At 43.1% G+C, this 102793-nt stretch overlaps 12 protein-coding genes across 14 annotated transcripts; 6 read left to right on the top strand and 6 right to left on the bottom strand.

Moving 5' to 3' along the window:
* Positions 1829-4920, top strand: LOC8077626 (chorismate mutase 2). 2 transcript variants are annotated; one of them, XM_021460463.1, is made up of 6 exons: positions 1829-1903; positions 1993-2363; positions 3233-3319; positions 3407-3550; positions 3661-3753; positions 4346-4920. In XM_021460463.1, the coding sequence occupies exons 1-6, from the start codon at positions 1840-1842 to the stop codon at positions 4580-4582; spliced, it is 996 nt and encodes a 331-aa protein (XP_021316138.1). In that variant the 5' UTR covers positions 1829-1839; the 3' UTR covers positions 4583-4920. The 2 variants fall into 2 exon arrangements, with proteins under 2 accessions (XP_021316138.1, XP_002453406.2); XM_002453361.2 differs by having other exon boundaries at positions 1893-2363.
* On the bottom strand, positions 8536-10399 carry LOC8077625 (probable N-acetyltransferase HLS1). The gene is made up of 3 exons (XM_021458918.1): positions 9958-10399; positions 9661-9830; positions 8536-9493 (listed from the first exon to the last, which is right to left on the bottom strand). Exons 1-3 carry the CDS (start codon positions 10252-10254, stop codon positions 8629-8631), a joined length of 1332 nt encoding a protein of 443 aa, XP_021314593.1. The 5' UTR covers positions 10255-10399; the 3' UTR covers positions 8536-8628.
* LOC8077624 (nucleoid-associated protein At2g24020, chloroplastic) lies at positions 28233-32503 on the bottom strand. The gene is made up of 7 exons (XM_002451617.2): positions 32134-32503; positions 31413-31549; positions 30319-30419; positions 30197-30236; positions 29532-29603; positions 28645-28701; positions 28233-28520 (listed from the first exon to the last, which is right to left on the bottom strand). The coding sequence occupies exons 1-7, from the start codon at positions 32207-32209 to the stop codon at positions 28446-28448; spliced, it is 558 nt and encodes a 185-aa protein (XP_002451662.1). The 5' UTR covers positions 32210-32503; the 3' UTR covers positions 28233-28445.
* Positions 33620-39216, bottom strand: LOC8077623 (probable protein phosphatase 2C 11). The gene is made up of 13 exons (XM_002451616.2): positions 38947-39216; positions 37700-37765; positions 37493-37618; positions 36881-36944; positions 36638-36746; positions 36375-36528; positions 35138-35263; positions 34926-35049; positions 34772-34848; positions 34620-34672; positions 34392-34446; positions 34105-34289; positions 33620-34023 (listed from the first exon to the last, which is right to left on the bottom strand). Exons 3-13 carry the CDS (start codon positions 37607-37609, stop codon positions 34008-34010), a joined length of 1080 nt encoding a protein of 359 aa, XP_002451661.1. The 5' UTR covers positions 37610-37618; positions 37700-37765; positions 38947-39216; the 3' UTR covers positions 33620-34007.
* On the bottom strand, positions 42542-51943 carry LOC8079403 (protein RRC1). The gene is made up of 18 exons (XM_002451614.2): positions 51646-51943; positions 51130-51196; positions 50908-51040; positions 50710-50755; positions 48729-48780; positions 48487-48639; positions 48097-48216; positions 47857-48022; positions 47620-47732; positions 47404-47475; positions 46386-46607; positions 45929-45987; positions 45761-45839; positions 45516-45653; positions 44704-44928; positions 43845-44611; positions 43347-43519; positions 42542-43137 (listed from the first exon to the last, which is right to left on the bottom strand). The coding sequence occupies exons 2-18, from the start codon at positions 51187-51189 to the stop codon at positions 42878-42880; spliced, it is 2838 nt and encodes a 945-aa protein (XP_002451659.2). The 5' UTR covers positions 51190-51196; positions 51646-51943; the 3' UTR covers positions 42542-42877.
* LOC8079402 (autophagy-related protein 11) lies at positions 58163-63582 on the top strand. Its single transcript, XM_002453360.2, has 5 exons — positions 58163-59940; positions 60334-62005; positions 62109-62326; positions 62415-62628; positions 62933-63582. Exons 1-5 carry the CDS (start codon positions 58967-58969, stop codon positions 63287-63289), a joined length of 3435 nt encoding a protein of 1144 aa, XP_002453405.1. The 5' UTR covers positions 58163-58966; the 3' UTR covers positions 63290-63582.
* On the top strand, positions 66887-69416 carry LOC8077621. The gene has a single exon (XM_021459968.1). It carries the CDS (start codon positions 67179-67181, stop codon positions 69165-69167), a length of 1989 nt encoding a protein of 662 aa, XP_021315643.1. The 5' UTR covers positions 66887-67178; the 3' UTR covers positions 69168-69416.
* On the bottom strand, positions 69727-74379 carry LOC8079401 (heptahelical transmembrane protein ADIPOR2). Its single transcript, XM_002451613.2, has 4 exons — positions 73900-74379; positions 73660-73749; positions 72292-72337; positions 69727-70654 (listed from the first exon to the last, which is right to left on the bottom strand). Exons 1-4 carry the CDS (start codon positions 74145-74147, stop codon positions 69998-70000), a joined length of 1041 nt encoding a protein of 346 aa, XP_002451658.2. The 5' UTR covers positions 74148-74379; the 3' UTR covers positions 69727-69997.
* On the top strand, positions 80096-82737 carry LOC8077620 (tubby-like protein 4). Its single transcript, XM_021460288.1, has 9 exons — positions 80096-80718; positions 80810-80921; positions 81002-81178; positions 81261-81319; positions 81412-81514; positions 81601-81690; positions 81801-81896; positions 82367-82434; positions 82517-82737. Exons 1-9 carry the CDS (start codon positions 80225-80227, stop codon positions 82590-82592), a joined length of 1275 nt encoding a protein of 424 aa, XP_021315963.1. The 5' UTR covers positions 80096-80224; the 3' UTR covers positions 82593-82737.
* On the bottom strand, positions 82752-89096 carry LOC8079399 (ubiquitin receptor RAD23b). Of its 2 annotated transcripts, none has more exons than XM_002451612.2 (13): positions 88851-89096; positions 86332-86493; positions 85789-85827; positions 85649-85716; positions 85511-85555; positions 84883-85060; positions 84653-84784; positions 84516-84581; positions 83988-84035; positions 83795-83904; positions 83557-83638; positions 83331-83464; positions 82752-83228 (listed from the first exon to the last, which is right to left on the bottom strand). In XM_002451612.2, exons 1-12 carry the CDS (start codon positions 88914-88916, stop codon positions 83351-83353), a joined length of 1110 nt encoding a protein of 369 aa, XP_002451657.1. In that variant the 5' UTR covers positions 88917-89096; the 3' UTR covers positions 82752-83228; positions 83331-83350. The 2 variants fall into 2 exon arrangements, with proteins under 2 accessions (XP_002451657.1, XP_021315964.1); XM_021460289.1 differs by having other exon boundaries at positions 82785-83228; positions 84516-84584.
* LOC8079398 (gamma-glutamyl peptidase 3) lies at positions 93265-94602 on the top strand. Its single transcript, XM_002453356.2, has one exon. The coding sequence runs from the start codon at positions 93487-93489 to the stop codon at positions 94432-94434; it is 948 nt and encodes a 315-aa protein (XP_002453401.1). The 5' UTR covers positions 93265-93486; the 3' UTR covers positions 94435-94602.
* On the top strand, positions 97867-99302 carry LOC8077619 (gamma-glutamyl peptidase 3). Its single transcript, XM_002453355.2, has 2 exons — positions 97867-98513; positions 98608-99302. Exons 1-2 carry the CDS (start codon positions 98001-98003, stop codon positions 99034-99036), a joined length of 942 nt encoding a protein of 313 aa, XP_002453400.1. The 5' UTR covers positions 97867-98000; the 3' UTR covers positions 99037-99302.

Below are 102793 nucleotides of genomic sequence, written 5' to 3'. Positions count from 1 at the left end.
TCTCACGGGGATGAGGATGGGGACGCATTCCTCGTCCCCGTTCCCTACGGGAATCCCAGTTTAGTTGTCTAACAAGCCTAATAATTCACATAAAATCCAATTTCCACCCATAAATTTAGTAGGCCAATGACTCCACAATGACAACAGCCGCACGGAGCACCCCAGTGCCACATTTGCTAGCGGTTTCGTCGTTGTCCATGGTCGCAGTTTGCCCTGCCCTATGGCATGTCCGCAGCTAGCGGCTCCTCCCAACCTCATTGCTATTCCCTATACCCATCCATGCTGTTATGCTCACCTACAGGTTGCAATTTGTGCATAGTGCTGGTTGCCTACTTCCCCAGCCTCTCCCACTGCCATTGGTCTACATCTATGTCGTTATAACAGGTCAGCAGCAAGCCCAAGAGGTCGAGGTGCTCCAGGCCAAGGGCCGTAGGAAGAGGTCAACGAGGAATCCATAACCGGCTGTGGTTAGATTTATGCATGAGCTTGGTACACCTCACTCTCCCTTCCATGGATTCTCTCTGATGTTGTTGCAAAGGCACGACGTCGGGGATGGAGAACCCGTCAGGAAGGCATTCCCCATTCGGGGTTGGGGCTGGGGATATGGAGATTATTCCCCCTCCACCTCGGATGGGGATTTGTCGTCCTCCACAGGGATGGGGATGGGCGCATAGAACAATTGGGGAACATCTCTCTACTTTCATCCATTTTGAAAAGTATAGAGTTAAAAACTAGAAACGAACTAAGGTACTGAGAAAATTATACTACATGAAAGTAATGGCTTCTAAAAAACAACTTTAAGTTCTATCTATTTGGTTGTCATTCTATTATTTTTGTAACAAAAGTACATTTCATTGTCGTTCTATATTTTTTGCAGCAAAAGCACTCTCACAAGTCACAAGTTCACCAAACACAACATATACTGACATCATGCCATTTTTTCCTTCTTTGTCTATCTATTTGGATGTAGAACACTTTTTTATATTTTTCTCTACACACACTTTTCAACATATGTATGTTATTTCCCTATTGTTCTTATTCATTTTCGGTAGACAATTTTCTTTGGGACTCATTTTCAAGCCTATTAGGTAGCACTCCTGGAGCCGCTCCTAGAGCAGTTTAGCGGCTTCACCAACCAAACAGGATATGGGGCGTCCGGTTATTCTGCGAATCACGCTCTCTAGAGCTAAAATCCTCCAAGGCATCCCAAAAAATGGCTTCACCCAGCTCCTCCATCCGAGTGCATGGGCCCTCCCCAAACTTCCCTTCATCAAGGCGTGCGAGACAGGGCGGTCGACAGGGAGTCGTGCGGGGGATGAAGTCGTCAAGTTTGGAATCGTGAAATAAGGCGAAGTTGCGGCGAACAGTGCTGGAGTCCGGGGGGAGGGGGAGAGGGAGGAACTAACGGCGAGGAGAAACAATGACCAAAGTTGGAGAGAGATGGGTGGGAGCAGTGACAAGAGCACAGGGAGGGACGTCGAGGAAGAGTCGAAGTCGGACAAGAGCTGAACTGATGGGACAAGGAGGGCAGAGTCTGAAAGAGGTGGGTGTGGCACTAGAGACGAATACACGAGGTTAGAGGAACTCATAAGGTCGAATGAAGAGGATAAGGATAAATAAAAAGATAAAAATAAATAAATAAATAAATAAAAAGAAAAAAGGGCATTATGATATTTTACTATCTTTATCACGAGAATCTGTTTTACTAAAAGTTTTCTTAAAATAGTTTTATCTCCACCAGCTAAGCTAAGAAAAACTACTCCACCGTTAAAGCAGTATATCAAACACGTTTTTCACACCTGTCTTCTAGGAATGGATCAGCAGAACAATTGCCATTTTATGTGGACGACTCTGTTCAGTCGGTTTCCGCACTCGGGCCGTCGTGTACGCACTGCACTTGGAGGTGAGCAAATTGGTCATCTTGGGCCCCAATGGCCACTCAAACCATTTCCACCAACGGTCTGGACCGTGGACTGACCACACTACTCGCAGTCCGCGTCAACACCACTGCAACCACCACCGTGCCGGAGGCCCAAATCACGCGCCTTTCCCCGCTGCAACCCGGCACCTGGAAGCCACCCGCAGTTCACGCTTGGCTGACGGCCGACCCGACCCTCAATCGTCGTAGCCCTCCCTCCGGCTCCGATCCATTACTCGCCATGGACGCGGCGGGCGGCGAGCAGCTGAGCCTGGCCGCGGTGCGCGATGCGCTGGTCCGGCTGGAGGACTCCGTGGTGTTCGCGCTCATCGAGCGCGCCCGGCATCCGCGGAACGCGCCGGCCTACGCGCCCGCCGCCGGCGGCGGCGGAGGATATTCGCTCGTGGAGTTCTTCGTCCGGGAAGCAGAGGCCCTCAACGCGAAGGCAAGCTTCTTCCTTTTCATGCCTCGCTTGTTCGTCTTTATACGCCGGCCGCGGCGCAAAGGCCCGACCCTGATGGCCCGGCCGTCAGTTTTCTCTGTTGTTAAGACTTGTATTGCCTTGCCTGGTTGAGGAACTATGCGGACGAGGCCAAATCACTGCGCTCTCAAGTTCTTGGTCAGTCTGAACCTGTCGTTTGTTACTGTGAACGTGGTCTCTGATTGGGTTTGGAATTCAGCTGAAATGTACATGCTGCAGTTGTTGCCATTGGCAGATTACCTATTTTTGTCTTGTGAAATGCTTAATTTAGGTTTGATCTAACTGGTAAAGCAAATCGTTGTAGAACTTCAGTACTCTAGGATTGAAATAGTTTTTTTTTTAAAAAAAAAAATTATGTTCACATTATATGCAGTTATGGCACTTGGTGAAATCCAGATCTTATCAGGGTAGAGATGGATTTTGGTTCTTTGAGCACCCTTGGCACTTCTCTACATAGCTTTCCACTGTGTGTTGATTCGAAGAACTGAATCCTGTCTCTATTTGTTTGTGTCAATTTCAGTTGGCATGCAAAAATAAAATGTACTTCCTATTATTTATCTAACTGAATAACTAATATGATCAATCATTGTTTACTGATATTTCACCAGACGCGAATGTCAAAACATTGATTTAAGTGCTTACAAAATGTTCTTACCCAAGCTGAATAGCACAGAGGCTACTGGTGGTATTACTGCACAGACACTGCAACGATAACCTTTCTGTGCTATCTCCTTCATAATCTCATTACATGTGTGAATTTTCATATACTGCAATAGTTTCACATTCTTGTGCAATCTCATACACAATCTCAATACAATCGTGAATTCTCATAGGCTGGACATTATCAAAAGCCAGAAGATGTTCCATTCTTCCCTCAAGATCTTCCCTCGCCTCTCTTTCCTACCAAGCCTTCCCCAAAGGTGCACATCATCAGGCATTAACCTTGCAATATCAAGAACTGATAATAATAATTGCTGAGATCTGAACTTCAATTGCTTTTTTATTAGGCTTTGCACCCTTTTGCTTTGTTGGTCACTGTGAATGATGCAATATGGAAAATGTATTTTGATGAATTGCTCCCATTATTCACTGTTGATGGTGATGATGGTAACTATGCACAAACAGTTGCACTGGATTTTGCGTGTCTGCAGGTATGAGTTCTATGCTAGAATTTCCTTAACTGCAGGAACAAATGCAAACTGCCAGCCTTTTACTTTGAAATTATTTTATGCCTGTAACATACAAGGTTCGTTTCTTGTAGGTTCTATCACAAAGAATTCATATTGGTAAATATGTTGCTGAGGTCAAGTTCAAAGATGCTCCTCAAGATTATAGTCGATTAATAAAAGCAAAGGTCAATCTACTGAACATCTCATTCTCTTCCTCCTCAAATTACCTTATAGGGTTGGTAGGTTTGGTGGTACTATGTATAGCAATATAAGAAATGTTTGGTGTTCCCAAGGGCTACACATATTGGTGCACCTTGATAGTTGAAGTTCAACTAAGAAATCAACTTAATTTCCTTCAAGTGGGTAGCTTTGTATTTGTATGTTATATATTTTATATGCTACTAAGGTACTCTGGGCCTGTTTAGATCCCAAATCTTTACATCCCAAAACTTTTGGCTGTAAACTTTACATTCAAATAGGTGTTTAGATGCTTCCCAAATTTTTGGTCTGCAAGACACATGACACGGGTCCCTAAGCAAGCTTACACAGTTTTGGGGCTCCAAGGTCCCAAATTCCAAATCTTTACAGCCAAGTTTTACAAGCCCCTGTTTAGATCCATTCTTCCAAAAAGTGCTCATTTCTCCAAAAGTTTTGGCTGTTTGGCTGCATCTAAACAAGGCCTCTGTCACACTACCACATCTCAGTCTGCTTTGAATGTGCTTTAGACATAAGCTCCAGAACATGAACCATTTATGCTTTATCTCACTGTCAATTCAGGACAGCAATTCTTTGATGGATCTGCTGACATTCAAGGCTGTGGAAGAGAAGGTTAAGAAGAGAGTAGAGAAGAAGGCCAGGACCTTCGGGCAGAACGTCACCTTGGAGGACAATGCCACTGCCAGTGACAGCGAATGCAAGGTCAATCCTAAAGTGCTCTCCAAGCTGTATGATCAGTGGGTAATGCCACTGACCAAGGACGTCGAAGTCGAGTATCTCCTGCGCCGCCTCGACTGATCACCGATTAGCTGTAGCTGCAAATTTTATGTATGCGTGGTTTTCAGTTTGTTGTGCCCATGCCTTTATTGCTTTATCTTTAAAACTCAACTACGACTCTTCGAGAGAATATTACCAGGATCTGGACTTCGTCTGTCTCATCCTGCCTGACCATCATCTTCATGAGTGTGTCACCCATGATATGGAATGTAGTCCAGCTGACCAGCTGCTTCCATGTTATCTTTAAGCGCCTGTTGTTCATCTGGAAGTGGCTGGCAACACAGTAGGGCACCAATTCTCTGGTTCAGAAACGTATATGTTTCTTGCTTACCTGACAAATACTAAGCAAAATAGTTACAGCTTTGACATGTACAATCAATAATTTGGTTCCCTTGTGGTGGTCAGTTAACTAGTCCAAGCTGATTATTACGGGCCTTTGTTGACAGTAAAATTGGGGGAAATAGGCAATACTGTCAAGCTGAAAAAACTTCAGAGTAGGTCCCAATGTTGAATCGTGCAAGGCATTATATAGGCACACCCATACAATTTATGCTTTAGTTTTACATCAACCGAATGTAATGGACGCTTTGTCAATTGTTTGCGTACGTAATTAAGCCTGCTTTCGCTTGCCTTCCTAGTGAAATGGGTACATTTGTGATGTGTCATGAATGAAACTGAGCTGCTGGGTCTCCACTGCCTCTTTTAACATCCTTACTACAGATCCTCGCAGTGTTACTTCTCATGATATGGAATGGAAAGTTCCTCTTCACGATGACAGTACTTTGTTTTCTGCCCCTTTGTATGAAAAAGGGTGCATCATTTGGCAGTACACCGTTTGAGTCACTATCCTATCTAGTGTATCAGCTGAGCCTACATGGCCTGAAGATGTACTGGAGAAAGTTTTATCTGTAGGTATTTATAGTTCGATTGTTATTATGGAACTAATTCATGAAAAACTCATACGCAATAGCTAACATCTATGACAAATAATATAGGGAGATTTTCATGATCATTGACTTGGGTTCTATCTCCTCAATGGAATACACGTGAAGTCGTGTTCTAGAAAAAAACTTGGGTTCTATCTCTGATAAACGAGAAGAAGCTTGTGGCATCACCGCCATTTCTTGTCAGAGAGGAAGTTCAGAAGAGTAATTAGTTGAAAATGCTCGGGAAAATCTTGAGTTTAGCAAATTTTCATGATTTTTTTTTCTGTGGTTTCTTTTGTAACTCTGCTGTTTGAACTTATCTTCAGTTTGAAACTTGAATCGGTAAGATTCTATAGACGAGTTTGGTTATTTTGACTGATATTTTTGCAGTTCCTTGAACCACAAGCTGATAAAATTCCAATGGCTAAACTAAGTACCGATGAGGAGTACCAAGGCAGATCTGGTCCCAATTCCTATTATTATGTCTACTGTGTGAAGTACCTAATTCCTAATAATAATGAACGAAGTTGAAAGACATTGTGGCATGTGCAAGTGCAACAGCCATCCTTTGAGCCAACTGAGGCAAGTAGTTGGCTGCATGCACATGCCTATTTTTGTTGAATTGGCTATCCTTGTCATATTTTTGGGCAAGTAACAAGAAGGAATGAGATCTAACACATTGTTTGAAAGTTCCTCTTCTCAGCTGTTGCCATCTAGTCCACCTCACTCCTCAGCAAGGTGCAATATTACTTGTTATTTGAAAGTGTATCTGTTTATGAATCGAACCTTATTGGACATGATGTGTGGGCAGGGAGTCAAAACTGCTATAGTCTTGCCAGTGCTCCTAAGCAATCAGATATAAAGTGGATCAAAATAAACATGTGTGATTACTGTATTCTTGTGGATCTTTCACTTTCCAAAAAAAGCAACCTGATATCTTTTTGGTCTCCGGGAATGATTTGAAGTGTATTTCTTATCCATCACTGGTGCTTATTCTTCACCAGTAAATTACTATTTCAGATTATTTGGAGCGCGTTTCTTATTCTTCATTGCTGATTAGTCTTCATCAGTAAATTATTATTTCAGGGATTAGTATCTGTGCCAATTGGAGTGCGCAAAATAAAATTTTGTGATTAGTCTTCACCAATAAAATGATAAATTACTATTGATATATTAATATCTATGCCATTGAAATGTGCAAAATAAAGTTTTCGATTGCAGGATACTATTCACTGACTGATATTTTTGCTTGTTGTTAGCTTTTCTTTGTTCTTTTATTCTTTCTAGGCTTGTTATATTATTACTAGCCATTTTTTTCTCTTTTATTTGGGTACATTCCTTATGCAAGGCGACCTAAAAGCAGATTGTTGTTTTGTCTAACTTATTTATTTGTTCCCTTTGTAACATGTTCTATTCGGTTTTGCTTAAGTGGTTCACTAACTGATTGGACTGATATTTTGCTTATCCTCGTCCAATTGCAGTTCTTGTCAGATATAGTTGCATAGTGTCTTTTAAGCAGATTGGACTGCTTATGCATATTCTTGTCCACATTACTCTTTATTAGATGGGGCCAACTCGCATATTTATTCTCAGTCTGCACATGACAGCCAGCAACAGATATGCTTCTGTCTTTAATTTGTGGCCTCCTATCTAGGGAGGTTCTTTAGACGAAGAGAAATGCAAGGAATGTTCTGTTCATAGTTTGAAAAAATTACACAGCAGATGTATGACATAAACAATTGCACTTTTTCTCGGTGCACATAGAATATCTTCAGTTTTGTTCTGTTTGAACTTGGAAAAAATGAACAGCGAATGCATGTAAGTTGGCATTGATAGCTGTATGTCATTCTTATTGTCCCAGTAGGAAAATGCATTTCAGAATCAAATTCCAGTGTCACTTGCAAATTGTACTATTTTGCAATTTTATGTATTTCTGCCCTCTGTACATATTTGTTACTTATTTGTAAAAAAATATTTGTTATCACCAAACAAATAGTTTGATTGCTATATCATAATGTCCAACGTTTCTGTTTCAGGTTTTGGAGAACCTAAGGATACTGAGGTAGTACATGGATAAAATTGCTCTTCTTTTGTTTCTTAGCTGTTTCTATTCTGAGAGCCCAGAACGTAAGTCTTAGTATAAATTTCACGTAGGGCCTCGCCGTGGCCAGTGGCTCGAAGAAGGTACGCACTGTCTGCACTCGCAGCATTGGTGCAAAAGGCAATTAGTATTCGAGCCCCTTTATATGCTATCTGGGGTTGGTCGCGACATTATCTCGAAATCAGCACTTTCCTTTGTGAGCTGCATTGAACTGGACCCATCAAGTTGCTGCATATATAGAAAAAGCCTTTCATTTTCAACATTCAGAGATTTGATCTACGATTTGTGCCAGATGTGATCTTGTGGAAACAAGAGATTACTATGATACAGCAAGTACAAAACTCCTTTCAAAGTTTCAGTACCTTGATTTACGTTTGTTCGATGGTCAGTGGATATGGACCTTATAAATTATTCAAGGGAACTATTGATTGTAATGGGTATGTTTGGTATATGGCTCTGGTTCTAGCTCCAACAACAGCTTCGGTGGATGAGACGTACCAAATACCTTAGGAGAAGGAGCTGTTTTTTTTTTGGCATGCAAGAGGAGCATGAGCCGTTTTTTATGTAGAAATCGGAATGCAATTTGTGGCTTCTCCCTCCAACTCCCTTTTGTAGTACTTATCACTCAAATTCACGCTGGTTGCGTGGTCGATGCTGCTTTGACTCAGTTCATGTAAACCATATAATATAAACAAATAAACTTTATTCACTTTCAAATTTGATTGAATAACTGTGCTAGAATGAGCTATGATTCATTTTGCTATACAAAAGAGACCCCAAGTGCAGCATGTCCAGTGTTCTGGCCCTTGAATGCATATCTTGAAGAGATAGATGGCCAATTCACTTAAAAAAATGACCACCGACTGCTCTTCAGAAGTTCAGAGTTTCAGAACCAATCATACTTGGGTGCAAGAGCAAGCTGCAAGAAGCAAATCCAATTTTTCGTATCGACGTGCAACATCATGTCCATGTATAATGTATGTATATGATGTATATACAGGGTCTTCAAAAAATCAAAACTTGTTCGCATTGGGCCCACGTCAGAACTCCCGGGGGTCCACGAACAGGACGTTGGGCGGCGGCGACGTCGTCCAGTCGTCGTCGTCGTTGCCAGCATTGTCACCGACGGTGGAAGCACCGAGCTTCTTGATACACCAGACGTCCTCGTCGCACGAGAACTTGGGCCAGTGCGGCACCACGGCCTTGGCCGGGTCGTCAGGCCCGAGGTCGGCCGCCAGGACGGCGCACGCGGGGTTCTTGCGCGCGACGTTGTGCGCGTGCCGGCAGAGCGAGCGGAGGAGCGCCGGGCCCTCCGGTCCGGACATGCGGAGGCCGTACATGAGGTAGGTCCCGAACGGGCGGAAGATGTCGGGGACGGAGGGCACCTGCAGCCACGGCGCGTGGCGGTCGAGCGCGCGCGCCGCGGCCAGGGACGCGCGGAGGAGCGTGGGCGCGCCGCCGACGCGGAGGCGGAGGGAGCGCGTGGCGTCCCAGACGCTGAGCAGCGCGAACGACGGCGTCCGGGCCGGGTCCTCGTCGGGTCCGCCGCCGCCGCGCTGGATGGCGAGGTACGTGCCGAGGGTGAGCTTGTGGTTGAGCAGGGCCGGGAGGTCGGCGGGGAGGAACTCGGCGGCCGAGGGCGGGAGCAGCGCGGCGTAGGCGGCCGCGGCGAGCGGCGGGGGCAGGCGCAGCACGCGGTGCGCCCGCGGGATGCGCACCCGGTGGCGGTGCACGGGGTGGCCCAGGAACACCGGCCGCCGGAACGGCGCGTACGCGAAGCGGCCGGTGAAGAGCGCGAGCGACGCGGCGTTGGACTCGGTGGTGGCCATGGTGGCGTACGCCGCGCCGCGCGCCGCGCACCACGACTCGGCGCGCCGGACCAGCTCCGTCGCGACCCCGAGGCGCCTGCACAACAACGGAGACGACGAAAGGCGACTGTCAGCGCACTGACCCCACGTGGTGGTGGTTGCTCGCACTCGCATTGCAGCTTTGCTCGCGCAATGTGTCAGCATCTGATGATTTGTGTACAGTGATTAACTCGGGTTAATTGCTTTAGTTGTTTAATTAATCACCTGTGGGAAGGGGACACCCTGAGGCCCAGAAGGCATGCCACCTTGACGAACTGCTTCGAGCTGCTGCTGCTGCTGCTGCTGAGGCTTTGCTTCTTCTTTCCTCTGCTTACCATCCTGGTGCACGCCTTGATCACTCCGACGACCTCATCTTCCTCACCGTACTCAGCAACCTGCACAAATCAAGCACGCTCGATCATGAGCATCACTACCATGCCGGAGGCACGCGAGGTCAGACTGAAAGCGTCAATGGCGCCCGGCGGCTGGCCGGGTGCATGAGCTGTGGCATAGTAAAATTACCAGCATGACGTTGTCCGGCGCATGGCGCACCCGGGCAAACGGGTCGCCGATCTGCTCGACGTAGAGCGACATGCCTTTCTTCTTGCTCTTCTTCTTGCTGCTGCACCTCGTCGTCGTCTTCGCTGCGCCGCCGCCATCATGGTCGGCCACAGGGTCAGAGCCTTGGTCGTCGCCCGATAGGCCGACCTGGCACAGACGCTCGAGCTCCTCCACAGTCCTGAGGTCTCTCTCCACGTCAAACTCCCTCACTCTTATCATCGTCTTCTTCATCGGCTCTGCTTCGTCCATCACCCCCATACCTCTCTACCACTTTCTTGCTAATAACTCAGTTATGGTGATCTCTTTCTCTCTGCTGTTTTTTTTTCAGTAGATTGAGCAAAGCAAACACAACTACAAGCAAAGCTTCTTGAAAGCTCTTGCTGAGTGCTTCTTCCTCCTCTTCTCACTTGGGAGGGAAGGAGCTGGGCATTTATACAAGTAGGCAGAGAGAGAGAGAGAGAGAGCGCTTAGGAGGCTGGGGTATGTGGGGCCAGGAGAAAATAATAGTAGTGATCAGTGGATGACATGCAAGGGGGGAAAAACAATGTTGCCGTTGTATAATAGATTTGTGAGCTTGATTTGATCAATACTTCAATAGTATAGGGAAAAAAAACAAGTGATGTGAGTATGATGGCAAACCCAACATAAACATGGCATAGAATATGTCTCTGTGCTTATCTAATAATGTAGGACCAGTTCCTAGCCATCTCTCACATCTCTCTGCAGTTCTATGTCCTCTACTCCTGTGTATAGCTGTCCTTAACCACTACTCCTTAATTACGAGTGTTAAGAAAATGGGGCCTAGCTAGTAATTAGGAACCGTGGCCAATTAGCTAGATATAGATGCAATATTGTTGTTACCGAAGTCACGCATATGCAGCTAGCTATGGATTATGCTGCCAAGCTAGCTACTCTGTGTTGAAACATAGTAGGAACACTACTATCTTTAAATAAGTGAGATTCTAACTCTGTTTTCTATGTATGCTTACTAGCTAAGCTCACTTAGCTTTATGAACATTGATGAAGTTAGATAGCTGGGATGTAGGCCAAAAACCTAGAAATTCCAGATAGGGCATCCAAATATATACTGCGGGCAAAGCATTTACATGGATTGGTACCCAATCAGGATATAATCTTATGGAATATAATCATATATGTCTACCTAGATATAACTGATATGTCTAGAATCAAGCCTAGCTTAGCTGATTAGAGGTGCAAGTATAAAGGTCTATTTGGTAAGGCTCCTCCTTAGCTCCGGTTCTGGCTCATTTGGAGGAGCCCTACCAAACATTTTATAGAAGAAATCATTTTTCAATGAAAACAGGCTAGAGAAGCCCCCTTAGAAGCCTAGAAGGAGCCCAGTCAAACAACCACTAAGTATAATATCATACTTCATCAATGCTTAAATGTTCTATTAGAGGTCCACACTATAACATATGCCACATCAACGAGAAATGCCCATGTGGCGGGCATGGATGCCTTTTCGAAGTTCGTAGACCTATTTCACACACTCGTATAAGTTTGAGGGTCACTAGTGTATTTAACTATCTACTTAGATAATAAACAAATAATTGCATCTCCACTTTGGTTTGATTATTGCAAATCCCCTTATTTGCATTGCATTGTGATTCTTCTGAGTTCTACTTGGTTTGTGCTTACTTGTATGTAGGGACCTCGATAGTAACTCTCTAGACGTCATCTAGGAGCCGCAGTCTTAATTGCTTATCTTAGTTAACCTAATTTCTAGTGTACTCAATTTATTTACGGAAACCGGAGGGTCTGATTTGGAAACCAGACCTTGATTTTTGTAAAATTACAGGAACACCATATCCAAATCCCCCTCCTTCTCTAAGAGACATCTCAATCATCCTTGCAGAGAGGATTTTGCCAGCTTTGTATTTGTGCTAATAAGGACGTCCTTGTGAAACTGAACATATTTGTTTCTGAAAAGAAAAAAAGACATAAAATTGAAGGTAAGAGAAACTAGGTATCCCGGCCCTACTAGCTGACCTAAGCTCATTTCCTTCTATTTCAGGTATGCAGCTGGTGAGAATGTTTGGCCTATTTCCTACTGGTTTCTTAGCTCCAACTTGGGTTTTTGAGTTGTATCAGTCTTCGTCAGGATCAATCTAACAAACTTCACTTGTAAACTTGCTGTCGTCGTGCATGTGGTTAACATATTGCATGATGATTCTGTGACCCCATTTTAAATTGCTTATGTCATGTTCAACCATAGCTTACACTCTTGAGCAATTGTACTATTTAGGATTAATAATTATTTACGATGGACTTACACACGACTTGCTGAGTGTTTTCTTGCCTCTGCACTATATATTACTATCTATATACATATGTGTGATGGTACAGGGTAAGTTCAATTGATGGTGAAAGTTTATTGACGGTCTAAGAGGCCTAGGTATGAATTAATTCAGGGATGTATATGTATCTTAACTTTGAAAACTAATAACCATATAAGCTATTGATTAACAGAATTAGTCCTGACGATTTTTACATATAAAACATTCCGCCTGAGAAAGTTTTGAATGTTTTGAACGATTCAGTGTAACGGTTCCTGGCCAATTGGAGTGATCAGTTCTGTATGTGACAGTGGTTGTTTACTGAACACTAACCATGCATGATTAGCACTAAACTATAGTAGTCAAGGCGCAGCTTTTGGATATCAAATTAAAATAGTTTGATCCTGTCTTTGTGAGAATATTTTAGACTGGGGTGAAGTGGACCAAGTTTGGCTTACTGTAATGTAATGCTAAGTTTGATACTGGTACCACCCTAAACCACTTTCAATGATTAATCAGCATGCAAATAACTGTAAGTGTTGAACATCATTTTGACCATACGAGCTTTCCTAGTTGGTTCCAACTAGTGTGGTAGCTAGTGAAACAATGGTAGATAATACTACATTTCCTGATGGATGATGTGCCTCCTAATCCTACTGAATATATAAGAATAATGAAGACCAGTAGATATATAAACTTATCGGTTGACGTAAATCGATACATGAGTAATGAATTTGCCCTATGATCATGCACTTTTAATCTATTTGGTTCTTGTGTAAACTAATAAATTATAACTAGATTTTTAATCCCTCCGTTCTAAATTATAAGTTATTTTAGTTTTTTTTTAGATACATATATAGCTTTTTGATTACGTATCTAGAGGCCCGTCTGGTTCCACAGACCAAACATGTCCCTGTCACATCAAATGTTTGACACTAATTTAGAAGTAGAGTATTAAATATAGATTAATTATAAAACTAATTCTATATCTTGAGATAATTTGTAAGACAAATCATTAAGCCTAATTAGTCCATGATTTGATAATTTGGTGCTACAATAAATATATACTAATTATTATGGATTAACTAGGCTTAATAGATTCATCTCCCTAATTTGTCTACTCCTCTGCAATTAGTTTTATAATTAGTTCATATTTAGTCCCTTAGTTATTAGCATCCAAATGTCTGATGTGACACTGGAATCCAAACACCCAGATATACACTATCAAACACTATGAATCTATAAAACCGAAATGAACTTACAATTTGGAATGGAGGGATGAACGGAGTATTAGGCGAACTAGAGAAAACTTGCCAAATTGATTAATTTTAGAGTGAACCGGCAGTACGCATATCCCTGCTGGTTCCAGCTGCAACGGGCAATGGCATACAGTATGATACAATTCTTGTTTTCAACTTGTCGCTTAACTTTGTAAACTCTTCTGTTTGTTTATCTTTTAATATATTCCAGTAGAGGCTCCCTGAGCCTCTCCTGTTTCTCAAAAACTTGTCGCTTAACAAGTATCAAACGAGTGGTCTAACTCGGTACACATATATAGTTGCTTGCATTATTGTGTTAATAAATTTGCCATGGTGATTGGGATGTGACAGAATATTCTTGCTAGATACAACTCAAGAGAATATTTATAAAATGTTACTGGATAGTATATATGTTTCTTAATCTTAGACAACTAAGAACATTCAAACTTATTGGATTATTGAATATAATAAACTAAGTAATGTATACTAAACTAATGTGCTTACGTCTGTACCAACCTCAGGTGGCGTCTATTTTGACTTTACAATAATTAAGTCTATGATAAGAGAGATTTTTTTGATAATAACATTCAAACGAGTGGAGTGTTTTACCTCTGTTATATCTTAAGAAAAACAAAGGCTAGGGCAAGAAAACATAAAACGGCATGTACATCAAAGACCAAATCAGTTATCTTAATCTAAATGTAAGGATAATCGGTCAGTCACTAATGAACTCAGGCCTTATTTAGTTGAGGAGGTGAGAAACGTTTTTGGGTACTATAACACTTTCGTTTTTATTTGGCAATTATTGTCCAACCATGGACTAATTATGTCGAAAAGATTCGTCTCGCAAATTACAGACAAATTATGTAATTAATTATTATTTTTTATCTATATTTAATATTTCATACATGTATCGCAAGATTCGATATGACAAAAACCTTAAAAAGTTTTTGGGTTTTAAAGTGAACTAAACGAGGCCTCATATATTGAGACCCCACTTACATTGGAACAAGAGAATTTTCTTGTACACCTTTTACTTTGCAATAATCCTACCTACAAAGTTCAAGTATCATTTCGAACAGCATGCCAGGTTGACACATTTTCCTCAACTTCGCTATGGTACGATTCGTAGCAACTAATACTGATTCTGTTTCATATGTTAAGAGTACAGGAATCAACAAAACTAAGTACCTACTCAAGATCTGTCACCAAAAAGTAGCGCACATTTCGACAGACTATCATGAGGAGATATACATTTGGTACACATATAGATTGAGCAACTGCCGAGATGCGTATCTAGCTAAGCAAATTGGTTAAACATATTTTTAAGAATTAAGCCTGGACCATTAGCTAGCTTTGGTTGCATGTGAGGTACCTCCTGGAAGGTACTACGTTCATCTCGTGTGTATGTTGGCCTGTGTACATCTCCACATCTCTCCATAAAATTAACAATAAATGGTGTTCTCGATGATCCAAGAAATCCAATTAACAACGTCCTTGTAGGGACCATGTGTGTTTATAATTTTGTTCGTCAATCATCAACGTATTCGGACTACTTTTGGGCCTGATCGGGTGTGCTGTTCGATTGAGATTCTCAAAGCGTGCGTCGCTATCAAATTTTTGTGCAAATCTCAAAATTGTTCCATTCCAAAGTTCGATCTAGCTTGTTGCCTTTTGTCATGATCTTGAACATATCTGAGTCGTTGAGTTGGAAACTTAAAGCGTGTGAAGCTTCATGATCATATACTCTTCTGTCCCAAAAAGAACAATGCACGGTCTGTGTTGTTATGCATGGCTGAAAAAGATAATATACACTGATACAAAAATAGTTTTTTTTTTTGCTGATGGTAGTTTTTTTCACTGACGGTTCTAAAGAACATGCGCTAGTACAAATAGAACTATGGGCTCATGGCTATGACCCACTAGTGAAGATATATATTTTTTACAAGCGGATTTCCTAATATTACCACTAGTACAAATGCTCTACTTACACTGATATAGGCTTAAGACAACTACCTGTGTAATATGTTGCTCGATTGACTTAAGGAAGCATTAGTGTTAATCTTGGGTTTATACTAGCGGTTGGCTTATATCTTTACACGATTTTCTTAATTTGTTGGTAGTACAAATAATTTAAAATTATTTTTTGTTTTCCAAGTATTCTAGATGGAGAAACGATATAAACCGAGTTGTAGTTTTGGGCAACACATGACATTAATAAGAAGATCATTAGTTGTGTGAGTGATCCTAATTGAATTTTTTATGAGCCTTTTTTAATTAAGTGGGCAACAGAACATGCATGAACGCAGCAATGATGAGTGGCATTGCATACAATTAATACCAAACCCACAGCCGCCACAATATTGGCTATCATGATCCACGCGTATACATGAAAACTATATATACAGCTCGTGTAATGATTCCGAACGATTTGGGTGCATAGATCTGCAAGTAACATTATTATCTTCTGAAAGACCAGTCCTAACAACTATTGGCGCGAAATGTGCCACGCATATCGAACACACAAGAAAATTATGTGTAATCTGCAGCAGCACGCATATGTGTAGGCGGACAAAGGGAGATAACCCCGCCTGGCGACCCCGGACTCATAAAAAGAGAAACATTTTTTAGGTAAAAATATTCCTATATAATAAGAGTATAGCTCTTAGAATTCATGCCTCTGTCACTCACTTTCATGATAATAAACGACTAGCTTCAGATGACTAGCAAATGATAACCATCAATCCATCATGCTTGTATGGCGATAAACGATATTAGTTTCCTAACAAATAATTATAAGATAACTATCGCGCTTTTAGTGAAGGAGCAACTAGTTTTCTTGTAGTAAAGAGTATCCATGCAAGTGTGGCCCCAAGAAGGGGCCCAAGCATAGCAGGTACAATGCTATATTTGAAAAAGAATGATAAACTAAAAGATAATAAGATGAAAAAAAAATATACTGGACTGTGTTGATTGCATTGTGTGCTTTCAATTGGATTGCACTGTTCAACTATTTACCAGAGTGGTATTGACTTATCTTTATAGAGCAAATCCATCCGTTAGACTAGACTACCCAAATTGCTCCCTTGTAAGAGCAACTCCAGCAGTAGAGCCCTTACTTTTCATTTGGGTGCTTCCCCTACTTTTGGGTGCCCAAAATTTTTGCTTTCACTCCAACAGTACCACCTAAATGAAGGCCCCCAAATCCAAACTGGCAGACAATGACATATGGGACCCACTCGTCATTGGGTCAAACATTTCGTTACCGCATGGCCACGGGGAGGCTCGACGCTCGCGATAACTATGGCTGGGGCTGCTCCCGCTCATCGAGGAGAGGCCACTCTCATCGGAAGGGATGGCGGCGAGGCCCAACGGTGGAGGTCGGAGGTGGAGGGAGGGAGCGCGGTAGTGAAAATTAGCGCTGGAGGGAGATGGGCAAAGCTGCGCTTGTTCGGTGTGATGAGGTAATTGCCACACCACGCAGGATGGGGGCTGGGCTGTTGGGCCAACAGAAATAGAGGCTGCAGGGAAGATTTGGGTGCCCACCCCAAATTGGGGGCTCTAGTAGGGGCCCTACTGGAGTGCTGTTTTTTGCCTAGGCACCCATATTTAGCTATAGGGGCTCAAGTAGGGGCCCTACTGGAGTTGCTCTAAGTTGGTTTAGAGGGAGTTGCTATTGGTACGTGGCTTCAATTGATAGTGATAGTACAAGTAGTAATAAATGGACTTTCACGAGAGATTTGTGGCTTCAACCACACTAATAAGCAACTTTGCATAAAAAATTATAACTTTTTCATATAAAGTTGGATCAAGATAAACTTTATACCAAAATAAGTTTAAAGATATCTAAAACTTTACAGTTAATAACTTTTAAATTTAAAATGATTTACATATCTAAATATTTAATATAAGATCTTGTATATGATTTGACATGTTTAACAATGTCAAATCTAAACAAAAGTCAACACTAAAATTTAGTGCTCGACGAGTATAACTCTACTATTAACAACTTTTTCAGTTAAGAGCAGTCTGTTTGGTTGAGCTATATCTTTTGGAAAAAGTTATTGTGAGTTGTGGGTCGTAGAAAAGTTGTTCTAGGTTCTTAGCTGTGAGAAAAAAGTTATTGGTTGAATGGTTGTGGCTTCTTCAAAAAGCTAACGTCAGCTGGCCCCACATGTCATATGACCCCACATTTCAACCACAATATGTAGAGGTTGTGACTTTATGTGTACGGATTAATGGTGCTATCGACCGTCCCTTGAAATAGGGGCATTTCTATGGGTGATTAGAAAATTTGGTTGATCCTAGAAATAGATGTTGGATAAAAAGAAATTAATATTCTTTAAATTAAGTATGGTGAACATGAACATTATTGTATTAAAGCAGTAGAGTTCTACGACATGAAAACTTTATAGTTGATATTTTTTATTTGAGATTGTTTAGGATCAAAATGTATATTTTAATTTCTCAAATTTAAAAAATTAAAATTCAAACAACCACGGATGAATATTTGAGATCTAAAATTGTATAGTTGATTTTTTTTAGATCTTTTAGGCATAGAAATATTCAATACAAGATTCATAAAAAATAATAAAAAGTATTATATTCTATACTTGGACTTTGGTCACAAGTGATAGTGTGGTATGGTGTGGCGGTGTATGGGCTTCCTTGATGTGCTATATAAATATTACTTAGCTAGTGTTATTCTCCTATGATAGATCGATTAAAACTTTTTCCTATTTTCCACACCTGTTTTTGAAATTTCTAGAAACCAATTTCCAGGATGGTTGCATAACCACTTCTACAAATCAATGATTTCTAGTAATGCATATCCACTTATTGCTACAGTTGAAAAGTACAGTAATAAAGCAAATTCTTTCGTTTATCACAAATATAAGCTAAGTTAGCATATCTCAACACAGTTGTGTATTCAATACAACATTTTGACTAAATTACCTTTAAAATACAGTAGCATATATTTAGATGGAAAGAGTTTTGTATATGCGTAAGTGGATTTACCATGATGAATAATCTATATAGTAGCATTGTCAATCTATCTTAAATTTTAGGGACCTATTATCAAAGCTAGAATTTGACTTAGGACAAATCTGATTGGACTTATTTTTTTTATTATTACAGAAATTATTGTACAAGCATATATGTGTCTACCACACGTTCATCTTACGTCTTGCCAAGTGTCTCTTTTGATCACCTATAAGCTACTAGTTTGACCTAAAAGCAAGTCAGCCTGTACCCGTGCAAAGATCCAAAGAAAATGGTGAACTAGATAGCTATAGTTAGCCTATGGCTAGTTGTGTGTGCTCATAATAGTTGCAGTGTGGCAGTTGAATTAAGTAATAAGCTAATATAGGATGACAGAGATCTGCATGACATAGCTTAGTAAATCGAGCATTTAGAGGGTATTTAAGACCGCTCTACAAACTCTACAGTAGAACAGCTTCGGAAAAGCTAGAGTTTGTCTCACAACTCCACCGAGGAGCAGCTTCATAAAAAACTAGAGATTGTGGAGCATCTCTTTAGGTGCTCTTATAACTTCATCTTTTTTTCTTGAACAGAATGTGTGGAGCTGAAAAACGTGAAGCAGAGCTGAAAAATATGGAGCAGAGCAATCCCAAACATCCCTTAATCTAGAGATTTCTGCATATTTCTTGCTAGTTGTAGCATGTGTAATGTGAAGTCCAGCCATGAGGATCCTGATCTAATCTCTTTTAGCTTACTTTTTATGGATTCCAAGGAACACTTTTGTGCAGATACATCCTATAGTTCACCTATTAATAGTTATTTTAAGCTTAGATTATTGCATATGTATATTGAATAATGAACTACTCGAGATGGCTATCTGTACCTACTCATCTGGATTCCTCCTAGTTAATTAGTTGCTGGTAGTGTATATATTTGCTTCAGTTAGGTCTCTCTTCAATTAATTCTTTTGTTATCTGAAAAAGGACGTGAGCTTTGATGTAAGGCCTCACGTTGCCCCGCGTCTTTCTGCCAAACTCCTATACGTGGAAGAAGAGAACAAATAGGCCTCAGAAAAGAGGCTGCAAAACAGCAAAAGGATCGTTTGGATATGGTATTTTACACGGCACACAAAAGTGTTCTACATGTAAGTGTAGCCTTAGGAGTTTAGCTAGCTCCTATATTAAAACTAGCTACACGTATTTGTGAACACTCAATTGCTCTTAACTTGCACCCTTGTATGTTGTTGATAAGTACGACTCCTGGTTAAATTTCCTTTTAGTGTTTTTATTTTACATTTAGTCCTGTAACTTTTTTGTTTTGTAAGTTACAGAGGGAACAAAGTTTTATAATTTTTGGTACTACAGCCGTCTCAAAATAGAGCTACTTAAAAAAAAACTCAACCTATGAGGGTATGACAGTCCTCGGGTATTCTTAGATGATATTTTCTCACAGATCGAGAAAACTTCGAACCCTGTCCCCCATCCTAACACAAACAAACGTCATGGTTAAAACTTAACCGCAGCGGTCACCCTAAAGCAACCGCCATCATTAATGACTATTAACTATGGCGGTTGCTTTAGGGCGGCCGCCGCGGTTAATCTATTAAGTGTGGTGGTTGTGCATATAAGAGTGTTCAATGGAAATTACCTATGTAGTTATTGAAGTGATCCACACTAATTAAAAGAAATGCATAGAGGCATAGCTAGCCGCGGTCTCAAGCTGAAATGTGGTCTCAACCTAGTGTCCAAAAACTAAACAAATCAAGCTTCCTAGGATAATTTTTTAATCCCAAAACATCAACATTTTCTAGGACGCAAGGAGTAGTTCGCTAACTCTTGGTTCTAGTGCTGCTCTCAAACTTGTCAAATTAAAACTCCCACAGTTTACTTCTCTAAATATATTTGTGCCCTTGCACACCCACTAGCTATGCAAGCTTGTGTTTTCCTTCAGATGCTAGCCTTGTTGTCAACAGATAGCAACAAGTTTGGAAGTTAGAAGATGACTTCATCAGGTATATACATATGGAAAACTTAAAACAAAATGACCAGTGGGACACCAATGTTAACTAGTGATGCTGACATGCACTATCCTGTCCTAAGGCAAGGCTTCCAAAAAACAGCACCAATGGGATAAGGCAATATGCAATGTCAAGATCATCACACCCTTGCAATTAGGTCTTGGGAAAATGTTAAAATCGAAATTCTGAGATGCATGGTTTAAGCTATAATTCATGATGTATCGTCATTATTGTGATTGTGCCATTCACAAGATGCACAATGCCAGCAGCTGCATCAGTGGTGAGTGGTGACTGGTGGCAGGTCGTTTGTCTGCTTGGTTGTTCTATGATCATGGTCGGAACTGGGAAGTTTTCCTCATTGCCATGCATTCCCACATTAAAAGTGCAGTGTACTGACAGATCTCATGTTCACATGATTTTGCCGTGAAACTGCAAACATGTTAAGTGGATATTACTGCACAGCAACAGCATAAAACAATCACCCTTTGCATACCTCTAATTTTCTTGTCTAAATTTAACCATGGACACCTGAGGTGGTTTTAGGACTCGGAACTCAAATCCAGGTGATGAGGATGGAGGTGCATTATACTAGTATAATTAAACCATTTCCTTTTTAGATTAATATCATTCAAGATCTATCACAAAATGTCCTATAACAGCAAGCTGTCGTTATTGTACAAATTAAACATGTAATGAGGATGTAGTTGTGTATCGTCTTTGTGGTGATTCACCTAGATAGCTAGTCAGCTGAACTTGGTATATTGGGTTCACTCAGTATGATCTTCCTGTTGCAAAATGATACTGATAAGCCAAAAATGTTGTTTGGTGCGTGAATCAAAAAGGTTCATCGCAATAATTGATCAATACTTGAGTTCAAGCTTTGTTGAGATTGATATCTGCATAACACTGCCAAGTGGATGTCCCCAAGTTTGACTAGCTTATTAGTGTGATACAGGCAGTTGGATGTTGTGGGTCTCAATATGCACAGAGAGAAAAGAGCATGCACTGCATCAACAGTTCAGTACTGTTCTAACAAAAAAGTTCAATATTCTCTAGCCGATTAGTTGAGAACTTTGTTTTTTGTAGAAGAAAATTTCACTAAACAACTACTAGGACTAAACCCATCAGAATCTGTGCGTAGGGACTCCAATTTTATAAGGCTGCTTCATGTCAGAATCCCTGTCAATTTGGTAGCTAATCCATGGTCCACTATTATTCCGCTAATAGTGTCCTAACTAAACTAAAACAACTGCGGCAAGGATAGCTGGTTTTCTCTGAACAACGACTTGTCACACGCAAACATTGCAATGGTACTGACACAACTCTTAGACTCACCATTTTTCTTAGATCCATTGTTTTTCTCCAATACATGTATTTCCATGTCGATGTCAATACAAGAACTTTTTGTGAATGTGTTGGGAGTGGATCAGTATATCCTCTAATAATGACCTCCAACACACCATACTCTACCATCAGCTACAGGTCATCAAAATATCCATTTGGTCATGCATGATCAAACTCCATCCAGTCCTCTTCTTATATTATTAATAAAAGTGCACACACACACAAACACCTGAAGTGACATGCAAATGTTAACAGAATGCTTATTATATGCAGCGGGCATTAGTGATGGATTAGCTGACTCATCAGATCCAAATCATGGCCATTAATCAATGGAGCAACCGATCAAACACTCCTGGAATCTACTTGAAGCAATAGCTTAATCAAACGAAGCTCATAACAAACTCCTTTCTTTAAACTAAAGATGCATATAGGCGTATATGTGTAGTTGACATGGCTGCTCAGGGAAAGCTTGGGGCCAATCAGGATAAACGAGACATCAACTTCAAATGGCACTGTCGAGCTGAACAAGGCACGAAATTTCGGCATTACATCCCGCAATAGGTGTACTTGAGTACTAGTACTTATTAAAGTCATGCCTTGTCATTGTCACGGAGCCTAATGTGAAGGATTAATACACCATTTGCCTTTTTTGATATCCTGTTTTATGTTGCATGATTAGATTAACTATAAGGATGGTAGCAATTGAAAGAAGTTAGCTCTATGGACTCATACATAGATACAATCCCTAAATGAGAGCAATGTGTTGTTAAAAAGGAAGTTGTGTATCATCTTTTATATATGTTCTCATATATATAGACAAGTGACAAATGCCATTAGACTCCAAATTTCTTTTCCATTTATTTACTCTAGTGGGAAATCCTTCATTATATTAATCACCTTCTAGATGAAGATCTTTAACCTTATGGGAGGACATGTAGCTTCCAAATACTCTTCCACACATTGTTGGACTGCTACTGGATGACTACACATCAAGCCTGGATTACACGGAGAAAAAATTGTTTACATGAATATATGAGAATATATAGCCTTTGACAGAATTGAGACATCTTTTGAATTCTTTTTCTACCCAACTATATGCCTAGCATAGCTCATAGACTTGCATAAAGCATAATTAGCTCATTAATCAAATGCAGGTATATGGGAAAGCATGCGATCTGACAAGATATTTAGATTCATATATAAGTCTCAATCTGTCCAGCTTTAACTGATAAGATTTATTTTAATGCATATATAACTTGTTAGGCTTAACCCTCAAGTAAAGGTTTACTCCTTCGCTCTTCAAAAAACACAGAAAAAAACAAAAGATGTCTAAAGCTGTGACACGTGTCCATCCTTGTTTATGTCACCGATTTGTCCTTGTCCTCTTAATACTTGAAACGTGTCCAGTTCAAGACATACGACTTTGTGCATGCCCCAACATTCTCCTTTCACATCACTAGCATAAACCCCTAATTGAGCATACAAGAATATATATAAATGTACGGTTATATCAAAAGGAGCCAAAAGGGAATCATCCATACTATTGGATAACAGGGGTATCTCCCTGCTTGGGTATCTTGAGGGTCTTAAAGGCTATGAAAGGGAGCATGATTTAGAATAATTTTGGGTCTTGTTCTGAAGTGATAGGGGTTTAGCAAATGAGATGTTAGAAGCTAACAAATTCATTTTATAACAAAGTAGATTTGATGAAAAGTTGGATTCTGAGATTTCATCACTTTTTTGTTACCGGTGTCGGTAGCTTATATTAAAGGATTCCTACATAAGAGTAAAGTTTTGGTTCTACTCCATCGATCTTGAAATATAAGGGATTTCAGATGTTCTAAGTCAAAACATTCTAAGTTTTACCAAGTTTGTAGAAAAGAGTAATAATATTTACGATCTCAAATGAACTTTCTTATATTAATTATTAAATGATTTTTTTTTGTATTTTAACTCTATCATTTGATATGTGTTAATACTTTTCTCCATAAATTTGATCAAAATTATGATGATTTGACTTATAACAACAAAAAATCAATTGTATTTTAGAGTTTTAGGACAGATGGAGTACTTACTACTAACCACCAGCACTGAGGTTCGGATGTGTATATAATCGCTACATAGTCAACAAAATTACCATGAATTTGATGAAAAGGTGGATGCTTAACTTTGTTTTCTATTGACATCTTGCATTGAGTTATAGTTATTTGCTTAATCTAGCCGACGAGCTGTTGTACACAGTACACTTGGTGGGCTCTAATATCTAAAATCTTGACACTGAATTGGAAAGCATTCAAATTTGCTGAAGTGTGCTTGTGTCCTGTTCAAGCATAGATCAAGACCAGCATTTTAACCTAAAAAATAAAATGTACTTGAGTATGTGGAAAGGAGAGTGAACAAAAGTCTCATGGGTATTATTATTATTAATTGGAGGCATTGTTTTGTTTAACTCTTAGGGTTTATCATGAATTCTTTTAAGAAGGGAGAGGTCCATTTTTTTACCACCGAACTATGTCGAGTTTGATTTTGTCCATGATATAACTCCAAAACCAAAAATATTTAGCTATCAAATTCGTGCATGTATGGTCATCCAGCTATTTGAAGGTCGCTTTCACTTGTGTGGACAACACGTGGTAGTAAGGACTACATGTCATATTTATGTTTCTCTTCTCTATCCTCTTTCCCTTTCTCCCCTATTGCATCATACCCCACCTACTCGTCGCACTCTCCAACAGAAGCATCGTTGTCGCCTCAACTTACAATGCCACTTATGTGTTCCTTGTCTATCTTGTCGTCATCACATCCTATCATACCTGACCACATGCATCCTCACCATGAACCACGCTACTGCTCTCTTCTGTCCACAACTTCTATTGTGTTGCACTAGGAACCAAGTTCCCTCACTATCTTGGGTGCCACTAAGCCCGCCCACGCACAGGCCACACCGCACTACCACCGCGGAGGCATCACGGCAGAGGCTAGGGGAGGGCAGGGACGAGAGGTGGGTGGCGTGGCTAGGCAGCGGGAGCCGCTAGCCATAGGGCTATGAAAGCTGGAGCGAGGGTGGGACGAGGACGACGACGTCAGTGAGGAGGAAGACGACTAGAGGGGTGTCACGTGGAGGAGGAAAATGGGTTGCACGTTTTTCAAATGCGTAAGCCGTCACACGTTATCTTCCTCCCCGGGCCCTTAGTAAAGGCCACTACAATAGACTCGAGCTTATATAGGTACAACATGCAAAATTAAGTCTTGTAGTGGTTTATGTTTTAAAGAGTATGATCAGGATCTGCATATACTTTCATCAGGAGCTAGTCCTATTGTTATTTAAAGATATTTCACTACTACATCTAGGACCTTCAGAGGCGACTGACGAGCCATCTCTAATTTCCCGCCTCATTTGTAGAGGCGTTATTCAACCACCTCTAAAAACTAAAAACCCAATTTTTAGGGGTGTTGGCTAGCCATCTCTAATTTTTTGTATCATTTGTAGAGACGTTATTCAACCGTCTCTAAAAACTACAAATTCGATTTTTAAGGGTGGCTCTAAATTCATAAGCAAGCTTGTGGTGCACGCAACTATCTCTTCGAGTCTGCCACCTTGTCCTCTTATATTGTCTAATTCTTTGTCATGTTTTTCCTTTATTCCACAGAATGCTAATTGGAACAAGGATTGAGTCTCTCAGCTGCTGATTGTTGAGAGAATTTTGAGCGCTTGTGCAGAAGACCTAAGTTTGAATAAAAAAAATATTCTAGCATAGTACCAAGTCAAACCATCTTGAGTTTAACCAACTCTCTTTTATATATAAAAGTATCAATGTTCGTTTCATTAGATTCCTTGTGAAATATATTTTCATAGTATATCTATTTGGTGTCATAAATATTGACACTCCTTTCTATAAATTTATTCAAACATTATAAATACATAAAATTGATACCAGGTCTTGCTAGAGGTGTCAAATTATTTGGTTTTAACACAATAAGGGTCTGTTTGGTTCGACTGTTAGTAGTAGAAAAAACTATTGTGGACTATGAGTTGTGAAAAATTGCTACGATAAGATAAGTGTTGTGGAAAACATAGTTTTAAGGCGGTAAGGCGAGGTGCGGCGCTCGACCCCCTTCCAGACGCCTAGGCGTTTAAGGCGCAAGGCGAGGCGACGCCATACTAACATCTTAAGATATAGTACCACTAGAAATCAGAAGCAAATCATACCATATATAATATCATACTAAATAGTTCTGCAACAGTAATAGGGCACAACATAAAGTAGCAAACTAGTAAATCTGACTGAAATCTCTCATCTCTCAATAAGAGCAAATTAGACTCTAGTGACATGACATAACATAACTTAATTACTAATGCTGCTAATCCATAGCAACCATAGATAGGAAGCAACCAGCAGAGCATAGTAGAAGGAGCAGAGCAGAGGAAGAAGATGCAGAACAGAGTCCACGCAGCAGAGCAGAGGAAGGAGGGAGAAAAGGAGGCAGACCAGGTGGGGATTGGGGATGGCCCCTTCTCTTCCCCTCTCTCCTCTGTTTCCCTCTCGCTCTCCGGACGGTGGACAGAGCAGTCGCGAAGGGGCAGGAGTCGTGGACAAGACAGTCGTGCGGACAAGCTGAGTCGTGCGGATGGGGCGGAGTTGCGCGGGGCAGCCGTCTGCGTCAGCGCCAGCGCCGGATTTCAGGTGCTCCGCCGCCCTCTTCCCTCTTCCTCTCTCGTTCCTTTCCCTCTCTCTCTCTCTCAACAGATGCGATGGGATTGGGAAGACACGATGGGGATTGGGGAGCCTCTGGCGGGAGATGTATGCGAGCCACAGCTTCTTTTCCCGCGCGAGCAGCGCTGCTCGTCCCCCCACGCACAGCTCAATCCTTTTCCCTTCCCGCGCGCGCGCTCCTCCCTCCTTTCCCCGCGCACGGATCGCGCTGCTCTTTCCCTCTCACCTTTTCCGTCCAGCGGTGTCCGCCTCAACAAATCCGACGCCTTGGCGACGACTTTTGGCCCAAGGCGACGCCATATGCGAGGAGGCCGCGGCGAGGACGACGCCATGATTCAAAAATCGCTCGGACGTCTAGTCGTCGCCTAGACGGCGCCTTAATAACTATGATGGAAAAGTTATAAGTTGTTTGGGTGAAACAAGTATAAAACTACCCCTCACTTTATCTCCCTGCAAAAAGTTGTGAAACAATTCTCTATTCCACCCATTTGAAAAGCAAAAAGACAAAAGCCAAAAGTAAGATCCAAAGTGATCCTAAAATTATACCACATAAAAGCATATGCTTTGTACAACCCAAAAGCATATGCTTCTAAAAAATAGCTTTAGGTTGACCTGTTTGATTGGCTTTTTGCTTTTTAGTAGCAGAAGCACTTTTTAAAAAACTTAACCAAACACAACCTTAGCTATCCCCACCCGGCGTTTGCTTCATGAGAGGGTCTTCACAGAAAAATGATTCTCTCTCTCGCACATGTTCTCTCCATCCACATAGAATGAACTAGGATTCAAAGTTATCCAAACAAATCCTATATTTAGATTTGGCTTGTCCGCTACAACTGCAGCTGCATAACCGCTGCAAAAACACTATATCATGAACAAACAATGTGCAAAATTAAGTCTTGTAGAGCAGATGTGCACATGGTGGTTCAGGTTTTAAATCTGGAGTACGATCAAGACCTGCATATATTTTAATTAGAAAAACAGACTAGGAAAAGTCTCCAGCTAGTCCTATTGTTATCTAGAGATATTTTGTGATTAAATTCCGAATAGATCTTGTGGTTTTCCCCAGAATAAATAAATAATTAAAAACTCGAGAAGACTCAGAGAAGAACGTTGTGGCTTCGAAATTTAATAAAGAATTTAGAGGCTGGTAGGTGTGAACTTCCATGATAAACACGATGATGCATGACCGACTCGGCTAATAAGGTTAAATTCAAAGTACCTTTGCTGTGCCCAGGCATGCTTATAACTAGAAAAAGGAAGGTATCACCTGCAGCGAAAATTATACAAAGGCCATAGGAAGTCTTTGCAGTGAGTTCATAAGCAAACATGCCAGCCATGATCTGCTTCATGCCACATTCAACGGCTAGGGTCTAGTAATGATGTCATGTGACAAACGAAACTTTAGCATTTTACTCTTCAAATCACGCTCACCAATGTCATGATTCCTCCTTTGGTCACACGACCAATTCTGAAGGCTTTCGGTGGTATGTATGTAGAATGGGCTTTGGCTGTCTCATCTTCACAGGCTGCAACTGCTCCAGCCCAACAACTTGTTGGAGACATGCTCAACATAGCCTAGCAGACCACAAGTGATGTACCCATGTTGCGTGGGACGTCCAGGTGCAAGCCTAATTACCATGATTCATTTACCAGGGAGCAAATATCTGCTTGTGCAAAACAGCAAATTACAGCTAAAGCTGAAAGCAACAGGTGCTCACGAGTACACTTCTTACGCAGCTATGAGAGGTCGCAGAGGGGTTAAACTTACGACTCACACGGCTAGTATACAAAATTGAGGAAAAAAATTATTGGAAAGGTTTCCCGAATTGCGGCATCACTTGAGACCATCGCCGAGGCCTGCAGGCATTCCTAAGCTCTGTGCCAAGTCAGCCATCCTCTCTTTCATGGCCTGCAGGCATTAGTCGGAGATCATTTTAGTGTAAATATAGATTTTGCATTCTCTACACAGCAATCAGCTTGAAACCCCTCCTTATCGTATGCAATAAAGCATCGTTGAGATTCAAGATTCACACCTGGACGCTCCGTTGATGTGCATCCTTGTAAGCATCGTTGACCAACTCGGAAAGTTTCTGAAAGGAAACATAACAAGTGTTGGGATAAGCAAGATTGACAACAAAATAAAATGTTGGCCTAAAAGGCTTTCCAATATCTCATATGCCATGCCAGGCAATCATCCATCCATCTAGAATGTACAAAAAAAATCTAACTAATCCACAAGTTGTCACAGAGTTTGACACAAGATGCATCTTTTTCTAATACAGGGGTGTAAGACCAGTCTCAATGCATAGTTTCATGGCATAACCGAGCCACGAGTTTCATGGGGATGAAACTCCTCTCTCATCTGATGAAACTCCTTATTTAATGACCCTGCCAAGTCAGCAATTTTGCTTATGTGACACCCTATTTAATGTGCATGACACTCTCATGAAATATGCATTGAGACTGGCCTAAGTGATGGGGGTTCCATATTTCCCCTTTGAAGCAATGAATTGAATACATTCCTTGATATAAAGCATCAATGTCTTCTTCCGCAAACAAGTTGTGTGTCATGAATATGAAATGTTATCCTGCATTCCAATGATATTTCTGACGTGCACGTTCACAAATGCACGTTGTTCATAGGTCAGACCGTTTTAGCAGACGTGTCAGTAGCCACTGAGCCACAAGCAATTTTCTCTGGTGTGAATGTGCACAAACATAAGGTGTTTAACCAATTAATATCCAGATTTTGAGAAACGGGTTGTTATAACCTGTAACTACATTACTACTGTAACTACATCACTAAAATCAATATCTATTTACCTCAACATGCAAGTAATCACTACATCAGTCATGACAACATTATCTCACGCAAAAACTTCAGATAAAATAATCAAAGAAGCAAAGGCATGATACATACTTCAGCACCCAACTCCATTGCAGCTTCCGTGATTTCAACTCTAATAGGTTGCTGGTTTCCAGAAAGTGTAACCTATCGAGAGGATCAAATACAATTATGAACCTGGGTAAGGATTGGATGTAGAGAAACACAAAAGAGCTAAAGCGCTTAAGTTAATACTTTGTAGTACCGATAAATACATAGGGCACATAAAACCCCAATAACACATAGTTTTTACCAACTTACAAGATGCCACATTCTAGATGCCCACATATATTGTTTCACTTTTATTTATAACAACACCTGCACGATACATCAACTATTTGCCTTGAAACGAACAGCTTTGCCAGTGTCCGTATGTCAAAACAATGCATAAGACATAAGAGTGACCTAAACCCAAATATTTACTATACAGTTTTATCTAGACCCAGAGCTAATAAAAGTAAAGTGACTTTGTGTAGTTAATATAACAATTGAAAACCTTATAGGAAAGACAAGAACCATAATCTCATATATACAACATGACTAGATTATGAATAGAAAAATATTGATGGGCTATTAATGATGCTAAGATTTTAACAGGCCCAATCATTAGTTTTTCTCAATAATGTAAGAACTCAATTAATTGGCAGGGATAAACAAAGTTTAAATACAGAGAATAGAATAAAAGGCTTTCCCAAAGATACCTTGATTAGTTCACCTTCACAATAGCCATCAATCTCAGTCCTAGAAAATGGGAGAAAAAATAAAGTTGCGGAGACAGGCTATTTTGCACCAACATGAGAAAGTTAATGATATAAATGCATACGCTGCAAGCTCCTTCTGCACCCGGACAGCCTCAACTTGGACAACCATTTGGGCCTTCTTAACAGTTTCATATAGATTTTGCATATTTCCAAAAATTCCTGCCTAAAGTTATTAAGAAGAGGGCTTCAAGATCGTTATAAACAAAATGCCAACTACGAAATGAGTAATAAACTAAATGACCGGAATCAGTTTGGCAATCTTCAAAAGTAACTGTCTTACAAAGAGAATTATGTATGAGCAGAGTTATTTTTCGCATGAACAATCACTACTCAACTATCCAAACAAAGAAAAAGCTTGAGATTTTGGGTTGCATGCCTCGCGGCATAAAGATTAGGTGTTATCTGCTCATAAAAGCTCATTTCCCTAAAATTCTTTGCATGCTGTTCTTTATTTGTGTCATAAATATAGGGACAAGTCCATTTTTTCGCCATCAAACTATCACTCAAGTTTGATTTCCACCGTGAAATTCAAAAACCAGAAATCTTCGACCAACCAACTATTGAAACCGTTTACATTTGGACATCTAAATCATTTTGGTGGTGGTTTTCGCTGACGTGGACTACACGCAATGGGACCCACTTGTCAGCCCTCCCTCCCTCACAGGCATGGATGTGGACCTGGGCTAGGACATGTGCTGCACATTCGGGGAGGCGGTGGCAGTACCCTAGTGGAGGAGGGAGAGAGACGTGATGAGGAGGCTCCCATGGCGCGCATGGGGGGAGAGACGGTGAAATAGATGGCATGGGGAGGGGAGAGAGAGAGAGAGAGAGAGAGAAGAGAGGTTTGATGAGTGCGCCTATTGCCACATGTCATCGACGTCAGCAAAAACACCAATGAAACCAGCTCAATGACCAAACATGAACGATTTTCATTGTTCAACGGCCAAAGATTTCTTGTTCAGAGTTGAATGGACAAAATCATACTAAGCTGTAGTTGAGTGGCAAAAAATGGACTTCTTCAGTTCTCACATAAATATATGCCTAATGAATTATCCACAAAAAAATGAAATTAGAAAGTTTTTCTTAGTTCGAGCTATTATTAGGAACGGAACCTTCACAATAATACTGAAAATAAGATGATTAGTCAATTACTTACTTTCGATGGCTCATCACCGTTCTCATCTTTATCCTTCTTCCCTCCAAATAAACTGTACACTCGAAAAGGTCTATAACTAGCTCTCTTCCTTGTGGAACAAGGCAAACAGAAAGCACCTTCTATGTTTATTCTATTACCTGAACAACAGACACAACAGTGGGCATAAGACAGTTTAGATGTTACCCAATCCAATATCAAATTATCAAGTATGCACTGGTGACTCATCAGTACAAAAGAATGGCAGACTGGAATATTGCACAAGAGCCCATTTTATAAAGGTTTTGGTTCAACAAAGGAACGAGAGTCCATAGTAAATCCAAAAATCTAGAGTAATTTTCTCATGCTCGTGATTATTCATAGGAAGGTAACAGCTTTGTAATTGTTGCAAAATGGACAGTTCTACTCGTTTCGAGACCCCGACTCGAGCTCAACGGCTCCAGGCCAGGCAGCCGGCTACCATCACCGAACGCTGCTCCCAAGTCCCAACAAAGCCGCGACCTGGCGTTCCCGCACGCAGCCCCCGCCGACGCCCTAGACAACGACACCACCTCCAATGGAACTCTTCCCCAAATCAGACACCCAGCGCATGGATAATGCGCTGCGCTGCCGTTGGGGAGGAACTGATTCCAGATTTCCTACTTACTCCCGCTGGCTCTAAATCGTAACTCGAGTAAGAACCGACCGAAACGGGGCGTAAAAGCTGGAGAGCGTTGGGACTTACGGGTAGGGTTGGACGCGAGCGGCGTCGAGAAGGCGGAGCGGAAGGCCGCCGGAGCGAGAGCTGCCGAGGGAGCCATCAGGGGGCGACGGGGAAAGGGAGGTGAGTGAGACCACCGCCCGCCGGAGACGAGAGTGAGGGTAGAGAGGAAAGGGAAATGGAAATGGACTTGATTTTGGATAGGAGGGCAGAGGGCAGATGGCTGATTTGATAGATACTAGTACCACTAATACCAGACAGCGCTGGCCGGCCGTTCGGGCGGGTTGCGGGTGGGCGCGTGGCGGTGGCGACGCTGCCGGAGGAGCAGCGGCGGGCGGGTGCGTGCGGATGGGGAAGGAGGCGCAGCGCACGCGATGGGGGGATTTTCTTTGGCGGACAGGGAGGAAGGGATAAGGAGTGACGGGAGCGACTGACGCGGGGCGAGGACGATGGTCGTGGCGGCCATCGGGCGGCAGGAGCCATGATCGGACGGACGAGAGCTCAGGCCCTGTTTCCCACTCCACTAAAACCCCCACATCGTCTACCCTCACCATCACCAGCAGGAGATGCTTTGGGATCCGTGCAAAAATGAACAGCATTAATCAAAATCAAATGTTCTATACACCGCAGGCTATAACATTTAGCGTTCCAAATAGCAGGCTAGCGTTCTAAATAGCACGCTTTAGGTAGTTTCCAAAAATTTTCAAGATTTCCTGTCACATCGAATCTTGCGGCACATGCATGGTGCATTAAATATTCATAAAAACAAAAACTAATTGCATAATTTATCTGTAAATCGCGAGACGAATCTTTTAAGCCTAGTTACTCCAATATTAAACAATATTTGTCAAATAAAAACAAAGATGCTACCGTGTCAAAATCCAAATTTTTTTACGAACTAAACAAGGCCTTAGCATTTAGTGAAGTTAACCACGGTAGTTCCTGCTATAGTTCACTGTTTAGTACAACTGTACTATAGCGACAACTGGTGTGAGCCACTATAGATTTACTATAGCCCGCTAATGTGGACAGCCATTAAAGTTCTAAGTAAGATAATTTGGGTTTTCAAAAAACTAGGTTTTCGAAATTTGTCCAGAGAAAATAGTAGCGTCCCCAAGCTATCTGAGACCAGTAAAACCATTGTAATGGACATAGCTATAACAGGAATTCTAAGTACTATAAACAGCAGTTCTTTAGCAGCATTTAAGGAAAAAGAAAGATGAGTAGTTCCCAATTACCTCAAAAATTGACATTAGGAAACCACATAATTAGTCAATCACAACCAAATAGCATATAGTCTTCCCATTTTTTTCATATAAAATGGGTACATCAGGTACTGGGGGCTAATAGCCGAATCACCCAAACTAAAATCAGATTGATCGTATACTTACAATCCGAAAATAGCGAGCCGGTAATTCAGGTTCGAGTATTCGGAGTCAGGTCCAGGTATCGGATTTTATGCCAACCCCTAGTTGCACCAAACAACCACCAAAAAGCACTAAGGTCACGGTTCATTCTCGCAACAAAAACTGGATTTTGACACACCATATTGAAGGAAAGCACAGCCTGGTGAGCCATGGAACCAAGCTTGTTTACAGCACACGAGGAATGCTACACCACAGAAAGAATACACCGACTTTGCTGCAGTTTCAAGGGCTGTAGATGACCGAAAGCTGCAGCTGAAATGCTCGACGGGCGATAAACGGAGGATGACGGGGCACACGGTTGTGATTCTGAAGATCCACCACTGCACTAGGCAATGCCATTATCGGAGGTTCTTATGCAGGATGTGCATAGCATGCCACATATAGTTGAGATATGTACAGTGCACATTTCTTAGTTTTTTTCCTGCCCTTATGAAAGCAAATGGTTGCACCTTTGTGAGTGTCAACCACGTTTCACTCCTCAGCGACACTGGTCCAAAGAATTTTTGTTAATGTGCAACAAAGATACGAGAAAGATTCCAGCTAGGAAGCAAGTAAGGCATGCACTCACCGACTCTTGACTTCATCCGCATTGTTGGCAGATTGACCCGCTACTTCGGCCTTTTTATTCCGATTGACTGGTTTTTTTATCTGCACCAGGATCATGGTCATGTTATCGCACCCATCTCCACCGATCGTTGATGGAGCCAGGCATCTGTCCAGCACTCTTTCACACACGGCAGATAGGCTGCTCTCCTGCAATGTTTGCCCCATTCATGGTTTGTCACTGCCTGACACTTCAGTCTTACTAAAAAGTTCAGTTTCAGTTACCAATTTTAAAAGAACATGGTTGCTTACCATGTTTATACGCTCATGGATGAAATCCACCAGCTGTTGGCTTGACATGCAGTCCCTGTTCATCAAACAAAGTAGTGGTTTTGTAAGAGGCGAATGTTTGTTAAAGCCAAGCACTTGATATCAGTAAGGATAACACGAGGTGTACGATTTTGTGCACTAGGAACGTATGTAATACAATTTAGCTGTACATAGCGTGAAGGTACAGAAATTGTAGGTGAATAGCCTCACCAAATGCCATCACATGCTACAACAACAAAGTCGTCATCATCGCAGAGCTCCACCTAACAAAGGACAAGATTGCATGAACTTCCAAAGAAAACCAAGTAGCTTAACAGTTCTATAGCAGATAATCAGATAATGTCTAGATTTAGAGAGCTTACAACGTTAATGTCAGGATTGGCTGTCACAATTTGCTTCTCGGGAGGCAGGAATTTGTTCTGTTTCAATTCCACATCTCCTATGAACGAGGTACTTGCACAATTAAGGGATGAAGCAAGGTACACTATATTTGAAAGAAGCGAGAAAATAACTAACCAATTGCTCTAGACAAGTTTAGACTTCCATTTACTCGTCCCATATGGATGAACCCCCCTGCTTTCATTATTCTTTCTCTCTCAACTGCAAGCTCTGGTTTGTGGTCCCTTGATAGATTGTATGCCTATCATGTATTAACACAGAACAAATATATACTCAGGCTGTCAAGGATATCTTATTTACTAAGTACAGCAAGAGCACGAGTAACATACCTTTCCACCCCTTGAAATAACACATCGGGAATCACCAGCATTTGCCACAACAAGTTGGGAGTTTCTTATTAGTGCTACACATGCTGTACTCCCACATGTTGGCCCAGCAAAGTCAGAGTGAGGTCCCTGATAAATGATTATACATGTGATATATTCCATGAATTCAATGTAATTCAAACAGTAATGAAGACATGGACTCCAGAATATCATATTTCATAATTAGCTCATAGTACATCATTAATGACATCACAGCTTCCATGTTTGGGTGACAGTTTTCTCTTCGTATGGATTTCTTTTTCCATAAAATTTCAGCTGCTATTTGCAATTCACAACTGATACAGCTTGCAAGTATTGAAAAGATATGACCAGGGTGCCAGATGCATATTATTCTCTCCAATGAACCTTGCTGATTCAACGCCCCAACAAAATGAGCGGAGTTTTGCTGAATGGTGGCGCAAGACGATTAGCAGAGTTAGCAAGGAGCACAGGAAAGGAGTGAACTCTCTAATTATTCTTGGGGCCTGGATTATTTGGAAACATAGAAATGCATGTGTTTTTGAGGGGGTTTCTCCTTCGCTTAGCAAGATTTGGAGTGAGCTGAAGAACGAACAGTCTCTGGTGCATGGCTGGGGCGAAGAAGCTTCAAGAGCTTGGTTTGGCGCTAGCTGACTAGGGTTGTTTAGTTGTGGTCGAGTTTTGGTTGTTTTCTATGTGTTCAAAAAATGCGGGTGTGTAATCGCCTCACTCATATTTGGTCCCCGTATGATCCTGTTGGGGACCCCCCTATTTTTCTTCTCTATAATACAATGAAATGCAGCTCTCCTGCGGTTTCAAAAAAAAAAAGTGCCAGATGCATATATATACCACAGACAAAATCAGGGTGCTGTCCCTAATAAAAGATTATCTATGAAAGGGATTACTAAATTTAATACCATAATTCAAACAATCATGAAGAAGAACTGCTACACATAAACGAATATCGGAAAACTGATTTTCATATTTCAAACTCAACTCATAGTACATCATTATTGACAGCGAAGCCTTCATTTCTGGCTGGGAATAGTTCTATTGCATGGGTTTCTCTTTCCAGCATAAAACTCAGCTGTTCCATTCACAACTGACACAAGTATATAATAAGAATCTGAAACACGTAGAATCTATATTTCTTTGAGAAGGGGAAATAGATGTACATCTATGTTACAAAAGTGAAAGCAGCAGCAGTCAGTTGAATATATACCTCCTCTGAAGCCCAATCATCTTGTTGACTATTCGAATCACTGCCCCTTGGAGACCAAATCAATCCTTCTATCATACCACTAAACTTGTTTATTTTGTCTCCAAGTGCAGAAAGTTCTCGCCAACCTCTCTGCCCTCGCATCATTTCATCCATTCTGAAGTAGAACAAACACAAGATTAGAAATTGTCATCGTCAAGCCAACAGTAATGCTATAAAAATTTAAGCTTTATTATATCTCATGTGGGATCTGGTTCACCATATACCTGAAGAAAGCTCTATGGACAGCAGCTCCTAGGTCACCCGCTGAATAGGCTTCACTTTTGAGAACTTGACCATGCAGATATTTTGCACAGAATTTGGCAACCACTCTTCCTGAGTAAAGCAATCCATATGAGGTTGTGTGATGTTAAAGATTGGCTCTACAAATATTTAGCATAGCAGCATCCGTCTTCAGTAGTATAATACAATGGAACATAAAAGGCACTGATCGTTGTTACTGTGCTTACCTCCATGACCATCAAAAACACCAAAGAATGCTGTCTCGCTATCAAGATCTAGCAATGCTGAATGCTGCATGGATGCACAGATTGTTGAATTCCATATTGTTAAACATTGTATCATGGAACAATTTCAGAAATGGTCTGACTGATAAAATGCTAGGCATGTTTCAGATATTAACTATGTGTGTAGTTGACATTGAACTAATTAATTGTGTTTAAGCACCAAATGAAATCAAAGGAATATCGATCTAGTATTGACAAAAGAGAGTTAATGCCTATAGTCCATGACAAATAATGGGTTTACAGTATTCTAATAGTGTTCAAGAAAAAAAATACTTGAACTGATGGCGTTAGATTGGTTCTATGATGCTCTCTTTCTAGGAGTGAAACCGTGAGAAGCAACACATGTCCACATTAACTGTAACCCATAAAACGTTACTCATCCTATCTCCAAAAGCTAATATTCTAAAAAGTTGTCCTGCCAGATTCAGTGATTCCAGACATCACAAAAATCACATCCATCATGCACATGGGAGTCATTTGGTGACCCTAATTCGCACCCCTGGTCATGCAAATAAAATGCTAAAGATGTTAATAGCCTAAGATTAGGAAACTCACAGCATCTTCCATGGTTGCTCGCCATCCTTGCATAGATGAAAGACCAAATTTAAGTCTATCATTTTCTCCATTTTCAGATAGCTTATCAGTTTTTGGAGTGCTGAGGTAAACCCCCATCCTTATAAGCTGTAGGTTAGAAAATCATAGCATAAGGAAAGACTATGTAGTGATTAACAGAGGAGTAAACATAACAGAACAATGACATACCAAAACTGATAAGGTCAGGTCAAGACTCAAGAACTTGACAACTTAGACCAGTGTATCCACGAAATCCTGCAGCAAACAAAATTTAGTTTTGAGCTCTGCTACAAAAGTCTCTCACCTAAACACGGGCACGACAAGAGGCATCGACTGATCCTTAACAATAAAACCAAAGAACTCGTGCAATGAACCCCAAAAATGCAGCTTAATGACATTGAATCGCCACAGTAAACCAGACAGCCAAGGATGTGATCACCCAAAATACCACATTGACATGAAAAATAAGCATTGCAGGAACTAGGAAGGACTAATGCAGATACAACATGACAAAGATAGCTGAAACAAGAACCTAACAAAATTAGGTGAAGTGGCATTACTTCCAAGTAGGACACAGAACGAGGCTCCACCCCTATCTATGGTTAGCACAATTCAGTCCCTTGATATAGGAAAACCAATAATTGCAAAATACAGTACCTGATGATTAGAAAAAGACAATGATGAACCAAACTCAGGTACACCTGCACAGGAACAGAACTTGCCAAATAACCCACACCCCCATGCCTACCATATAAACGATATACAAACTAGGATTTTTTATTGCTTAATCCTCTGGCCAACCACCATCCATAATTATCAGAAATAATAACATGGCGACGCAAACAACCTTTCGATTTTGTTAAAAAAAACTTTTTATTAAAAAAGGAAAAGTGTACTGACAAATATTAAAAATCATATCCAAAAAAAAACGAACTGATGGGCGATGACAACACCGCAGCTGTTTTTCCTTTAAAGCCGAGTTAGGTGAGACGAGAGTCGACCACCCGGCGGGTGCTCTAAAACAAGATAAGTATATTTTTGGATAAATACAGCTAACCATCGTTTGTTTGGCCCAATTGCAACAAACTTTGCATAACAGAAACAAGGAAATGGTTGGTTTGGAGTGGATGAACGTATAAGATGCTCCTAACAGGTTCCATCGTATTGAATTATCGATAGCGCCTGCAGACAGCTCCCTGTTTACTAATTAATTAACAAACCAAAAAAAACAAAAAGATATCCAGCGGATTGGCTCTCTGTTGAGCCGCACGATCGGACTAAACCGCCGGCCTCCCAGAATCAACAATCAACAAAACCGAAGACAGCACTGGTTTCTTGGACTCTTGAAGGAAACAAATACATAAATAATACAGTATAGAACTGTAGAAGTTGGGAGAATCCAACGGAGAAGTGGCCACGCCCTGAGGCACGCGTACCTGCGTGGCCGGGCCGGATTGGCACTGCCGCTGGCGGCAAGATCCCGCCGCCGCCACTGGACCCGTCGTCAACTCGTGCGTGCTTGGGGCGCGCCGGCCGCCGCCTCAATCGGGGCTGACGAGGATAGCGGCTATAGTCGAAGGAACGGCGAAGGATGTGGGGTGAAGACTGAGGAAGAGAAAGGAGGAGAGAGTGCTGGGTACTTGCTGACTATCGAGGGAGATGGGTGGAAGTGGAAGCCACACACGACCGGCACGAGTGACGGGGAAGAGGAGATCGGCAAGTACTACTAGTACTGGTAGCAGCAGCAGTCAACCAGGACTGCCTCGCGGGGCCCGCAGGTGTGGTGGCCCACCTGCCAGTGGCGAACGGAGAGATGCGATGCGACGAAAGAAAGTCGATGTGCACACTGTCCGTGCTCCGGTTTAGTTTAATTTTTGGCTGAAATGCACGAGAATTTTGCGGGGATTTTAGGCCGTGTTTACTTTTCGAAGAAAATTTTTTTGCGACACTATATCACTTTTATTTGTTTTTGGTAATTACATAAATAATACAGTCTCGTAAATACATAAATAATACACTATAATTAATAGACTAACTATACTCAAAAGATTCGTCTCGTAAATTTTTGACCAAACCATGCAATTGGTTTTTATTTTCATCTATATTTAATACTCCTCGTATGCGTTTAAAAATTTGATGCGACAAGAAATTTTGAAAAATTTTGGTTTTTAGAGTGTAAGTAAACAAGAAAAACTGTTCGTATCGGACAGTGGGAGCACAGACAGGCAGCGTCCAAAAGATTCAGATCCGGTCCGGTCGTCCGGAATTCGTCCGAATTCCTTCTCTTGGCTGGCGGTGGCGGGTGGGGTAAAGATTGGAGCCGGCGGAAGCGGAGCCGGCGGCAGGCCGCGGGGAGCACACGAAACGGCCTTTGAGATCGCGGGGAGGCGCCCGTTGAACTTGGGGTTGCTTTCCTCGGTGCATCATCATCTGCTAGAGTACTACTACAAGTCGCTGTCTTCTCATCTGGCTGCTGGCGGCGGCGGCTCACGCCATTACGATATACTACTATCACCCTGGTGCGGCATGGGTTACTGCTACGTGCACCGCATGCACGCGCGCACGCACACACGGCGGGAGCTGTTTGATTGAATTCGGGTGTTTCGATGGATCGACCATGGGGACCTCGCAAGACGACTGGTGGTTTTCGATGGAATTCCGGTGTTTCAAATGGAGTGGTTTTCGATGAAATTCCGGTGTTTTGAAACGGGAGTCCCTTGGGATCCAGCGCCGCAACTGGCCTGTTTGCTTCTGCTTATTACGGCGGCTACAGTGGCGTACTACAGCTCAAAAATCAAAACTCGTACATCGCTGTCCGAACGCAACCTCGGGTGAGAGTGAAACCCGAATTGGACACGCAGATGCGTCTCATCAGGCCATTTTCCTTTTCCCTCCTCCTCCTCCCGTCGCGTGTAGTAGTAGAGCAGAGGACAGGGGGGACAGCATGTCACGCCATTGGAAAAAGAGTGGAAAACGATAGGACTCCGGTTGCAATTGGCACAGTAGATGAGATCGGATAGGAGGTAACAGTTCGTCCTTGAATAAATCATTTTTTAGAGTTATTTTAAGCTAAATTTTGTTATGTCTTGGGCCTTGTTTACTTTCACCCTAAAACCCAAAAATTTCCTAGATTCTCCATCACATCGAATCTTTAGATGCATGCATGGAGTATTAAATATAAACGAAAATAAAAACTATTTGCACAGTTTGCTCGAAAATTACGAGACGAATCTTTTGAGCCTAGTTAGTCCATGGTTGGACAATAATTACCACAAACAAATGAAAGTGTCACAGTATCGCGAAATTTTTCCCTTCAGAAACTAAACACGGCCTTGATCAAATTCATAGAAAACAACACGAATATTTATGACACTAAATAAATATATTATCAAAAAAATTATGATGTATCAAATGATACTATTTTAGTGTAATAAACCTTGTTTTTTATATGTATAATAAATTTGGTCAAACTTTAAAAAAAATAACTTAAGACAACTCTTAAATTGGTTTATTGAGAGAGGAAAGTATTGAAAAATATATCTAGTGTATCTAAACACTCTATGCTAAAGCCTAACTAATTATTCAAATTAATTTAGTTAATAAAAGCTACTAACGTGTAATACTTCCGTCTTGTGTCATTCTGGGTTTGAACCAAATTAAATTTTCTTAAGTATTCCTAACTGTTAGATAGAGGATCAAATAGGACTCAACGAATTGGTCGACTTATAACTTTGCTAAACAAAAACCTATTAACTACCTTTCACCCATTAGCCAAAGGATGCTAGACTAGTTGGTTAAGCAGTTTCAACGGCATCCCTGAGTTTGAATTTCCATGGCAACGTATTTTAAGCTGAAGAGAGTAAATAAAATCCCCTCGCTCATCCCAGGCAAAAGGTCATGGCCCTTGTAGGTTGAGTTTTTCCTTCTTTGTTTTTTTAGCTTTATCCCGTTGGCAGATACTCCCTCCATTCCAAATTAGAAGATGTTTTGAGTTTTTTTAGATTTATAACTTTTACTATGCAATTAGATGTGCATTATGTTTAGATGTATAAAATCAAGCAGGCTGTCAATAGGATCGGGATGAAGTGGCTACGCATAGCAAATGCACCCTCTACAAAACTTAAAAACAATGGTTGAAGTTAACATTTCATTATATGTATCTCTGTAACACAGGTCTATGCATCCATAATGTACCTGTGCATCTCTCTGGTTCGCTCTAGCGGGGGCAGGTCGTCGTTAGCAAAGCAAAGCATGTCGTTGTCGCTGCTAACGATGTCTGGACTGGGTCACACCTCACACGCACCGCACCGCACGCACCTCGCACACACGTTTCGTGTCCGTGTTGGCGTGTGCTTTCTGACACGACAGCTGCGTGTCCTTTGGATAGACGTGCCGATCGAGTAGAGGCAAACAGGTTGGTGCCCTCTCCCCGTCAGCCAGTCTCTCCCTCTTTCTGTATCTGTGGGCAAAACCATATATTTCAGAACCCGGTGCGTGCTAATGCACCCTCTTTTGATAACACGACGTGACACCATTTACAACACAAGTGCGTCCCAGGATTCTCCAGACGACTAATACCTGATCTCCGGGCAGCAGCAGCAGCAGCAAGCCAGCAACCTTGGGGTTTGGAGGTGAAGAGGTCCCCATGCATCATCGGGAAAACTGAGAGATGCGAAAGTGTTAACAAAGCGCTGTAACATCTGGAGATAAATGGTCATCAGATGCTCAATGTCGAAATGCATTAAACTTTTGTTCCAACATCGTCTAACCTTTTTCAAATCTGCGCCATCCTTAACACCAGGCATCATGAAAAAGCAAAGTGTTCAAAGCGTCTATAGACAAATAGGTTAGCTACACACCACGTCAGTAGCGCACATGTTCGCATGCTAGAGCATGATACAACACATTATCGTGCACGTGAGCACGTTAGTTGGAGCATGCATTGTCGACGCATGCGCCGACACGCACCAACAGTACTCGCACGCCGACGCCGTGCAAGTACTACACGAAGCAGCCCACCAGGGAAGAACAGAATCACAGTCCATACCATGGTTCTCTGATACTGACAATTCTGGGTCTAGGTGTATTCAACATTGGTTTTCAGTATAAACTGCACATCTGATACATCTTAATCCGCAAAATTTCAACCAGTTACAAACAAGTCTTCTCTACAAAACCTCGAACTTAAAATCCTCAGAACTATTATAACAGACAATGCATGGAGCAGACCAGGGTAACCTGCCTGGTGCGGAAGATATGTTTACTGATGTTGCTGCTGGTGGGCGTGTAGCCCAGCTCAAATATCGCATTGCTCCTGGGCCCTTCAGTCCAGGCAAATGGTGAGTGGTGAAGATGGTTTCAGGTCGGTCACCTCCCCTTTCTCCTGTCCTTCTCTCTGTCTCGGCTTCTGTCGTAGTGGTCGTCTCGCCCTCGGCTTGCACTTTTCTCGCGCACCCTATCCCTCCCGGCATCGTTGCCATGCGATCGGTCTCTACTTCGATTGTGCTCTCGATCCCTCTCCTGTGACTTCCTTGGAGGGCTGCGGCTTCTACTCTGGCTCCGACGCCGTTTCCTAGGATAATCATGTGCATCGTCACGCCTCTCTTTCCGCTCTGATGATGTTCTTTCTGCAAAATAGAATATTGTTTAAAGTGTGTATAACTAGCTTCCAAAAACAAAGGGAGAGCAAAGAGTAAATGCAATTGAGGGTGCATGGCTCATTCTTAGTGCATAAACTAATATATGAAGTTGTGAAAATCTCAATGATGATGGAAGTTCAAATCCAAAAGAAATGGTACTATCAAATAAGCAGGTATCCTTACTGCCCTTTACATACCAGAAGATCGCCTGTTAGCACCATCAGCTGAAGTGGATAAACCGTATTCTGACTGAAGCCGCCTTCGATGGCTGGCAACCTTCCTCTCAATCTCATCCAAGTTACGCAGACCCTGCTCCTCAAGAGATTCACGGTATTGCATGACAGAAATTTCAATCTGCCTCAACTTCTGCCTGCAGAGAAGAAGGCATTGGAGTTAGTTGAACAAAATAAGTGCATGTGTTTGGAGGAGGGGCTCCATGCAGCTCTGGTTCCAGCTCTGGTACTATAGCGGTACTGTAGTGGAGCCACTGGAGCCCCAACACACTAGCTCAACTTTTGCAGTTATGTTTGGACAGAGCCAGAGCTGTTTTGCTTCGCGCTACAGTGCTGTATAGTGCCTACAGTGCGTGTGCACGTGGGGCCAGAGCGGTGCCCAACGACACCTACGTATGTGCATGACAGACACTTATAAAAACTAGCATGGAAATGGTAAAAGTATTGAACACGGACAAGTACCTGTGCTCTTCATCAACAATCGTATCGTGATGATGACTTGTGTGGTCGGTACTAGCTTCTGTTGTATCGACCTTTCCAAGATCATCAGCAATATCGCTTCCAGATGAATAGCTTAATCCCAAGCCTCGACCACCTTTTCTATCTTCATCGTCACTGATGTCATCCTCTCGACTCCATTTAGAAGCTGGCAAAACAGGATCATATTTCGGCTTCTTGCTTGGAAATGATTCAAGTTCGGCAAAAGCAGATTCTCCAGAACGTCCTTTACCAGCTCTCATATTGTTCCGAGAGACATCTAATTCATCAACATTAGGACTTTCACCAAATTTTGAAGTATTCACACCACTTCCAATCGTATGCTGTTCACCCTGCACATATTTCATGTCAACATCCTTCTCATATACTCGTTCTTTCTCAGCCTCTTCCAAGTTAAGCAGCCTGGCGACCATCATTTCTTTACCACCACACAGAGAGAGGCCATTATGTCTACAACGACGCTCAAGTTCAGCTAGTGGGAGCCCTAATAGCTCCTTTGTTGCTGCTGCCTTTCCAGTAGCCAAGGCACCATCTTCATTAAGCTTAAATCCATCATTTCCATCCTCAGAGCTACCTTTCTTTTCAATTTCAGGTGCATCACCGCATAACGAGTGAAACGGAACGACACCAGAGTTGCCTGATCTCAGAAAAGTAGCCCTCAGCCCATTCAGAAATGCATCAGAAAACAGGAACCAGTCTGCCCAAACTTGTAGAACTTTCATAACCCTCTCCTGCAGAACAGTAATAAATCCATGCAGACATGTAAGAACATGAAGGATAAAAATAAGCTCGAGTATTCAACAAATGGCGCAACATAAGTTACCTTCAGAGCTTCAGCAGTTATCCTTCCAGTGATACTGCGGTACAAGTCATTGAAGCTCTCCATAACATCTGGCAAAGAAGCTTCGAATTTCGTTCGGAATGCAGATGCATTCTTCACAGGAGCACTACTGTTATGAAGGATGTCAGACACTAGCATAAGCCGAGCAACCTTTGTTGGAATAGACGTCTCCTTGAGTGTCAAGGATTCTGTAAGAACCTCAACAATCTGGAATGCAAGAAAATGAACAATCATGAAATGAGAACTACAGAAGAGACATCATGTGGAAGAGAAAAGTCTAAAAAACCAGGTGCCTCAACAAGGATATAATGACTAATCCATAACAAATAAGCTAAACTATAAAGACAACAAAATTTTAAAAGAAAACCAGATCCCAACAGTTTATTAAATATCATCTAAGTGACCCCCAAGGAACAAAATAGATTGGTGAAGGAACAAAGGTAGCATTTCATCAATCAATATACACTTTACATGTTGCAAATTGATACAATTTCAGCAATCATTGTATGCATACTTTAGACTTCTTATAAAAATAAAACAGATCTTATCAGTCAACACAAGGGTTGTCCTTCAAACAGTCAGTCAACTGTGAGTCCGTGGCCACGTGAATCCAGTAACTACATACGCACATTTTGTTGTCGACACATAACCATTAAGCTATTAACTGGTCTCAATGTGGGTGACTGGGTGTATATATAGATAAATAAGTCACAGTACCATTAAGAAATGCAACAGAGTGAAGAAAAAGAAAAGAAAATAGAGCTGATTACATAATATTAGAAAGTACACATTACCTCCCCAGCTGCATCAGCATTATCCAAGGCAAATCCCATGGCATCTTTTATTTGGCTCCTCTCTAATGTCAAAGCTCGCAGCATGTCCTCAAATTCATCACGTTGTGACTCAGTCAATGTCCGCTCCACTTCAACACGCTGAAGAGGGGAGCACAAATTTAGTATTGTAACAGAACAGCCATTTATTTATTTGACAGCAACAGAACAACAACTTAATGCTCTGATTACAGCTAACAGTTACTTACCCTGCTTCTACCAGCAGCAAATGTAGATTCCTTTTCACGTTCAGGGCTTCTGTTGGATGACAAGGGAGGTGGAACCCATCTGAATTGCATATTACATTTTTGTCAAGAAAGCCAATAAGCAGATACCATGCATATTCATCCTATTGAATTACTGTTCAAAACTATTACCTTCCACTTCCTGTGATCATGATGTATGGTTCTGTTCTCCATCGTTGTAAAGTATCACCCTATGTTACATATATCACAAGCTGTTAGCACTCTATCAGCACAACCATTTTTCGTAGTTACTTGAAATTTTATGGATGTAATAATTGTGATTTGATTCTCAAAAAGATATGTTCCAGCCATAATATGGTCATAGATATAAAGTTCTGTTGAGCAAGAAAAACATACATAAACTAAGTAGTAATAACACTTATTCAACAACTTAACAAGTTCTTGTGCAACAGACACAGTGGACATCATAGCTTTGTTTGATTGTTATCTTTGGTAGCACAAGTGAAGCATAATACTTTTGATAGCCTAACTTCTAAGTAAGAATAGCAAATATGAACACTGAGATATTATGCCATAAGAACACTGAGATGTATTTTTAAAATTTTGAGCTATAGACAGCAACAAGTACCTGAGCAAATGAGTATAGCCTCCAAACGTAATATGTGTGCTCTTTAGATTTAAGATCAAACAAGAAATCAAATATAGGATTTCCTCGCCCTCTCTCCATTACAGCTTGTTCAAAAGCACATCCACCATCAAGTACGTGCAGAGCCATTGTGTCAATCACATGCCGAAGACGTCCATCATCAGGTGGAGCAACCACAATATCAGGAACATTTGGTGTAAGGACCTATCAAGTCAATGAATCCATAATGTGAAATAAATCTACCAACAGATGACTCATTTAATATAATGCAGTATCACCAGATATCATGTTCCAGAAAAAACTTATTCAATCCCATGAGAAGCAACAAACACGTAGCCAGAAACCAGAAATTATATGTGCACATATAATTTATTAGGGACCTGTTTGGATCACTTGGACTAGTTGTTAGTCCAATTAAAGTTTAGGTGAAATTTTAGGAAACTAAAAATTTAGTCCTTTGCTGTTTGGATACATGTACTACCGAGGGACTAACTAGTTGGGCTGGACTAAAAATCAGTACTTCTAGTCCACCCGTTTCGATGGCCTAGAAGGTGACTCAGTGATCCAAACAGGCCCTAGAACAGCGCGTAAGTTGAGACCTTACAAAAAGGGCATTAACTGGTGTTGAAAATGAGGACCTTTGGAAACATTAATATTTCTCGACAAGTAATGAATTTACCTTCAGTCTATAGTCTACACGATTCAAGAGATATAAAGTATTTTCGAATAATCATTAATATTATGAAGTATGAAATATTCATCCTTCACAATCTAACTCAAAGCAAGACAGCAGAATTTGTTAATTCTTTTACGGTGACACTAAAAGAATAACCTAGATAGCAAGATCACTGTACTAGTGCACTTACATAAACCAAAAGAAGAAAGAAAGAGAACATGATCACTAGAAATAACAAGTAAATAAAGTAACACTGCAGGATAAAGAATGGCATCCTAGAACAAACAGATGAATTAATAATGGATCATGTACAAGTTCCCCTACCAGCTCTGAGGTTTGTGGTGTAACAGATGCAACAGCAGGGCCACCAGGACCAGAAAGTACGACTGTACCACCCTGTATAAAATGAAGAAAAAGATCGTCAAAAACAACTCGCAATACCAGAAACACCACATTCTTTTAAAACTTGCAAATATATCATGAGAAAAAGTTCAGATGAAGTCAGAATTTAATACAGCGCGAAAGGAAAAAGGAAGCAACCTCCTTATTTCTGATTGCCATGTGTCCTGGAGGAGGAGCAGGCAAAGCTTGTGATGGAAGAGCAACAGATTTACCCCATCCAATCTTCAGTTCATAGTCATACACAACAACACCTGAAATAAATCATCAAATAACCTGAAGGTAAGAATACCAGCCAAAAACAGCATTTCAAGTTCCCATAAACAATGAACAAAGATTATCCAGATGGGTTAACACTACATGGATGTGGACACTAACCTTGCATTTCATCCTTTGCTGCCTGTCCGTCTGTTCTATTCATGAAGGCAACAAAACCACAATTTCTTTGCCTTCTGCGTTCCTCTTCTGTTCTAGGCCACATAATCTTGACACTAGCAATAGGTCCAAACCGACCAAAGGTCCTCAAAAGAAAATTCTCATCGACCTAACACCATAGCATGTGAAGCTAACAAGATAATGCATACAAGTTTGACAGAACAGTGCAGCAGAGAAAGCAACCTTAGGAGATAGATTGCCGACATATAAGTTCGTGGTTTGAGGATCACCATCATCAAATGATCCTGGAAATCTTCCAGTCGGATCAAATTCATCTGGTAGTTCATCAAACCGGCTAGAGGGCTGCACAAAATAATTTTAAGCGTCAATGAAAAAAAATATTCATAGAGAAACTGCAAATTAATCACATAAATTTCCTATTAGCTAGACATCAGTTTAAGAACAGTTCAAAGAAGCTGCAAACGAGTTGAAAATATTGATATTCTACATTCGTAACTTTAACATATAATATTTCCACAAACCAAACAAAATAATGATTAATAATCCACACAATCCTCTCGTGGAAGTATGGAACAAAACAAAATAACCATTTTTACACATACAAGTGCCTACCATGGAGCTGTCGCTGTGACGACCTTCATGGCGGTGATCTCGATCCTGATTGCGCTTTTTCCGTTGCTCTTGTTCAAACTTGAGTTCCTCCAAGAATTTATCTATTACTCGTGGCTTTCCTTTTTCCTTTTCCTTTGGCCTCTCCTCTTCTTTCTGCAAGTCCGGACAAAGCTTTAACCAAAGGAACTATACAGGTTGACTGAAACAAATCATAAGAATACAGGAAGTGTGAAGTTCCTAACCTTTTTCTCAGGCTCTTTCGCAAACGATGGTGGCAAGAACGATGGAACATACCTGGAGAAAAGAATGCTATGTATAAGGTATCTATGCAGTTCGCAAGTTAGATCATTATGCACATCATGCATACACCTAACCTAAGTAACATGGGATTATGAGAACAGAAGCAAAGAATTGCATATACGATGATATTTCAGGCATTCTCACTTCAACTCGTGAAATTTCAACTTCACTACTTTGGCTTATGCTATAACCGAAATCCTGATAATATAATGATGCAAACAATGGAATTAAGATTCTCCAATAAAGCTTGAATCAATCATACTTTGTATGAAAAAGTATAATTGATCCTAAAGCTTCGACTCCACAAGAATTTAGTCCAAGGACATGAATTTTCAAGTCAATCTAGTCTGGTCACTAAAAAGAGTGCAAAAGTTAGGAGTTCTTCGCAGGAGATCTGTGTATCGTTTCATTAAGATCGAGAAAAGTACAAAGGAGAGGGAATAACCCTGATCCAGAAAAATCTAAAACACGCACGCTGAACACAACCCACACCCACCCACACCCCTTGAGAGGAATTATCCCAAACACACCCCAAAAAAGATACAGGAGTAGACATGTAAATTAGAAGATTCTAAGTGGCTGAAATGCTGGAACTAAATCAGCATTACTGACATGAGAAAGTCTAGCTACTATTATAAAGGTATGATAAGCTTTAAAGTTCTTAACAGAACACCCCTAAATATAAAGAAAACATTATTGCTTATATATCCCACAGACTTTTTTTGTGACCTTATATCCCACAAACTTGAGACAGTGCCGTCTAACTAATTACCCCTTGACTAGATCCAACATGACTACTTTCTCCATACTCAACCTAATATCCTCATACCACCAAGGATGTGTTTAGTTTGGGGACAATGCGGGATGGATAGGACCATCCTGCTATTACGTTAGCCCTTGACTATCCAACATGAGTACTTTCTCCATACTCAACACAATGTCCACGTACCATCTAAGGATATGTTTGGTTCAGGGGCAAGGTGGGACGGGATAGGGCCATCCCTACTATTAGGGGTAGAAATAAGATGATTCCGGTTGGTTGTATGGTATGAGGGATGGGATGATCCCAGTTTTCTGTTGGTGAGCGATGGGGAGGGATCAAAAGGCATGACCCACAATGTAAGAGAGCAAAGAAGTGAGATGGTTGTCTGCACAGTTTCAGCAGGATCAGCCTCTCCCAGCTTTTGTGTGTGTGCGCACGTGTGTAGTGGGGGTGGGCAGGATGCAACCAAACACCTCAAAATGGGATGATCCAGTCCCCTATCCCCTGAACCAAACACATCCTAGAAGGATATTTGTACATAAATAGAAAATATGCAGATTAAATGTGGTATATATATATATTCATCACACTAATCCACTGTTCTATAAGGTAGATACCTAGCATGCCTACCTGGAACCCTAGTATGTTTTTATTATACAGTCAAAAACACTAATGTAAGATCACCAATGATGAAGCACTGTGACCTCTACAGAAGTGCTAACACAATAAACAAACATGAAATCAAACAAAGGCAAAACATGAGCTAGTGTAATACCATCACAAGCTGATGTAGCAACAATGAATTGTTCCTTCAGGTTGAAACTACAGGATAAGTGCAAACGAAACACTAGGCATGAAACAAGATGGCATGGCCATTCATAAGACTGGGAAACAATTTTCTTCTTCAGATTACCCTTGTCATTGTTTTATTTAAACTGCATTCAGCACTTGGTTACAGTTTCAAGGTTCAATTAACAGACAGTTTAAGACGCATATAATTGTAAAGAAGAGAAAAGAATGTGCTGAGTATATAGCATAAGGCAATCAAAACTAGGCTGTGTCCCTGAGTTCTGGTTATATTGGCTGCATGGCCATCTAAAGATGTAGCAGCGGTACCACAGGATACCATCTTCTAGAAATCAAGCATTTTTGCCGTTTACCTACTGCCCTTCTTTGGAACAGACCCCCCATCTTTGGACTTTCCACCTGCCATTGCCGAATGAATAAAAAGGCCGATCTCTTGATCAATTGGAGCAATAAAAGAAACAATGCATATATCCAGCTTGGAAGATATTGAAACTACAAAGCGGGAAGGCAACTATGAGGAAGTATGCAACAATGAAACCCCTGCCACTAACCTTCTGAGTCAATCTTCAGCTTTGCATTGGGGTCGATCACACCACCTCGGACAAACTTAGCCCCAGATGAGCTGTCACCTTTGAAGGACTCAACAAACTCCGCATATACACGCGCCGCTTCATCTTCCTCCCTCTTCACATAACAAAGCAGTCAAAACAAAATATGAACACCCAGTACAAGGGGAAAATAAGTGTCACATGAAAATATTAGAAGGAACTTACCTTCTTCCTCGCCTCCTCAGCCTCCCGATGCTTGTGGTACGGAACCTTCTTCGAACTCATCTGGGCACTATCACACAATCATCACAGAGCATCAAAATCAGGGGCGGAGCGGGTGTAGGACAGGGGTGTACACATGTACGCCCGATAATTTTTGCAAAAAAATCAAGTAAGTAGGCATAATACATGTATGTAGTTGTAGTTAATCAGATCCGAATACAAATAGCTTGCATTAGGGATTAGGGTTTGGGTGCTCGGTTTCGCACAGGAGGGGAAGAGCAGGGGCGGACCCAGTAAAGGACGTGGGTGTACACATGTACACCCAATAATTTTTGCAAAGCAATCGAAGTTAGTAGGCATGTACATGCATATACACCTGTAATTAGATTCAGATCAGATTACAAATAGTATGTTAGGGTTTGGGCGCACGATTTTTTTTACCTATGAATTAGGTTAAGGTTTGGGCGCACGATTTAGCACAGCAGGAAGGGAGGACCAACTGACAAGGGGAGGGAATACCTTTGTTCTGGTGGTGCTCGTCGCGGGGCAAACTGGCCAGCGGCGAAGTAGGACAGCAGCGACGGTCGCAGGAACACCGGGGCTGCAGAGGGCGGACGTCGTGCCGGAGATGGTCGCGAGGATGCTGGGAGGTGGTGCTCGACTGAACGCAGTCTCCTCCGGCCTCCGGGTTGCGGCGCGGCGAGTGGATGCAGGAGATCGGCCGCGGGCGAGACGACTCCAGGCGGTGGGCAAGGGGCGTGCGGGCAAGGGCAATTTAGGGCCGGTTTGGCCCGGGTCCGACTCTAGCTCCTCCGGAGGCGGTTTGGCCCGGGTCCGACTCTCCTCTCGAGTAAAAAGCGAGCAGGAGTCGTTACAAAAACAGTTTCAGTTTTTCTAACAGTTATATAATTGGACTTTGCATTTTTAAAATTTAGCAAAAACTTTAAAAATTTCTCTCTAACAGTTTTGCATTTGACTTATGCATTTTGCCAAACTTAACATTTGATGGACCAAACTTGGCATTTTTGCATAGGCACAATGGCTTGGCAATTTTGATATCCCGAGAATCTTGGACTCCTTGTCGTGCCCGTACTCCTCATGTCACGGTAGTTTCCCGCGAGACGACTCCTCCGTGCGAGAGAATTGGCGGCGACGGGCGAAGGAATTGCGCGCGGCGGGAGAAGGAATTGCGCGCGAAAAAGAAAGCGCCCGCGCGAGAGAATTTTCCGCGAAAATGAAAGATTTCCGGACAAAAATAGTTGGATCCACTATTTTGAGAAATGCCAAGTCAAAAATGCCAAACACTTGAAGATAAACTTATTTTTCCTTTGGCAAAATGTTTAGGGACTTGGCAAACTCTAACAAATGGCAATTTCCAATTGCATAACTGTTGGAGATGCTCTAAACAGGTAGTCTAACTTAGGGCCTGTTTAGATCCCAAATCTTTACATTCCAAAACTTTTGGCTGTAAACTTTACATTCAAATAGGTGTTTAAATGCTTCCCAAATTTTTTGGTCTGCAAGGCACATGACACGGGTCCCTAAGCAAGTTTACACAGTTTTGGGGCTCCAAGGTCCCAAATTTCAAATCTTTACAGCCAAGTTTTCCAAGCCCCTGTTTAGATCTATTCTTCCAAAAAATGCTCATTTCTCCAAAAGTTTTGGTTGTTTGGCTGCATCCAAACAGGCCCTTATCTCTCTCAATTTCTCGTGACCAAATTTACTATCTCTCTTAGCTTCTCGCGACCAACTTTACGTATGTGTGAGTACAGCGCATAGTGGAAAAACAGAAGAGAGAGAAAAGAAGAAGAGGAAGAAGATCCAATTTAGATTAGAAATTATAAATATAGCGGTATATTTTAGAGATGTGTAAAATTATATTAGCATGTTTTTATTATCCTGAATAGTAATGATATCTCTTTTCAAACTGTGATATTTTGAATGGTATATATCTAATTATAACCTTAAAAAATACTATGTGGTATCCATGGTGATCTACCTAGACATTCTCCAATGTCCTATACATCAACATATATTCTTATCTTATTGAATAAATAAAACAAAAAAATATGGACTTAAAGTTATATAGAAATATAAATGTTAGACCTAGTCCACCCTACCTACTGCACCTTTTCCTCTCTGACATAAGTCAACACTTCATCTAACCTTATCCATCCACCTCCAGCAATGTCTTCTCTTGTCCACGCCTCTCGTCTGTCGGCGCTACCTCTATCTCATTCAGGCTATAATTGTCGTCTATGCAACCTCGTGCCCATCGTCTTTACCCATCCTCCTCCCACCATCCGCATGCTGCCTCCAGTTACACCCATAGCGTGCCTTCCTTCTAGTCGAACCTGCCGATACCCTCCTCCAGGCGCACTTATCACCTCTGCCGCCACCTGTCATTCCTTCCTCAAGCAACACAACCTTGGATCTAGGGCACCCCGTCTATTCTCCATCCACCCCCTTATGCAAGATAATCCCTCTCCGACTAGCGCATAAGTGTGCCTAGGCGAGCACTATGTGGAACATTAGGGCTAGCTCGACCACAAGGGGAGAAGAGGCAGCCGCCACCCTCTATGGATAGATTAAAAGTAGGAAGAATCGACTAAGGAGAGAGAAAAAAGAAAGTAGAAAGACTATAGGTCGATAGATGGATCCACATGTCAATGTGTCATCTCATGTTTTTGTTAGAAAATTTCAGGGATAGAACAATTTCATATTTATGTTTGGTTGGAAGGATCAAATGGTTCTATTTTTTTGTCTGTTTGGATGGACGGAGAAAAATAAGATGGTAGTTCAGTTGGGCACCATCCTGTGGTAGCCACCTAACAGTCAAACATCTTGTCTTCTTCCATGTTAAGGCTCCCTCACCTCTCTCTATCTCTTTTGTCCCCATGTTGCTACTCACCGAACCACAAGATAAATCTTGGTGCCATCCTCAACTTGTAGTTTGCGCTTTCAACCCTGCTCTTTACATGTGCGTCTTGGGCTTACGTAGTTGATTAACTTTTGTTTTTTGAGTATAGTTGTTTTTTCTCACTAGAGTAGCTTGTGTTTCTAGCTTGTTTATTTGTTAGCTCTAGTGCGTAGCTTAATTGCTTTCAACTTTGTCTCTCTAGACCTGTGTACGAGTGTTTGTTTAGCTTGTTAGATTAAGTATAAGTAGTGCTTGCGAGTTTATATCTTTATAAATAACTCTTATGCCTAGTTGTATTTGTGTTTTTAATAATTTTGAATAGACAATGTTTAACCTTATATAGTCATTTACTAGTTCTTTCACGCACTTGCATAGATTAAAAATGGGATAACTTTGTATCATCGGATTTGTTGCGTATGTCTGATTTTCTCTATGCGGCTATGATGATATCGATAGTTATTGTTCCTGAACGGAGTACCTAGAAGCACCCCTCCTTGTAGATAACAAATTGGTCCCCTGCTAATAAAGTCAACACCCACAACAATGATCTAGTTGTGACAATCACCAAAGTCATTATAGATAAAAAGACCCCAACTAAAAATCATTTGATTTTATCGATAGATTATTTAGGTAATCCCTAAACAAAATGTTTCTAAAAAATTATTGTAAAAGATATTTGTGTCTTCTCCCTTTCTTGTTATCACCAGATTCACTGGAGAAATAAGAAAGAAAGAGACGGTGGCGAGGAGGAAGGGGGTAGTAGTGGCAGCACTATTCAAACTTACGTATCCAAGTCGATCTTGCACTCTAAGTTTATTAGGCATTGTTGGACACAAACAGGGTAGACTACAATATCATGCTATTGTGGGCATCCCATACATCTTCTATACTGTTGATTTATTTTGGAAATGATGTCGTAGTGAATGTTTAAAGGCGTTATTAGTCAGGCACATAGGGCTATTTGTTTGCCTTGACTGAGTTGTCCTAAATGGATGATATTCTCAGATCAGTTTGGTGCAACTCCTTACTACGTTTGAGGCGCCACATGTCAACCACCCCCACCCACCACCTGCGCACACACAAGAGCCCGAGGGAGTCGTGTCCAAGATAAATGAACTTGTGTTTCGCTATGGTTTGGCTATAGGGTACTTCAGTCTAGGTAAATAAGTGATCCCAAAAGACCTTCCAAGCAATCAAACACGTCCCTACATAATTCAATAAAGCCCGGAAGATACTAAATCTGTTTGTTTGGTTGCCTAAGAATAAAGTACATAAACCCTAGTTCAGCTGATGCAATGACGGTGAAAATCCGTTACTTTACCGAGCAATGTGTTACCTTTTTTAGCCAAAATAGCGATTGAGCCATGCATTCGGATGTCAGGTAAGTTTTTTTTGGAACTCATGGGACGAGCTTTTGTGACAAGGCTCTTGCTGGCTCAACCTAGCTAAGTATTTGGTTATAGGGACTAAAATTTTTGGTTTTTGTGAGCTCGCTTGCGAGTGCAATCGAGCACCGAAGCACGCCCCTAGTAGATGGATATATCCAGTCGCGACTCATGACTCACGAGCAGGTGGTCCATTGTAGCTGGGTTCGAGTGGTGGATGGATTTGGTTGATTGGTTCAGGTTCAAAGATCTGAAAATGACCAGAGCTGCTGGCCGCCGAGGCCGATGCCAATGTATCCATGTGAAGGCTGCTGCTCCGTCCATGTTCGGCGAAGCATACAACGTCCGACGCTGATGGCGACCACGATAACCACCTACGTGCATTTCACCATCATGGTTGTTTGCTCGCTTCGCTTGTGGCAGCAGAGACTGATCACACCCACCCCACTGGCTCATGGCGGCTGCGGCTGGTCCCCTCTGGCTGTTGCCTGTTGCAACTTGCAGGGTACTCCTGCGGCCGACGGACGACCGTCGCCCATGATCCTCCACAGAAAAAATCCTTTGCCGTCGTATCGGAACAGTGGAAGATGGCTAGTTGTTGGCTGCTGCTGGTTTTAACGTCGGCGCTAATTTTTAAAAAAGAAAAGAAAAGAAAATGCCGGCGCTGTCTAGATCGAAATTGAAGGATTCCTTTGCTCCCTCGCCGTTGTTTAGCCTAGGGGCAAGATTAGCAAACTAGTAATAATTAAGTGCCCATGATTAGAGCCAGTAAATTGCTTTGAATTGATTGATAGCAACTTCTTTATCATAGTAGTTATATAGACTTATTACAGTTAGTCATTGAGAATTAATGCTTGATGCACAATTCATTATCATCAAGCTTTCGTTGCGTTTATATAATGTACCGTAAGCCAAGACTTGTTCGTAGAACGCAAGAAATTGCGAAATATGGCATAGTTTTTCTATATAGATAAATCGATTAAGTATGAGCAAGAACAAGTATAAGATTATATTATTATTTTTTTTTAAAAAACTCGGCCTGTGTATATGCATATACTACACGTGGCACATGCGTGCACATTCCTTCACATTTTTTAGACAAGAAAACGTCAGTAGTGCACGTTCCTTCTAGAGATGCATAAGCTCTTGGGAGTCAGGGTTCCTTCGTGCCTTTGTGGTGGTGACTTCCAATCTTCTTCAGTATACTTTAGTGTTGTCCTTATGACTTTATAATAAAAGTATGTGTGAGTTTTTGTGTATGTTAGAGTGGTAATTATGCAAGACATTTTCGTCCATGTCGAGTACTCCGGGCCTTTAAAATCTGTATAAATACTAGGTTAGTTTAGTTTTTTGGTCATACGCCAATTTTGTTTAATTTAATCAACTTTATAAGAAAATATATTTAATATCTATAATATTAGATAAATAAATGGACTATTTAAATATTTTTCTGGTGATCTTTAGATTCACATTGTAGCTTGTGTATTTCTCTAAAAAACTTACTAGAAAACTTTACCTAGAAGAAAGGTCAAACAACTTATAGTTTGATGAATGCAGAGAGAGAGTATTAGTCAACTCTTTTACACGAATTAGTAAGAACGGGTCGCATCAGCTAGCGCGCTATGTATGAAATTAGTCTTTGACAATTAGAGTTTATTAATGCATTCCTATTTCCGTTACTCGTGTGACTATTCCAGATATATGGATTTGATGATGTTTGACCTGAAGTCAAAAGAAATATATAACTATAATAATAACACTACTATTCTCGATTTCCCTCACAGGAGTAGAAAGCAAGCTACTATTAGTGAAAATGAAATATTGTGAAGTTAAGTTGTTCCATCTTCAGATTACATAAGATGTAATAGAACATTAATTAAAAATAGTATTTATAAAATAAGTGCCCACTATTTAGCAAACTATAGGACTTTATAAAATGTTTTAAATTATCTATGTGTAATCCAATTGGAAGGTATTCTTATATTATCAATAGTATTCGAGTCACTATATCACAACTCTATATACTAACAAAGAAGAATGAAACAACTTCCATACTATAACCATCCTGTGTCCGTAGTTAGTTAAACTTTCTCTTTAACGTTTAGATCGATCGATTATTGTAGTGTGAGAGCCTGCGAAAGAAGACTCATTTTTTTACTGTGAGATACGGTTTAACCCAATCAAAATAATCCATAGTCATATATAATATAATAATAATATATAGTACTGTACTCCAGATAGTTTGTGTTTCACGCACCTAACTGCTACCTCGTGCCAAAAAAAAAAAAGCCTTCGGAGTCCGGATGAACAAAGGCCTTGTTTAGTTCCAAAAATTTTTTGCAAAATCGACACTGTAGCACTTTCGTTTGTATTTGACAAAAATTATCCAATCATAAACTAACTAGGCTCAAAAGATTCGTCTCGTCAATTTCGACCAAACTGTGCAATTAATTTTTATTTTCATCTATATTTAATACTCCATGTATGCGTATAAAGATTCGATGTGACGGGGAATCTGAAAAATTTTGCAAAATTTTTTGAAACTAAACAAGGCCAAAGCCATGGTTGTATAGCTTGGTACATCCCCTACACCGCCACTCTTCCGGAGGAAGCAAGGAGCCCTTCTCCAATAATTCACGCACACGTCAATTCATGAGTCTATAAGGGTCTTCCTGCAAAAGTTCCGCAGCATTTTTTTAGTACTATTATATACTGCTCCACCTCCGTCGTCCGCTCCGGGCTGCCGGAGTCCAGACGCTAGACGGTAGCTTGGTCCACTTTTCTATTCACCCCCCTTTATTTTACTTTTTGTTCTTTCTCTCCTCCGCCGTCCTTCCCTTCCTCTCCCTCATCTCCTCTTCTCCCCGATGCTAACGCTACTGCTCGTCAATCTCCCCTCCCACACGGAGTAGTAGAAAAAGAAAAATCCCATCCATCCCGGTTCCTTGATTCGGCACAGGCCCCTCGGAGACCGAATCAAACCCCATCGGAGGAGTTGGATTGCTTCCCGGAGGTCGCTTCCGTCTGTTAATCAAGAAATCCCAAACTTCTCCTCGCCCGAATCCGTGCGGGCTTGGTGAAGCAGGGTAAATTGGGCCAGGAGACGTCGGTCCCGACCACGAAGTCCCCGTCCCTCGCCGGAATTCCAAGAAAGCCGCCGCCTTCCGGCCGTTCTTGTTGGTCGGGGGAGATAAAGGATTTGGTGCATCTGATCGGAGGCGTGGGAGAGAAGGCCTCGGCGGACGTTGTTGGCTCGTGCTCTTCTTCGACGGACGGACGGAGGCTGTCCTGCCGGAGAGGTTAAAGAGTTTGGTGTTTCGTGTTGAACTGTGCGCGCCCGGTGGTTGCTTCGTTTGGTGGTATTTGGTAGAACTGTAGATAGATTTTAATCTGAACTGCGTGAAGCAAAAAAAAAAGAAAAAAAAGAAAGAAAAAAAAAGAAGATTCGGTTTTGGAGTGGAATTGTGGGGAGCCAAGTCGAATCGCAAGGAAGAGTTTTGGAGTGGAATTGTGGGCGAGTCGAATCGCAAGGAAGATGAGTTCCGGGTCGGCGGTGACAGGCGGGGGTGCGGAGGAGGCGGCGGCGGTGCCGCTGGGGCAGAAGCTGATGGTGCACGTGGCGGAGAACGGCAACACACTGGAGTTCCAGTGCGGCGGCGACACGCTCGTCGAGGCCATCCAGCACTCCATCCAGCTCCACTGCGGCATACCGCCCAACGACCAGCTCCTCCTCTGCGGCAACACCTCCCTCGACGGCACCAACGGGCACGCGCTCGCCTACTACAAGCTTCCGCGCGACGACCGTGAGGTCTTCCTCTACAACAAGGCCCGGCTTCTTGCGGACTCCCGGCCCCCAGCGCCGGAGTCCCTCTACATCCCTGAGCCAAATATTCCACCGCCGCCCCGGCCGCAGGACTCACCACCTGTGGACGCATCTGCAGACCCGGCGCTGAAGGCGCTGGTATCTTATGAAACAAGGTTCAGATATCACTTCCAGGTCGCCAATGCGGTGTACCAATCTAGCTTGGCAAAATTTGAGCTGTGCAGGCGGCTTCTGCGGGAGGGGCAGGTGCAGGAGCGAGCGCTGGACACGGCACGGAGCAACCTAGAGCACACATTCCGGAAGCTCTCGCAGCGGTATTCAGATTTTTTGCGGTGCTTCACTCAGCAGCACCGTTCACATGTTGAGATGCTGGCTAATTTTGAGAGAGATGTACAGAAGCTGCGTGCTGTTAGGCTGCATCCAGCGTTGCAAAGTGAGGAGCGGCATTGCTTGATGGACCTTCTCAAGGAGAATGACCTGCGGAAATTGGCTGACGGATGCTTGAGCTCACATAAGAAGTTTGAGGTTAAGGTATCACAGCTGAAGGCCAACTTCTTGGAGCTGAAGAAGAGGGTGGAAGGCTTATTCAATGCCATGAGCTCAGGTGGGTGCAAGGATGTTGAGAAGCTGATAAAGGAGCATCAGGGAATCATTGGTGACCAGAAGATCATCATGCAAGCTCTAAGGTTAGACTTAGCATTTGTATGCCTAATTATGTTGCTGTTACCCGAAAGACTCTGGGAAATATTTATTTCTACTGTGAGAGATTTGGCCTGAGTAATCTAAATGGCTTCATCATACCATTCTTTGGAAAAAAGAAAAATGGTTTAGCTTGGTTGTATGACTAGTCTATTATCGTGGAGATAGCAGGTTGGCTTGAAACTTAACAGTGCCATTTTTACGATTTTCTGCTTCTGCTGCTACAAATAGCTTATCAAGGGACTTGCTTCTTTCTAATTTATTCATTTATTATTCATTTGGAACTGAAATGTGTGTTGTTAGCAACCATTTCTTCGATTCCCCACGATTATGCTACATCCTGTCATAGTATTATATGCTGAAAACTCTTTTGCTTGCAGTAAAGATGTGGACACCTCAAAGAAGCTTGTTGATGACTGCTCAAGTTTCCAGCTATCTGCTTCTCTCCGCCCTCATGATGCAGTCTCAGCGGTTGGCCGTATCTATGAAGTACATGAAAAGGATAACTTGCCCAGTATACGGAATTTTGATCACAGGCTTACAAAATTGCTTGAGAAATGCAAGGACAAGAAAAATGAAATGAATACTTTGGTCCATGTTTGCATGCAAAGAGTAAAATCTTCTCAGATTAGCATCAAAGGCATGATGAGTGAACTCATTGCATTCCAAGAGGTGATGGGCCATCAAGAAGATTTTGATAATCTGAAAATAGTCAGTGGCTTGGGTCATGCATATAGAGCTTGTGTCGCCGAGGTAGCCAGGAGGAAATCGTATTTTAAGCTGTATACTGGATTGGCTGGAACATATGCTGAAAAGTTGGCAACCGAGTGTCAAAACGAGAAAACAAGACGAGAGGATTTCCATAGGACATGGAGCAGGTACATTCCAGATAATGTCATGTGTTCCATGGGACTCTTTGATTCTCCAAGCCAGTGTGATGTGAAAGTTGCTCCTTTTGATCGTGATCTTCTTCCCATTGATGTTGATGATGTGGAAAAGCTTGCACCCCAGTCTATACTTGGGTCTTTTCTGAAATCTGAGAGATCACAGCTAGCAAAGCCTTTGCTAAGCAATTCTAGTACCAGTGGAAATTTGAACAAATCTGAGCAAAATCCTCTGAGCGCTGATGATAAGATGGATTTCCAAGATTTTCTGGGGGGCTATGATTCTATTGATATTGCAGGAACTAGTAAGTTAGAAGTGGAAAATGCCAGGTTAAAAGCAGAACTTGCTTCTGCAATTGCAATTCTCTGCAATGTCGGTGCTGAATATGGATATGAGTCTATTGACGAAGGGCAAATTGATGCTGTATTGAAAAAGGCAAGGGAAAAAACAGCTGAGGCACTTGCTGCGAAGGATGAGTTTGCTTACCAGCTTCAGTCATTGCTCACTGCAAAGCAGGAAAAATGCTTGGCATATGAGAAGCGGATCCAGGATCTTGAGGAACGCTTAGCCAACCAGTACATGCAAGGTCACATGGTATCAGGAAGCAAAGGCACGTCTGATTCCCTGCTTTCTGCATTTAAAAGTAACGACTGCAACCTGGATGTATCTGGAGTCAGGCAAACCCAAATACGTGATGAATCAAGTGTGGCCATGGATGAGACCTCTTCAACATCTGAACAGCCATCTAAACAAACAGAAGGTGGTGATGAGAATATGACTGACATTTCAGGTGCACTGAACTTGCAGTTGCTCGATTCAGCAGCATGTACTAATCTGGATGCTTTCATGACAGAATTGCCACGTGATAATGAACATAAGATCGTAAACATTGATAAGGAAGGGCCCATGTTGACACAACTTACTATGGCTGATGCTTCTGATGTTCGTATAGAAGATCCTCTTAGCATCTTAAACTCAAGAACTAATGAGCATCATGCCTTAGAGTTGAGGAATAAGGAGCTCCTTGTGTCAGAGCTGCAGAATACCCTAGATCAAAAATCAAAGCAGTTGGGTGAAACTGAAATTAAACTTAGTGCTATGATGGATGAGGTTAACTCCCTGAATAAAGAACTTGAACAAACCCGGGGTCTTCTTGATGAATCTCAGGTTAGTCATAAAAATCTATGATAATTTCACTGCTATGTGCAAATCGCAATGATCACCTTTCATATTCTTATTCCTCTGATTTTCCCTACATATTTTGATGCAGATGAATTGTGCACACCTTGAAAACTGTTTACATGAAGCAAGAGAAGAGGCCCGAACAAACAAATGTTCAGCTGACAGAAGGGCTGTTGAGTATGATGCTCTGCGGTCGTCTGCTTTGAGGATACATGGTTTGTTCGAAAGGCTAAATAATTGTGTCACTGCACCCGGTGTGACTGGCTTTGCAGAGTCACTGCGTTCTTTGGCTATCTCCTTGGCAAGGTGTGTTACTGTCATTCACATATTTATTGTTCATAGTAAATTGTCTTGAGAGGACAGCTATGATAAAATATTCTCTATTTCATTCCAGCTCTGTAAAGAAGGATGAAGCTGATACCACTGTTCAGTTTCAACAATGCATCAAGATCCTGGCCGACAAAGTTTATTTATTGACACGACAGAGTGCTGATCTGCTAGAACGCTATTCAGCTATGCAGGCAGTACATGGAGGTATCACAAAAGAGTTGGATGAGAAGAAAGAGCTGATTAAGAATCTCTACAATAAACTTCAACTAGAAAAACAGGTTTGTCTTGTAACATATGTAGCCATAATCGAGTACCATTTACTGTTTTACATCAGATGAACACTCATGCACAAAGCAAATTTCATCTTGAATATGATAAAAAAATGAATTTGTCAGAATCGTGATACGATTGGACATCAATATGAGTTTTGTTACTTTAATTTCTTCATCTGGAATTTTGTTACTTTAATTTCTTCATCTGGCAATGAATTCCCATGGCTGATGGATAGAACCATTTACATTTTTTTTTATTGTTCTAACGAGCAAATTTGCTATGTTGTCTCTTGGAAAACTGTTTTAACAGGCCAGCAAGGAGAAGATATCATTTGGTCGATTTGAAGTCCATGAGCTTGCCGTCTTCTTCCGAAACCCGGCTGGGCACTATGAGGCGATCAATCGGAACTGCTCAAACTACTACCTGTCTGAGGAATCTGTCGCCTTGTTCACTGAGCACCACCCGGTGCACCCAGCATACATAATCGGGCAGATCGTTCACATTGAGCGGCGCATAGTGCACCCAGGTCAGATGGGAGGAGCTCCACGCCGTGATAGCAGTGGTGGCCGTCGGTCGCCCGCATCCATGCTCAACCCCTACAACCTTCCTGGGGGCTGTGAGTACTTCGTGGTGACTGTTGCCATGCTGCCTGATGCTGCCCGTTGAAACAAAACACCTTCCTGATCCTGCCTGACAATTGGCTGCTGAAATGAAGGGAGAAAATTGTCAACTGTATATATACTGAAATTTATTGCTATAGACTCTCGATTCTCAGTTGCTTCCTCAAGTTATGTTTGTATATATGATCATCTTCACGGTGTAAATAGACTCGGCTACTGATGCTAGACATCTCTTCGTTCAAGCAGACTGAACATTCTTTCAGCTAGCATCGCATTATTGTTCTTCAATTGGACCTATCGTTTTCGGAAAAAATCTTCATTAGTAGTTTCTGATTTTCAGTTGGGTATATATTCAGTTAATCAGATTGCTGATGCTACACTGGAATTGGATTCTTTTTATTGTCATTTGTTTCGCTGTCATTTAACCATAGTGGGCTGAAAGAAAAACGGGAAACGATAATAAGAAAATGAAAAAAATGCTGATTGGTTGCCACGTAAGATAGTGTTGAAGTAGAAATACTCTTTTTTGAACCAAAAAATAAGCTGAATTCTGTTGCTGATTGGCTTCCCCATCTTTGCCTGTCCCAATTCTGTTGCCGTATAGTAACCTCTTAACATTGTTAAATGTTGGGTTCCCTTGAGGCTTGAGCTAGCTTCAGTGTGTGTCCTTGCACCACCTCAAGGTTCCTTCACCATTTTCCTGATTTCCTCTTAGGCCTTGTTTAGGTTCCTTCATCCAAATTTTTTCAAGATTCCCCGTTACATCGAATCTTTATACGTATACATGGAGTATTAAATATAGACGAAAATAAAAACTAATTGCACAGTTTGATCGAAATTGACGAGACGAATCTTTTGGACCTAGTTAGTCCATAATTAGATAATAATTACCACAAACAAACGAAAGTACTACAGTGTTACGAAATTTTTTCGTACAGAAACTAAAGAAGGCCTTAATTAATGAAACACTGGTGCCCTGTGCCCATGTTCGCGGAAAAAAAAAAATACTACGTCACTACAACATCGCTCACGTCGTCATTGCTTGGCTCCGCGTGCTGTCAAAAGCAGCTTGCAGAAGCTCCCTCATTTGACAAAAGATTGAAGCTCTCCTCGAACTAGCGTTGTGGCCGTAGTTGATAGAATCCTCATCTCGCGTTTTCATCAAATGGAAGAATGCTCATCATGGTTGCCTCTATGGCCTATAACTTTTAGACATGGGGGTGCGACCGCACCCACGAAAAATTAGGAAAACAGTGATTATGTTCAATTTTTCATTGTATATGCACCCATACCATAAAAATCTATGCCTCCACAAGGCTAGCACACTCTCTTTAAATTTGCTCTAGCTCTGCCACTGCTTTTAGATGAAACATATATATGTTGTTTCCGTTCTAGATATGTCCATTTGGCTCTTATTGTCAATTTGAAAATGAGAGAAGAACTTCAAAATGTTCAAAAATAATGTAATTAAATCAAATGCGACATTTTATTTGGATATGGCATCATATATATTTTGTGGTTTTGATTTGAATTAAAATTCTATTCGGAAGGCTATATTTGATCTTTTTTACTAAACTTTTTAGCCCCAAAACGGTTTTCCAGAATCTAGAAAAGATCATCTATATTCAAAAATTTTGAAAAGTGTATTTTATCATGTAATTTTCCAGCATAAGTGTTATGGTTATATACTGGTATACCAAAAGATAAGATTTTTATTTTGGAATTAAATTCAAAAGCATTCAAAACATGAATGTAAGGATGATGCACATGTATGCTCTATGCCATGTTTAGAATTATTTGGACTTACACTTATGCAATGCATGCCCATGTTTTTTTGCATGTATATATGTATGTATCGTGATGTGAAGAATGAATACCTTGAGTTCTCATGACAACTTTAAAAAATAGAGAGTATGATTATGAGATTCTAGAGAGGTGATTTAGAGATCAAGTTTTCATATTTTTTTTGGTGTTGCTCTATGTTTGGGATTACGGCCTGCAAGCCTCCCTATATTCGTTTTGATTAATGTATTGTTGATAAAATTAGCGTGGGTCATATTTTGATCAATAAATAAACAGAGATACTACATGAGTGATTATAGGCAATAATTTATCTAAAAAAATCAAGTATCCTAAGACAGAGAGTTTTCTATATAGTCTACATAGAAAGAGAGAGATATATGTATATGGCCAGTTAGCCAATTTCCCACGGGAGTACAGCGTATATGAAGTTAGGCCTTGTTAGGCTTTGTCTAGTTTCTAAAATTTTTCAAGATTCTCTGTCACATCGAATCTTGTGGCACATGTATAGAGCATTAAATATAAATAAAAAATAATTAATTATATAGTTTGTTTGTAATTTGGGAGACAAGTCTTTGAGCTTAGTTAGTCCATGATTAGACAATAATTGCTAAATACAAACAAAGTGCTACAGTAACCAAAACAAAAAAATTTCGCGAACTTAACAAGGCCTTAGTTGGTGAAAATTTTTAGGTTTGGCTACTGTAGCATTTTTGTTTGTGTTTGACAATTATTGTCTAATCATGGACTAACTAGACTCAAAAGATTCATCTCGCAAATTACAGATAAACTGTGCAATTACTTATTTTTTTTACCTATATGCATGCAAAGATCGATGTAATAAAAATCTTAAAAAAATTTAGAAACTAAAACACGGCCTTAGCCAAAAAGTTCTAGTTCTAGGCGGTAATAACCAGTTATACGAGGAAAAAAACCTATACTACTATATCCATGTTTTGCAAACATACAAAAGTTCTTTTTTAGAAAAACACATATACGAAAAAAAAAAGGGCCAAACTTGCAGCCGAAGAACCAATGGGTGAAGTCGCCTTCCATTGGAAGGTGCCACTCGAAAGTCAATGCCCAAACTGAGGCCTTGTTTAGTTCACCCCAAAAAGCAAAAAGTTTTTAAGATTTCCCGTCACATCGAATCTTGCGGCACATGCATGAAGCATTAAATATAGACGAAAGTAAAAACTAATTACACAGTTTAGCTGGAAATCACGAGACAAATCTTTTGATCCTAGTTAGTCCATAATTAGATAATATTTGTCACAAACAAACGAAAGTGCTACAGTACCACGTGGCGCGCAGTATGAACGGCGAGACAAACAAAAAAAGAAAAAAAAATGTTTGTCGATGGACACGATACCCACAAGCTCTCCTAAGGCCTTGTTTAGTTCCGAAAAGTAAAAAAATTTCTGTACTGTAGCATTTTCGTTTGTTTATGACAAATATTATCTAATCATGGACTAACTAAGATTAAAAGATTCGTCTTGTGATTTACAACTAAACTGTATAATTAGTTTTTGTTTTCATCTATATTTAATGTTTCATGCATGTGCCATAAAATTTGATGTGACGGAGAATCTTGAAAATTTTTTTGTTTTCAGGATGAACTTAGGCCTTGTTTAGTTCACCCTGAAAACCAAAAAGTTTTCGAGATTCCCTGTCACATCGAATCTTGTGGCACATGCATGAAATATTAAATATAGACGAAAACAAAAACTAATTACACAGTTTAGCTGAAAATCACGAGACGAATCTTTTGATCCTAGTTAGTGCATGATTGGATAATATTTGTCACAAACAAACGAAAGTGCTACAGTTCCGAAAAGTTTTCACTTTTCGGAACTAAACAAGGCCTTACAAGGCAAGTCGGTTCATCGATCTCACCGACCTAAACATCCTTGCCTGCCACGAAACCTCAGCCCCATATATTCGCCTCGTCCCTGTCCCTGTCTCCTCACCACAAGCCCTCGTCGAGACCAAAACATCCACAGGGCTCAAACCCAAAGCCCTCCTCAGCCCGCAGTACCCGTACACCACCTCACGAAGGTGTCAGTCACTCAGTTCCGAGCTCTGCGGCCCAAGCTCAAGCCCATCGAGTGACGCCCCAAGGCCCAGATCCTCCGATGGCAATCGCCGTAGGCACCGCCGCCGACGCGTCCTACACCCTCGTGGGCCCACCCGAGGCCCGCCAGCGCCACGCCGGGGCCCGGTCCGAGGCGGCGCCGACGGGGGAGGACTTCCCGGACCTGATGGACACCTGCTTCAACAAGCCCACCGCGCCGGTGCCAGCGGCGGCGGTGGGGCCGGGCGGGAAGGCGCTCACGGAGAACCTCTCCCCGACGTTCATCTCCTCGGGCGACCCCTGCCTCGACTTCTTCTTCCACGTGGTGCCCGGCACGCCGGCAGCCTCCGTGGAGTCGCTCCTGGGCGCGGCCTGGGCGGCCGACCCGACCACCGCGCTCTGCCTCGTCGCCAACCTCCGCGGCGTGCGCGGGAGCGGCAAGTCCGACCGCGAGGGGTTCTACGCCGCCGCGCTCTGGCTCCACGCGCGCCACCCGCGCACGCTCGCACTCAACGCCGCCCCCATCGCCGACTTCGGCTACCTCAAGGACCTCCCCGAGCTGCTCCACCGCATCGTCCACGGCGGGGTGTCCACCAGGACACCAGGCAAGAAGGCGCGCCTCGCCGCCGAGGGAGGAGGATTCGTCGGCGGCCGGGGCCGGGGACGGGGACGCCGCTTCTTCGGCAGCCGTACGCCCCGCACCCGCGTGGAACGAGAAAATTCCGCGCGCGTCGGCTCAACGGAGGAGCGGGTCGCGGCCAGCCTCGAGCACGACCGGGGACTCGCGGCCGCGGCCGCGGTGGCGCGCCGGACCAGGAGAGCGGAGGCCGCTGCGAGGGCGGTCGAGATGTACAGCAACGACCCCACCTACCGCTTCCTGCACGACCGCACGGCCGACCTCTTCGCGGGGCTCATCGCGGAGGACATGCGCAAGCTCGCCGACGGCAAGCTCCGGGAGTTCTCGCTCGCCGCCAAGTGGTGCCCGTCGCTGGACTCCTCGTACGACCGCTCCACGCTGCTCTGCGAGGCCGTCGCGCGGCGCCTCTTCCCCAAGGGCTCCGCGCCCGAGCTCGCCGCGGACCTCGCGGACGAGCACTACGCGTACCGCGCGCGCGAGCGGCTCCGCAGGGTGGCGCTCGTGCCGCTCCGCCGCGCGCTCAAGCTCCCCGAGGTCTTCATCTCGGCGCGCGCGTGGGAGTCGGTCGCGTACACGCGCGTCGCCTCCGTGGCCATGAAGAACTACAAGGACCTCTTCCTCAAGCACGACGCCGACCGCTTCAGCGCCTACCTCGCCGACGTCAAGTCCGGCAAGAAGCGGATCGCCGCGGGCGCGCTGCTGCCGCACGAGATCATCGCCTCCCTCGGCGACGGCGACGAAGGCGGCGTGGCCGACCTGCAGTGGCAGCGCATGGTCGACGACATGCGCGCGCTCGGCAAGCTGAGCAACTGCGTCGCCGTGTGCGACGTGTCCGGGAGCATGACCGGCCTTCCCATGGACGTGTGCGTGGCCTTGGGCCTCCTCGTGTCCGAGCTCAGCGACGACCCCTGGCGCGGCCGCGTGATCACCTTCAGCGAGCATCCCGAGCTCCACAAGATCGCCGGAGAGACCCTCTCCGAGAAGACAAGCTTCGTCCAAACCATGGACTGGGGCATGAACACCAACTTCCAGGCGGTGTTCGACAAGATCCTCGAGGTGGCCGTGGGCGCCAGGCTCGCGCCGGAGCGGATGGTGAGGCGCGTGTTCGTGTTCAGCGACATGGAGTTCGACCAGGCGTCGGCGAATCCGTGGGAGACGGACTACGAGGCGATCGTGCGCAAGTTCACGGAGGCCGGGTACGGCGCGGCCGTGCCGGAGGTGGTGTTCTGGAACCTGAGGGACTCCAAGGCCGTGCCGGTGGAGGCCGGCCAGAAGGGGGTGGCGCTCGTCAGCGGCTTCTCCAAGAACCTGCTCAAGCTGTTCCTCGACGGCGGCGGCATCGTCAGCCCCAGGGCTGTCATGGAGAAGGCCATCGCCGGGCCGGAGTACGGCAAGCTGGCCGTCTTCGACTGAAGCCGAAGAAGCACACCATGAGATGGCAATGCATTACACATCAAAGAGATGAGCGAGAGAGAATGCAGCATTTTCCCTTATTAAGCTTCTTTTTTTTTTTTGCTTGATCGATAACTCGAGTCTGGGGAAGTTTGTAAATAAACAAATAAACAAAGTTTGCTGTGCTTTCTTGAGCTTGTTGCATTGCATTTGCATCACATTGCTGAGTTGCATGCCAGCTTCTTGTTAATGCAAGTATAGTTAACCGAAGGTCGTTCAAATAAACTATTATTATTAGGTCTTTCAAATCATGCAGCTCAATCTCATGCATCAATCTCGAATCCGTTCAAAAAATAACACTCCAAAAGTCAAAAACCTAGAGCTATGTTTAATCAACCCAATTGCGTCTGTATTTAGCTGAAACTGCACGGTGAGAGGAAAAAGAAGAACAGAGAACAGAAGCACTCATTTTGGAGCAATCTGCACAGCTGCATCAGCGGCCGATAGCCGGAGGTGGTGGAGGACCTCGCCGCACTGAGGATGAGGAGCAGAGACTACACTGACACTGCAATCCTAAACCTGCAAATCCAAGGCACTCACTCGACAGATAAATCTCATAAATTAATGAACCACCATACTCAATCATCCCATCAATTAATTAAATTACAAATCGTCGAATGTCACACTCAAACTCTAGAGCTGATCTATGCTGCGTCTACTTCGTTTCGCCCATTCGAATGGTTGCTGAATCAACCAAACCCCAATGGCACACTGAAGCTCTGGATGGATGTCTATGGATCCGATCAAGCACCTCCGGCTTGCTGCAAAAGCCAAGAGAACAGCAAGCCCGCCTACGACGCGGCGCCACAGGTGACGGCCATCTTCTCCCGCCAGTGGATGAGCACGGCGACGGCGACGTAGTGCGTGACGGCGCCGACGAGCACGAGGACGTGGAAGATCTGGTGGCTGTGCCCGACGACGTCGAACACCCCGGGCCGCCACTTCTCCGGGACGCGGCTGACGTAGAACCAGGCGCCCGTGGCGTAGGCGAGCCCCATGGCGACCTCGAGCCCCAGCGCCAGGTAGCAGGCGGCGTGGCCCCAGTTGAGCCACAGCGCGTGCAGCGCCGGGACGACGCCCGACAGGCCCATGGCCAGGAACAGCGCCGCGCGGAGGCGGCGGTAGCGCGGGGACGAGCACGACGGCGAGAGCAGCGCGGCCACCACCAGCGCGCCCAGCGCCGTGATCGCGGACAGGTAGGCCACCCGCGCCGGCGGGTGGCAGAGGAAGGCGTAGTACACCGGCGGCACGAAGGAGGCGACGATCATCACGGAGATGCCCGCGTAGTCCAGCTGCCAGAACACCACGCTGGCGCGCCGCGAGTGGCACGCCAGCAGGTGCGCCGTCGCGCTGATGGCCAGGCACGACATGGCGCCCACCAGGAACACCATCCGCGGCCACCGCGGCACGCCGGACAGCGACGCCCCGGCGTCGTGCCTCGGCAGGCCCTGCAGAAAACAGCCATGATCACATTCACATTCATTACACACCTTTATCGAAAAAAAAACATTCATTACATGAATTTCTTACAGATTGCGTTTGGATATTTTCTTTTCTATGCAGTGAGAATCAATACTCCGACAAGATCACGAATAAAAAGACTTTTGTGCACTTGGATGTTGATAATCAACTTGGATTTGTCTGCTCATCACAACTGAGTATGGCGACTATCCAAGTGGATCGAAAATTGGCCAAGAAAGGCCTCTGCTTTTCATGCAGGTGTCACTGTCATTCCAGAGCATCTTATCATACTATCATGGCGAGACCAAGAGGAAACGTAAAAATATTGCAAAAGCACCTAGGCTTTAACCCCTACCTCTCTGGTTTGCAAATATGAAGCGAACAACGGTAAAGATAAATCCAAATGGATTGCTTCATTGAACAAGACGGGGATCACAGCAGGAGTGCAGGGTACAGTACCAGGCATGTTTGCACCTTTGATCCTTGCGAATTCAGGGGATCGTTCATGGAGCTTCCAAAATCTATGATGCTTCATACATCATCTAATGAATTTTGATGGGTCAAACTATCCATAAAAAATAAACTGATAGTACTTTCCGTAACAGGATAAACTGATAATTCAAGGACAAGACTCTGAATCAAAGGGACTAGCATCCAAACAAGAGCCTAGGATTTCCGTGACAGGATAGTACTTTCTTGGCTGTTGTCATTTGGTATTTTTTTTTTCACCAAGAAACAGGACAACTCTAAATTCTGATGCCCATTTGTTGCATTCTACTAGTAAAGTCGTGAACCGCTGGGCATCTCCATCTGTGCTTTCACAGGCCGTGTGCTCGTGCAGGTGCAGAGACGCAGGATTCAAAGAGAGCAAAGACAAGGATGGCCATGTGGGCGTGCCCCCAACCAAGTACTTGGCTTACTGTCTACTGCTTGTGAACAGATCAAACCCTGTCCATGCCTCTTTTCCTGCCGTGGTGGCAATATGGCACAGGTCTGGACTAAATAACTTACACCTTGTTTAGTTTGCAAAAATTTTCAAGATTCCTCGTCACACCGAATCTTTGGTCGCATGCATGAAGTATTAAATATAGACAAAAATAAAAACTAATTGCACAGTTTACCCGTAACTTGTGAGATGAATCTTTTAAGCCTAGTTACTTTATGATTGGACAATGTTTGTCAAATAAAAACGAAAGTGCTACAGTAGCCAAAAACCCAAATTTTTGCGAACTAAACAAGGCCTAATATACAAGTGTAATTTAGTTCCGAATAGGTAGGAGTATTCTGCTGATGCAACCGAAACCTATTACAAAATGCAGCCATAACCGTTCAATCGTTCTTCTAATCGCAGTCAACTAAGCTTGCCTGGCACCTTTGCACATGCAGCAATTCCTTGATTAATCTTGTGTGTTTAGCTAGAGCTATCAGTTATCGGTGTTGCATACTTTCACTTGCACCGCAATTCAAAAAAGTTTCTCAAACCTACTCACTATTATGTTTCTGATGAAACAAAAGCAAGAATTAACAGCAATTTGACAAGGGGACAGGGGTTTTACAAATGCAGTACCCAAAGTGATACAAAAGAAATATATAGAGCGACTGGGGTTGGTGATTAGTTGCTTACTGAATGCTGGCTGTTCCATGAAGCATTATCTGATCTCACCACGAACCTGCAAGAAAAAAATTGGACGGTGCAGACTTAAAGTGAGCCTCGCGTAAAGAAAACAACAAGAGTACTAGGTCGGCGCTTTGCAAGAAAACAACAAGAGCATATTTTGGTTATCACTAGGGTCCTTGAAAATTTTGGAATTTGCATCGACCACAGCCGTCGCATTTTCATAGTGATACTCTGAGTTTATTGGTTTCGTCAACAAGGACATAGGAAAGTGGACCTAGCCACACACACCAAAGTCCTGTTTCTCATGCCTCGTTGGTGGATTACTCATCCTTAGCGTAATTTCTTGTCATATGTTTGATTATTCGCAAACCATTAACCTAGAGAGTTTCGACTATAAATTCTAGCTTGATGTTACACTTGCAAGGTTATAGGATGTAATGTCGTTGTGATAAGTATGGGCACAATTTGTTCCTGGAACTGTATGTACGTAGGCCCTTATGTCTTGAGTTCTAAGTGTCATGCGGTTCTTCTTTTCATAAACTATGATAATAGTGCAAACTAGTGAAAAAGTGTGTCGCAACCTTTTAAAGCATTTGTTTACAAGTGGTTCCTGCTATACATGGGACAATGTGCCTCTCGAGCGACATCAGACTATCAAAGGATACCCAGAGGCCAGAGCGTGGGTGAAGATAATGACAACATAAATAAAATTGTCTCTACCTAATGTGAGATATGACTAACAATAATGCAACTAACCGAGAGGTTCCTATAAGAGCATTCCGAAAAGACATCATTTCAACGATGAAGTATATATATGGACTACACTAAATTTTTAACAACTATTTCATGTCATACGTTGACAATGAAAAACATTATGTAGTAATGTTCAATGTTGCACCTATCGCAATTCAAGTGTCTTACCTATGCGCATAGTATGTTTGTATGTGGCTCACCATTATATCTCTAGTGACACCACAAAGCGCATCCACAAGACCACAACGTCACTTGCCAGCTAGTATGTGCCAACAAATTTGTCGAGACTCGAGAGCGAAGGCCCTTTGGGAAAGTCAAAATTGCCCCTTTGTCTCTCTTCTGCTTTGCACGAATCTCAGAGCAAATTTAACGGTGCACAGCAGGAGAGCATATGTGCCCTTAGGACAGGAAGGAAAAAAAAAGACTGCCTTCAAGGCCTTTTGTGTAAGGTTCGGTGATTGCAAATACAAGAAAAATAAGGGAGCACCACAGCAAATTCCTCACATGATAGACCGCCCTTTCAAGGTTCTCTGCTAACGCCCGGTAATCACGCAGGAACGGAGCAAGGAGGAACTTTATTTACGAACTGCAGAAACGGCATGTCGATGCATGTGCATGTACCTCATGATCCCCGGAGCGGCCTCGTCGGCGGCCTCCGTCCATCCTCCGGCGACCGCGAGCGCCAGGAAAAAGAGGAACCCACCGAGATGCCTGGCGGGGACAAAGACAGAAAAAAAAACGAGAAGGAACGAATCAGCCACCATTCAGACGGACAGGCAGGAGATTGGAAGAAAGGGGTCGGACGCGAGGAATCGAATGGATCGGGGGAGACGGGGAAGGGGAAGAAGGGGGCACACGCACGTCCAGACGTTGAGGGTCTCGTTGTGCCAGGCGAAGGCGCTGAGGAGCGCGTCGCGGATGGGCCACTCGGCGCGGTAGTGGCCGCGGATGTACTCGTTGTCCTTGAGGTACTCCGGCAGCTCCTCGTACCCGACCAGCCGCGGCCGCCGCCGCGCCTGCTCCGAGCCCGAGCCCGCGCGCGCCATCATGGCCTGCTGCCTCTTGCTGCGGCCGCGGCTCCGCTTCGTCGGGGCAGTCGCGGCTCCCATGCGAATGCGACGGTTGGGGGGGTGGGGTATACCTGGCTGCGCGCTGCGCCCCGGCGTTCGCGCGGGGAGAGAGGAAGCCGGAGCTCGCGGCGAGGGAGGAGGAGGAGGACGAGGACGCGGGGGGGTTATTGGTGGCAAATCTTGGCGGGGAGTGCGCGGGCGTGGGGCGTGGCCGCGGCAGGGCACATGGATTTCCTCTGTCGCATACGCTTTTCTCTGCGTTTCTCTCGGCACAAAATAGAAGGGAAAGGAAAGACACAGAGACAGGGGGATGCGCTCGCTGCCCCCACCCCACTGTGTTTGGATCTCAGCCGTTGGATCGCTGGGCGTTTTGCATCTTTGTTAATTTCCTTTTAGTAATTAGCATACATAATAATTCGCACGGCGGTAACAGGTAAGTGCTGTATTTGTCAACAAAAAAAAAAAACAGGCAGGTGCTGTAAGGATTTTTTCTTTTTGATGTTTATGATTTGTAATGTAAGTTTTTTTTTTGTTTGGTTTCATGGGTTGTTTTGCTATATAGCCTTGGCGGCATTACATGTGAGACATGAAATGGACATAAGCGCGACAAATCAATCCAACATAGAACACGCCATCAGGGTTTTTGTGATGGCTTGTAAAGCGAAACATCTTGGTTGGATTCTTGTCGCTTCTAAGTCATGGAAGACAACCTGTTGCGTGAGCTAGAAAACACGCACTTTTAGTGTTTGTGACACACATACACCTCACTTGTCGTGACGCTCTATTGTTAACTATGTGAAGTTACATTTTTTATTTTTTATACAACTCTATTCAGTTACAACAAAGTTAATCATTAGATGCATAATATTTGAAAAATAGAAACGCCACCCCTCAACTCTATTAATGCTATTGATGTTAGGAAAGAATGGTTTAGGCTGTAGCCATCCTTTTGTTGTTGTAAGCTTTGTATTACTCTCTCGAGGTCACATGAGTTACGTATGACATTGAATTTGCGACATTTGTTGGGTATGACTTATGAGTCATGTTAGTGTGAAAAATGGAAGGTGGCAAATAGCACTAACCAAATGACTACAAATAAGTGCCAAATAGAATGATACCCCTTAGTTCCAACTTATTGTAGCTCACTTTTTTTTTTTGTCCTAAGAAAATTTCTTTTACTCTGTCAAAATTTATAGAAGAAACAAACCAACACAATCAAACATCTATAAAATATGCTATATTTGGAGATTTTAATGAATTTAATTTGATGTTTAAGATAATGTTTGTTGCACTTTAATTACTCTAAATTTATTCAAAGTTACTGAACAGGATCAATTTGTTTGGCTCACATTTCTATCCATCCTATCTAAACGCAAAAAGTGATTGGTTGCTCCCTCCCTACTCACCTTGTGCACGCGCCAAGAGAACGTCGAGCACTCGCGCGAACCAGGTTCGCCACAAAGTTACACCCAAGCCGTGGGAGCCATTTTGCACGAGCCAGGTATGCCTAGCTAGACATCCAAGCAACCGAACAATATCTTGCATAATATCTTGCATACTATGAGACCAAGGAAACTAAGTCCTACATGTTTACTATTTTTACATAAATAAATGATTTTTTACAACACATAAAATACAGGATCGACACTCGTTATTGCTCCATAGTCTGCCTTTGTATCCCTACCACCACTACCCTAGTGATATGGACGGATCGACATATGTCAATTTGACACGTCTTGAGATTTATCCAAATTAAAGTAGTGGACGTGATTCATGCTTGGAAATCTATAAACATAATATATATGAGTTCATTTTTTAGATAATAAAACAAAGTTCCAGCCTCTAGTGATTAATTAGGAGTTAGTTTTTCTTTTTTTAGCTCTAATAATAGGTTGCGGTTGCTCCCTACATGAGAAAGTTAACCATCTCAACTGATTAGTGTGTGTGGAATCTTCAGTACTGTATCTCAAGTTTAAACCTTGGTAGCCTCACTTTTTATTTTTTTTATTTTGCATGGGATACCCTGGTAGCCTCGCTTTTTTTTTATTTTGCATGGGATCGACCGCATGGCGTTTGGGCGTGGTGCGGCAGGGAGCAGAGGTGGCCGTGCGGTTAACAGGGTAACCAGGGGAGGGAGGTGTAAACGAGTCCAAGGGCTCCTCCGCATAGGTAGAATATCAAGTTTTATAAAAATTACATGAAAGTCTAGAACGTCAGGGTTCTTTTGGATATGGACGGACTAGGGTGTGGTACTATTTGTTCTCTTATTACCGGTCTTCTTTTCGTTCGTTTATGTGATTTACTTTCACCAGTGACACCAAAACAACGGCAACCGTGTTCCTTCCCTTGTAGAGTAAGGCTTTGTTTAGTTCATCCCAAAATACAAAAAGTTTTCAAGATTCTCTGTCATATTAAATTTTGCGGCACATACATGAAGCATTAAATATAGACGAAAACAAAAACTAATTACACAGTTTATCTATAAATTGCGAGACGAATCTTTTAATCCTAATTAGTTCATGATTAGATAATATTTGTGAAATAAAAACAAAAGTGCTACAGTAGCAAAATCCGAAATTTTTTCGGAACTAAACAAGGCCTAAGTACATACTAGTAATCGCAAGGGCGAGTGTGACGCATCAGTGCATCACAAGATCTTCATAGTTCACAGATCGATGACAGGTGCAAATGTGCCATGCCACTGGTCACTAGAGTACGTCCGGCGGGTCTGATCGAGATATGCAAGTCGGTCAACCAGACAAGGACGCACGACACTCATCATCAAGGAAACAAGTAAAGAAAAAAAAAGTTAAACTAGACAATATCACGCCCAGCTTCTCGCTCCAACAATATTGGGAAAAAAATGGGGTGGACTACGGGTCCAGCAGCTGCCTGGTGCTCCCCCTCGCTGGATGAGTGCCACGTGCAGGCCCAACCCATCAGACGGCAGGTGGAAACAGAAGGTGCGACGGCTCAAATAGATAATGGCCGGGCGCTCGGCTCGTCACATCGGCTCCACATCGCAGAGTCACGTTGAACGTAGAACGACGCGGCTTGTTGAACCAGTTGCACGCCGCCGCCGCCGCCGCCGCTAGAGCCTCCATGGATGAACCAGCGGCCTCCATAGAAGACGTTGGGGGCCAAGAAGAGATGACAGCTGCTCACCTGATGGGATCTTTTTCCATGGAGGATTCACGTGCACTACAAATTAATGATGTTGCTGCTGCTGGTCGTCGAGAAGACGAACAACTAACACAGGTTAGTTATCTGTTTACATCGTTGTGCCTTCTCTTTCTTTTTTTGTTTTCAAATGCATGTTCTTCTATGTTTCACAGAACACCGTGGTTATGGTGGGTGCAGAGGCCATCGACACCAATGTACAGATGTCTGGATCTATGGTGAATGAAGTAACCGATGAGGTAAAAAGCTTAACAAATTTGACAGAATATATGATGTTTTATTTCAATATAGTGCACCTTTAATTGGCAATTGATTTGCAGGAAGTGGCTAATAAAGCTAGGAAAAATTTTATCATTCCTGAAGTTGGAATGACTTTTCAATCCGAGGATGAAGCTTATAATATGTATAACACCTATGCTGGCAAGGTTGGATTCAGTGTTAGAAAGAGCAAGACAAAACGCCGCAAAGATGATAGTTTGTCTCAGAAATATATGGTTTGCAGTAGTCAAGGACAAAGAGAAAATGAGTCATCACAAAAGGACAATACAAGGACAGGTTGTAATGCTCGTGTTCAGTTTAGTATCAGCAAAGAGGGCATTTGGACAGTGCAGAAGGTTGTAGAAGAGCACAATCATTATCTTGCTAGTCCCAATAAGAAACACAAACTGAGGTCCCAACGAAAGGTTATAGAAGCAGATAGAAAATTAATTGGGCAGATACGGGAAGCTGGAATGAAGCCAGCCCAAATTTATGAGTTCATGAAAGAGTTTTACGGAGGGGAAGAGAACATACCATTTGCTAAGACGGATTGCAACAATGAGATTGGTCGCGAGCGAAGGCAATACTTAGAAGCCAATGATGCACAAACATTGTCTCAATACTTGAGAAATAAACAGTTACAAGATCCTACATTTTTCTATGCGATTCAAGTAGACAAGGAAGATGGCCGTATAGCAAATTTCTTTTGGGCAGATGGTCAATCCATCATGGATTACAAATGCTTTGGTGATGCTGTGTCATTTGACACCACATTTCAAACCAATAAATTTGAAATGCCTTTTGCTCCAATTCTTGGCACCAATCATCACAAGCAAACAATAATTTTTGGATGTGCTCTTCTATTTAATGAAACTATAGAATCATTTGTTTGGCTTTTTGAAACCTTCCTAGCAGCTATGTCAGGAAAGCACCCAAGCACAATTTTCACTGATCAAGATGCGGCAATGGCGGGAGCAATTGCTTATGTATTCCCAAATACAAGCCATCGTCTTTGTTTGTGGCATATTTGCTTAAATGCTGCCAAACATCTGAGTCACGTAATTCATGAGTCGAATAAGGATGAGTCGGATAAGAGTGAGTCGGATAGCAAGTTTCTATCTGATTTCAAAAAATGTGTGTACGAAGACAAATCTGAGACATACTTCATAGAGAAATGGCAAGAATTGTTGGCCAAATACAAGCTGGAGGACAACTCATGGATGGCAAACCTATATGCTTTGAGGGCCAAGTGGGCTGCAGTATACCGCGACTCTTTTACAGCAGATATGAACTCGACGCAAAGGAGCGAAGGTATGAACAATGTTTTCAAAAAAAGATTTCGTAGAAAACTTGGTCTTTCATAACTCCTTGTAGAATGTGACAAGGTTACAGCTAGTCTCCGTGCAAATGAGTTGGAAGCTGATTTTCAATCACGTCGAAAGACTCCAGTTACGTACAGTCCAAACCTACCTATGTTGAATACTGCAGCTGAATCATATACAAGGAGGATGTATTCAGAGTTTGAGGAAGAATTTAAAAGACAACTTACATTGACTTGTGAATTGTTGGAAACTGCGGGGACACAGTTGACGCTCCATGGTTAGATTGCATATACTACTTTGTTATCTTTTTATATTCTTTTTCACCTCGACATCGCTTGCGATTACTACTCGCAGCTGCCTACTGTAAACAAGTCGCTCAGAAGCATTTAAGCATGGGCTTTTCGTGCCCTCCCCTGTCCCCTCTGGAGCCGGGCCGGGCTCGCTCGTATCGTACTTGCAGCCCATTAAAGAAAAAGCGACCAGACACAACTGACACGGCAGCAGCTGGATACGAAAGCCGGGGCCCGCTTGGCGCTCTGGTCAACGTTGTCAAATACGAATGCGTCAGCGTCACGACTCCATCACCTCGTATCGTATCGTACACCTCACTTCATTCATTTCAGGCCTTTATTTAGTTTCAAAAATTTTTAGAAAACGGTTATTATAACACTTTTATTTGTTTGTATGTGACAAATATTATCTAATTATAGATTAATTAGATTTAAAAAATTTATTTCGTAAATTACAGATAAATTATATAATTAATTTTTATTTTTATCTATATTTAATGTTTCATGTATGTGTTCAAAGATCTAATAGCAGTGCCTCAGCAATTCGCGTCGGATGCCTAGCATTTGGAAAATCGGAGGAATCTCCAAATTACAAAACCATTTCCACGGTGACCCTGGACCCAAACCCAAATTGCTCCTGGTTTCTCTCAGAGCCTCATTCAAATCACGTACACGTATACAACGTCCTACTACTATCAGTGGTACCAGCTGCAGTAGCGTACTACTAGCACTGTAGGAGCATGACAAAAATCGTCAATTACGGAGTGTAAAAAAGGTCCAAACCAAAAGATGACCGGAGGGCGCACGACTCCCGAGGGAGCGACCGTTGCATTGGCAGCCGAAAGCTAGCCGCCACCGAGGCCAAGCAGTCGCTCTCCCCGGGTTCAAATTTAAATCCTCCCTCCAAATCACCCACCAATAAACAACAAATCGCCCACTAGTCACCCAGCCCGTCCACCGAGCTGTCCCTGTCCGCTGCCCTGCCGCTGCGCACCCCCGCGTTCCGGGCTCGCCAACACAGCCTGCGCAGCACCCTCCGTACTGCACAGGCCACCACGCCCGGCCGATGGCGACCGCCACCACCACACCCAACCCCAAGGCGACGACGACAAGGGCCAGGAGGGAGCCGCTGCGTCCGCGGAGCAACAACTCCGCCGCGTCCCCGTCTCCGGCCGTGGCGAGCGCCAGGCGCGGGCCGGCGGCGTCCGCGGAGAAGGAGAACCAGCGGCCCAAGAGCCTCGGCCACGGGAAGAAGGAGGAGGGGAAGACGGCGGCGGCGGCGGCTGCGACGACGGCCACCGAACTGTTGAAGCCCGCGGAGCCGGCGCCGGCGGTGGCGCCACCTCCTCCGGCTCCGCCGCTGAAGCCGTCGTCGCTGCAGCTCCGCATGAAGGACGAGGCGGCCGAGGCAGCGGCTGCTGCGCAGGCGCCGCCCGCGTTCGTTGTCGGGCCCAGGGGCAGGGAGCTGCTGCTCCCGCCGCCGTCGTCCAACTACGAGGCGTGGGACCTCTCCGACAGCGAGTCCGCGCCGGCCTCCTCCTGGGCCACGCTCCCCAACAGGTACGCCGCGCTGCCATTCGGACCTTCTCTCCGCCGCCGCGGGACACGGAGCGGCTAGTAACGCTCTCCCTCTTTCCCCTGTGTCCTGCAGGGCGCTGCTGTGCCGGCCTCTGCCACAGGACGTCGGCCGGTGCACGTGCGTCATCGTCAGGGAGGCGGCCACCGGCGCCAGAGGCGTCGCGCTCTACTCCCTCTACACCAACGTGAGATGGCTTCCGAGCTGAAATCTGAAAGGCGATGTCAGAGCAATCCGAGGCTAATTTGTGTTTGTGGAATGGCGCAGGAGGGGCAGGGCCGGCAGGACCGCAAGCTGGCGGTGGCGCGGCACCGGAGGCGGAGGGGAAGGTCCGAGTTCATCGTGGCGCAGAACCAGGACGGCATCTTCTGCACCGCCGACAACAACTTCCTCGGCACGGTGGGCGCCAACCTGGTCGGATCCAAGTACCAAATCTGGGGCCAGGTACATCCACACCTCAAATCACGCTTCTTCCTAGTTGCGATTGAGCACTTGTTGAACAAATGTTCATAATCATGGTTGGCAGGGGGGGAGCCGAGCGGACGAGCTGAACAACCAGGCGAAGCGGCTTCTTGGCGTTGTCGCGTAAGATCTGACCGAACCGACCTCAAAATCCATCAGTAATCAGACGCTCCCTTCCGGAATGGTTCTTGACCCAGAGTTTTTGGTTCCTGCAGGTTTGCACCCACCATCACCACGCTCACCGGGAGTTTCAGAAGCATGAGGGCATGGATCCCCAAGAACCAGTCCATGCAGCTCAAGACCAACAATTCTGCTCAGGTAAGCTGAGATGAAAATTTTTCAACATTCAGTGAGCTCATTTGGAATCAGGAAGGTGGTTCTTTAGTGACTCTCGAAGTTTGCAGATTCAGCATGTCAGTGGGCTCCCAAAGGATTGGCAGGAGAAGAAGAGCAGAGCTGACCAGTTGTGCTCAAGAGCCCCATTCTACAACCATGTAAGCAGCTCATGACAAGCTTGTTTGATGCATATTCCTCGGAGTGGTATGTTAAGAGGCAAGCTGATTGTATAATTTGTGTGATGGTTTCGTGTGCCTGTTCACAACAGATGACAAAGCGCTACGAGCTGGACTTCAGAGAGAGGGCAGGAAGGATGGGGTATAAGGTGCAAACATCGGTCAAGAATTTTCAGATGACTTTGGAGGTAAACATCTCATTTGTGTCTGCCGCTTAATACATACTCCATTCATTCCAACCGTAAGACATTTTTTTTTTCTAGATACTTGCTATGCACTTAGGCCTTGTTTAGTTACTAAAAAATTTTGCAAAATTTTTCAGATTCCCCGTCACAACGAATCTTTAGACGTATGCATGGAGTATTAAATATAGACAAAAATAAAAACTAATTGCACAGTTTGGTTGGAATTGACGAGACAAATCTTTTGAGTCTAGTTAGTCTATGATTGGACAATATTTGTCAAATACAAACGAAAATGAAAGTGCTACAGTGTCGATTTTCCAGATTTTTTTGGAACTAAACAAGGCCTTAGATAAAAGCAATGAATATAGAAAGGCCAAATCGTCTTGCGAGGAAGACGTGTTTGTTTTTGACTTAGATACTTGCTATCACAGATCACAACATTCATAAGATATAAATATAATTTTGCTTGGCAGGAAAATGGGAGGCAGACTGTGTTGCAGCTTGGTAGGGTTGGGAAATCCAAGTACATAATGGACTTCAGGTAACAAGAAAAACCTGGCCGCAACTACTCCGGTGCTTGCGATTCAGAGATCAGTTTCACCTCAGGAAAATGTGTCTTGCAGGTACCCGCTGACCGGCTATCAAGCGTTCTGCATTTGCCTGGCATCGATCGACGCAAAGCTGTGCTGCACCCTGTGAAATGTGATGCCTTGCGAGGATGAAGTGTTTGTTTTTGACTTTTTGTAGCTGATGTAATCTAAGCGGTTCTGTACTTCCAGCTTCTCACCTTGAGAAGGCGACTAAATAATAGATCATGCTAATGTGCGACTTGAGTGTTGCTTAATCGGTCAAGCAATATTTATCACAGAAATAGCAAATATTACGCTAAACTGTTGCAATTGTCTAACATTTAACCAAAACTACGAAGGCAGCGTTTATACAACACTTGCCAGCCTTGGCACACTCAACCTATCTGCACTCATCATCCATACATGCGGGCAGCGTCTCGCAAACACATTGTCAATTCATCAGCCTCCCTTTTATCCTTGCTAAGTGGCAGTAACTCCTTGTAGTCTTGTACTTCTCCCGAGCCATACTCGTGTTGTACTTGCACCCTACGCATACAGGAGACTACACGCTGATGAAAGGCACCGATGGGAAGACACAACTGTAGCATTCTACTTAACTGTGTTCAGCTACATGTATTTGAATGTATAAAAAGGCAACATGTAAAGATAGGTCTGGCACAAAGAAATCAATTCAAATGACTGTCAGCTCCATATCGACTCGGAACTTCCAATCTTGATCAATGTGGGTCAGATGTCGACGAAATGGCTGTCAAGGTTCAAAAGAAAGAAAGAAATCACACCAGACGTGAGCCACTTGACATATATGTTTACAGAAGGATAACCAAACTGAGGATGGCAGAGTTCTCACCGAATGAAAACTATTCCCGCTTAATCTTCCTCACCAGCATGCTCAAGAAGATAGTTTGCTGCTAGCTCCTCATTCCTATCGCAGGCAATGAATGCTTCAATAACACGTGCTCTGTCGAACCCCATGGATTCAAGCTGAAATATACGAAAACAAACCAAAACATGATTATGTGTTCTTAAATATCTACGAAGTGAGAGGGTAGCGAGTTCAGCAACGTCGTGGTTACCCGTCCAATGGCGTCCTGCTCCTCTGGTGTAACACTGATAGCATGAGGCATTTCATCCTCCTCAGGTTGGTCTAAGAAGTCCCTAGAGATTTTGAGGAAACGGGCAGAAGAAATGAGAATATGAGATAACACTATCTATTTATAAAACCAGTAAACAGCAATTCACAAAGTACCAGAAATCTATGACAACTGGCAAGTGGCAATGAAGCAGACAGAACCCAAATAAGAGAATGCTTACCCCTCTCCACCTTCAAAGGGCTCATTTAGTAACTGCAGAAACTCATCATGATTCTCCTCAATCAACCTTAGAATTTGAGGATTCTGCTTGCTCAACTCAACGAGCATAGGCTATAACATAATACCAGCAAAAAGTTCAAGTGGGTGCTATATAAGAAGCCATAGAATGTAAGCCAAAACAAAGAATACAAAACCTGCAAAATTTGTGGATTTGTATGGACCATTTCCCGAACTGCTTGAAACTGCAAAATAATTGATATGCTATTAATTCATAATTAGAACAGTGAGTTTTTTTACTTAATAAACTGGAGTAATCCCACCCCGCCAATCCCAAATAACCATGTTGCACATCAGTCATTAGTGTGATTGCATTGATTAGTGTGCATTTAAGTAGGGCTACACATGGAAGAATGAAGCAAAAAGTTGCATTGGAGTTATTTTGGATTTTTAAGGAGAAGGTTAGATGGACATATATTTGGGGTGTCATTCCAAACGAAAGGTTCATTAAAGTTTTACAAAGCTCATGTTCACACCACAATGGGATAAGGTCCATCCTTGCACAGTATGTTACCCTAAGATTAGTGAGGAAACAAGTGTGCTAGATAATGCTGTTACAGCTTACTACTGTGGGCACTTATTTTCTAATACTATATTTTTGTATGTAGGGGGAATAATAGAGAATCAACCCAAAAATCTTAAACGACAAAAACTAAAATGAGAACCTGTTGATTGTTTCTAAGAAAATCAAGTGGTCCACCACCAGCACCACCTCCCGCATTGGAACCTCCCTGCTGAATTGTTTAATGGTCAATACATGCTTCAACATGCAGTGATAATGATTGAACCACATAAAGTACACCTGTGGGAACAGATTTAGTGGAGCAGTGTTTGGAATCCCAGAGAGACCGGCTTCCCCAGTAGGAGCTCGATCAGTTGTGTTTGCTCCTTGGCCACCAATTGGAACAGCAACTTCAGCTGTCACTGGAATACCCTAATGTTTGACAGAAACAATCTATTAGCACCAGAAAATTGGATTCCATCATTAAGTGTAAAAAGGCAATATAATGGGGCAACTAGAAAAATACATACAGAGTAGAGGTATTCAACAGCACGTTCTGGGTTGTTGTAAGCGGCACGGAGAGCCCTTTGGACTTTATCTCTGTCCCAACTTCCCCCACCCATCTCCATTAGCTGGTTAATCATTGTGTCAACATTGCTTCCTGATAGAAGACTTGATGCTGCATTGTCATATGTGTTAGGAGGAGCCCTAACAAAAAGGAAAATAAAAGTAATCAGTTTTTGTTAGCAGAATTACTAAATGTAACAAAAAAAAGTAAAGGAAATGGATATTTTCAGATTCATAAGACCACTTCAAATCTATCTTCAACAAAGTTATTGTACTCCCAAATTTTTATGGGTGGGGGTGGGGGAACTCGCATCTACTTGTTATGTGTCACTATAATTTGGCTTAACTCGCAGTATTTTAGCTATTGGGTCGTATTAAATTTACACGAAGAAGTTGGAGGTTCTGTTCCTGCAAGCTATGGTCATTTCTGCAAGGTTGCATTGATTTATGTTTCAAATAACTTCACAGTCTCAACAAAGGTTGACATTTTTTTCCTCTGATGGAGGATATCTACGGAAACAGTAATGGGAATTTTAAGTGGTCAAAATCGCCTAATAGCACAGATGTGTGATTGGTAGGCTCGAAATATACTGTGCAGGAAGTCCTTCAGGCTGAGAAGTTGTAGTTGGTGCCACCCTGCAAAAAGATGCATCCCCTGAGTTCATGAAAAGAATGAAAACAAATGAAGAGGCTAGAGAGAAAGAAAGAAAAGCTATAGCAAAAACTCACGGGGGCTGAGGAGCTTGTTGTGGGGCATCTAGAGGAGGTGCCTGCCTTGCTGCAGGAGTGTTTGAGGGCTAGTAATAGTTCATGCAGTTAGTACATAAGCTGGCAGTTTGTTTTTCCGCACACAAAGAAAATAACTTTACCTGGGAAGATGAAGTTCCACTTGAACCAGATGTTTTACCCTGCATAAAACAGAGTGGATAAGTATGAATTTATATGAAACAGAGCAAGAGTACATACAGGGAAAATGTTGAATAAAGGATAACACGTTCTGTGGTGCTAAAGATATACCATTCTTCTACATTAAACATATCATTCAAGGAACACCCAGTACCAGAATTTGTATTGTCATATCACGTACTTTTTAACTGTGATACAAAAGAAGTATTAAACTATGCCAGATGATCAACAATAAGTGCAGAGCACCACTGCAGGTCAAATAATGTTTCAGACAGATTCACCGTTGGCAAATAATTATATTATATTTTGTACCTACATTTAACTTTTCTTCACATGTTACAATTCATCTTATTTGTATTATATCTGTAAATTTTGCATCAAGTTTTCCACTAAAATCAAGTTGTTTCATCATCAGACTAAAGTTATGGCAAATACTTCAGTAAAACATAATAGCTATCTGAAATGATTCCTATAATACGTAGCACAGAGATGTATTAGAAGCCAACCTTACTAAGCATGACAACTAGAAACCCATCTTCGTTTACTTTATTCTCATCCAATGTACTTTCATCTTTCAAGACCTTCCCATTGAAAATCAGCAGTTGTTGCCCCCATGGATAGCTGTCCTTTCCTTGTATCTCTTCGATGTTCTTCTTCACAGCCATAATCTGGTAAAATAAGGAACTGTTAGTAGAACCTTGACAAAATATTGAATGCCAATAAAACCCATACAACTATGATCACAAAACAGTAAGCTGACAAGCATTGATCCAAACCCTTGTTGTGCCTGCATCACCGATGGCGGAGGAAACCAGAAGATATCGAAAAGAACAAGGCACCATGAAGTATTAGAAGAAGGTAGGGAAATGGGCACAAGAGGGAAGAGAACACCAGCAATCCAGCATGACAATAAAAAAGGCTCAAGCCCCAAGAGCATGCCAGTATGACAATCAGGACTGAGTATGGGGCGTGTAAATGAAGCTGGATGCTGCTTGCAGCAGGCAACGTGTGTGTCGGGCAGCAGGGATGTGGTCTTTGAATGAGCAAGGTGCGGGTTACTTTGAGCCAGTATCTACCAACAAAAAATGTGCATGAGAAATAGAAATCCTCATGCTCTTCCTTTTCAACGCCCCATTTCTTCCCTTCCAATCCCAAATTCCGATCCTACTCATGTAAATCCATCTTGTGAAACTTTGAGCCAGATCTTGTTTAACTCTGTCGTAGCAAGTTCAAGGTTATGGTTATCATAGCCCTACACAGTACTTCTACAGCAGCGCCAAAACCATTTGCCAGAAATAACTCCAGTACATTAATACATAGATTATGTAAAGACCTGGCACTTGCCAAATGTATACATCAGAAACCAGTGCCTTAAATGGATTTTCACGTGCTCTCACCATCTAATCACACCCTAACCATGTCATGGACAGCACTCACACGGTCACAACGCGAAATCAGAGACCAGTACCTTAAATGGATTTTCACATGCTTCCACCATCTAATCACACCCTAACCATGTCATGGACAACACTCACAGCCTGAAATCAGAGACCAGTACCTTAAATGCATGGTTTATGAGGCGTCACCTAGATGACAAGGCATGCGACGGGTGCTGGGCGTCGGGGTGGCCACGACCTCCACGTGTATGGCATCCGCCTTACACGATTAGGCGTCACCTAGGCATGGAATGGCATCGGGCGGACGCCTATAAGACTGCAGAGACGCCAGACAGAAATCTGGGTGGGGTGTCGGGGCACAAAAATTGGGTGGGAATCATCCGTGCTACAAGGGGAAAGGGCGGGAACTGCCTCATATATGCTCTTCGAGCAGGAAATCGACCGCTCGGAGTCATAGTGTGGGTGCGCGCGACTTCACGGAGAGAGGGAGAGAGAGGAAAAGAGAAGGCGGCAGGCGGACCTGAAGCCCTTGGCGGCGGCGGCTTGGCATCTCCGCTAGGCTGCTCCCTGGGTTGAAGCTCGCCTGCTCAAGTCCCTGTCAGCGCCGGCTGTCTGTACCTGCGGCCCGCCGGCCTTAGTGCCTGACGCTGTCGGCCGCCCGCACCACTCCTTGCTGCCTGCTTCGATACTCCCATCACCCATCTGCACCTGCCTCTGTCTGCTGAGTAAATGCGTACGCCCCCTGCCGCACGTCCTCTGTTTTGGTCCCCAAACTCCCATTCCCCTGCCGCCTCCTCAGTTCTGCTCCTGCAAATCTCGCAGGCCCCTGCTGCCTCCTCTGTTCTAGACTTCTCATCCCACAAATCTCCCATTCACATTTTTTTTTTCTCTGCCTTTACTCGTGGACTGGTCTGTGTACTCTGCTCTCTATTTGCTGTACTAGTATGTGCTAGACTCAAGAATTGGGAACAAACAAAGGTATGTACGTGCTGCACTATTATCTAAAATTCTAGCTTATACAACGCCTTCATGGCGCCTGAAATGTGCATATGTCGTCGCCTAGGCGTTGTGAAGGGGGTAGGGCGCCACGCCTCGCCACAGCGCCTCAAAAACCATGCTTAAATGGATTTTCACCCTAACCATGTCATGGACAGCACTCACACGGTCACAACCCGAAATCAGACACCAGTACCTTAAATGGATTTTTCACGTGCTCCCACCATCTAATCACACCCTAACCATGTCATGGACAGCACTCACACGGCCACATCCGGATGTCAGGACTCAGGACACCAAGTCTCAAATCAAATCCTAATATATATAAACCATAATGAACGCCTGTGGACCTCATTCTCCAGTTTTCAGGCAAAACCTATACCTTCATCATCACAAAAAAGGCATTCCCTACTGCATTTTCTCGACAGCTCCTAGTTAAGCATGCAGACAGGAAATCCACGTCTCCAGCAAAACGTTCAGCTCTTTCCTGAATCGCACCCCATCAGAATGCCGCAGAAACCACCCGCCTCGCCACAAGCGCTCACACCCACGGACCCGTCCCCGTTCAGAAGCACCCCGGTAAGAAGCACGAGAAGATTTCAAAACGAAAATGGGGGATCGGAATATCTCACCGTGTCGTTGGGCTGCACCCGGATCTCGAAGTGCGTGCCCTTGAGGGTCTTCACCGTCAGCTTCATGGCGGCGGGCGGTGGCCGGGGGAACCCGAGGCAGGAGAGGCTCGCCTCCGCTCCGCTCCCGCTTCCGTGCGCGGGCTAGCCGTCTAGGGTTTTAGCGGTGGTGGAGCCGTGGAGCGTCGCGCGGAAGGCTCCTCCGGAGTTTGGGGGCGAACAGGACCGAAACGAGAGAGGAAGATGCCCACGTGTGTGCCGGCACGGGCTGCAGAGTATCCGAACAGAACCGAAAGCCCATGGGCAATCTCAACAGAATCGAAAGCCCATGGGCGATGCAATCCAAATTTAAATTCTAAGGACTAAGGATAAGAAAAAAGTTTTTATATCTATACGTAGATACAGATGATCTAAATCCAATTTATGTGTATACCAATTAAGATATAGAATTGGAAAAAAAATCGATGGATATAGATTATCCCCTGGATTATCTGATTTAATTTTTTAAAATAGGATATTCGACAATATTCCTTTCTAGGCTAAAAATCAAGAGAATTCATTACCAAAAAAAATAGTTGGCAACTCTTACTTTTCTGATGTGGATATGTGTTTGTTTTATGATATAAATTTTGAACTTAGAACTTGCTAGCCGTTATTACTTATTGTACCTAATAACTTGTCATACTGTTAATTTGAGGTGATATGATATCGGTTTGGCGATGGCTAAAATAGAGTGGTGATAGAGCAAGTATACTAAAGAGCAGTAGAGGAGAGAGATGAGAAGCAAATTATTTACTTCCCTCATCTCAAAATAACAGTTGTTTAAGTTTTTGTATCGCACATTTAATTAGATTTATAGAAAATACATGCAATGTTTGTATCTCCAAAGAAATTTATTAAAAAACTAGATTCGGATATCTTTCTGATTATACTAATCATGTATCATAAGTATTAATATTTTTTAATATATATTTAATCAAAGTTATTTTTCAAAGTGAGAACAATAATTATTTTGAGACAAGGGGAATATAAGTTTATAGCCGATTTAGACATATGAACCAAGAAACTTTGTGGATTGTGAGGAGTGATCTTCCCTAACCATCCAAAAATTGAATTTTAATCGTGGTTTTTGCTCCAAACTCCGGTTTTCCAGGTGTCAACATCGTTCGACGTGGTAATTGACAATGGATTAGTACTAATGAATTAAAATAAAACCAATAAGGCACGCGAGTTGCCGATTAAGTTATTCCTAGAAGAAGATTTGTGTGTCGCCTTTGAGCCAGCTGCTGGCCGGGCGGCCCGGGCCCATGCATGCAATATGATATGTACGTGTAGCCTACCATCGCAAACGCGTTTGGGTGAAGGGAAAAGTAACTTAGCAGCACTATCGTGTATTCGTGTGGGGCCAGGTAGAAACATGAAACCCGTTTACCCCGTGCTTGAAAGGATACATTTTGTGTACCCCAGTTTGCTCAAATTAAAGCTTAAAACGTGCATGCGGTATTTTTTTTTAATAATCCAACTTTTATGTTGAAAATTATGGTCATTCTTCCAAGATATGCTCAATGCATGTTTACGGATAAGATTTTTTTCCCCTACCACTGGTGAATAATTTGAGCGTACTCTGGTATTTTTTTATATACTAGTGCTAATGGATTTATATAGTCTTATATCTAGTACGTATAAGTCTCATGGTAATTCTTTTAAGTTCCGAACAACATAGTACTAGTACTGTAGTTGCTAAGAGCAACTCCAAGCCACCTCCTAAACAGGCCCCTATTCCAAATCTAAGGATTTGATCCAAAAAAATTAACTCCAGCCCACCTCCTATTTAAGCCTCTATTTTCTATGTTCTCTTGAATTATAATTTCAAGTGCTCAGATCCAGCAGCCCCCTGTCCCTCCTCCGAGCTGGCCCGGCTGCCTCCACCGTGGTGCGTGCCTCCTACTCTCCCTCCGGCCGAGCGAAGGAGCACCGGCGAGCGAGGCCCTCTTCTCCGCGAGCGGACTCGCCCCCTCTGCTCGTGCGGCTTCTCCGCGGCCATACGCCACTTGCTCGTGGGCTACATCGCGGCGCGGCGCGGCTGGGCGAGCTCGCGGCTCCGTCGCGGCGCATGGATCCGTGCGAGGAAGAAGAAGACCCTGGGAATGCCACGTCGCGGCGCGGCTGGGCGAGCTCGCGGCTCCGTCGCGGCGCGCGGATCCGTGCAGGGAAGAAGAAGACCCTAGGGATGCCGACGTCGGAGAGCGCCGCCCCTCGCGCAGGTTCCTCCAGCCGACCTCTGCCGGGCACGGGCGCCGCGGCTCTGCTGTTGGGCGCAGACGCCGCCTCCACCGGACGCTCCTCCAAGACGCGCGGGCTCAGTCGCGCCGCGGTCGCAAGCGGGCGCGAGCTCGGGCGCCGCGTGTGCGGACAAGAGCGTCGCCACAGACCTCCGTCGGCCGAGCTGCAGGTAGGCGTGAGCGCGCCCTAGCCCTGCCCTGCTCGCGCGGCCCCGCCGTGGCCGCCACGGGCGACCTTGTCGCCAGACTCGGCCGAAGCCCGACGCTCTGCTCCGTCACGTATGCAAGATAGAAGAAGAAGGGCACCCGTGTAAATATTAATCTTTCTCTGTTTCACTTTGCATAATTACCAGGCACATAGGTTTTTAGATTCAGGCCTAGTGAATTGTAGGAAAGTCTAGGGGCTAATCTGCAAAGTGTAGGATGAACACTAAAATAGTCTTGGACTGGAGTTGTTAGTAAATTTGGGTCCCTATTTTTTACATGTCAGCATGCAAATGGAAAAAATAGAAACCTCATTTGCATGCTGGGCTGGAGTTGCTCTAACAAAGTAGCTAGTTACTCACAGTGTATACTTATTTACCAAAAATGACCACGTGTATCAATTGGATAATCATGATGCTTGAATCGTTATTGAAGGAGCTCTACTAAAGCATTTATTGATAGGAGTGCCATACCAATTTGTGTCTTCTCACTGTTGACAATTGACAGGGTCGTAAGCTAGGCCAGGGCCAAAAGGTTTCACTGATCTGTTTAATTTGTTATTTAGTATTATTTATTTCTACGACTCCATCATGTGATTTGGCAGCTGATTGTGACCCTAGTCACGGACGTACAAGTAATCAACGGTAGACCATTGTCATTGAGACATTGACAAATTGCCTCCGACATCATGCATGATTTCTCTTCTCGTTTGTTCCTCTTCGTTCATTATATATATATAGCTACCCATATCTCTTTGTCCCTCTCAACTTTACCTTACCACTCGAGTCGCTTCGGCCTCGCCAGTCACCAGGAGCGTTGAATGGCCTCCTGTTACTCAACCGATGACAACATATTGCATAATTAATGCATAGATCACGCCAGCATATATGCTTGAAAAATATTCCTTTTATGTATCAAATGAATTACTAATTATTCTGATGTGGAACAACATTATAAGATGATGCAAATAGATTTGATGGCACATCCGTATGGTTACACGACTTGCAGCGGAATACGGCGACTAGTCCTGCATGACATAAACTAGGTAAGGGGCAACATCGGGAACGACAATGCAAATATTGACTTTGGGGTTTCTTCAGCTTGACAACTCTGTCATTTGGATACTATATGGCAATCATCTAGCTAATGTGGGGGAGCTTGTGAAGGACATGCCAATGGTGGGGTGAGTGTTGTATATCTGACATATTTTTTCACAAGTGTTAAAGGTCCCATTTAAGAATGCGGATAGTGCTCTAAATGGGTACTCGATGTTCTTCTCTAGTCTAATTTAATGAACCCGAGATTCTTCTCCAGTCTAACTTAATGGACTAGACTAGAGAAGAACGTGGGTACCCATTTGGAGCACTATTCCCATCCTTAGTCCCATTCCAACTAATTTTTGTGGTTGGTTTGTTTTCAATTGTGTTGTTGTTGTTGTTGCTCGGACCTTCTTGGTTATTATTGATTCATTATACTGTCTAGTGTAAGCCTATTTTTAATATAATTGGCAGCGCTTTTACTTGATTCTTTTGTTAAAACTTCCCTATATATACTCATGCGCCAACTCGTGAAGCCAGCTGTGTGACCGATAAGATTATGTGCAGATATATTAAATATTATCTCTATTCGTTCTCTAGTGCGAATCTCACCATAAATCTAATGGTCATATACTCATATGCACGAGGACTTATGTTGAAGGAAAATTTTAGTTTGCCTAATATGCTCGTGTACGTGTAGCTAGCTCTCCCGCCTTTCCGTGTTTGGAGAGAATAAATGCCGGTCGATGTGAACTGCATCCGATTTCTATCCCAACACTTTCCCCCACTGCCACGTTGTGATTCCTTTTTTGAGCTGCAATTTGCACGCGTTTCGATATCATTAGTTTATATTCCAAAGCCATGCATGTGTTCCACAAGCGATCGCGACGCCACTCCATCTAGCTACAGCTACACGCCTACACACAGCTTAAATAGGAGCTCCGAGTACGTCCCTCGATCTGCAGATCATTGCAAATTGCCATAATTAACACACACAGCTAGCTGATCGATCAGTGTTGGTGCACTACGCTCACAAGCTCGATCGTAACTAGCTAGCTCTGGTCAGCTCAGCTTCGTCTCCGATCGTCGGCTGTTTATAATTTGCTCATCACGGCAATGACGACGGCGACGACGACTAAGCCGGCGGCGGAACGCAGCGGGCGGCGCTACGCGCTGCTGCTGGCGCTCTGGGACTCGGAGTACGCCAAGGAGGTGTACGGCGGGTACTACACCGTCTTCGTCTCCGCGTTCGGCGACGGCGCCAGCGGTGGCACCGACGAGAGGTGGGACTCCTTCCGCGTGATCGCCGGCGAGTTCCCGGCGCCGGAGGACCTGGCGTCGTACGACGGCTTCGTGGTGAGCGGCAGCCCGCACGACGCGCACGGCGACGAGCCGTGGATCCGGCGCCTCTGCGCGCTCGTCCAGACCGTCCACGCCATGAGGAAGCGTGTGCTCGGCGTCTGCTTCGGGCACCAGGTCCTGTGCCGAGCGCTGGGCGGAAGGGTCGGCAGGGCACGGAACGGCTGGGACGTCGGGGTGAGGAAGGTGACGTTTGCGCCGGACCTCCTGGAGGGCCGCCTCGAGTTCCTCATCGGGGATCTCGTCGCCGATGAGCTTCCGGCCCAGAGCGCCGGCCTCATCGAGGTTCACCAGGACGAGGTGTGGGAGATCCCGCCGGCGGCGACGGTGCTGGCCTACTCGGAGAAGACGCGCGTGGAGGTGTTCGCGGTCGGGGAGCACGCGCTGGGCATCCAGGGACACCCGGAGTACACCGTCGACATCCTCCACAACCTCATCGACCGCCTCACCGGCCAGAAGGCCATCCGGAGGAGCGTCGGCGAGGAGGCACGGCGGACGGTCGCGGAGACCGGCGGGCCGGACCGCGCGTTCTGGACGGCGCTCTGCAAGGGTTTTCTCCGGGGCGGAGGAGATCGTACGCAGCCTGCTCTGCCGGCGATGCGGGAGACGACGGCGGCGCCGGAGGTGACCAGCTGCGCCGTCGCTGGCTGCGGCTTCACCAGCGCAGGCGCAGCTGCAATGATCCAGTTGGCTCGCAGCAACTAGTTTGGCTAGGGCTGGGCGCACGTAGGCAGAAATTCGTTAGTAGCTATTTGCTGCAGGATTGCACACTGTAGTGCAGTTCGATTTCCTGTTGACAAAAAAATGTACTCTCATTATTGGTGATGTATACTTATATATACTAACTATACAAACTACCTAATTGTTTGCTCACCCATTTGTGCGCTTATAACTTCGTTACTACTCTTCCCGTTCCAAATTTTAAGTTATTTCAAAAATTTTAAAGAATCAAATCATCTTAAGTTTGACTAAACATATATGATAAAATAATAACATTTATGACGTCAAATAAATATTATTAGATTCTTTATTAACTATATTTTTATAGTATACGTAGTTGATGTCATAAATTTTTTTAATTTTCTTTATAATTTTGGTCAAACTTAAGGTGTTTGACTCTACAAGATTTTTTTAAATGTCTTATAATTTAAAATAGAGTACATTTTTTCTTTACTCAAATCTTCAGTTATTGTGCGTCAGGAAATTGATGAGTGGTGCGTCGCAGGGTACAAGCACCTGAGCTCGCTGGTGACTCTTGCGTCTGACTGAATCTACGGGCTGTCGCAATCGGTTGCTGTCTATTCGCATCTGCTAGACTTTCTCAGGGCCTTGTTTAGATACACCCAAAAATCCAAAACTTTACAAGATTTCTCGTCACATCAAATCTTGCGGCACATGTATGAATCATTAAATATAGATAAAAAAATAACTAATTGCACAGTTTATCTGTAAATCACGAGACGAATTTTTTAAGCCTAGTTACTCCATCATTGGATAATATTTGTCAAATAAAAACAAAAGTGCTACAGTGTCAAAATCCCAAAACTTTTTGCATGTAAACAAGGCCTCAGTTGTTTTCCAGTTTGCTATTTTCTCAGCGTTGGAACCTGGGTTACCGTGGGGTTTTTAACTCTGTAAGAGCAACTCCAAGAGAGTTGGTAAAAATGGATGGCTAAATTCAAAATTTAGCCAACCTCTAAAATAGAAAATCATGTAAAAAAACAAAAATCTCCAACAGTCTTTCTATATGGCAAATCATATGGCTAGCGGGACATGCAAGCTATATTTACCATGCGAGAACTCCGGAATAGATGACTTGCTATTTTAGCAAACCAAATACAATAGCTGTTGGACTCTCTTTTCTCTTCTAAAATAGCCAAATATAGAATACATAACATGGATAGCTCTTCTCTTGGAGTTGCTCTAACTCTGTTCCAGTCTTCTTAATGAAAAACGTGCACAAGCACGATCGCTAAAAAAATCTTTAGTTATTGCAAATTCACTTCTATATCTATGATCTCTCCGTCTGAATGTCACCAGAGTTTATGTCAAAACAGCATCTTGTTTGTGGAGTATACTATATAGTTGTATTGTATAGACATAGAAATTAAATGGGAAACTGATGTTTTTGTGTTTGTTGAACGGGAAACTGATAGGATCATACACTTTTGGAAGGAGAATTGTAACTCTGTATCTACACATGGATCTTGAGAGCCTAAAGCAACATAGAATGCGGTTTCTTAGTCCTAAAACATTAAAAAGAATAGCAGGTCAGCTGAACTAAGTTTTATTTAGTCTCAACTTCTTAATCTAGAGTTGACTACAAGGAACTATAATCATCACGGAAAATGCTAACAAGATTCCCATCTAAAACCACATGCTCCAAGCTAGACAGCATGCTTTAGTTACCCTGCAAATTAAGAATCAATGTCTCTGAAGAAACATGAAAAAAAATGATGTTCAGAGAAGTTCAATAAGCAGGGGAACTGTATGAACCAAAGGTGAATTAGAAAATGGCAAATCAATGGATACCGAAATTACTTCATGTAGGATAACGGGTAGCATTAAGCACGTGAGGTCTAAATTGATACTACTGTGCTACAGCTTTTGCTAGACCAGCCCCCGTATGATGAAAAGAAGACAATAAAATGGCGATTAATCTATAGGTAGTTATTTTGTAGAACTATGATCAGTAGGATAAAGACATCAGCATTCAACATGATAGTTGAAATTCAACATTAAAATAAACCTTAAAGAAGTGTGTCTGGATGAGCTTTGACTGGATTCAAATCGGTATTGAAATAAAATTTACACTCAACCTATCCCAAATTACAAAACATTTGACTTTTTTAACACCAAGGCCCTGTTTGGTTATTTTAGCTACTCTTGGATGACTAGTGAGACTAAACTATTTTAGTTCTTTTTTTAATTAGTGTGTTTGGAACTTTAACTACTAAAGTGACTAAAGTTTAGTTGGCTAAAATTTAGCAAGGGAAATCAAACAGACCCCAAGTTTAACCACTCGTTTTATTCAAAAATGTATGCAAAATATCACTTATTTTGTCGTGGCTTGATTTATTAATAAAAGTTCTTCAAAAATAACTTAAATTTAACTATATTTATACAAATTTTTAAATAAGACAAATAAGATCATACAAAAAAACAATGATAACATCGACTTTGTTCCATTATTAAAAAAACAATGATAACATCATAAATCGTAGGATCATACAATGTGATCGCTGAGATTGTTGTTCGCTAGCTAGTTCCAGCCTGCTAGTTGGGACACAAATATCGGAAGGGGACAATAGGACCGAAAATCAACGAAATTTTGGTTGTTTTTTTTTAAATATTTGTGGAGTTTGACGGTTTAAGAAAATATTTGTAAAGTTTTGGATAAAACTTGAAAAAAACTCAAAAAAAAGGAACCAAAATCATTGGTATGTAAATTTATCATAAGTCACTAGTATGCATGACCCAAATTAAATCAATGAAAATCGAATTTTCGAACTCTGGCTGCTACAAGAGCTTGAAAAACTTACTCTCACAAGCTATTGTAGCAGCAACAGAGAAACAGTTAGGACAGTAGCTGCAGCAAGCACAACCATAGCTACTATAATCGTAAAATGGTAGATTCTGCTTAACAGAATCATAGAATTAATCGAGTAAACTAAGATCTTCAAAGCACCCTACTGAATCATGATTTTAGCAACTATATGATCAACACTTAGACAGGGCTATTGCCAAGCGCGTGTCAAGTGCCAATGCAACTGACCAACAAGTTCGTTTTCACTGGTCTCTTTTTCATGTGACTCATCAATTGATTGCCACGGCCCTACTGTCAAGCTGAACAAGGCCCCCAGCTCCCTCCTCTAGCAAGCCATGCATGCATAATTATTTGGGAGGTTAATCGATTCACTCCACGCGGCCAGCGTTTGTGGGACCCTGGCCACTCCCACTCCTCTAGCAAGCCATGCATTGCATGCTACCGGCCGATCGATCTCGTCCACTCGATTAGTTAATTATATATTAAAAGCCACGTGTTTCACAAGAGACTGTGACCCGAGACCGCCTCCTACGCGCTACGGCGCTACGCGCACCCCGACCCAACGGCTCCATAAATATAGAGGGGGAGCCGGAATTCGCCGCCTCCGCATCGCGATCGATCCATCCATCGAGCTCGCAAGCAAAGCTAGGTGGCTGTCACAGTGTCGCTCCCGGGTCCCGGCCTCTCCGCTCCAGTCCCCGTGCGCGCGCTCTCCGCTCCGGCGATGACGGCGGCGAAGCCAGCGGCGCGGCGGTACGCGCTGCTGCTGGCGCTGTGGGACTCGGACTACGCCAGGAAGGCGTACGGCGGGTACCACAACGTCTTCGTGTCCGCCCTCGGCGGCGACGGCGGAGGCGGGGAGAGGTGGGACTGCTTCCGCGTGATCGGCGGCGAGTTCCCGGCGGCGGAGGACCTGGCGTCGTACGACGGGTTCGTGGTGAGCGGGAGCCCGCGGGACGCGCACGGCGACGAGCCCTGGGTCCGGCGCCTCTGCGCGCTGCTGCGGACGCTCCACGCCATGCGGAAGCGCGTCCTCGGCGTCTGCTTCGGCCACCAGGTGCTGTGCCGCGCGCTGGGCGGGACGGTGCGCAGGGCGCGCAGTGGATGGGACGTCGGCGTCAGGAAGGTCACCTTCGTCCAGGGCCACGACGACCTGGCCGGACTTTTGCCGCCGCCATTCCTCGACGACGACGAACTTCCCCGGAGCGCCTCCATCATCGAGGTTCACCAAGACGAGGTGCGTCGATGATACTCCTCCGATCCAGTGGTACTCTATCTCATACATGGCGACGACATGGCGTGACGTGTATGGATCGATGGTGATCACGCAGGTGTGGGAGATCCCGCCGACGGCGAGGGTGCTGGCGTACTCGGAGAAGACGCGAGTGGAGGCGTTCGCGGTGGGGGAGCACGCGCTGGGCATCCAGGGGCACCCGGAGTACACCGTCGACATCCTGCACAACCTCATCGACCGCCTCACGGACCAGAACGACATCCAGAGGAGCGTCGGCGAGGAGGCGCGGCGGACGGCGGCGGAGACCGGCGGGCCGGACCGCGCGTTCTGGACAGCGCTCTGCAAGGGATTCCTCAGGGGAGGAGGAAGCAGAGCAATAGACGACGGCTGTGGCGGCCGGCTCGCCGCGACGGATGCGCCGGAGGAGGTGGTGGCTGGCCGCGCCGTCGCCGCCGCCGCCGCTGCCAGCTGCTTCACCGGCGCAGCTCCGATGGTCCAGCTGGCCTGCCGCGCCAGCATCAACTAGTCGTAGTTGGGTAATGGGTACGGGTGCATTGGAGCTGGTACGTACTATTACAGACGTGCCTTGTCGCTGCATGCTTGATTGATGCAGTACTTAATTACGATGCTTGGCATGGCCATGCATGCATGCAGTTTCGCTACTGCGAGCATGACTATTTTTGACGACGTGTACTGTGTACACTGTACTTGTACTAACGGCCGGTGAAGTCAGGCCTCGTTTACTTCACGAAAATTTTTAAGTTTGTCTATTAATTGTAGCATTTTTGTTTATATTTATCCAACTATAAACTAACTACACTCAAAAAATTTATCTCGTAAATTACATACGTATTATTAGTTATTTTTTTTATCTATATTTAATATTTTATATATGCGTTTTGATGTGACCTAAATCTTGAAATTTTTTTGAAAACTGAGCCTCAAGTGAACTGGACAAAAGTCGTCTTTCTTTTCCCCATGAGTTGATGCTTGGGACAGGAATTTACCGTGTACTTTTTACATCCTCAGTACCCCGTTAATTTCAGTTTCTGGTGACCTGATAGTATATAGTAAAAAACTATCTCGTGTCGTGTGTATAATGTGGCCACGATAGCTCGATCTTGACTTGCAACAAGATCGCATCGTTGTATTTGTCCAATACTAATAATAATGATGTCTTGGTTTTGTCCTGCGCAATGCGACATCTACAAAAATGTCGACGTCGTTGAAATTGAATCATACAGAGTGTCAAAGAAGTTGTGGCGTGAAAGAAATGACGATCTTTTCACTAGCGAACGAGAATTCATGTAAATGTTGGGTGTCAGCTTAGGTTCGAGAACTACATGGTTGAGAAATTGCCAGAACAAAACCAAACATTCTCTACATATATACGGTAAAGTTTATTTTGCCACAAAAATAGATCAAAAAAATGAGAACTAAACTTAGGTAAACAGGTTTCACCGTAAAGTACCTAACTATAACTAACTAAGCTGACCTCAATTCGTGTGCTTGATGGTTTTAACTCCCCTTCAAATAACTTTACTCCGCAAATTCCTTGTTGAGTTTTCATAGAAAATTGATACATTTCATTAAGAAAATCTTATGTAGCTAGCTGTCCAAGAAAAGAAAGCATACAATAAGATTGTGAATAACGTGGACGCCTCCAAGAACTAATTATATATATTCTATCTGATCGTTGGGTATCAGCAGGCAGGAAAGCGAAGCCACTGAAATGGACACTGCGCGTATTTGTTAACACGGTTAATTAAGGGGGTGTTTAGTTCCCCATAGAATCCAAATGCAAATGTCAACTACTTTGGAGTGATAAAATGCAAAATGCCAAAATTTCTAAGGTCATGTTTAGTTTCATACAAAATGCAGAATTTATATCCTCGTAAGAGCCTCTTGTGACTCTTTTTGGATTTTTTTGGCCTCTTGAGACCAAAATTTAAAATGAAGAATAACCATATTTTTGTCAAAAATTTTGTATAATGTTTAATTATATTTTGCAAAATGATGGACCAAAACCTAATTTTTTTTTGAAAAAATAAAAAAAAGAGAACTAAACACCCCCTAAGTTTGGTTGGCCAACTCGATTACATTGCAGCTAACAAGTGGCTTTCCATTTTGGAGCTTGGGCCTGACATCAGTATCAGTAGTGTTGTTGTCCATTTCCAGAAAGTGAAGATCCTAGGGTCAGTAAAGGATGGTGTTGTTGTGTGTAGATCAAATCTTGCTCAATGCCAACTTTTGCAAAGCACGAAGCGTGGATTGTTTTAGACGCAACACTAGCACACAGTGTCCTGACAGTTGGACTAGCCACTAACTAGCTGAGTGTTCGTTAGATGATATAAAATACATTGAGCACGCATCAATTGGTGGCATGTGATTTACGCGATTAAGACGTTATGTGGTTAGAGATACATACACGTCTAGTCGCTAACTTCCACAAAAGTACATGTCCATTTATATTTGTTTAAAGTTCAACTTATTTACATAATTAGGCCAATCTCAATGCATGTTTCATGGGAGTGTCATACACATTAAATAGGGTGCCACATAAGCAAAATTACTGACTTGGCAGGGCCATTAAATGAAAGAGTTTCATCAGATTAGAGAAGAGTTTCATCCCCATAAAACTCATGTGGCTCGGTTACCTAGTTTATAGTCTGTGCTATGAAACTATGCATTGAGACTAGCCTTACTACTTGTGTTCCACATATGGTCGTTTTGATTTTTCTAGATACACAACTTTTGTTATATGCCTAGATACAAAGCTATGTCTAGATACATACTCTCTCTAGGGAACGAGATCCTCTGCAGTTACAAACATCGACTCTTCAGTCATTGTAAAACTAGACGTCCTCGCCTTCCACCCTATTTTCTTAAAACCAGACGTTTTAAGTTGAAAATGGACGGGATAAACCCCGTTCCGTCCGCAACCGTATACCGTATTTTTCTGCTCGTTTTCGTTTTTTACGGGATAAATGGAAACGAGACCGAAAACGGGACAGATTAAAATGGGAGCGGGATCGAAAACGGTAGAGCATTTGTCCGTCCGTATTTACGAATCTTGCTTTTTACCGGGATATCTGTTTTCTATCCCGGTTTTCATAAAAACGGGAAAGTAGCCCAACATAGTCCCTAAGCCCAATATGGTTCAAAATGTCTCTTGTCTTATGCGATGTATGGATAATTCATATTTGTGTAAATTGTGATCTATGGACTATGGATATGTTCTTATGTGATGTATGGATAATTTATATTTGTGTGAATTATGATCTATAGACTATGGATATGTGGTATTGTATTAATGTGGTCACTAGTCACTGGTCAGTGCATATTTGATATTTGGTATTGCATTTTGGTCTCTGTATTTGCGCTATCATATGCATGTTCCGGTTTAAATTTTTGCTTACCACTCGTTTCCGTCTATTTTTCGATCGTATTTACCCGTTTTCGTATTACCATTTATCTCGCTACCGTTTTCGCTCCCGGTTGTCCGACTTCCGCTTCCGTTTTCGTCTAAAAATATGAAAATGATAAAGCGATTTTCCGTTCGTTTCCGTCTATTTTCATCCTTGCTGACGTTATAGCTTGGTGTTTTGGACTTCTTTGCCCATAATTAATCTCTCATCCCATCGTTGCATTAACTCTTACCCGGGCTAGCAGCGAAGGCTCCCAGGCCGGCACAAACGTGGGCAAGCGAAAATGATAAAGCGATTTTCCGTTCGTTTCCGTCTATTTTCATCCTTAGTGACGTTATAGCTTGGTGTTTTGGACTTCTTTGCCCCTAATTAATCTCTCATCCCATCGTTGCATTAACTCTTACCCGGGCTAGCGGCGAAGGCTCCCAGGCCGGCACAAACGTGGGCAAGCGAGCCATGCAAAAAAATCATCAAAATATGTGTGGCGAAGGGATTTGAACCTTGACCCCCACTCTCAGACTGCTCAAGGCAAACCGATCAAGCTACAAAAGTTTTGTGACTAGAGGATACCCGCAGGGGCTATTTAATAAGGGCAAAGTTGGAAGATTAACCCTTCATTAATCACTCCTTGGTTACCACAATTCCTGTCTAAACGTTAAGTTTTTTAGATATGGAGAGAGTATAGCAGAAGCTATGTACTAGAAAAAACAAGATAGTACATTTGACTATGGAGGTAAAATTTTATATAGAGAACGAGTATCATATAGTGTCGTCCCTAAACTCATCTCATGTTCTAGATCTTCAGACTCTCAAATTATATATTCTGGACCTTAAACTTTTTCTGATTCCAGATAG

Source organism: Sorghum bicolor, chromosome 4 (genome assembly GCF_000003195.3).
Source record: "Sorghum bicolor cultivar BTx623 chromosome 4, Sorghum_bicolor_NCBIv3, whole genome shotgun sequence".
Taxonomy (NCBI): domain Eukaryota; kingdom Viridiplantae; phylum Streptophyta; class Magnoliopsida; order Poales; family Poaceae; genus Sorghum; species Sorghum bicolor.
This window is presented reverse-complemented; position numbering and strand designations above follow the sequence as displayed.

What these genes read in the sequence shown, in the direction of transcription:
- LOC8077626 (XM_021460463.1), top strand. Translation starts at nt 1,840, where the DNA reads ATGTGGACGACTCTGTTCAGTCGGTTTCCGCACTCGGGCCGTCGTGTA. An exon ending in TGTACGCACTGCACTTGGAG is followed by an intron (nt 1,904 to 1,992) that starts GTGAGCAAATTG and finishes CACTACTCGCAG; the next exon opens with TCCGCGTCAACACCACTGCA. An exon ending in GTCGATTAATAAAAGCAAAG is followed by an intron (nt 3,754 to 4,345) that starts GTCAATCTACTG and finishes CTGTCAATTCAG; the next exon opens with GACAGCAATTCTTTGATGGA.
- LOC8077625 (XM_021458918.1), bottom strand. Translation starts at nt 10,254, where the DNA reads ATGGGGGTGATGGACGAAGCAGAGCCGATGAAGAAGACGATGATAAGA. An exon ending in CGCCGGACAACGTCATGCTG is followed by an intron (nt 9,831 to 9,957) that starts GTAATTTTACTA and finishes TGATTTGTGCAG; the next exon opens with GTTGCTGAGTACGGTGAGGA. An exon ending in AGGGTGTCCCCTTCCCACAG is followed by an intron (nt 9,494 to 9,660) that starts GTGATTAATTAA and finishes GTTGTTGTGCAG; the next exon opens with GCGCCTCGGGGTCGCGACGG.
- LOC8077624 (XM_002451617.2), bottom strand. Translation starts at nt 32,209, where the DNA reads ATGGCTCCCTCGGCAGCTCTCGCTCCGGCGGCCTTCCGCTCCGCCTTC. An exon ending in GTGAAGGTGAACTAATCAAG is followed by an intron (nt 29,604 to 30,196) that starts GTATCTTTGGGA and finishes TCCTCTCGATAG; the next exon opens with GTTACACTTTCTGGAAACCA. An exon ending in CAATGGAGTTGGGTGCTGAA is followed by an intron (nt 28,702 to 29,531) that starts GTATGTATCATG and finishes GTTTCCTTTCAG; the next exon opens with AAACTTTCCGAGTTGGTCAA.
- LOC8077623 (XM_002451616.2), bottom strand. Translation starts at nt 37,609, where the DNA reads ATGGGGGTTTACCTCAGCACTCCAAAAACTGATAAGCTATCTGAAAAT. An exon ending in TGTTTTTGATGGTCATGGAG is followed by an intron (nt 36,747 to 36,880) that starts GTAAGCACAGTA and finishes TGCTTTACTCAG; the next exon opens with GAAGAGTGGTTGCCAAATTC. An exon ending in TTATTTCAAGGGGTGGAAAG is followed by an intron (nt 35,050 to 35,137) that starts GTATGTTACTCG and finishes AATACATGATAG; the next exon opens with GCATACAATCTATCAAGGGA.
- LOC8079403 (XM_002451614.2), bottom strand. Translation starts at nt 51,189, where the DNA reads ATGAGTTCGAAGAAGGTTCCGTACCACAAGCATCGGGAGGCTGAGGAG. An exon ending in GTCACAGCGACAGCTCCATG is followed by an intron (nt 48,217 to 48,486) that starts GTAGGCACTTGT and finishes TATTTTGTGCAG; the next exon opens with CCCTCTAGCCGGTTTGATGA. An exon ending in AGCAAAGGATGAAATGCAAG is followed by an intron (nt 47,733 to 47,856) that starts GTTAGTGTCCAC and finishes GATTTATTTCAG; the next exon opens with GTGTTGTTGTGTATGACTAT.
- LOC8079402 (XM_002453360.2), top strand. Translation starts at nt 58,967, where the DNA reads ATGAGTTCCGGGTCGGCGGTGACAGGCGGGGGTGCGGAGGAGGCGGCG. An exon ending in TTGGCTATCTCCTTGGCAAG is followed by an intron (nt 62,327 to 62,414) that starts GTGTGTTACTGT and finishes ATTTCATTCCAG; the next exon opens with CTCTGTAAAGAAGGATGAAG. An exon ending in AACTTCAACTAGAAAAACAG is followed by an intron (nt 62,629 to 62,932) that starts GTTTGTCTTGTA and finishes CTGTTTTAACAG; the next exon opens with GCCAGCAAGGAGAAGATATC.
- LOC8077621 (XM_021459968.1), top strand. Translation starts at nt 67,179, where the DNA reads ATGGCAATCGCCGTAGGCACCGCCGCCGACGCGTCCTACACCCTCGTG.
- LOC8079401 (XM_002451613.2), bottom strand. Translation starts at nt 74,147, where the DNA reads ATGGGAGCCGCGACTGCCCCGACGAAGCGGAGCCGCGGCCGCAGCAAG. An exon ending in GAGACCCTCAACGTCTGGAC is followed by an intron (nt 73,750 to 73,899) that starts GTGCGTGTGCCC and finishes TGTCCCCGCCAG; the next exon opens with GCATCTCGGTGGGTTCCTCT. An exon ending in CATGGAACAGCCAGCATTCA is followed by an intron (nt 70,655 to 72,291) that starts GTAAGCAACTAA and finishes TGTTTTCTGCAG; the next exon opens with GGCCTGCCGAGGCACGACGC.
- LOC8077620 (XM_021460288.1), top strand. Translation starts at nt 80,225, where the DNA reads ATGGCGACCGCCACCACCACACCCAACCCCAAGGCGACGACGACAAGG. An exon ending in TCTACTCCCTCTACACCAAC is followed by an intron (nt 80,922 to 81,001) that starts GTGAGATGGCTT and finishes GGAATGGCGCAG; the next exon opens with GAGGGGCAGGGCCGGCAGGA. An exon ending in AGACCAACAATTCTGCTCAG is followed by an intron (nt 81,515 to 81,600) that starts GTAAGCTGAGAT and finishes CGAAGTTTGCAG; the next exon opens with ATTCAGCATGTCAGTGGGCT.
- LOC8079399 (XM_021460289.1), bottom strand. Translation starts at nt 88,916, where the DNA reads ATGAAGCTGACGGTGAAGACCCTCAAGGGCACGCACTTCGAGATCCGG. An exon ending in CAACAAGCTCCTCAGCCCCC is followed by an intron (nt 85,556 to 85,648) that starts GTGAGTTTTTGC and finishes ATCTTTTTGCAG; the next exon opens with GGTGGCACCAACTACAACTT. An exon ending in CTGTTGAATACCTCTACTCT is followed by an intron (nt 84,785 to 84,882) that starts GTATGTATTTTT and finishes GTCAAACATTAG; the next exon opens with GGTATTCCAGTGACAGCTGA.
- LOC8079398 (XM_002453356.2), top strand. Translation starts at nt 93,487, where the DNA reads ATGACGACGGCGACGACGACTAAGCCGGCGGCGGAACGCAGCGGGCGG.
- LOC8077619 (XM_002453355.2), top strand. Translation starts at nt 98,001, where the DNA reads ATGACGGCGGCGAAGCCAGCGGCGCGGCGGTACGCGCTGCTGCTGGCG. An exon ending in TCGAGGTTCACCAAGACGAG is followed by an intron (nt 98,514 to 98,607) that starts GTGCGTCGATGA and finishes GTGATCACGCAG; the next exon opens with GTGTGGGAGATCCCGCCGAC.